Here is a 112,116-nt window from a genome sequence, read left to right on the forward strand (position 1 = left end):
GTCAAATTTATGAATCCAAACTTATAACGATTTTATAATTATGTATTCAACTTTGGTTATAATCTACCTGTTGGAAAATAACAATAGATATTCATATATTATTTCATAAATAAATCTTGCATACAACTAGACAATTATGTGCACACATATGTTAATCATATAGACACATAATTGTGGATCGAATTAACCTCAAGTAGCGAAAGCATGTTGATCCACATATACGGACCAGTCTCGTTTACAAGCCCGTGCTTTTTATGAATCACGAACATATCGTCTTTTTCGTTGATTCGAGGCCACCCCCCAACATTTTCAAAATTTACCCCACGTTGGGTCTTACTTCAAATCTTGTGCACACCACGAATATACCTTACTCGCCTTGGTGGATCACTATTAGAGTAACCCAACTCATTTACATATCTCAAATCCAAAAAGTTTATGGTGATGCTCCAAGGAAGAACGTAGAAAGAAAGAGAGAGAATTGAAAAGAGTATTGTGATCAACTCATTTTATATCAATTTGTGTTCTTGTGTTGTAATTTTATTACAACCATGTATTCTATTTATAGGTGTACATAACCATATCCCTAAGAAAAGTTCATATCCCAATACATAATTAGAATACTACAAATTCTATCCTAAATAAAGTTTATCCCATATAAATTTTTATCCTCAATATATTTGGAATACTCAAATTCTATTTTAAATATGAATGCATATTGAATAATGGGTCCAGTGACCCGACCCAATATCCAACATCGCCCATCACAATTAGTGATTTTTTTTTTTTTGTTAAAATTCTGGTGCTACTCTCTTACCCTAATTATGACTAACCACTTAGAATAAGAGAATTTTACGCGTGCAATTTTCCATAGAAGTAACAATATTATTGCATCATCACCTTTGGAGAATTGTTCCTATCATTTATTCCAAAATCTTAAGCACGCCTTACCACATCATGAAAAAGCGTGAAACTTCAAACTATCTCGTAAAATTTGGAATAGCTACATTTTGTGGTACCTCAGACTTTGTGGCTAATTGGTGTGGCAAACTAGTCTTTGTTGCAAATAATGGGGAATTCTTTTAAGCATAACATAGTAATATTGAATTATGATGCCACTAAAAGTATGATTTTATTTAAAAGTGAGTTGTTTGGTGATACGAAACTGATTGGATGGGAATGGAGAAAAAAATGAAGAGCAAAAGGAAAAGATGTCAACAAAGAAGTCATGCGGTTTGCCACTTTCAAGTTGTCATTAATTGTAAACATCTTTATAGCTAGTAACAATTAAGTGAATATTAATTTTTGATTAAGGAATAATTAATTATAGTAACACAAAAGTTAGTTGGCCAACCCACATCATTAATGTGGAAAAATTCTAACTCAAGTCGGGTTTTGTCGGACCTAAATCAATTATATGTCATATGCAATACACATATAGTGTGATCGATATATAGTTCAGGAAAAATGATCAATCACATGACAAGTGTATCACACTTTCTTTGTGATTGATTTAGTTCGATATATAATTTGAGTAAACATTTTCAAAATATAATATATATAGGTGTGGCTGTCTGAATTCTGATGATCAGCATCAACAAAAAATTAAGTGTATGGTCCTAAATCTTCATGATGTCTATGTCCAAAAATACCTAATCCACAGTCCTCTTAGATTTTATGTTTCAACGTAGAATACAGACAAAAGATGCTATTCCAAACATGTCCCCATTCTCTGTTTGCGGCTCATCTAAATTGTCACCTTCAATTGAGATAATAATATGAGCTATTCTCGTTTTTTGTTGTAAATTGACATTATATCTCATAATGTATTTTTGTCGGTATAAATATGAAACATTATTATAAAAATACAAACGACATGAATTTGATATATGTATCATGTATATATATAATATTAAGATGTAATAGTAATTTGTAAATGGAAATTTAAATCGTAATACGAGAGGCTGTTATTTACTATAATGGTTAACTACAATCCTTTCTATTGAAGTTTGATATAATTAAAGGGGTTAATTATATTTTGTCATTTGAAATATAAGCACTTTTATACGTTGGCATTTTTTTTTTTTTTTTGTCAACTGACCATCTCAACTTTACGAAATTTTGCATTTTGCCATTTATAATTGTTTCTTAACCAAATTTTTAGTTGAAAAAACATCACAGACAGTGCACATGTGATATTTAAGAATTATGTGATATGATATTTTTTATATATGTATTTTCTATAGAATAATAAAAATACAACCATATATGGCAGAGTGTAAATTTCACAAAGTTGAGATGATAAGTAGACACAAAACAGAGTTTCAATGGCAAAGTATAAAAAGGGGCATAATTCGGATGGCAGAATGTATTTTGCCCTAATTACAAATACTTCATTGTAATTTGAGAAATTATAAATATTTCTCATGACTTTTAGCGTACATCCAACTATGGTTTATTTACACAAAGCACCCTTATCTTTTTCATAATTATAAAACTACCCCTGACAACCAAAAAATAAGGATAATTTGTGTAATGATACTAATATTTTTAAGGGGTGTATTTGTAATTTTTTTTTAAAAAATAAGAGGTGGTTTGTGTAAGTAATGTTGACGGATGCATGTATAATTTTCGAACAACGAGTAAGTAAATCTCAAGAAAGATAGCTGTAATTTATTCTGATTGTAATTATGCATGTATTTTATTTTATTTTTACCATAATTTTTATTCATTTGACATCACCTCTTAGAAGACTGTCTTAGAACTTTGGTGGTTGACTTGTGTATTTATTTTTTTTCATTTTTTATTTTTGAGGGTGCATGATTAAGATTGTGTGGTTGAATAGCTAAGATTTGTCAACACCAAGGGTGCATGAACCATTCATGCATCCTTAATACAAGGTTCCTTGTCTCTGCAAATGATGTTTTTTATTTTTATTTTTTAAATAAAATTTAAATAATACTACAGTAATAAAAATAGGTCTAAATTAATGGACATCTGGACCTAATTGATGGTCTACACCTACATCCTACCTACATTAATTGGTAGAGTTCATATAATCTCATCGGCATAAAGTTATTGTCATTAACATTTTTTTAGATTGATATAGCACAAAATAAATAAATAATTTTATTTTATAGTCGTCAGTATATTCAATTTTTAAAAATTTACATTAAAATGATAATTTTTTTTCTTTCTTTCTATTAATGTAATGTACTGATTTATATATTTATTTCTTATTTATAATATATTTTAAAGTATAAAAAATTATTTATTATATACACGTAAGAACGACGTGTCACAACGGCTAGTATCCAAATGCGAGGCTAAATCAAACAGCTTCATGACGGCATTTTAGTAATCTCGTCTTTGTAACAACTTAATGTGTCATTTGATTATAGCACATCATTAAAATTGATTGTCGAGAATCAGGCCTTCTATTAATGAGCAACGGAGAGATTCGTGCATTCTATTTATACCAAGTACCATAATTAATTATAAATAAGTACCATAATTAATAGGAGCTTGAAATCTGCACAAGTCTTAAAAGCTACTTACAATTATAAGCTTGAGGTTGGGTCTATAATTGCGTCTAGAGTACATAAAAATGAATGTCGCAATACAAATGTTATCCACCGTCTTTGTTGATGAAAAGTTAATTAAATCACACTAATTATGGTATTATCATATATCAGTCTATTTTCCACAAGAAAACCTTTTGTTTATATAAATACTTTTTTCAAATATTGAATCAATAGCAAAACAAAAAATAAAATAAAGCGTGGTGCGTGCAGTTTGAATTCAGTGATTCCCGGCGGGGCAAGACAAAGACAAACGCGATTTTGTCTATTATTCCTTCCTTTTGTTTTTGCCCACAGTATATCAGACAAAATTTTACTTATTTTTAAAATTCTAACACGCTTTTCTCTCCCGCTTTCCACCCTCTTATACGCAAAACTTATAAAGGATAATTACAATGTTCTTTTATAATATTTAATGTAATTATTTATAAATTTTTTAAATTTAAAAAATTATATTTAATACTGCTAATATTTATTTATATTTAATGATAGAGCTTTCATAAATAAAAAATTATTGATATTAAATTAAAAAATTGAATAAAAACTTATATTTATTATTAAATAAATTTTCTTTTATCAAATTATCCTTATAAATTTTCACGTATAATAGTGCATATTAGAAACAAAACATCATGAGTACTAAGTAAAATTTTTCAAACTATGTTGGATTTTTATAGAGTTATGTAAAATTAAAAATAAGAAGATGGTGTAATTATCTCTAATTATAATTAAAGACAAAGAAATGATGAGATGAGAAAGGATATCAAATAATAACTGTTATGAATCATCCCCAAAGCATTTGAAATCCAAGTAATTAAGCAAATGGGGCCCAGCAAATCCTTGCCACGTGGACATGGATTGTACAGCCTGGACCACCCTCCCCTACATTCATCATCTTTAATTATTTTCCCAACTTTTTCTTTACTAACCCAAATTCAGTTTCTTCTTCTTCTTTTTTTTTTTTTAATTTTTTTTTATTTTCAAGAATTTCTCTGTTCTGTTCTTGACAAAAGCACCAATCGTCCGTGTGCTTTATCACTTTCTTCACAGATCCCTTCTCCCGCTACTCCCTCTCACTTTCTCACTCCCTACGAGAATTCAAAAGCTAAACCCCCTCCCAGAAAAATGTATTCAAGATTTTGAGAGATTTTCAGTTCTGGGAGGAGGAGAAGAAGCATTCAGAAAGGATTTTCTTTCCTTTTTCTTTTTTTTTTTGTTTAATTCTTGATATTATTTTCTTACGGGGGAGTGAAGATGGGAATTTGTACTTCCAAACCCAGACCCTTTCCGGAACCCAATTTATCAGATGAGTGCAAGAACGCTGCTGTTTCGGCCCAGGATCAGGAGAACGCCGTTCCGGCGGGGAACAACGATGTTAATGCGAAAAGTTCTGGCAATCTTGATGAGAAAAATAGGAACGAGGAAAAGTCAGGAGGAGGTAAGAAATCTCCCTTTTTTCCTTTCTACAGCCCTAGCCCAGCGCATTATTTGTTCTCCAAGAAGTCTCCGGCGAGATCTCCGGCGCCGGGGTCAGTAACGCCGAGGAGATTTTTCAAACGGCCGTTCCCGCCGCCATCGCCGGCGAAGCACATCAAGGCGGTGCTGGCGCGGCGGCATGGCTCTGTGAAGCCGAATGAGGCGGCGATACCAGAGGGGAAGGAGGTATCCGAGGCGTTGAGTCTGGACAAAAGTTTTGGGTTCCCGAAGAAGTTTTACGACAAGTATGAGCTTGGAGAGGAGGTCGGGAGAGGACATTTTGGGTATACTTGTCGGTCGAAGTTCAAGAAAGGTGAGCTCAAAGGGCAGGAAGTTGCCGTTAAGGTCATTCCAAAATCAAAGGTTTGGAAAACAATTCACTTGCCTTTTTTCTTTCCCTTCTTCTTGTAGTTTGGTCTTGTTGAGCTGTGATGCTACTGTTGGCTGATCGGATAAGTTGTTGGGGTGGGAGAGATCTGATCTATGAAAAAGGTTTACTTCTGTTTCTTTGTTAATTTTATCTTTGTCTGATTTAACTCTGTGAAATTTATTATCTCCAAGAATGGATTTCAATTAAAGGTGGTTTGAGTTTTATTCAATTGGAATTGCTGAAATAATTTTTATAGGTTAGTTATGAAATATGATTTACATTTGATTTTCGATCAAGGCGATTGGAGTTTGATTGCTGATCAGAGCTTGATGCGAGCTCAGACATCAGCTTTTGTCTTTGTCTACACATGACTGTCTTTGTCTGCTTATAACACAAACGTTGTAGCAGGCAATGATGAAATGATACTATATTCGGGAAACTGCTTATATGTGGAGAAAGAGCTCTTCATATTTTGATTTTCTATTTTTCACTCTATATTTTCTGGTCAAGAGGGGGGGACGGGGGGGGGGGGGGTGGGGCCTTGAAATTTGTCATTACTTGACACCTCTGGCTACCTCTGTTAGTCTTCTACCTTCGCAATTTTATCACGTTTGGTGGACAACAAAGATGGTTGATGGCATGATTAAATTTACTAATAATATAGAAGCAGCTGAAACACAGAGTTTGCAAGCCAGCATGTGTGCCTGCCTAATCTGAACGAGTTTGGTGAAACACATACCAAAGAAAAAGAGAGTTTACTGAAACACATACCAAATATTAGCATGGAGAGCATATACTGCATGTTGTATTTTAAACTTGTTATTCAATTAGTGTTGCAAGCTGCGTCTTGTCGACTCCCATTGATATGTACATTGATTTTATATGAAACCCTCATGGTAAATGATCTCAATAATATAATTGTAATTTGACTTTAGAAATATGGATATGAGTTGGGAGTTCTTTGTGTTATCCTCATATGTAAGACAATCAATAAGAGTACTGTTGCCCAAATTGTGAAAATTTTGCTGATATTCCTTCAATCTCATATCCATTCTCTTCTCTAATTGTATTTATACTTTCTCTTTCCAGATGACCACCGCTATTGCTATTGAAGATGTGAGAAAGGAGGTGAAAATATTGAGAGCTTTGACGGGACATAGCAATCTGATACAATTTTATGATGCTTATGAAGATCATGACAATGTCTACATCGTGATGGAGTAAGTAGTGTTTTCATTATTATTATTATTATTATCTTTAACCTTGGCTCATTTTCTTCCCCTGCTTGCAATTCCCTATAGTCAATGCCTTTGGTTATTTAGCATGACCTTAAATTATTCTTTTTGTTTGTAATTATCTCAAACACAATCTCTTTGAAAACGCAACTCACTATAGACTTAATATTTCAGGTTATGTGAAGGAGGGGAGCTTTTAGATAGAATACTTTCAAGGTATTTCTTTGAATTGTACAGACATTATGTAACAAAAGAATTGAACCTTGAATGCTAATGTAACTTGTATTCCAGCATAATAACAAATTCAGTTTTCTCTCAACTACAGGGGTGGGAAGTACACAGAAGAGGACGCAAAGACCGTGATGATACAAATACTGAATGTTGTTGCATTCTGCCATCTCCAAGGGGTGGTCCACCGGGATCTTAAACCCGAGGTAGGAGTTTCTTGAGTACATATCTTCAGGTTCAAAAGGCTTATTAATTTGGTGTGGGCTGTCTTAGATGGACTTTTATCACATATTATTATCCGATGGAGAAGATATGATATCAAATATCAGTTGCTAAGTAACTGTGTATTCATCATTGGGAATGCCAGAAATGGTGAAAAGAGTTGAGTTACCCAGAACACACGCAGGGGGGGAGAGAGAGAGGGGCTTAATTCTTATGTTGAATTTGCAACTATAATTTATAGCTTCTTTAACTCTAGCATGTTACTGGATCAGAATTTCTTGTTTACTTCAAAGGAAGAAAACTCGTTACTGAAGGCCATAGATTTTGGTTTATCAGACTTCGTGAAACCAGGTTAGTCCTTATTTGTCTCATTCATGGTTTCTTATTTACCTCTGTTAAGGCAGTGCAGAACTAGTAATATGGTGTTGCATAATTCTTTGCAGATGAAAGGCTTAATGACATTGTTGGCAGTGCATATTATGTGGCTCCTGAAGTATTACATCGAGCGTACAGTACCGAGGCTGACGTTTGGAGTATTGGTGTAATAGCATATATCCTGCTTTGTGGGAGCCGCCCATTTTGGGCTCGAACTGAGTCTGGCATCTTTCGTGCTGTTGTAAAAGCTGAACCAACATATGAAGAACAACCCTGGCCAACTCTGTCTTCTGAGGCCAAAGATTTTGTGAAACGTCTTCTAAATAAGGATCCAAGGAAAAGAATGACTGCAGCTCAAGCCCTTTGTAAGTGTATTTTTGTTCACCAACAAAAAGAAACTGATTCTTCATTTGGAAAGCCTTACAATTTGTCTGCTTCAGGTCATCCATGGATAAAAACTTCTAACGACGTAAAGGTTCCTTTGGACATACTAATATTTAAGCTCATGAGAGCTTATATGCGTTCATCTCCCCTCCGGAAAGCTGCTTTACGGGTGCGTAGAGCAATAATCTTTTTTTATCCTTCCATCTTAATCTGCTTTGTGTGATGAATATTTGAAGAAAAATGTAAAACTAGCCCTCCAAGCACATCGATTATACTTTCTGGTCAAGTTTAGATTTGCTGAACTTCGTTGTTTCTTTATTTTTGCAGGCTTTATCAAAAACACTGACTGCTGATGAACTTTTCTATTTGAAGGAGCAATTTGCTCTATTGGAGCCAAACAAAAATGGCACCATAAGTTTAGACAATGTCAAAGCGGTTCGTACTTTGCACATTGTTATAATTTATTATTCAGTTTGAATGAAAACTTGGTCTCAGCTTCTGCTTTTTTTGGTCAGGCCTTGAAGAAGAACGCAACTGATGCCATGAATGAGTCACGCGTTTATGATTTTCTTGCTTCAGTATGCCTCTGAACACCGTGTTATGGCTTCCTTGTTAGCTATGATTTGCTTCGTTTTATATTCTAGATATAATAACCAATTTCTTCTCCTGCCATGACAGCTTAATGCACTTCAATACAGAAGGATGGATTTTGAAGAATTCTGTGCTGCTGCATTAAGTGTCTATCAGTTGGAGGCTCTCGAGAGATGGGAGCAACATGCTCGTTGTGCCTATGAACTCTTCGAGAAGGATGGGAACCGTACTATCATGATTGAGGAGTTAGCTTCGGTAATAACAAATTTTGTACGATTTTTTTTCAAATACGACCAGTTTAGAGATCATATAAATTTAACCCCACATCTTTTTTTCCCCCCACATTTCAGGAACTCGGGCTTAGCCCTTCGGTTCCTGTTCATGCCGTTCTCCATGATTGGATTAGACACACTGATGGAAAACTTAGTTTCCTTGGATTTGTCAAGCTATTACATGGTGTTTCCAGCCGTTCACTTGCCAAAGTACATTGACACTTATGGGGAAAAGTTGACAAACCTTGATTCCTGTTACTTCCTCATGCCCCACGATCTTTTGCAATAACAGGGGAGGCTGATAAGAGGAGATACAGATCACTCCCCATACCCCCCCGAGTTGCAAGACGAAGGGTAAGTTTCAAGTGACATTGATGAGGCGCAGTGGGCATTGCTGGGATTTCAGAAAGGGCATCCAAGAATTTACTTACTGGTGTAAAGTTTGTAGTTAAATTTTGTGTCCGATTGCAGCTGAGAATATTTCGATGCTGGTTTTAGTGAATATTCTTACACTCTCATATTCTAACATATATTGGAGACACAGACAGCCCTGACATCAACAGTCTTGTATCTCCCTTTCCCACCTAATTTCGTGCTAATGTGTTGATTACTTCTATGTCTACGAATTTTACAGCAGTCTGTGGACCTGTGGTGACTGGAATTTGAAAATCTGGGAATGCATAACTCTAAATTTTTTTCTCTAATGATTAATGTGATGTCAATGTTGTTAGCATAGTAGTAATTAATTGAAGAGGTAATTATGAGTATATTTCCTAACCCTTTTTACATAAATCACTTATATTTTTCGTATAGTAATAGAAATTATCCAAAACAACAATGAACTTTGTTTATGATATTTATTCTGTATATAATATCAAAACTTTGAGTTATCAGAAACAACTAAGTGTGCAAAATTATTGGATTTTAGAGGGTAAATTACAATGAATTCCTTTTAAATTATAATTATAAATATTCAATGTTATTTGAACAGTTAGAAGTAGCCCAATGGCCACTTTTTCCCCCTTGGTTTAGATGATAACTAACTTTCATGACTCATTTTAATGATTTGAGTAAAGTAAATGCCCTTTCCATTGCCCAACAAATTTCCCTATTTTAATGATTTGAACGCTAACTCTTTTTCACGTCTCAAGATAATCTTCTTGGTTGGGAAATTTTCTGTTGGAATTTTGAATGGCTCACGAGAAGTCCAAGAAACGGAATTTCATCGAAACTTCCTCTTCCGAGGAATCAGAACCATCACTGCGCGAGAGTGACGACGACGCTGTTGAGGAGATCAGTTCTTCCACTTCTTGGTATTTTCGGAACTCCTCGTTCTTCTAATAGAGTACAGTCCAATTGTTTGCGGTTTATGTACGAATGTACTATATCTCTCCTTTTTCTCATTAGGCTTTGTGATTGTGATGATCATTTTTTTGATTTTCTACTTGGTGCTGCAGTAATGATGATGATGATGATGATGATGAAGACAACGATGATGGGAGTGAGTGGAATGATTCAGAAGACGACGAGGCTGTCGATGAAGATGAAGAATGCAACTATGGCTATGTTGATAAAGATGATGAAGAAGCCATATGCAAAAAAGTTATTCAATTTATTCGAGGTCTGTTTTCTTTTCTGGAATTGATAAAATGCTATCTTTATGTATGAAGTTCTAATTGATAGAAGTTTATAAATTTGGGGCTTAATGACTGTTTCTGTGTGTGCTGCAGGGGGGAGTGTCCTCCAAGAGCTAAAGCTGGTTGAATGTAAAGCATATCTTCGAAAACATAGTTTGAGAGTATCAGGAAGTATAGAAGAGTGTATAGAAAGGATCAAGGAGCACTGGAGGTTAGTAGGTTTATTGCATATCATGCACTGCCAATATCTTTCGTGAATGTTAGCTTCCTGAGGAAATCTTTTCCAATGCTACAGAGCTGCTTCCTCGTTCTGCTGTCTGCTTGACTTGCGTACCAACAAAATAATGTGGATAGAGTACATTTCCTTGTTCTCTTATTCCACTCACTATTCTCTTTAAGAAAAAGAATTCTGCTTCATGGGGTTGAGCGTTCATTATCACTGTCTCCCTTAGTGGAGGCAAGCCAATTAGAAAAAAGAAAGAAAAGAAAAGATGAGAAATGGAAAAGGAACTAGATATCTAGCCTTCCAACTGCGTATGGTAAACGATGCGAATCTGGTTGGTTGAAAGAAGAATGGTTGCTTACTATGAGCTTAAAATATGTTGCTTCTCTGAGCGAGTCCTAACTTCTCCTTCTCAGTTAGTCATGAAGGATTTGGGTGCGTTTACTGGGTCCAGTTAATGTTATTAGTTATTCATATGACTTTGAATAATGGAAGGGTTAGGAAACGATCCTGCTGAAACAAACCTGTGAAAAAGAAATGCAATTAAATGCCATCTTTGGTGGAAATCACTGGGATGCCTAACTATCAATTTGACTCATTTGAGGAGGGATGGATAAGTAATTAACTCTCAACATATATGAAATGTGGATTTGTAGCAGTCATACAGTATCAAACTATGTTTGCCCTTGCATCTTTAGTTGCAGAACTTTCTTTGGTGTTTTTTATCATGTAGAAGCATGGATTTCCAGCTTCATATCGTTGGTGCTTGGAGTGAAAAAATGTGGCCACTAACTTTAAGCACTGCATCTATGTGTCGTCATGAAATGTTTTAGTGCATCACTTTGTGGTCCACATGACATTATAACTTATGAGTTATGAACCACATCACTATGTAGTTTCACGGTACATGTGATTATGAACCATTCACACTTGTATATCAATTTAAAGGCAGACATGTTTTCTTTTTGTTAGTGGTGTTCCGAAGTTAGTCACACTAACTACATTTAATTCGTCATAGAAGTGCTTATCATTTTCTGAAGGCGATAGTGGGCCTGAAGGGGTTATAGAATAATATATTGTTCCATATTTTGGTTTCTATTTGGTGTATGAAGTCACATGTTGAGATTTTTCTGCCACAGGTTGAAAGAAGGGAATGGTGAAGCATTTTATCCGAGATCATCATTTACAATTGACTGCACTGGTATCCTTGACAATCGATGCTCTTTGTTTCCAAAGGAAAAAATACCTGGAACACTTCTTTAGCGGTTATTTCATTTTCACCACCTTGGCTTTCTTCTGCACAGGCGATGTCTGCAAGGGGGATGTTGTTTTGTTCTACCAGAAAGTATATCAGAGGTATTAATCACAACTGCTCTATGATTGTTTACATGGTTCGGTTGCATTCATTTTCTTCTCAATTGATGACATTACTTGGAAGTTGGAACAGATTTGACAAAATGACGAGGCGTGGAAGTCATTTGGGGAGGAGGACTGTCGCTGGGAGGATTGTAAAGGAAAGCTATGGTGTTGCCAGACAACAGCATACCTTCACGGTTAGACCAATTTTAGGTAAGAAGATAGGAGTGAAATTCAAATATAGAAGGCTAATCATCGTGGGGTTTGATCTCCTTGGTAATTCTCATGCCTTTTTCTGTCAACCCAGTTTCCTTCTGATTCTTGATGTTAAACCAGGTTGAAGTGCTGTGGAGCAGAGGGACCAAGAAACTAGCTCCACTATACCCTTTACTTGTGAAAGGTCGCAACCTCTATAAATTGAAGACATTTAGACAGGTACATTCATCTTGACCTGGCAAAATAATGTCCTATAGTTAACAATGGTCATAAACATTTTTCTCTTTTTGGCTGTATCAGCGTTGGAAGAATGAGAAAGAAAGACTGGAAGTACTTGCAGAGAAGCACAAAAGGGGAGCTGCAGCTAGAAATATCAGAGCCATGAGGAAGGCAAAAGCCGTGATGAATACAGATAAATCCCTTACACACCAAGGTAAGAATGTGTATCACTGTATTGCAAGACAGAGAGCTTCTCTGGTATTTTTTACTTTTTATACTTAGTTTGAAGTGCAACTTTAGCATTAGTTTTTGTTGTGTGGCGATAGGTGCCAAAAATAGCAAGCATTTCCTTCATTTAGGTCCATCTGGAGCGAGAGAGACAACTCAGATGAAGAAGAATTGTGTAAAGGAATATGGAAAGGCGTCACCCAAAAAGAAGAAGCGGAGTCCTCTTCAAAATTTTGCCCCTATTCAAAAGTCAAATTCAAGGAAAAATAGCCATTTGAAAGGCCCTGCATCTCACAGGACAAGCCAAAACCTTACCCGAACCAACCAAGGTAGAGAACCCACAGTGTTGCTGTACAATTATCCTTCCCAACCCTTTAACCACTTTCAGTTAGATGTTTTGCCAAGAGAATTGCACCACTTCCCTTCTCATAGAACTTCTGCATCCACAGCTAGTTTGCCTTGTTCTCATCCTCGTCCAAATTCTGTTCTGAACCCTGTTCCAGAATGCCAAGAATTTTGGCATAGCAGTTTTGTCGACCCCGCTTATTCACATTCTAAGCATGTATATGAACCAAGGAAGTGTAACCGCTTCCCTAGATTTATGGACAGTCATCCATCATATTACGCGTCACCTACTGACAGACACAGATGGAGATAATATGGTATGAACCTATGCTACAATCCCCTATGTTTTACTTTGTATACACCAACATGTGGACCATTTTGCTTTAGGGTTTTGGTTTAAAATGTTGAAGTGAGAAAACAAATGCCAGTTTTTGCTGCTCATCCCCGTCAATTGTTGCTCCACGTGTATCGTATCCTGTGATGTAACTCAAATCGGTAGCTGCTGAATCTTGATGCTGTGATAAAAAAAAAAGGCCTCCAAAAGACACGAGTGATATAGGATTGGCTGATTTGGTAAGCATTGGGACACATTAAGCAACACCCACTTCCGGTTTTTGGTGGATAATAATCAAATTTTACATCAGAAGAAGATTACAGTTACCAGGATGCATATAAATTGAGAAAATGCTCAGTATTTTAGGTACCTACCGTAGAGTAAGGCTGAGAAATGGCGGTGAAAAGGCATTCATAGGCAGTAACTTTTATGCTTCAGAAATTTAGACTGGACATGAAACGCAGTGGCCTTTGCTTTTGTTGCCATCACTATCAGTCAGCGTATGGTTGGTAACTTTTGAGCTGTAATGAAATGGTTGTTGGAATGCTCAAGTTAAGCTTCTCATCCACTTGTACTAGGAAGAACAGACCTGCACTTGGACCCGTCTGCAATTTGGCTGGAGTAAGGTACTGAAAATTTTATAGCTAACCTCTTTCTGTGGAAATGCACGTCCTAGTGGGTGACTCAAAACTGCGGACATGTAACATAGAAGAACGTCTCACCATTGCTTTCTCCATTTGTAAATCAGAGAAATCATGTTAACTTTGTATTTCAGCATATATCTTGTTAAAGATGCCACTATGTGTTGAGGACTAATTTGCTACAGGAGGCACAACAGTTCGAAAAGAAATCTCATCAAAAGCAAAACAAGGTGATATGAGTTGAGTCTTCACTTAGTTCTCATCTCTTTGTTCTAATGAACTTTTGATTCCATGTAAAATCCGTCCATTAGAATTTGAGAAAAGTTGGGTTATCTTTAAGATGTAGTCGACATAGTTGCTATTTTAAGCTTCTCGACGTCCTCATTAGGAGGGACCTCTCATGCGCATATCGGACATTTCGTTCCTATTTTTATTTTGATACTAAAGAAAGATGTAATGAAATAGTTATTAAAGGATGTGTAAATTATTGAGTTGATAGTTTGATGTAACAACGTAATCATTCCTTGTTTTCAGAAAAAGAACTAAAACACGTATTTGTTGATTAAACTTATCCGAGGTGTTAGGCGATGTTCATGGGCATAAAACTTATTGACGTGTCCACCCACTTACAAATTGAATTCCACTATCAGCAAGGGCATAAGTGAATGCATTACAGTGTACATATCGGTCAATAACATCTTGAATCCACTTTAATGTACTGTCGGCTGTTGCAATTGAAGGAAGAGGGATGGCTGTGATTGCTGATGATTGTATTCCATAGTCCTCCTCATGTATGATTGCTTTCCGATTTCCAGGATCAATGGGGCCTACGCCATAAAAATTGACGGCTCTTGATAGTCAAAATATCCCAACACTATCCTGGTTTTTTTCATCTCATAGTACATTCCATCGTATGAATTGTCCTTAACATGATGAGGACAGCACAATACAAGAAGTGAAAACTTTGAATCATAGTGTAATATGCTATATATAGGATATTTTACTAAACCATATTCTGAACCTAAAACTATAGTCATACTTTTAATATTACAATATTCTCATTAGTTAATGGTCTTCACATTTTACTTTTCCTGCTGCTTTAAAGTCATAGGAATATTTTTTTTGGTTCAAGTGCTATGAATCTTCTCATAATATTATTCTAACTTGTTCACAACAATTCCACCAGAATATTAAAGATTAAATTTAGAATCCCATATAATTAAATATATTAGATCAGCCAGAGTCATTTCATAATGAATACATATAAAGTTTTGAGCTCTATTTTCTTTAATCAAGATCCAACTCGTAATACTTAAATATAAAATTACTGACTAAATAAATATAAAATTATTGGTTTAATCGTTAGTGTTTTGCAAAGATGTGAATGGGATAAAGAACCACCCTCAAGAGAAAAAGCAAGCGGATGACATTGAGTGGTCCATATTTCATACAGCATCAAGCGAATCAGAGATTGTGTGTACTGAATTGGAACACGAATAGCTATTCAGTCCACCCAACCATGTACCTTTCTGGACCTTTTCCAACTGTTGGACATCCCCACCTCATCATGAGATGATAATATCATACCACCTTTATTAGATTCGAGAAAATTACACACACTTAGCAAGGCCACAACTAATCAATTTTCTAGACTTCACAATCATACGACATACACTAGTCAAAGCATTGAAAACGCTAGTACGGAGAGTCCACACCAGCATTCAAGAAATTTGAACTAACATGAAATATCACATGACATGGTTACTTTAACTTGTGTAAACATATTGTGATAACTTAATCTGATAAGCAATCAACTAGACTGATGAAGAATGGTAACAACTAACAACTTTGGAGATGCATTGTCTCACAAGAGCCTGGGGCCGCCAGGGCGGAGATCCATCTCTTGGGTCCAGGTTGATCTGTCCTGAACATGCAATTGCCAGTATGTTTGAGCCAGAACATCAGGGTCCATGTAACCGTCCCCTCCTCCACTGTGTTGTTGTTCACCAACAGAAGACGTCGACGATCTGTGGTGCGAAGTTGACGGCATACTGCTGCCCCTGCCAAGTTCCCACAATTGGAAAGATTATATCATCTGTCACTACTACTACATTATGTCATGTTTTTGAAGTCCTTTTATGCTAATCTTGAGTAGTATTCAGACTGTTGTATTGTAAGATCGAAGGATTTCAAGAATCTACTTACGAACAAAAAAGCTTATAAGATTCTGATACATAATATGCACTTTGAATCTTCTATTTTTGATGCATAATTAATACCAATATGTAGCAATTGTACTTGATAATAACAAGCAAAAATGTAACTCCAATTTGGGGTTAGCTTTATAGTACTAGTTTACCCCACAACCTTTTATATGCATCTTATCCAGGAAAACTACTTGTGAATATATATCTTTAGTAGACATCTAGAAAGATGGAAAAATTTGAAGTATAGCTAGTTTATGAACGAGGGACTGCAAGTGGTTTGGGAAAAAAGTAAACAAGATTCCCGGGATCTCATGCATCAAGAATCTTTAAAAGTTCTGGGCAGACAGTCAGATTAGTAACTTCACTACAACTTAGGCTGTTTGATTGGGAAATATCGGGAAAATTCAGGAACCAGACAAACCTAGGGGGGCCGACGATGCCGTCGATGATGACATGAGCCACGTGTACTCCAAGTGGCTGGAACTCTCGAGCCAGGCATTGTGATAAGGCTCTCAATGCAAATTTCCCACAACCTAATCCATTTTCATTTTAAAGAAACAAAACCAGATTAACGTGGTTTTAATCGAATTTAAGTTTGGTATTAAGTATGATTAGTAGATTAATTGCTACATAAATCCGAGTAACCGGCAATGCCGTTGAGCGAGGCTGAGCAACCCGTTAAAAGAATCGTCCCTCTCCCTCTATCCACCATTCCAGGCAACACCTGATAATTTAATCACATTATTGATCACTCTACACTAATTTTTGCAAAATTTAAAGAATTTTTACCGACTAAGAGTTTGAAATATGTTATTGGGAAACCTGTTGTGCGCAGTGGAAGGCGCCGACGGAGGAAACGGCGAGTGATTTCTCGAAATGGTCGAGGCGGATGCCAGTGAAGCTGGTGGGGGTCCACGATACTGGGTGGTAGGCGTTGTAGACTAAAACTTCGACGAAACCCAAAGAGAGAACCCCCTCGAACGCATCCTTTATGCTCCGCGAGTCCGAGCAGTCAATTCGGATCGCGAACACTTGCGCCTTTTCTTCCCTCGCTATCTCGTCTGCAAATCTCGATAACCTACCTGTACTAGCAATTCAGGAAAACAAAATCAGCATTTCGTGGTTTCATGTCTCTCTCTCTCTATATATATATGTATGTATGTATATATCTGTCAGGAAGCTAGCTAGATGGGATTAATTTGGAGGATCCAGTCTTCAACAGGAAGTGAAGATACAGACCTAGGTCGCGGGCGAGGATGGCGACGGTGTAGCCTTCGTGAGCGAATTTACGGGCGATGGAACGGCCGAGCTGGGCTCCAACGCCGACAATGGCGGCGATGCCTTTCGGCGAGGGTGAGCTCGCCATGCTGCGCATCCTAGATAGATATGTATGTACGTACAGTGTATTTACAACTGCTACGCAACAACCAAACCCACAATAAAAAATAAAAACAACAGATAATTATGCCTAAGAAAATCTCAGCAATTGCTGTCTCAACTATACCGCTTCCATGCTGAGATACAGTTACATATCTATATATATATATATAGATATAGATACAGATATAGATATGGATGTAGGAAATATATAAAAAAAAGATATAGATACAAGAATATATATAGATACTGTGTGAATTGCTTCTCACTGAGTGTGTGTGTGTGAGGGAGAGAGAGAGAGAGATTTGAAGCTTGTACGTATATATCAACATCATATAAAATTGCAATATTAGTCCCAGATTATGGGTGATTTGCATGTTTAGCACTATACTTGTGAAAATAGTCAATTTTAATCTCATACTTTTATTTTATTTTTTGTGTGAAATTAGTCCCGCTATTAATTATGTTGCAAAAGAGGAAAATATATATATATATTTTTAACGATCTTGTGTTGTGGAAGAGGAAGACATGTAAGCCCTTTCACAAACTCTACTGTTTCATGTTTTTCAATAAGAAAAATCAGCCCCCTCTCTCAGACAAAACGTTCCTCTCACTAAACTAGCCTTGAGTTTTCATCTCCCACTCCTACAAGTAATTTCATCATCTACTGGCTAGGGTTGAACTTTTACAACAAACATACTACATCAATTAGGTGTGTTCTTAATTCATTGGTTTCTTCGAGCAAAACAAGGGTTTTTAGGATTGAGTAGCATCGATCCATACGTCAGTGGGCATCTGAGATGTGGACACTGTTAGAGGAATGATGTTTGGAATTCTATGAATTTGAGACAGTTGTTCATAGTTAGATAACGCTTGGAAGCATTTTCATTCTTGTCTACACCAATTAGAGTGCGTAAAGTGTAATACGATCATTCATTGCTACTTGTTTTGTGATTCAATCGTGAACCGTATTTGAAAGAGTATAGGTTATGTAAAAACCTGTTGTGCATGCGAGATGAATTGTCAAAATTTTAAAATTTTCACTATGCCCCCCCTGCCCTTTCATTCAAACCCAACAATTTTGCATAAAAAAAAGGGTAAACTATACTTTTTTCATTCGAATTATGTCTGTTTTCACACTTTGGCATCTAAATTTTCTTTGTGTCAACTTACCATATTAACTAACCCATTTATTATTGTTTTTCAACTAAATTTTTTGTTAAGAAAACATCACACACAGTGCACATGTGATATTTAAGGGTTATGTTGTAAGATTAAATGTTGTAAGTTAATACAAAAAAAAAAAAAATCGACGGTAAAGTGTAAAAATGAGTTTAATTCGAATTGCAAAATGTAATTTACCCTAAAATTAAAAATATTATGTATAACTAAGTATAAGATGAAATTTGGAAATAACCTTATAGTCAGGGACTAATATTATAATTTTCTCATCAATATGGCTGCAGTTTGGAGCTGAGTATTAATAAATGTGGTCATAAATCATAATATAGGATTTATACAAAGATTCTTTATTCAAATTAAAATTCAGATTTAATTAATTACATAATAAATATAATTACATATATATTATAAGATTAATTTTTTTAAAAAATAATATATGAATACGTCATAATTAAAATAGAGATGATGTGATTAAATGACGATTGATGAGGGCATGTGATGTGCATGGAGTCCACGTTGAAAGCCAACGGGGCGGCTCCAATTGTCCGTTCGACGATGGATGAGGGCATGGGATGTGCATGGAGTCCACGTTGAAAGCCAACGGGGCGGCTCCAATTGTCCGTTCCTCTGCCCACAAACCCCACTTGTTATGGGAAACCCCAAATTTGCAGTCATGGGGAACCAACACCCCATCAAAGTATTCACCTGCTTTTTTTGAGATTTGTTAAAAATATAAATATTTTTTATTTTTAAATAATAAATATTTTTATACAATTATAAATATCTTAATAAATACTTTCAGGGCTGTCATAAAGGAATTTTTTGTTGGATATTTATAATTTTTTTAAATAATAAGGTAATTTTTTTTAAGAATTTCCCTTGTAATTTACTCTTCACTTTAAATACACAAAATGTAAATTGTTCATTGACTGAAATTTTAATATTAACTGTAATATGTTTAATCATAGTAATTAATTTACGTAAATATTTCAGTTAGTTATAAGTACTAATTATTTCATTTAACATATACAGAACGCAATATTAGTTTAATTTCGAATTGGATAATAATAATACTTGGAAGAGACCATGTGCCTTCTGAAGCCACCGTGTGGGTTGGTCCGGTAACATTGAATGTGTGACTATCATCCTTTTTAGATAAAACCAGGAATACAATATATATTTTTATTTTTTATTATGCATCTTCTCATATCAAAATATTGAAATTTTCGTTAAAAGTAGATAATATTTCATTTAAAGCCGACAATCAATCTTTTATAAAAAAAGATGTGCGACAGCTACAAATATAATAATAGTTGCACCGAGTGCACTTCAACTAGTAGATGTATAATCTATTCAATTCTGTAACTTTTATATTTATTTAACTGCCTGATCAAAAGTACACAAGAGATTGTTCTGCTATATTATAATGAGCATTTGAAACGTCGTATGATATCTATGCTTCACCAACTTATTTTTGATATTATCTTCTATAGTCGGCTCCCCAAAGATTCGAGGGATCTGAATTTACAGTCAAAGGTAGGATTTCAAAAAGTGCATATCCATAATTTTTGAAAATATACAAAAAGCAGTGAAGATTCATGCCACAATAATTAATAACGAACAAATACACCAACATATCACAATAAATAATTCTTTAATTCCAGCAATATACAAAACCGTCTATATATAGTAATAAAAAGTAAAACACCAACAACTAGTGTATGAATCCCTTCATATATTGTCATTGTGGGTCAAAACTCATATATACCTGATCGAGCTCGAAATATACGACCACGACTGTTGATTGAACTAGGCCATGTATCCTCACACGATTTAGTGATTGGATCCTAAGAATGAAAACACGAACGTGAGGCTCGTCAGGTGCGTCCCTGACAATGATCCTTCGACTCTCAAATTAGAGTTGATCGATATAAAAATGTGCGAGCTGAGATAGTAGGTCGAAAATAAATAGACAACAGTTACCTCAATAAATGACGCGCCGGGGTATTTATAATTCTAGGTGTGTACAGTGGGTTGGGCCACGCATCCTGGACGTTAGCGTCTCTGATTGGACAACTATTATCAAGTCGGGTCTTTGGTTTGTGGGGTGGGTTCTTTCTGACCCGCTTTAGTGGGGCGCGGATCTTGTGTAGGCAGATTACGAAAATGTCCCTCATTAAGGGTATTTTGACAAATTAGAGTTTTTCCCATCATTACCATACCCGAGGTTTCGTACACTGGGATATATGTATGAATTATACATACGCTTTAAATTCAAAAAATGTGCGTATATCAATTATCTTTGTATATTGTATATTATATATATATATATATCAAATATAATGTTTATTAGTTAATTTCAATTAATCATAACTAAATATTTGGTATGATTCTCCCGAATTCTATTAATTTCGCCAACCCGTCCAAGAGTTAGAAATCAGTCGCTTTCAAAAATTGTAATGGCCATATACCAACACTACCAACCAAAAGTTGCACTAAATAAATATATTCAAACAACCTAATTCCCTCCTATTTTTACTAAATTCTATTCTGGTCCTTAACTCTTTCTAGTACATGTATTTTCGCGAAAAGTGAGAATCATGCTAAAATAGGGGTTTGGTTGTTTCCAACACTGAGAAGAAAGCCGAGACAACCTATAGTTCCATATCAGGAAAGGTAGCTTTCCCATTCGGGCCAACACCACACTTTATCCCAACTTCCTTCACCAAAAACAATAATTCCATTCCTCTGCATGGTTAAATAACAAAACTATCAGGTTTCACCAGCGAAAATGACTTGTTGTGTAATTGGTATACAGTTTAAAAGAAAAATAATTATAATTTGATCGAATCTAACTCAATTATATGACAAATGTAATACACTTGTTGTGTGATTGGTATACAATTTAATAAAAATAATTAATCACATAAAAAATATATTGTACTTATTTTATAATTGATTTGATACAGCAAAAATAATAGAAAACTTTCGCCACTTTAATTCTTTATTTATTTATTTTATTCGTGGTTCCTTTCCTTTTTTGGATACGCATGAGGCATATCAAAAGTGTCCCAGTGGTGGATTCCATACTACCAGAACTAAATTCTCCACCTTAGCTGGCTGCAGGCCCCTCTTTTTTTTTTTTCTTTCTCTATTTTATGGTGGTTATTAATTGCATGACTTATAAAGTTGTGATTCTCTGTAGAAAGAATCAAGGGCATGAGGTCTTCTCTGATCTTGATACCCTCTTCCTCAGCTACAAAATTATTGACAAATCAAGCATGCATGGGCTACTATGTTAAAGAAATTTCCCCTTCTCACAGCTGTTTGGAGTGTAAATTCTGACTCAATATTAATCAAATAACATATATTGTCTTGGTGTTGCTTTTTGTCAAAGGTAAGGGATTCTAAAGTTTGGAGTATTGTACATTTTGTTTATTGTAATTTTTGCATGCATTTATATCTTATAAAAGGTAAATTTCTAATTTTACAGTTTGAGGTAACTTGCGGCTCAATCAGTGTCCAACTCGTGAGGTTTTTGTCCTTTTGACTTTATAGATTTGAACCTCATAGTTTTGTTATGAGATAAGAGACATTGGGCTTATAAGCTACTCAAACTCTTTTTAATATGGAACACTGTTAATATCTTTACAATATTTTACAAAGGATATAGTGTAAATATTAGTAGGTTGGTTGATATTTTTATAATTGAAAATTAAAACAAAAGATTATTCATTATAAAAATTGATATTGTGTATTTAATTTCTTTTCTTATTTTTTGAGCACATTTTACATTAAAGTTGGCCCAATTTTATATTCGGTCCACAAGTGGAATCAAGTCATTTTCATCATCTTTTTTTTAATCGCAGTTAAAGGGCACAATTATTTTTATGAAAAGGGAAAATAATATATATATGGAGAATTTTGTGCAATGGTGTGTAGTCATTGTCAATACATTCTATCAACATCCCAGTGTTTAATGACGACCATTTCCTTTGTATCCCAATACATAAATAGAGACAAGTAAACATTAAATGGCGGATTGTAAGGGGAGAGAGTTGCAGGGATGAGCTGGAGGTGAGTCGGATTCTAGCTACCTAGGGGCCGTCCGCCGTCTTCACGTGAAGGGGATGGCTTGAGCGTCGGCGTTTATTACAAATAATAATAATAATATAGTTATAATTATGATAAATTTTAAAATAATTATATTATAATTTACTTTAAATGTAGTTAAAACTTATTTGAATAGCTTGATTGATCAATAACCAAATTATAAGTTTAAATACAAATATTGAGGTCAGTAATAATTGAAATAATAATAAATGTTGGGGCTGGATTGGAAGTGGTTGCAATCATACAGTGGTGCACAATGACAAGGGTATAAGTCGAAGAAGGGACAGGTGGAAAAGGAGAGAAAGAGACGGTGATGATGAGCATTTGAATATACAAATGATTGGGGAGCATATGTACCGTTCATCTTTATTTCCATTGATTGATTGTTGGGCTACCTTTATTAATGGTATGAGTTGACCAGTTGGGGTGGGAGGGCCAGAGTTTCTCTCTGATGCTCACGCCACTCTGATGTGGGATCCGCATCACTGTATTTGTACATGCAAGCAACAACTTCAAATCATTACCCCAACTGACAACTGAGAACCCACATTCGAGTTGGGCTAAGTTTAATACACTGTCCTCTGGGCTTGGTTCAGTACTTTTGGGCCCTTGATGAAGGGGAACAATTTTAACGACTCACGCTTTCACTTTACACCAACAATGGTTCACTGAGGATGTCAAAGGTGTGGTCTCTGTAAGCAACTCATCACCAGCATTTCAACAAACCATGTTCATTAGGCCGCATTGTTAAATGGAAAGTCAGGTGGAGAGACTATTCAATTTGCGTGCACATTTTGCTACATCAAAGAATATTGGGAGTGGACCGAAGACATCTAAGTCTAATACACTGTCCACTGGCCTAAGGGCCCAAATTCCAACCAAGAAACTGCGTTGGGCCTCCTTAGAAGCTTCTCTTCATTTGCTTTCCCGAAATTCATCTGAACGGTATCATTGTCTTTTAATCGCAGACATTAGAATGTTTGCATCATTACAAACATTGCTGAAAGGGCCTCGATGTTGTAGAGAAAACCTTTAGGCTTGGTGGATCCAAATTGCCAAATTCATTTGATAAATCTTCTGGAGATAGTTTCAGATACTTTTTTCTGCCACCAAATTCTTTCCGGTAGCGTGAAACTTCGATCGCCTTGCCCCGATCCGGAGATCCTTCAGTTGTTTTTGATGCATTTTCCGAACGATCCGTGTTGTGTAGAAGGAATAAGTTCTTAATTTAGATATATATATATATATATATATATTTCAACTGGATCCGTTCTGATTTTGAACGACTTAAATCGGGGGTAGATAGCTGAAAGTATCCTCCAATGGAGTGGGCGACGGTGCAGCATTTGGATCTCCGGCATGCGGGTCGGAGCTCCAAACCCTTGCAACCTCATGCGGCGGCGTTCCACCCGACTCAGGCACTCGTTTCTGCGGCCGTTGGCACTCACATAATCGGTCTGCTTGCTTATATATGCTCCTTTCTTTTCTATCTCTAGCAATATGAGATAAAATCATGGGCAAGTAAATTCGTTTTGTATGCATACAGAGTTTGATGCGTATACGGGAAGTAAGATCGCGTCTGTGGACATAGGCTCACCTGTTGTTAGGATGGCGTATAGCCCCACTGCTACCCATTCAGTGATTGCTATACTTGAGGTCAGTGCTCAGTTTTTGTGGTTGATTTTCATTTTAAGTAATCGACAACTGCAGTGAGTAGGAATACAAGTGGAGTTGAGACTTTCTTTGGTCAGCTTTACATGTTCACTAGGACCTTAATTGAAGTTCAGGAATTAACTAGAGAAGTACCTGGATTGTTTGGAATGTGGTATAATGAAACACTACAATTTGTGACCAAGATGTATGCATTTCGTTGCAGAGGAAGTAAGGGAGTAATACGTATGGAGAGGGAGGGGATTAATTGTATAACATAAAATAGGTGAGAAGTATTATAGGATGGCATACCATCTCACTGCACTTTTCCAAAACGTAACGGAAGACTGAAAACATTTCCATCCTTTTTCATCTCATAGACTTGCTGTGAGGATAAGGGAGAGAATTATGTGCCAAACAATCCATATGAATTTTATAGTTGGCTTATATACTGATCTTGTGTCAATACTTTCATTTTGATAATCAAAATCAGTCCAATAACAGATAGAAAGCAATTACAAGGTCGTGTCAAAAGAGACAAGGAACAACCAAGAGAAGAGAGAATTAGTACAGGGCTTGTTAGCAAGCTACAGAAGTTTGGATGATAGGCCCATTGGCAAGAGTGTAGCTCGCAGTGTTGGACTGCTTCCTAGTATGTTTAACTTTCCATGATGGCCAAGTGTGGAGAACGTTCTTTTCATTCTCAATAGTTGTTCTTGAGGCGCATTCTGCTGTTTGAATGGCCGAATGGGACTAGGGCTTGTTCTCACCACTTAGCTGAGTCAATTTCAAAGATAATTCTCATAATTCCAAAGTTATATACCAGTTTTAGAGCCTGTTGTGTCACCTCTGCTTCTGTTCGTGTTGGATTGTTGGGGTTATTTAAGGATGTCGTGTCAATATTTCTATGTGACTGGACATTAGTTTTTATGGATTAAATTCTTCACAGCATCATCGTTTTCATTCGTTTTAGCTCTAATGGTGAAGACTTTGTTTTTCCGGTTGGGCTTTGAGAGCTGTTATGGAATAATAGAGAGACATGAGTTTTGGAGGTTGTTGGTGGAAATCGATGCCTTTGAAAATTGGACTTTTCTTTGTCCACTATTGCAATGATGCCCTTCTCGACCTTTTTTCCTTATTTCTTCACGTTTTTGCTGAGGTGGGGACCTGGGATGGGGGGGGGATGGGGTGTTTCTTCCTCTCCAACTGCTTAGCTGCTAAACTGCCAGTATTTCTGACTAGTCTTTAACTGATAAAATGGCTGTAAATCTTTGTTCTTATTTCTGGACTCCTATATTGCAGGTACTTCCTAAACTATAGTGCCCTGTTGAGATGGTTGGACTACAGTTCATTATGTGATAATGATCATATTTTCATTTTTCTCTTTTTTGTTGTAAATATTATGTCTCAGCTTTTACTTATAATGCAGATCTTTTTCTTTCTTCTTACTAATATTCTGGTTCAGTATCGACTTGTACTAGAGCTTCAACTGTGTTCTTTCTAATTCAGTTTTATCTTTGTCTGACAACAATTTTGTCATATACTTTTAATCAGTTTTTGCTTTGTTATTGATAACCTCTCATTCTAGGATGACAATAATTGTAAACCTGACTTCTCTTCACATGTGGACCATTTACTTCATTGCAGGATTGTACGATCCGGGCCTGTGACTTTGACAGTGAACAAACTTGTGTCTTACATTCACCTGAGAAGAGGACAGAACAAATATCTATTGACACGGAAGTCCATCTCGCCTTGACTCCTCTTCAACCTGTTGTGTTTTTTGGTTTCCATAAGAAGATGAGTGTAACAGGTTGAGCCAATCTCATCTGATTTCTTTTTGTACATTCTTTGTTTTGTGAATGAATGAGGAGATTTTCTTCCCCTGCATATGGAGAACAAATGCGAACGGGGGGTGGGGATTGGATGGGGGATTGGGGGGTGGGAAGCGGAGAAGAGGGAGGACGAATAGCAAGGATGGAAAGAGAGAAACTAAATAGTTGTCTTTTTCTTAGAAATAAGGAAGTTTACAAGACATGGTGAAGTGGCACAGAGATTTGGCTTGCCACAATTATGTCGATTATAAATGCAAATGGATTGGCATACTATGTTAGTTGCTGAAGTCCGCACAGAAGAAATAAATGCGAATTCCAAAGATTGTTGATAGTAATTGTGGTGCAGTAGAAGTCATTAGTTATCATCTTTCTTTACGTCTGTTTTTGGGTGGTCCCTGGGGGAAGGTTTATTTCCACTGCATGGCTATTGTCCTCATTTGGTCATGTTAGTAGTTCTAGCATCACCTAAGAGTATGGTATTAGGAAAATATGATTCTGGCCCTGTCGCTGTTAGTTTATACCCAATGTAAGAGGTGCCAGAAACAGCAGGGATTTCCTTAATTTGGTGAAGATGCGGGATCCTAGGGGCACTGTCTAATTAGGAATCTGCAAAGGTTGTGTATGTTTCTATCATGATAACAGTCTTCACTCTTCACAAAGTCCATTTCATACTGTCTGTGATGATAATGTAATAGCTTCTCCAAAGAAAGCAAACATTCTCTCCCTAACTTTTCAAGGAAATTTGCAGTGGAATAACTAATTTGCGGTGCTTCACTACTTCTCTGGCACATAATCTTAGTACGTTCTGAATAATCACTCATGCAATGATCCGTGATTCTGATGCAGATATTAGTTTTAATCTTCTCAAGAACCATAGAGAGTAGTTACTTTTAGTATGCCTCGAATCTCTCTGACCATTGACTTGTTGTTGCCATTCTTCTCCAACAATCCAATAGCATTGCATCATTGTTTATCCTGGTGAACAATTACTATGAAGGATATCTAAGTTATTTTATTTGCATTTTCCTGAATTTTGACTATTGCTTGTGTCAAGTTGTTGGAACTGTGGAAGGGGGGAAAGCACCGACAAAAATAAAGACTGACCTGAAGAAACCTATAGTCAATCTCGCTTGCCATCCTCGGCTCCCTGCTTTGGTAAGAGTTCAATTGGAATGTGACATCTTGACATACCCAATGGCTTTTCTCAGTATTATTTGCTTGTAACAAATTGTACCTAGCAATTATGGAGCTGATATTTGTCCCTTGTCTTCTATTACCAGTATGTGGCGTATCAAGATGGCTTGATTCGAGCTTACAATATCCATACGTATGCTGTTCACTATACTCTACAGCGTAAGAGTTGAAAAGCACTTCCATGGCCATCTACTCTTTTCCGGGCCAAAATACATGATAATTTAGCTTCACTGAAATATTTCCTTTCCATTGGATTATTAGTTTATGGATGCCTTTTGCAGTTGATAACACCATCAGGCTACAGGGCGCTGGAGCTTTTGCCTTTCATCCAACACTGGAATGGATTTTTGTTGGTGATAGACGAGGCACACTTTTGGCATGGGATGTATCCACTGAAAGACCCTTGATGATTGGCATGTAAGTTAAACTACCCTCATGACTTTTTATTCTGGTACAACATTCTCTTGGCGATCTATCTTGGGAGGGCTATTGGGATTTGGGATCGATAATCCGTAGAGAAACACATGCTTTGTAAAGCTGTTCGCTCTTAGTGCACATTTCCACTGTTTTTATGGTGGCGCTTCCATCTGTCATTCTATTCAATATGTCTGCAATTCTCCTATATATTATTTTGCATTTTGCAATATTTGCCTGTTGCTTTATTAATTCTGTTTCTAAAGCTCCCCATGCAATTTTCTGATAAAGAGTTGAGACGGCATAATTTCCTTTCTTAGTCTCCAGCTTATTTGTAAGTTGAGATGGCTCTTAGCCTCCAGCAGTTAGGAATTTTTCTCACCTTGACTGTTTGTGAAATTCAGTATTTCACTATATTGTTTGTTGTCTTAACTTTTTGGGAGCATTTTCGTCCTTTGTTCTTGAATCATAACATACATTTTCTTTACATGCAATTCTAGCACGCAAGTGGGTTCACAACCAATCGCATCTGTTGCTTGGCTCCCTATGTTGCGGTTGCTTGTCACTTTATCCAAAGATGGAAATATTCTAGTTTGGAAGACTCGAGTAATCGTGAATCCTAACAGACCTCCAGTACAAGCAAATTTTTTTGAGCCTGCTGGTTAGTTGAGCAACTGAACTTTTGTCCTTTATACAGCAATCTGTGATGATATGACAAAGATGCTATTTCAGTGGTCTATCTCCATACATTTTTTCTTATTGAGGTTCAGTAGGTATTGAGCTATTTTTTAACCTTCCTTCTGGCCAAGGTTGCACTTGCATTAAAGTGATTCTTGTATGTCCTAGTTAATTTGAAAAGATGGTTGTATCAAGCATGAGAGGAACATCGGGAAAATCTGTTTTTTGTTTTTTCCCAATTAAAATTCTCCTCAGCTTTTTTTGACACTTACTAAAAGAATTTCAGTTTTTCTGTAAGTTCTTTGCACTTATAAACAGTTTCCTGTTTTCTCTAATCTTTTTAGTTTATGTTTCCTCTTATCATTTTGAACTGCTTGCGCTACTGAAAGGGGTAGATATTATGATGGGATATAGAGATTGAAAAACCCGGACCTATACTCCGATTAATTGACATCTGCCTCCTTTGTCTTGTATTGTTGGTAATGTTTGCAAGATTGTCCGGATCGTGCAATCATGAAAAATTAAGACTATTTTTGGCGATTGTTAATTAGTTACCTTCTTATCTAAGTCTTTCCCCATTCAGATTTTGTCAATGAAGAAAAGACTACTTTGATGAGATGCATCTTGAAGTAATCAATTGATTATTATTATGATCTTGATCGTATCAAGAGTTAAGATAGGAAAAATCAAATATACTTCGCCTTATCTTAAGCTACACCAATGAGTATTACTTTATCCTAGTCCTATCCATTCCATTTCTCTTTGCTAAATTCAGATAGTCCTGATATTGTATTTTGAATGGAGGTTCATCATCAGTTCTAGGCTCCTCACTTTTAAGCAAGCCTCGTGGTCACTTCATTTTGTTGCTGTTCGATGTATGTGTATATACTCTTATTGATTCTGTTCATATCTTATTCTGCAGCTATTGAATCTATCGACATCCCACGCATTCTATCTCAGCAAGGCGGAGCAGCTGTTTATCCACTCCCGCGAATAAGGGGTTTGGAAGTGCATCCCAAGTTGAATCTGGCAGCATTACTTTTTGCAGTAAGTATCCTTGTATTCATCAGACATGGGTCACATAATGAGATATATTCAATGGTTAAAAAAAGATTTTACTCTTCTCAACAGAGCATGAGTGGTGGAGACAATCGCAAGAACAGAGCTGCGTACACTAGAGAGGGGCGCAAACAACTTTTCGCTGTTTTGCAAGGTGCAAGGGGATCGTCAGGTGATTGCTTAATCAGATTTGATGATATCGATAATATATTTTTGCTAGCCTTGTGACAGATAAGACGCCATTCACTTGTTCTGGTGACCGGCTTGATATGTGTTGGTTGCATCTCCTGGTTGTTATCTATTTTTACTGTGATTCAAATTCATGTTTGGACTTATTCCATATGAAGACTTTGCTGGATAGCTGCATCTCATTCCAAGTTGACATACTTCTGTGAAGAGAATTAGCCAACTCCTGAGGCAATGTATACTATGCTGCCAGTGTTTCGAACCATGAAAGTAGTTGAAATTCTTAATCTCTCAGAGGTGTTTGTATGAGAAACTTTAACTGAGGCCGGACCTGTCATTTTGCTAGGTCTAGCTTGGAATGCCAATATTGTGTAACTACATACTGATTCAAGTTATGAGATTTCTAAGAGATCTTACAGGCCTAATCATTTACTTGAAGTTTGGACACTATTTCATTCTTTTCAACTGTAAAATGAATACAAAAACCGTTTCTTTTTTTACTAACTATGATCTCTTAAACAGCATCGGTATTGAAGGAAAAACTTGCATCCCTCGGTTCATCTGGTATACTAGCTGATCACCAACTTCAAGCCCAACTGCAAGAGCAGCATATGAAAGGGTGAGTTCTTTTTCTCTTTTTTGTTTTCTCTTTCTTGCTTTTACCCAGTAATCAATTTTGATAAAATCTGTGATAACACATGCCATCCACAAAAAGTATGCAGCTCGGAACAAAATATTCCTTTTAGTTATGAGAAGTTTCTTTATCCTAATGTCCGGAATATGCCCCTCGACACCAAAAAGCTTATGATTCATCTACATCAAAATGGGCTCAAAAATATAGAAAAAGTTTCATAGGTTGGACTCTTCCCTTTGCAGGTGAGGTCCTCTATCTTGTTTGAGCTTGTAACTGTAAGAAATTAGGAGGCACTTAACATCCTTTTTCCTAACAGTTGTTAACTAATTGACTTTGTACAAGGAAAATAAGCTACATGCACACATCACTCAAACTAGATATCAATAGAGCTCTAAGGTTAATTTTGAATTAAGCCCGTTGAGAACAATCTATCAGCGATTCCTCTCCCAACCTTTTACATATGTACTTACGGCAGCCTATTGCCCTGCTTTTGATAGACATGCCTCTCACTTTCCTTGCCTTTGCATCCAACTCAATAAGCTCATTATTTACTTATCATAATCCCCCTTCCAAAGTTCAAGATAAGCAGCCACTGTACATAATTAACAAACAGTTGCATTCATTCTAGGAATAATAACTCATCATCACCTCCTCAAATTTACACTACTAGCCATACAAAATTGAACATGATTGATGTGTACAAAAGAGGGTATGGGAATATGCATAAGAACCCAAAGAGTTTTGCATCCACTACAGTGCATGCCATTTAGATTAAGACGTAAAGACCTCGCAACTCAAGTAATAGAAATTTGTGAAGATAAAACTATAACCAAGGAACACAACCCTAATTCAACTCTGAACATTCAATCAGCATTTAACTTGAAGCTTCTTAATCATGAACAATAAATTTGAAACCTGGAAGATGCTTTTTGTTTGCCTATTCCCCTTTCTGTTATATTCTTTACTCCCTAGTTTCCGACTATTTACTCACCCTGTTTTGGTGTTCCTGCCTAGAGAGTTTTACCTGCTCATCTCCAATGCTGGTTGCATGATGATTCTCTCATGTTCAGACTGGCCATCAACATAGTTGGCAAAATAACAAATGGTGGTCTTTAATTGGATAAGAGACATAAAAATGATAGTAATGATGCTACCCTGATCAAGTCTGATATCCTAGATTATTAATTTCATTAACAAGGATCAACCTTTAGCTAACATAATTAGCTTACAACCTTATTAATCATGCATAAATTTACCAATTCTTTAAGTCAAAATATTTAGTTCAGTGACTAGTAATCATGATTTTCCCAGCCTGATTATGAATGCGACGATCATACCTGGGAAAACTTAGAAATTCCCCGTAAACAAATCGCGTACAGCTACTCTCTTAAAGGGCTAGTAGTAAATTGGCAGAATTTGTAAAAGCAGACTTTATCAGTGTTTGTTCAATGTCATTACTGATTGATAGGCTTGTTGGATGCTAGGAAATATTTCTTTTTGCTTTATTGACACTTCCTTTTACTTTTGTTAGCCAAAGTCAGCTTACAATCACGGACATAGCGAGGAAGGCTTTTCTTTACAGTGTAAGCTAATATTCTGTCTGATGATGTTCTATTTAGCAGTTTATTGTTCTGTCAATGACTCAATATGTAGGACATAAAAGTTGTTAATACACATGGACTCCAAAGTCATGGTTTTCTACTACACTTTGGAGTGAAGTTCCTGTTAAAATTAGTCTGGTACCTCATCAATGGTCTTGCTGTCAAATTCATACTTCTGCTGTTGAGATTAATTTACTAAAAAGGAAAAGGAAAAGGCAATGTGCTAAACATTGAAACATTTTGCTCTTTTTAAGAAAATGTTCGTCCAATATGTAGTACAAACTACTCTATTTTGCCTACTTTAATGCTAATAATATGTTTAGAAGTCTCCCAAGAAGTTTTCAAAAATAAATTATTTTGTATTTTCCTGCTTGTTATCATTTTTTTTTTCAGCTCTTCCTGGTTTTTCCAGTATTTCATGACAACATAGCACCAAAAATTGAATATTTGCTTCTATACCTCTTTTGTGTGACTGTTATTGAATTATCTGCTCATCCTGGTTGTTGCAGCATTTCATGGAAGGCCATGCGAAGAGTGCCCCTATATCTCGATTGCCTCTAATTACTATTTTGGACCCTAAGCATCATTTAAGAGACTTTCCGGTTTGCCAGGTAGTTATACTGATGTTATTGCTACATGACGTACATAGGAAATAAAGTTTAGACTGGGGGTGAATCTAATTATCTAATTTGGCAGCCTTTTCCTTTGGAGCTAAACTTCTTCAGTAAAGGGAATCGAGTTCTTCATTATCCTGTCAGGTCTTTTTACATTGAAGGGGCAAACCTCATGGCTTACAATCTGACTTCTGGAGTGGAAAGTATCTACAAAAAGCTTTACACTTCGGTAATATTCAATTAGTTTTCGCCCGAGTCTCAACTGTTATTGATCATTGTCCTACTACCAGCCTATGAGGATATGAATCATTTTCTGTTTTCAGATTCCTGGAAATGTAGAAATCAATCCGAAGTACATTACTTACAGTAAAAAGCAACACTTATTTATTATAGTCTATCAGTTCATGGGTGCTGCTAATGAGGTAGTGCTCTACTGGGAAAACACGGATCCTCAGTTCGCAAATAGTAAAGTTACCACAGTGAAAGGTCTGTCTATTTGTACATTATTATTGTCTTAGAGTGCATCCATTCTCTTTGTACATTATTATTGTCTTAGAGTGCATACAAAATGATTACCTCAATCCATTTCCACGAACGTTTCAGGTGGTGCTGATGCAGCCTTTATTGGTCCGAACGAAAATCAATTTACTATTCTTGACGAGGATAAGACTGCACTTTCCTTATATATGTTGCCTGGAGCTGCTTCACAAGAATCTCTTGGAAAAAATGGAACAGTTGATGAGAACCAGTCTGTGGAGCCTGAAGTTGCTTCTTTTAAGGGTCCCGTGCAGTTTATGTTTGAAAGTGAAGTTGATCGTATTTTTTCCACTCCACTAGGTGCTTAAGGACTGTGTTTATGTTCATCTAAACTCAAACAAATTGACTATATTTTGATCGCAAGTTCTACTCTTGTAGAGTCAACGGTGATGTTTGCCTCTCATGGGGACCAGATTGGCTTGGGAAAACTCATCCTAGGATATCGTCTTCCTAGTGCTGATGGGCATTACATCTCAACAAAAGCTGAAGGGCGTAAGTTCATCAGATTGAAAGTAAATGAGACTGTACTTCAGGTAATTATTCAGGTTTTAACTGGGAACAAATCTTACTTTTCTCTTAAGGGCGTACTTGTCTTCTGACAAGTCTGCAAGATGTTGCCAGAACCAATTTTGTTTTGTTGCTCTACTGGCTGACGGAAACATATAAATGAAGGATATGTAAGGGCCCTCCTCGCCTTCTGAAAAGCTTGCAAGATGTTGCCAGACCAGTTTTATTTTGTTGCTTTACTGCTGAGAAACATATAAATGGAGGATATGCTTAATTTCAGCATGACGTAGTATGGCCTACTGATTCCTGAACAAACTCAAAATTGTTTTTAGAGGCTCTAGTGACACTAATGGGGTCATTGCTGCATCTTAGAATTCCATACAAGGAATTTGAACATGAAATTATGTAATGATGAGTATGTATCATCTTTTCTTGGTTTACATGATTCTGGTTTCAAATTGTTCATAAACTATAGAAGGAGAAAGAACCTGGAGCGTATATGATAGTTTATGGGCCAGTGGTTGCAACTGAATAAGAAACTGTTTAACATCTTATAAGTGAAATTTCTGTTGTTCCATGTATAAAATTGTAATGCAGGAACCCTGATGCTTCTTTTTCCAATTATTTGAATTTTCTTTTATTCAAGAGTACTCCATGTATAAAGATACAGGAATACTAATACTTTTGGTTTCCAAAGATTCGAAAATTATTTTTTCCAAAGTTTTGGTTTTGACCACCTCTCAGATCATGGAAAAAAGAACCTTATCTTTTTTAAGAATTGAATTTAATAAGTTGGAAGCTTCTAATATATTTTTAACTTTGTATTGTTTAGGTACAATGGCAAGAAACACTTAGGGGCTTTGTTGCTGGTGTATTGACAACACAACGTGTGCTCATTGTTACAGCTGATTTAGACATATTGGCTTCTAGTTCGGCAAAATTTGATAGAGGACTTCCTTCAATATCCTTCCTGGCTTCTTCTCCCCCCCTTCCCCCCATGGTCTTCTTATCTCATTCACGACTTTAAATAAATATTGGCCCTTAACCTCATATTACTTCAGATCCCTGCTGTGGCTTGGACCAGCGCTTCTCTTTTCTACTTCTGCTTCTGTTAACGTGCTTGGTTGGGATGGAAAAGTTAGGACCATCCTGTCAATCAGTATGCCTAATGCAGGTCGACAACTTATTTTTGCTCTAAACTGGGATCCTCAGATTAATATATTAATGAATACTATTGTGATTTGATCCTCCAGTTCTACTTTTATCAATAATTTCTCTGAGCTTTCGTGATTGACTGTAGTGCTGCTTGGAGCTCTCAATGATCGCCTGCTACTTGCAAACCCAACCGATATAAATGTTAAGCAAAAGAAGAAATTTGAAGTCAAGAATTGTCTTGTTGGGCTACTTGAGCCCCTTCTTATTGGATTTGCTACAATGCAGCAACATTTTGAGCAGAAGCTTGATCTGTCAGAAGTCCTATACCAAATAACATCAAGGTTCTTTTTCAACTTATACACCGACTTTAGTAATTAAAACTACATTTGGCTCTTGCTCTTGAATGATAAAAAATGGTGGCTTTATTACCACATCTTTTTGTCTTTGTTCCGCAAAAGTTAGATATTTAACATTCCTTCAAGTCTGATTATTGACACATTTAGTCATCGTCTGAGTGAAGGTTTGATAGCCTGCGTATTACTCCAAGATCACTTGATATTCTAGCCAGAGGGTCTCCGGTTTGTGGAGATCTTGCAGTATCACTTTCACAAGCTGGCCCCCAATTCACTCAGGTGCTTTTTCTGGTACCATTTTGTGTATCAAGATCAGCCAATCACGTTCTTAAGTGACTTTTTACTTCTCTTGACCTAGGTGTCTAGAGGAGTGTATGCAATTAAAGCACTCCGGTTTTCTACGGCTTTATCTGCATTGAAAGATGAGTTTTTGCGATCAAGAGATTATCCTCGATGTCCCCCAACCTCACATTTGTTCCATCGGTTCCGGCAGTTGGGATATGCATGTATCAGGTGCATAGCTATAACTATTTTTGCTAACTAATGAAAAATCTTGGGCCACTGATTGGAGATAAGTAAGTTGAAGTTTAAGTTTGTAGTTGTTTTCTCAGATTTATATTCTTTTAAAATGGCTGCACATCATACTGCATGCAGTTGTTTTGAATTGCTTCACTGTGATCATGATCAATTCTTTGGGTGATGTTTTCATCATTTTCTTGCTTTCTTTTCCTTTTTGCTGCCTACTAATCTGACTGCTCTAATAGACTGCGTTTCTTAGCAAAAAAATCTGTATAGACCTAGCGTTTGTTTTTTCATAAAACATGTATGATCTGATTTTTTCTGAAAAACTTTGGCATAAATTTCATTTTCTTAGAGCATTTTTCTTGTGTTTGATGTTTTTTGATGGGTCTGTTCGTGGAAGGATATGGTGGGCTGCTGATTTGTTGACTGATTTACCCTGAAATAAACTTTGGACTCAAATGAAATCATCTGAGGGATTTACGTAATCCAGAAAGGGAATAACCAGAGGATGCATAAATTTAAAAATCATTTTCTAGTAAAAGTGTTAAATTGCAGAAAATGCGTCCTTAATACCATACTTTGGTAATACAATACTTCTATGTTTTCATTCTGCTTTCATTTGCTCAGTTCTTCATATGCTCAAGTTTGTTTTGAGCATTTTATGGGCATTCTTTTTCTGCTTTGGTTCAATCTTCTCAGTGCGCGTTAATGTGAATTACATATGTGATCGCAGATATGGTCAGTTTGACAGTGCAAAAGAAACTTTTGAAGTTATAGCAGACTTTGAAAGTATGCTTGATCTGTTTATATGCCACCTTAACCCTAGTGCTATGCGGCGTCTTGCCCAGAAGTTAGAGGAAGAGGGCACTGATTCAGAGTTGAGGAGATACTGTGAAAGGATTCTCAGAATCCGTTCAACTGGGTGGACACAAGGCATCTTTGCGAACTTTGCTGCTGAAAGTATGGTCCCTAAAGGACCTGAATGGGGTGGTGGAAACTGGGAAATCAAAACACCTATAAACTTGAAGGACATACCTCAGTGGGAGCTGGCTGCTGAGGTGACGCCTTACATGAAAACTGATGATGGTACTATCCCATCCATTGTTACAGACCACATTGGCGTGTATCTTGGTTTAATCAAAGGAAGAGGTAATGTTGTTGAAGTTAGAGAAGATAGTTTGGTCAAAGCAATTAACGCTGAAGGTGGTATCAAGGCAAATGGAATTCAGACTAATACTGCTACTCCAATGCCTACCAAGCCCAAAGGGCCCCCTGATGGTGAACCTAACCTGATGGGTCTAGAAACCCTCTCCGGACAGTTTGCAGGTTCCGGTGCTGTAGATGCACAGGCAAAGGCTGAGGAAGAATTCAAGAAGACACTTTATGGCTCTGCTGCTGATGGTAGCAGCAGTGATGAGGAAGAAACATCAAAAACCAGAAAGTTACATATCAGGATCCGAGATAAACCGGTTGCATCTACAACGGTGGATGTCAATAAAATTAAAGAAGCCACAAAGCAGTTAGGTCTGCCAATAGGAAGGACAAAGTCATTAACTGGTTCTTCAGCAGATCTTGGCTTACTTGCACCTCAACCTGCTCCTGCAACCACTGGGACTGCGACTGCTCAAGTTTCTCTTCCTGCTGATCTTTTTGGAACAAGTGCATTGGTTCAACCACCAACTGTGTCACAGCCTGCTGTTTCAATCGGACCCGGTGGTGGGGTTACTGCTAGGCCAATACCAGAGGACTTTTTCCAGAACACAATATCATCCCTTCAGGTTGCGGCAGCTCTGCCTCCTGCTGGGACAGTTCTCTCAAGATTGGATAAAAATTCTCCAGGCATTGGAAATAACATCCCAGCTAACCAGGGTAGTGCACCTGCAGTTGATATTGGTCTACCTGATGGTGGGATACCCCCTCAAGCTACTCAACAACCTCTTCCGTATGAGTCCATTGGGCTTCCGGATGGCGGTATTCCTCCACAATCGCTGCCTCAACCTGCCGCTCCATCACAACCACAGCCCCAGATGGCACCAGTTCCAGTCTCTAGTCAACCGCTTGATCTCAGTTCACTTGAAGCTCCAGGGTCAGGAGCATCCGGAAAACCTCCTGCTCGCCCAGATTCTCCCCCGAAAGCTGTGCGTCCTGGGCAGGTAGTTATTTCTTTTCTCATTGCCTGCATGGCTTGTCTAGGCAGTAATGCTTACACTAACATTATTCTATTTTTTTTCTCATACTGAGTATGGCTTCATATGTTCTGCAAAAGCTTTACTTTACTATTTCAGAAACTGGAATTAGAACTAAGGTGTTCTTACTTTTAAAGCTAATTCATTCTGGAAATTAATTACAAGTATATTCTGTAGATAGGCTTCCTTGAGTCAAAACTCACTCAAGTCTTTTCTTCTAGGTTCCCCGCGGTGCTGCTGCCGCAGTCTGTTTTAAGACTGGACTTGCTCACCTGGAGCAGAATCAACTGTCAGATGCATTATCTTGTTTTGATGAGGCTTTCTTAGCTTTGGCTAAGGATCAATCTCGTGGAGCTGACATCAAGGCCCAAGCTACTATTTGTGCACAATACAAGATTGCGGTTACCCTTCTTCAGGTATTTGTTTTCTGTTGGCTGTTAGGTGTTGTGAATGTTCTGTCAGCCTGTGGATAGTAGGCAAAACTTGCTTAAATTTAATGTACATGTTAGCAGATTTTATTTGGATGAGGAATCTATGTGCAGTTCTAGTGTATGCAAACCCACTGACCTCACACAATAACAAAATATGTGCACTTGGGCCAGAAACTTATGTTCTTCTGGATCTTTAATTCCTGAATTCCCAGTTAAACTAATAATATATGTATGTGAAAATGAGTGTTCTTTCTTTGATTTTAATTCGAAGATTCCTATTTTTGAGTAATTGATTTCCTTTCCATAAAACTTAATAATTCATCATGTAGATGTGACATCCCTGCCAAACAATGGGTCCTTGCTACTTATTGTACCTTTAGATGGTACTGGGAATATAGGAATATCTTTGAATGCTAAGTACAATACGAATATTGCCTTGGGTGATATTTTTTGTTCTCTAGTTTCTTTAAGTGCACACTGTTTATTTTTCTGTCTAGCATTTAAATTTATACTATTTTCATGTCACTGCAGGAAATAAATCGGCTGCAAAAAGTCCAAGGGCCCAGTGCAATAAGCGCAAAAGATGAAATGGCTAGGTTATCGCGTCATTTAGGTTCATTGCCACTTCTTGCAAAGCACAGGATAAATTGCATACGAACTGCCATCAAAAGAAACATGGATGTCCAGAATTTTGCGTATGCTAAACAGATGCTTGAGTTACTCCTATCCAAGGCTCCGGCTGGAAAGCAAGATGAGTTGAGAAGCCTGATCGACATGTGTGTTCAGAGGGGCCTGTCCAACAAGTCCATTGATCCATTAGAAGATCCCTCCCAATTCTGTGCTGCCACACTTAGCCGTCTTTCCACCATTGGGTATGATGTCTGTGATCTATGTGGTGCCAAATTCTCTGCTTTGTCAACACCTGGCTGTATTATATGTGGCATGGGAAGCATTAAGAGATCAGATGCCATTGCTGGACCTGTTCCTTCACCATTTGGCTGAGGCCAACTTGTTATTAGGGCTGCGACTTTATACTCCAGGAATCATAAGCTCTGCATACTAGAGAGAAATTTCTTTTAGGAGGATTCAGAAGTTACTCTTTCCTCTTCTGATTTTTCTCCGGGGGGTTACGATTGACCTCTGTTTACACGTCGAGTTGACCCCCATTTCTATTCTTGTGGTTACTCCATTTTCCTCGATTTGCCTATAGTTGTATTATTCTTATTCTCCGGTGTAGAACAATTTGTTTGGTATCTCATGCTACAGTTAGTGTAATTAAGTAGATTGAACAATTCTGCTCGGTTTTGTATTTGCCCGAAAGTGTGTGGAGATCTGTCCTGATATAATGGCTACCCACAATCTGTCTGCTAGGAATCCTTTACTACTATTAATCTGAAATTTTTTTGGATAACTACTACCCCATTTAAGAACTAAAAGAATAGCGAGTCATTATTCATCAACATGCATATATGCTGTTCGTATGTAGTTCTTACATTCAATTCATTTCTTATAAAAAAAGCTTGTGGTATTGTCAAGAATGGTAAAGGATGACTAGTGTCTCCAGTCAAATCTGTCGGACAGTCAAAAAGAATATGAAACTGATAGGTGTAATACGAATCCACCCTTTCCCAGATTGGGAGTGGATTATCAGACTATTGGCTATCAAAATTTGCCCGTTGTACACATTCTGTGATTGATTTTTAGATGGTACAATGGATGTGCTCTAAAGATTATACTACAAAGTAATCCAAGATCCCTTTAGTACAAACTAAAGGAAAGCACAAAGCACATTCTTGCTCCATCATTCTCCCAGGAACTTACGTTTTTTTGCCGTGTTCATATAAGGCCTGATAACCCATTCAGTCTGAGCTTCATCTTGATCCATAGTCCCTAGTTTGATCTGCAACATCAAAGAATTAGCATCTGAAGTGATGAAAAGCAGAAAAGCAGCCATCATCTGTGGCATAATAAATACTCTACTTCTACAATTAGAAAAGACCAGATAGCAATGAGAAAATATATCAGTCAAATATCTCAACTAAACTTTATGTACCTGGTAAAGACGCAATTCAAAGCGAGGACCAATCTCCTTCAGTTCAATTGATTTGGGGCCACCACGTTTCTCATAGACATGATGCCTGCAAAACAAAAAGACGGCATCATAAAATTGAGAATTAATAGTACAATGCTGGAGTAAAGAGATGGAGAGCATTGAAGGAGAAGAAGATGAGAAAATGATGCTCGTATTAGCATCATTCCTCCCTTCACATATATTATACAAATAAAGCTATAATCTCAATTATAACATTGTACATTTTTCAGCAAGACAAAAAGATACCAACCTGAATGAAATATAATCAGACTGATTTGCAAAAGTGATAATCCGCTTTGTGTCTGGCTTTGGAACTGGGAAAAGATACTTCAAAATATTGGCGGTCCTTTGCCCAAGCTGCCAAAATTAGCAAATCCATGATAATTGGAACCAATCTATAGCAAAGGAAACAAATTCCAACCCCACTCGGCCCCAGTTATACAACCCAAAAAAACAAGGAGAAAAGAGCAAATCTTTACTTCAATAAATAGTAAGAAAGGAAAGTGGTTGATTTCTTCATTAAAAAATAACATCTGCAGATGAGGAGGTTGTTTCTTTTATTCAATAATCTTTCAGATGTCATGATTGTGTTTTTTCCTTTCTGTTGGGAGGGGAGAGGAGAATGGGCCAAGAAACCGTTTATCTCCAAAGAGGCATTGCAGCATACAAGAACCATGAAATTTTAACACTAATAGAAAATTTAATGAACTCAAAGTATTCCATCTTATCATTTAGTCATCAGATAATTGGAAATTTTACCTCTCTTTAGAAATTACAGTTTAGAAATCTAAATAGCCCAAACAAAATATTCAATCAGAGAAAGAGGGGAAAAAATCCACTAACTTCTCAACTTCCAGCAGACAAAAATCTTAATTTGAGACGAACAGATGTTTGAATTAGAATAAGAATGAATTATAACCTTAGTAGAGAAGTTGTCAAGAATCAAATGTGGGTAAGCCTCAGGCATCGTTCCAATGGCTTTTTTATCCTTGATATCATGTCTTGTGACCTACATGCAAATGTTAAATGAGAATATTACATGGAACACAAACAGTATGAAGCATAGCATGCCAGAAAGTAAATTTACTCACCACATTGAGCAATCCAAAGTATGCAGTGGGACCAAAAGGTAAATGGCTTATGATTATACCATCTGGTATGCCGCGATGTTCATGAACTAGAATAACATCTGTAAAATCATGTGCCCGACAGGTTTCAATTATTTCCGAAATAACCTGCACACAATTAGCACATCACATTTAACATTTGCACGCAACTAATAAGAAAGGTTTATCTTTCATCCAAATTCCAACAAAAGACTATATGCAACCGATGCACAAACAGCCATTCCAGCAACGTACAAAACTCCTAGGCTGCAAGACAGCTCAAGAATTGCTGCTCATAACATTCAGAATGAGTAATACATTGAGGTGATGGTTTCTTAATTTAATTTATTAGACTGGTCATCTTTTCACTACCTTCATGTGAGTATGAGCTTCTGCAATTAAGACACAATATACCTAAAGTGTGTTAAAATTGAATTCTAAACATGGCAAGTTCAATACAAGAGTGTAAAGTGCTTTTATTTGAAGGATTGAATGGATTTAAGTTCTCCATTTCTTTAATAATTAATATCTCTTTCTTTTCTTGTTTTTTTCCTTTGTATTCCAAGTGCAGCCTTCTCGCTGCAAGAAGCATCAAGACACTTTAGCTTATCATGATAATAATCACAATTCACAACTAGATAACTGAGAGCAGTGCCGGAGCCTAGCATCAAAGGATGACCATATTAATCATCTCTACCATCTTGAAGAGGTCCAATTCAATACAGCACAAATGACAAATGGATTAAAACAATCAAGAACAGAAAAGTATGCAGCAATGGACCAACCTGACCACCACGATTCATTCGTTGGGCATTTGGAAATACAAACTTCAATTCCTAGAAAAACAAACATAACATTGTTGAATGCAATATAATCCACAAAGAAACATGAAAAAAAAAGAGATTTTTTTTCTTTTTAGCACAAATCCAAAATCAGACTTTACAACCTTCACAAACTGTGTAAGGGGAGCACTAGGATTGCGTGACGTTGTAAGCAAAATCTTAGGGTCTCTATCGGCAGCATTTGCATATTCATCATCAATGGTTGAATGGGGGACTACACTCAAGAGAAAAAAATATGTTAGCTTGATATTTAAACACATAAAACAACATCAGTAAATGAACCCAACACTTATCAATTACTCCTTTGACCAATAAATCAACGAAAAAAGCCTCAGATACTCTATTCATTGCTTTTGTGACAGCTATTTCATTACAGCGCAACACCAAAATCTCGACTTTGATACCCTTTTCATCTGCCACATTCTCATAATAGGAAAAGCAAACAAAATCATCGAAACAACCGTAAATAATAACAAAGTAGGACGCGACAGCGCAAATATAGTACCAGCAGTGTGTTCATCTTCGAGGTCAATTTCTTGGCGTAGAGCCGCCTCTTCGTTCCTGAGCTCAGTAGGAATTGGCTTTCCCTCTACCCAGAACAACCACAAATTAGTAGCATTACAATAAAAACATTCGATTGCACGAAAAGAAAAAATTCTTGAATTAGGATTTGCAACAGAAGATAATAGAAATCACCTTCTAAGGCTTCGCGAATTTTGCGCTTTTTCTCGTATAGCAAACGCTCTTTGCCCTCCAAGCTTTTCCTGTATAGATACTCTCTTCTCAACCTGACGTTTCTTTTCAACATCTTTCCTTATCACCACCAAAACCCTAGAAAACGGAAGAGTTGGTCTTGCAGTAAGGGTTTAAACCTCCGAAATCGCTGATTCTCGGGTCGAATATATAGTAAATTGGCTTGGGTCGGGTTGCTGTGTGTTCCCGTCGTTTCTCAGTCCTTTGAAAACCCGAAAACAATAAAAGTATACTTAAAATAAAATTATAATTTAAAATTTAAAATAAATTACGTATTTATCTCCTAAATATGATAAAGAATCCTAAAATAAAATAAATTGATTTTTTTTCTAAATACAGTGAAATTAGTTATGAATTCATGAAATTCACGAAAATAAAATTCCAAAACTATTATCTACGTATTTGAGTTGGTCATGTTCTTATGGTTAAGCTTAGATTTCCCCAATTTCATACAAAGATATTTGGATATTAAACCAACATTAATAATTTTTCGATATCTATACTATTATAAAACAAAATTTTGTTGTCATAACAATTTTTAAATATATAACTTTACCTTTAATCCAGCCATTCCTTTCAGTAAAAATTGGTTATAATGGTAATTCCAATATTTTAATGAATTTACTAAAATGCCCCTCAACTTTTCTAAACCTTCGGCATTTTTTTGTTTTGAAGTCACTACCCCATAATCCATAACCAGTTTATCAATAAAAATATTAATTATGTATAATACCGCTAGTAACAAATAAGTGATATCTTAATAAGATACCATTATGAAGTTACACCGGAATTAAAAGATTTGAATTTGAGCAAATGATTTAAAGGAAGAATTTCAAAAGATTCGACGAAAAAAAAATTATCAATATTCCATAAATTATTGTTAAAAATCAGATTTGAAGGATTCAAAATCCTTTAAATTTACAATTAATCAAACAAATTTAAAAAATATGAACATCTCCAATGTGAACACTAATATATTGTGGCATCTATATTAGGTAATAGCATGAAATCATGATCTTTAATATTTATAGTTGAACAAAAAACGGTTTATCATAATATATCATTAAGAAATATTCAGCCTATATTATATGACATTTCTTTTACATTTAAAAGAAAATAAAAAATCTTGAACATAGGCTGATAGGCAAATGTAATATATGCACATTCATTAAAAATACTCAAAAGCAATACTGTTATATCTTACACAACACAAGAAAATAATTCAATTGAACGAAAAAATACACCATACACGAATGATAACAACAATGTACTCACCGTTAACGTGTAACCTACTGGAGATGACTCTTAATCCCCATTATTGTCCCAAACAAAGCTCAAGATTATTGCTAAAATGCTATATCTAGTTGTATTATATCTGCTGTGTTAGTGTACAATCTTGCATTCTCTGAGAGCTTGAGAGAGAGAAGAGGTCATGCAACATTTATCGGTGTATAAGATATCTAAAACTAAAATTGTATGGCATGATTTGTACTAATTTTGAGAGGGGCTCCCTTCCTTTTCTCTCGAGGCATTTGAGTGCTTCGTTCCTGAGTTCGTCTGGTAGCTGCAGGCAAATCCAGTCGAGCAATGCATCCAAGTCCTTTGCAAAGTCGAGGAGATACCAATCTAGTAGTTTCGGGATTACTATCTTGTTTGTTGATGAGATGCCTACTGCTGCTTGTAAATAGTCCCTTTTGGCTGTTTCCAGCTCCGTCTCAACTTGTGATGCAGTGTATACTCGCACCTGAAATTCGGATAATTATACATCACACATCATATTTTGCAGGATTATGATGTGGGATGTTAAGAAGTCAAACTGATGTATGTATATTTAGGAGCAAAGAACAAGTCATCGAAATCCTGAAAATAACTTTTATGACGATGTGGGCTTTTTTTTATGCTATTGTAAGAATAGAACAATGGTTTTAAGAATCTTTTCTCATATGGAGTGTGATGAACTTACAGCAGGCGACGACTAGCTTCCGCAGGACAGTGCAAATGTGACCAGTGGTTCTGACCACTCCAAACCAACCGTTCTGCAAATCTTCCTGTCATCGTTCTTGGCTGATTTGGCGCAAGTCTATGAATGATATCACCAAGAGATTTAGCTGTCAGATTTCTCAGAAACAAATAATCTTGAACAACAAAATTTAACGGCTTCCACCTTTGATAAATCGTAGGCAACTTACATATTTTAAGTGATATGGAAGTCTCAAGATCAGTTGCTCGATCATTAGTGCGTTCAGCACATGTCCCCCAACCTTTATTGTTGCCTGCAGCAACCATCGATGAACTTTTATGTAAGTTTTGTTCGGTACTTTATAAGTTAGTCGGATTGAGAATTTTTTAATGCAATGTGATATTATAGCAGGTTAAGAGAATCCAAAGAAATCTTTTTCATGGGAATATCCAAGCATCCACAAGTGGGCTTCTGCTGAACATCACTTATTTCTTTAGACTGTCTTCAAGCCAGAACAGGTTGAAAGCGCTTGTTAACAAATACATCAAATTTCTACTTGATAACTGGAATTTCCAGAATTGGATTAAGTGGACTACTACAAAGGTTAAATTGGTATACATCAGAGTGATGGAAATTCATGCCTTTTGCATTTGTAGCACAATCATGTTGGGACTGTCAGGTACTCCATGCTCCAAAAATGCCTGAAACATTGATGACAAGGGAACATTACTGTATGTCATAATTTTTGGAAAAAAATAGTGCGAAATCATCAGAAAATCTGTGCAGGGTGACAGAAAGTTGCTCTGAAATAGTTAAAAAACACAAGCTGCTTCTTGGTGTTGCCGAGGCTGCTTACATTCATAATGCAGGAATTATAGATGTTTATCCAGAATGCAAGCTTCTGCTGATGGTTGAGACCATCTAACTCCACAGTTGCTAGCTTGTCTAGAAGAATCCTGAATTTACATAAACAGACATCGACAATGATGATAGTACGCTTTTATCCTGTCAACTGCAAGAAATTTAGATGTAGATAAAATGACGGAACTTACTTAAGCCTTCGGATCAGAAATGACGCATTTGTTTTCCGGTTGAGATCAATTGAGCGAGCTTCAATTGCATAAAGATGTTTGTAAGTGCCAACGTCTCTCTTCTTCAACTCGGAAAAATTGCAATAAGGGCCTCGAAAGTTGGATTCGACATTATTTTCACTTAATGCTTTCGCTGATAAAGAAGAAAAAGACTCGAAGTCCGTCGTCTTCCCTTTTGATGAGCTTAATCTTACAAAGATGTTGATCAGGCACTTCAAGATATCCTCAGACATTCTGTTCGCCTCACTTCCAACGTCCGCAACTCTATCATCAGAAGAGCCAGAAGAGCTCTCCTGTGCTTGCTCTACAGTCCTACACTGTAGCAGAGTATCATTACATTTAGTAATCAATTCGTAGTCTTCAGTATCTTATTTTACTTTTTATTTTCTAATCAAATTTGGGTTTATTCTTTGTGAAATGAATGATTACTATGAAATTGATGATAAAAAGCCACCTGGATCTTTGGGGAATTCGCACTCTTGACCATTGATTCAGGCTTCAATTGATGCTTCTTCATGGGGGTACCTAGTAACAAGGATTTCTTTAGTGGAGATAGTTTATCCTTGTCTGAACTAGAACTCGATTGATTGTCTCCCCCTAATCCATTCTCTAGTGCCAAACCTTGTTTACTTTGACTTTGAGGTTGTTTACCATTGCATGGGCTCTCAGGTAAATTCCTTAAACCATCAGACAGACTATCCGTGGACAAGAACTTTCTAGTGGAAGCAATTCTAGAAAGCAAAGGGCGTGTTCCAAACGATCCCAAATTAGCTTCACTTTGAGATGAAGATCTTGAGTGCTTCCGTATGGAACTTCCAGTAGACAACTTGTTTCTTGAGGGCGTCAAATCCGGTGGTGGACTATTTCGCGAGGATATGTAAACGGCTTCTTGGTATAAACCTTGTCTGAAATTGACAACCTGTTCTTCAAGCCGGACTACCTCTTCTTCCAAGACAGCCACTTCGGCTAGAAGCTCAAGTGTCTACATTATCATTCCACCAAACAAAGAACAACTTAACAAATCAATGATGAAAATGCACACATACTTAAAATTTCACAAATGCAAAAGGTTGATTAAAGTTCATAACCCAAATACATCTAATCAACCAAGACAATATAGTATTAGCCCATTTTGGCAGATGCTAACCATAGTTCATAAATAGCGATTACTAGATTAGACGAATAAGACAGATCTTCAAGAAAGTGAAAATACACTGACTATTCTTACATTTTGAGGGAGATAAGGAGGAAGACGAGGTAGAGCCCCCAAGGGTCTGTTGAAAGCTCTCTGCAAAGCTCTGTGGACATTCTCTTCATGTCTCAGCTTCTTCTTGAGATTATCAACCTGCCATTTGGAAGAATCAGTACAAAAATGAAAAATGCCTGATATTTATATGAGAAAAATTAGCATACATCTTGCAATAAGGCCATTTTTCTTTCTCTTGCTGGGCGGCACTTATTGGCCATTGTTTTCTCGGCAGTTTCTGATTTGCCTCCCTTCAGTTCCATCTTCTTCCCCTACCAATATTTCAGATTGACCAAATACTTAAAACTATATTGATACACAGCAGCAAAAGCAAAAGTTGGAAAGATATTATTCATTTCTTGAATGTGCAAAAAGAACCCAACATAGATTTGGCAATTAAGGACTCCAACTTTTCAGACAGCCCACAATCCAACATACGAAAGACAATGGAGAAAAACCAAAGAACATAATATTCCAATTCAAGGTTCCGTTGGTGGAAAAGCAAAGGTCGAGAAAAGATCAACCTCAGCCAAGATTGTTCATCACTGAACAAATTCCCACAAAATAAAGAAAGAATTGAGACAAGAAAGATTCTTGAAATTAAGGTTTAACTCACATTGTGAGGATGCAAAGGTGCTTTCTTGGAATTAATATTACTGCCAACTCCTTTATTCATCTGTTCTTACTTGAGTGGGAACAAACCATCAGGATCTGCACCCACATCTTTATTTAGCTTAATTCCCATCAACAAAAAAGGGAGAAAAAACAGAAACAGAAGAAAGTAACCAGTCATCTACCTCACAAGCTGTAGAGTCTAAGCTCTAAGAATAAAGAGAGAGAGATGAAGAAAGAAGTTTTACTTTGAGAGAGAGAGAGAGAGCGGGAAAAAGGTGGAAATGAGAGCAAAGAAGCACTTTTGTTGGTATGTGTAGGAGAGCATAGAGCAAGGTATCTTTTGTAGTTTGTGGATGAAGAATATGATAAAAGGGGTTGGCTGAAAACTCACTCTACATACAACACTATAATAATAATAATAATACGGATCAATATTGTTTAATTATATATGTTGCAGCAGCCAGCAGTGGTGTAGAGTATAGTAGTGAAAATGCTGTTTATACAAAGGCAAAAACAGTATAAGTATAGTATATATGGGAAAATGTTGGAGGGTGTGCGTGTGAGAGAGAGGGGGGGGAGCAGTAGCACTTAGCAGCAGTAAACAACAAAAGAAGCAGGCAGGCAGCACAGCAGTGGTAACTGATTGAGTGAGTAAAGAAAGGCAGATAAAGACGAGGTTTTAGGGAAATTCAATGTCAGTCCACTCACCGAAAGCAATGCTGTCAACCGTAGAAACAGCTAATGATATTAAGCTCAAACAAGAGCGTTATTGGGAGAGAGGGAGAGAGAGGTAGCTGGGGGGGGGGGGGGGTGGCTGGAGCAGTAGTACTTTTGTGTGTGTGGTTTAGGTACTTTGGAGTGACAACCTGCTTTCATCATGATTGAACGTGCAACCATCCACTCCTCTACCACTCTCCATATTCCAGCTTTTTACTTTTCTTTTTCATTATTTTTTTAAATGCAAAATGACCAATATGCCCCTTGAAGACTAGCATACATTCCATACAATTGGTACAAAAATTTAAGACAAAAATTTGAAGTGAAGTGTGAAGAATGAAATTATGGTTTTGAGGTAAGAAGAGGGTAACAGCTGCCGATCATCAAACATTACATACAGATATAGTATTAAGTGGTAGGGTAGCAGCACTGCACCACTGTCCCTCAGCCTTATGCTAAATGCAGGGTGGCCAGCAGAGAGCAACTGTTTCATGCATTCTCCATACTACAAATACTGTCGCCTTACTAACAATCACACAACACATCCATAATCAATATTCAATCATCCCCACCGCTTCTGTTCTCTCACCATTATGCAAAACCACTCCAAACAAACACTTTTCCCCATTTATATTTCTACACCATTCTACTTTTTCTTTTCTTCTCTACCCATATATATATGTTAGAAAAAATTGTGTCAGTACTGTGTGAGAATTAACATATACATTATTACGTTGTACGTTTAGTCTCATCAAATGTTTTGATAAGACATTCTGTTAAAGTCAGCTTCATCCTCCATTACAACAACAGAAGCAACTCCAGTTCCAGACTCTGTTTCTGCAGACGAACAAGAACTCCCCTGAAGACGTGTTTTCCTTGCTAACGTTTCTGTCATTGTAATTCACACTTTTATTAGCTGTAACTAGTAGCTTAGGTGGCTGTTGACGTGGCCGCTATTCTGTTATTCAGTTGTAGTTAGTTGAACAGATATTTCTTCCTCAACCGACCTCTGTATCCATATTTAAGCTCTGCTGTATCTTTTTCCAGAATAAATGAGAGGGAATTCTTATTCTCTTCAGTTTTAGTTTGTGTGATTCATGGAGTTTATCTCTGATTTTATCATGGTATCAGAGCCATCATATTGATGGTCTCTGTATACAAACGAATAACCAAATCTCAATCAACAGATTATCACACTTGACTTCTATATGTGAAGAGAATGGCGAGCTCTTCAAGCGATATGCCTGAAGTTCCTCTTACAGCATCAGGAACTGGAATTGACCCTATGACGCTGCGTGTTCAAAACCTGGAAACTCAAGGTATGGTGATGATTTCTGCTCCATTCAATGGAAGCAATTGGTTATCTTGGAGTCGGTCGGTTCGAATGGCGCTTGAGAGTAAGGATAAACTGACCTATATTGACGGCTCAAACATAAGACCTGCAATTGGAACTCCACAACACAAACAGTGGAGGATTACGGATTGTGTGGTGCGAACTTGGATCTTAAGCACCATCTCCAAAGATTTGGTGAACGCATACCTGTACGCGAGCACATCAAGAGACCTATGGATGGAGCTCGAAGCTCGATACGGCGAGTGTGATGGAACTTTACTTTACAAACTTCAACGTGAGATTAGCTCAATTTCTCAAGGAAATATGAGTGTGACAGCTTATTACACCAAACTGAAACAACTTTGGGATGAGTTACTATGTCTCATGCCACCAGCTGTTTGTTCGTGCGGATTTTGCGTTTGTGGATGTAACAGACTTAAGGCAGAACAGAATGATGCTAGTCAGCTTGTCCAATTCCTCATGGGTTTAAATGATTCCTACGATAATATACGAAGCCAAATTCTAGTGCTAGAGCCGCTTCCACTAGTCAATAAGGCTTATTCTATGGTGTTAAGGGTAGAAAGACAACGGATGGTTAATTCTGAGTATTCGGACGCAGGGGAGGCTTCTGCCATGAAAGCCTATGAACAAAGGTATGCTGCACCTAATACTGGTCCTAGACAATTCATGAGACGCAAAGGACCTATGGACAAACGCAGCCTTCTTTGTGAACATTGTCATAAGAGTGGACACAACAAAGAAAATTGCTTCAGGCTTCACGGGTTTCCGGAATGGTACAAGGAACTACATGATTCACGAAGAAAACAGAGTAATGTGGGAAGAGCATATGCTGTAATTAGCACAGATGATAATGGACATGATAAGTTGGGAAATTCAGACTGCAGCAATAACCAACTGATGTCTGAATTGTTAGAGGCTTTACGTTTGGTCCAGAACAAGGTGCCTCAAGATCCTGTTAATGTACATTTCGCCCAAGTAACGGAGATGGCAGGTATGGCTATGGATCGTCGTATTTCGACTGATTTCAGTGCTAACTCTTGGATTGTGGACACAGGAGCTACTTGCCACATGTGTGGGAATGTGAAGTTATTTCAATCCCTTACCACCCTCAATACTCCTAAACAAATACGCCTACCCGATAATAGCATTACTCTAGCCACAAAGAGTGGTTCCATTCAACTTTGTCCCAGCCTTACTCTAACTAACGTGCTTTTTGTTCCTAACTTTGCTCACAACTTGCTTTCTGTATCACAACTCTGCAGTTCGCATCATGTCGCATTCTCATTTTATGGTTCCTTTTGTGTGGTGCAGGACCTGAGATCTAAGCAAATTTTGGCCCTAGGGAAGCAGCATAGGCAGCTTTACTATTTGGGAAGCAAATCATTCTTCCCTACTTCTGATTGTTCTAGTAAACATACTGCACATGCTTTACTTTCTTCTTCACATGTTGATAACTTCTCTCTTTGGCACCAAAGATTGGGACATACGTCCCCTGATGTAATGAAACATATTGAATCCTTACATATTCCTGAACCAGACAAGAATCATGTTTGTAGTGTTTGTCCTTTGGCTAAACAAACTCGTCTTCTTTTTGGTTGTAGTCAGTCTAGCACTGATTCTTGCTTTGAACTCATACACATCGATATCTGGGGGCCTTACAGACAGGCCACACTCTCAGGAGCTCGTTATGTCCTCACAATCGTAGATGATTTTTCTAGAGCTACATGGACTTTTTTACTAAATCACAAGTCTCAAACACTTCATACCTTGACCGTTTTTTTTGCTCAAATCCATACTCAGTTTGGCTGCAAAATCAAAACTGTTAGGACAGACAACGGTTCCGAATTTGTGAATTCTAGTTGTGCCTTTTTCTTTCAAAATGCTGGTGTATGTCATCAAAGGTCCTGCACCCACACACCCCAACAAAACGGAGTGGTCGAACGCAAACATAGGCACCTCCTACAGGTGGCTCGAGCACTCATGTTTCAATCCTATCTTCCTAACCAATTTTGGGGCGATTCCATCTTGACTGCCACTCACATTATAAATAAACTTCCTACTTCTACCTTAAATTGGAAATCCCCATTTGAAGTTCTATACAAATCACCACCTACCTATGAAAGTCTTAAAACCTTTGGTTGCCTCTGTTTTGCTTCAAACTTTTATCCTGAAAAAACTAAGTTTGATAGCCGTGCATTTGAGTGTATTTTTTTGGGTTATATGCCTAACCAAAAAGGGTTCAAGGTATATGACTTACATAATAACAGAACCTTTGTTTCCCGTGATGTTCTTTTTCATGAATCAGTTTTTCCTTTTAAGACTGCTGCAGGAAAAGAAGTGCAGACTCCCTTGCCTCTTCCATCATTTGTCAACCTTCCTGAATTTTCACCTGAAGCTGCAGTAGATTTTCCTGAGAACTGTGATCCTCTTCCTTCTACCTCCATGTCGCTTGAGTCTCCCACTTCCTTACAACAGTCAGCTAATCCTCCTTCCAACACTCATCTCAGGCGATCACAGAGGATCACACAACCACCTTCTTGGCTTCGGGATTTCGTTTGTCATACTTCTCATTTTCCTCCTTATAGTTTCACATCCTCTCACTGTGCATTTCAGGCTGCTCTGTCCACAATACGAGAGCCAAGCTGTTACAGTCAAGCCAAAGAACATGAGGAGTGGCGACAAGCAATGCAACACGAACTTCGTGCCTTGGAACATAATCACACTTGGGAGCTTATGGATTTACCACCTGGTAAGAAATTGATTGGGTCTAAATGGGTTTACAAAGTTAAGTTGAACCCTGATGGGAGTGTTGAACGCTACAAAGCGAGGCTCGTTGCGAAGGGGTATAATCAAGTCGAAGGAGTCGACTACTTTGATCGGTTTTCTCCCGTTGCCAAGGTTGTTACAGTAAGGGTGTTTTTAACAGTAGCAACTGGTTTGAAATGGCCTATACATCAATGCGATATTAATAACGCGTTTCTTCATGGGTTCCTTGACGAGGACATCTTCATGGAAGCTCCAGCCGGCTATGATGTTCCCTCAGGCAAAGTTTGTAAATTAAAACGGTCGTTGTATGGTTTAAAGCAGGCGTCGCGGCAGTGGAATCAAGAGCTTACTTCCAAGCTTGTTCAATTTGGTTTCATACAATCCTTGAATGACTATTGCTTGTTCGTTAAAGGTTCTGGTGATTCCCTTGTTATTGTACTTGTCTATGTTGATGATTTGTTGATTACAGGTCCATCCGAGGAACTCATCACTGAGGTTAAGCAGTTTTTGGATGATGTTTTTAGTATTAAAGATTTGGGATACGCCAAGTACTTTCTTGGCCTAGAAATTGCTCGCTCCCCAGCTGGGACCTGGGTCACTCAACACAAATACATTCGTGACCTTATTGCTGACACAGGGCTTGATCAATGCAGACTGGCTTCCACTCCGCTTCCACTTGGTTTGAAACTCTCCTCTTCCTCTTCTCCAAAATTGCTCGATCCTGAATCTTTTCGCAGATTAGTCGGTCGCCTTCTTTATTTGGGATTCACTCGTCCGGATATATCTTATGGGGCTCAACAACTGAGCCAATTCCTTCACGAGCCGTGCCAAGACCACTTGGAAGCTGCAATGCATCTTGTACGTTACCTAGCAGGCTGCCCAGACTTGGGCCTCTTTCTCCCTGCTTCTGCTTCTTCCACGATCACAGCATACTGCGACGCGGATTGGGGAAGTTGTGTGGATACTCGTAGATCTCTCAGTGGATATTGTATCTTCTTGGGTGATGCTCTTGTTTCATGGAAGACGAAGAAGCAATCCACCGTTTCTAGATCCACGGCGGAGGCGGAATATCGAAGTTTGGGTGCCACTGTATGCGAGCTTCAGTGGCTTTCTTATATCCTGAAAGATTTCCACATTTCTGTTCAGACTCCAATTTCTTTGTATTGCGACAACCAGGCTGCATTGCACATCGTCGCGAACCCAGTCTTCCACGAGCGCACGAAGCATTTGGAGATTGATTGTCACTTGGTTCGTGACAAGTTCAAGTCAGGCTTCATCCTTCCTTCACACATTTCAGGCAAGCTGCAGATTGCCGACATGTTTACTAAGTCTCTTCCTGGTCCGTCCTTCGCTGCCTTTGTATCCAAGTTGGGTCTCTGCTCTTTCACCCACGCCCAACTTGAGGGGGGGATGTTAAAGTCAGCTTCATCCTCCATTACAACAACAGAAGCAACTCCAGTTCCAGACTCTGTTTCTGCAGACGAACAAGAACTCCCCTGAAGACGTGTTTTCCTTGCTAACGTTTCTGTCATTGTAATTCACACTTTTATTAGCTGTAACTAGTAGCTTAGGTGGCTGTTGACGTGGCCGCTATTCTGTTATTCAGTTGTAGTTAGTTGAACAGATATTTCTTCCTCAACCGACCTCTGTATCCATATTTAAGCTCTGCTGTATCTTTTTCCAGAATAAATGAGAGGGAATTCTTATTCTCTTCAGTTTTAGTTTGTGTGATTCATGGAGTTTATCTCTGATTTTATCACATTCAAACCTATAATATTTGTGATTTTAGTCACGATGATTGATGGTCTAAAACATTGAACTAGAAAACACAATAATGTAATAGTTAATGAACTGAATTTTGATCTTAATATACGAATTCGAATTTTATCAAATAGGAAAAATTCACTATTTAATGTGAACCAATGTGTTATAAAGTGGCTATACTAACACTTGACCCGATGGATATTAAATCTAAAATTTGATATCATGTATGGAAAGAAAAAAGTGTAAAAGGGTAAAATTGTCCGACTGAAAGAGAAATGGAAAGCAAGAATTGTGATCCCATTTGGAGTATGAAAATTAAATAAAATTGAGGAAAAAGTTGCTTAAAGTAGACTCAGAGACATTCCCGATGCATTAGAATATGATTAAACTCCTCATAATGAAAGGGCAGGATTAGTTGCATGTAGGCAGGCAGTACAACAGTACTATATTAGCCACCACGTGACCATATCTGATGCATATAACCCTTTCCCCCTTTAAATACACATAATTAATGCACTTTAATCTCCAAATCATCACTTTAATTAATGACCCTATTTCTGCAACATTTATTCCTATTTTATTTCATCTCAAATAGAATCAATAATACGACGAGTCAAATGTATTTATTATGTTATATAATTATATGATTACCAGTGCAAAGGAAAATTAATTAGATTTGAATAAAACAAACGACCGTAAATAAATGTTATTATACTTATGCTATAATTGTTCACTCTTTAAACAATTATATTAATCGTGTAATTAACTTAAATTTGATAGAGCTAGATTTGTAAATTCCAATTTTGTCTAAGTCATTAATGACTACAACGGAAAGTCTGATTGGCATCAAGACTGTTGCTGGTAGAGTGTGTTTGACGTTTATTTTTCCTGATTGGGATATAAATTTATGTGAGACATTGGATGCATCTTATTGTGAGGGCACTAAGGACAGTGGTTTGGGTAGCATTAAATGTCTTGTAAGATCCAATAAGTATAACATGTTTTAACAGTTAAATTACAATATTTGATTATTTTTGTCTAGAAAAAGAGAGACAATTTATAAAAATAAATAAATAAACCCAAGAATTGATTGACATGGTAAAATAGAGGAAGAGTTGGTTAAAATTGCACAAGAAAACAGTACGATTTGCGTATGATTTACTGTTGGGGTTATGGATAAAAGCCATCCAAAGACTCATAAACCAAGACATACACAGATAGGAACAAAGTCAGAAATTATGGCAGTGGTCTGTGTGCCCCGAGATAAATCCATCGTACAATAAATCAGGATTCTGCTGCTGACTGCTGACTGCTGACTGCTGCCACCCACACTTCAATCTCAGTCAATTTAAGTCAACCTAGAAACAATTTCACTGTGCTTGAATACTTGTAGAACCGCTCTGCCCGTATCAAAACTCATCCAAAATCCAATAATTTGGGTTGTTTCAACAGGTACCTTAGCCAACAACAATTATTGGGTCAATTTTGTGAAAATGAATCAATTTCAGTCATGTGATAATAAGTTGGATTATGTGTACTGATGTGGGAGCTACATATAAATACCTATTAGGGGCCCATAGTCCCGAGGGCGTAATGCCCTAAACCATGGTGGTAATAGAACCTGTATGTAACAAAAGAAAAAGGGGGGACTGCCCTCTTCCATCATTTGCTGTCTATGTATTGTGGTCCAAGAGGCTCTTAGGACCAAATTCCAGGCACCACCACCCACAAACTCCAGTACAAAATGTGTTTCTTTAAGGGTTTTTATCTATCTCTCTGCAGTCTGCACAATTATGGTACACAAACAACTAAACCTTTGAGCAAAAGAAATCGTAACAGGATAAGAGGTAATAATATTCAGACATAAACTGAAGGCGTCACCAATGTAATGGGATTGAGATGTTACCATAGTCATGTCATTGTCGAAGCTGCAACTTTGTCTGCGCCAGCTCTCGTGAGGAGGGAAAGACAATGGTCCCAGAAAATCACACTCATGAATGATTGTAACGCTACTGCTTCGCCGTTGATTGCTGGCCATTTCCATCTTCAGGCCCCGACAGTCCCATCTTCCATCAACATCACCCTTAAAGGACTACAAGCCTGCCTTATCTTACTCTGTCTTAACTGTTGTAGTAACTGTGGTGAATCTAAATGCCATTTTATGACCTGCAACTATAACACAAAATTTCTGTATCCTAACAATGTCAAATGCAGAAAATTTTATATACACCCGGTATGAAAATACTAATAGTTTAAACTACAATATGTCAGGATGTCAGCATACTGTTGGTTTCACTGATGACACGGTGAAATCATTATTGTTTGATATCTTCACAACCGATACATGTAGAAAAAGAAACCCACCAAATGCTACAGGCACAACAATCTAACACACACGTGAGAAAAACCACAGGTTGGTATACATCATCTATGACTTCATCAAATGATGGAACAGCCAATATCATTACTTCCGTTTGTATACACTCTAAATGACATTGGCAATCTGGGGATTCCATCTGTTGCAGATAATATCATTACATCAAGCAGCAACATCTCTTTTGTACTATAACATAATAGTCATTAGTACAAGTAAAATTAGAGAGAAATAAGCAATATAACTCATCTAAATTACAAGGTAGGCCTGATGTCTTCAGAAGACAAATCACATCTATCTCAATCACTCACAATTGTTATCCAGAACTGCCAACTACAAACATCACCAGACAACTAATAAACTGTTTCTGACTAATCAAATAGCCTCTCAAGGATTTATCTTTTGATAAACTTGTGTAAGCACACAGAGTTGCACAGAAAGATATTTTGGTCAAAACCATAGCAATAACCCAACCAAATAAATGACGCAACAAGCTTATATTAAATAAAAGAGGAGAAACATCTGTAGACACTCATATACTATAAACTCACTATAGTTGCATACTCCCCATGAGACTTGGAAAAGAGAAAAGACAAAATTCAAAGAAACAAGGAGACAAGATGGTACATCTAATGTAGATTGACAAAGGTCCTTTTGGGGAGTCTTTTTATTTGATGTGTGGGAACCTAAATAACCACCAGAACCTGCCATTCTAAATCGCAAGAAACAAACCAAATATTAGAAGTTCATTATAAAGCAGGAAGCAATAATCTTCATCAATTTCATGACTTCATGATTGACAATCCCTGATAGTTGAAAGAGTAGACCTAAAAGCGGTAGTTCCTTTTTGCTTCTTTAAAATAGGATAGCCACGAATGTACCTAACCAATACCTAAAGTTTAGGTCATGCCATGAGTGTCATCTTTAAACGAAAACCACAAAAAGCTTCCAAAATATACTGTTTCAGACAATTAACTTTTCAAGCTTTTCAGATTGGTTGACTGGATCATTATAGTTCCTAATAACTGCAACAATCTCAAAGCAACCAAGTACCTAATTAATTAATGTGTTTGGAATTACTGTATTGTTTACTGGTCTTAACTGGGAGATGTTCCATGTTCTAACACACTACTTCTTTGATCAATAGACATGTAGTCAAACTAAAATCAGAGAAAATGGTGAAACTGCATGAAAAATTATGTAGAACTCAGTTATTATTACCCTCCAAACCAGCAGTTACAGGTTCTAGCAGAGAATTTGTCATGAGGGTTTGCGGGCCCCTTACAAAGAAGCTCTCAGAATTGTTCTCAATGACAAATGGAGTTATACTAGGGACCTCTTTTGACTGGTGTGTCAAAGGAAGTCCAAAGAGATGATCTCCCCATATATCATAAGTATATTGCGGCTCATAACCCATCTTTTCCTCAAGCCCACCAGTTCCTTGGTTATGAAGTTTTGTCCCAGGAGCTCGCGCATGTGGAGCAATTCTAGATGTTGAAGCCAGAAAAGGAGAATGACATGTCCAGGGTGTGACAGCCCTTCCAGCACTAGGGAAGGTTGCAGAAGGTAAGAGAACAGCTCTGCCAGCCACTTTCCTTGTCAAACTAGGCTTCTCTTGAGCATATGAAGCCCAATTGTTGTTGCCACATCTTGAAGGACCCTCGTTATCCAAGATATTGACATTAGAGGAAGTTCCAGAGGACTTATTTTTATTGCTTTGCTGGAGACGTGCCTGAGAAAATGGATTTCTAGCTTCCACAGATTGCTCCATACCAGGAGAAACTGACCATGGGGGTTTCAGAGTTATGGATGTGGTTGGGGACAAAGGTGGTGATGGCGTAGAGTTGCCACTCTGACTGCTTGAAACTTCAAAGAGCAATACTCCTGCACCAGAACTCTTCTTCTTCCTTCTCCGTCTTCCTTTCTCTTTCCCAACCTTGACAGACAGATTCCGTGAGTCTGATGCATTTTGCATATCAAAATTCTCAGCAGATGAAGGTCTTGACAGTGTGGCAGACCCTGATCTGGTTTCTGGTTCTGGATCCAACAAAGAGTTAGTTTGCTTCTGATGTCCTGCAGATGGACTAACAGGTCCCTGGTCAGGGGCAAGGCTCTCAGAACATCTACCAGCCGATTGCAAGAGCAATGCCTCTTCACGGGTAACTGATACGAACCCATTCATTTGGGGAGATATGGCGCCACTGCTTTTCCAATTAAAACGCACATACAAAGAATTAAATGCATGGGTCACGTAAGAAAAGGAGTTTTTCCCACCTTTGAAGTCTTGAGATGCAAAGGTTGATACATGGGGGAACAAGAGGAAAATTAGCAGAAAAGCTGCAAAAAGTATCACAAGTATAGCCTTCTTCACCCTGGTCCAAAACATTGATCTTCTGCAGAAATGAAGCACGCATATTGGTATACTTGCTTTCATAGGTATAACAATGATGCCAAAAGCCAAAACCAGTTCAAGGTCCCTGTGTATTGTGGCTGCAGCGAAATCAGTCTGGTATGATATATTAAACCTTACAGATTCTCCAGGTTGAAGAGAAAACCCGTTACAATTGTGTATAATAAATCCATCTAAACCACATTCTGCACCTGAAACATCAATTTGTAAGACGTCCAGGGGAAGATCACCCATGTTCTTGGCATAGACCTCTTTCGTCAACGGCTGCGAGCAGGAAGGAGTTTTATCTGCTGCAGAGTGTAATGAGTCTGGAGAAGAAAAATTTAGCCAAGCTGGTAAGTTTAACTTAAATTCTAAACTCTGCACAGGATCATACCCCTCATACAATACCAAGGAAAGTGAGCCTCCCAATCCTCGCAGAGGTAACCATTCCACACCAGAGAGATTATTCCTAATCAGAGCTGAGCTTCTCCATTCACATCTATTGGAAGGTTGAAAGAGGATAGGCCCAAAAGTTGCACTTCCATAGGGATGCACCAAAGCTTCAGTCAGTGCATCTGCTGGTATCGAGAAACCGTACCTTGTAGGGGCAATTGATTTATTTGACACCAAGTCATGGGATGAAGAGGTTTGTAAAAGCATTTCAGTTATCCGGCAGTTATCAATGACTTCCGCAGAATTTAAGATAAGCTGCATTAAAACTGGTTCTTGGCTTGGGTTTTTGACAGCTATCCACTGAGAAAAATAATTTTCCACCAAAACCACTGGAAATATTAGCTCATTCTCACCAAGAACAGACATGAAGCTCCCAGTAGCTTGAGATTTCCAATTCCTGAGAACTAGTTCATCTGCTTCTCTCGCATCCACTGCCTTCAGATGAGGATTAACACAAATGCAATGATTACTAACAACACCTTGTTCAAAATTATAATTAATTATTCTCATTTAACAAGATATACTTAAGACATCAAATTGCAACTACACAGACAAGCATATAGCACAAAGACGAACATCACACACTTGGAAGTGGTTGCATTTTTATTTTTCTCATTTTTTTTCCACCCAAATCCTGACGTCTTCTCATTGGTGGTCAGAATGACCTGACCAGCACCATATGTATGATTCTGAGGTCCTATGCAGTAAACTTTTTATTTGCATAAGTTTAACAACTAGAATGGGATATGCTTGCTTCAACTGAGAATCAACTTCTAAAAACTACCTGATCTCCCGCGACATACTAGCATTAGTTTTGGTAATATGAAGAACTAAATACTATTGTAATTCACTACCAACTGAAAATGCACTATGACAGGCAGGATTCTTTGACTTGAATGAAAAAAAATTCAGGAATCACAGAACATTAGGTATTTCTATGAGATCGAAAACTTATATCATTCAAACTGCAGATAAAGTCGAGTAGCATAATCAATCTTCTTGTGATGCTTTCTTCTTCTTCTTCTTCTTCTTTATAAGTTACATTTTATTATCAACATTTTTTGCCCCATAGAAAGTCAAGAGGGGAAAACTATTGGAAGAAAAGGTTTACAAACACCAACTTTTACATTTGAAAATCTCTTGTTCTAGTAGTCTATCTACCATTGGAAAGTTCAATATTAAATGGTTTCTAGCAGTCGTCATGCATGCATTAAATCTAAACTTTCAGACACTTCATGTAATACCACATTTTTTAAGGGCTTCAAAAGTTTAGCAAAACTACTTCCTAAACACAGCTTCTCAAACTTATATATGAGTAAATGAAGGTTATCGCTCCAAACATCTCCGACACACCAAGTTTTCAACAAAAATTGTTTTAAAGTAGAAGGCAAGGAGACAATAAAATAAATGAAAGTATGATAACAAAACATAAACTAATAGAAGACATAGCAATATTTACCCATTATCTGAAAGAATTGTATTGTCAATTCAAGGTGCAAAATGCAACTGACCACCATTGAGCTATATCTATGTTCTCATTTCATTCCTATTGCAGCTGGTGTGGTCATAATACTAAACAAGCGACTTTGAGATCTCACTTGAGTTCTTCTGAGTTCTAGCATTTGAAAAGTGAATGCCACGGAGCAGAATAAACACTACCCACTATATCAATATAACAAAGCAGAGGTTATAGCAAATTGCGATATAACAAACAAATGGAAACATAGTTTTGAGTCATAAGAACAACATGCACTAACCTAAGAAAAATTCTTTCAGAGAAGAAACATGCACAGAATCTCTTATACCTTGATCCTTGAAGGTGACTGCATGCTGCGACTGAAAAATCTCTCTCTTCCATTTATATAATCAATGCTATTGATCCCTTTTGTATGTCCAACAGAAGATTTTAACTCACTTCCACAGCCAACATTGATTACATCATTGCAAGGAATTTCTATCTGAGATCTTCTTGTGTCATTTATCAGTATTAGTAATTTGCAGTTCATGTTTACATCGTGAGTTTCCAGAGCATACAAACTAAGAATAGCAACTTGTGTGCTGGTACTGGGAAAAAGAATGAGTCCTTCTACAGACTTGATTTGAAAAGTTTCTACACTTTCCCCTACTTCCATGACCTTCATAAAGGTCAACAAATATGGAGCATCATTTCTGACAGAAAGAGCAACAACAATAGATCCACTTGTATTGCATGGGACTAAGGCCTCCAGAGATAAAGAAACATGCCCTGTGTCTGGAGTAGGGCTTCGACTCAGTTCTACCTCAAGAGGCACCATTACAGTATCGACCTCTTTGTTTGGAGATCTCAGGAACTTCAGACAGAAGGCACCAACTATTTTCCCTTCAAAATGGTCCGAAATGTCTAACTCCATAATGGTCTCTGTTTTTTTAGGACCAACTTTCCAATTTTTATGCGGCCTCAATGCAATTTCGGGTTGACCAACTTCTTCTCTTTCAACAGACAACCAGTCTTTAGCTGTCAAAGCACCATAGTCACTAGACTGTTCCATATTCTGAACACGGCAAATAGATTTCGAAGCGGGAGGTGTTTCCATAGAAAGTGGATATCCAAGCAGTTACCTCCTCCACATATAGGGCTCCATTAAAAGGATTAAATAAAGACAAATTCTTTCTCCACCTTCCACTGGAAGAAATGTCGAGACCACTAAGAGGCTTCACCAAATAAGGTGACTCAATGGCAAAGCCTTTAGCTTGAATTAAGAACCCACCAAAACTTGTCTGTAAAACTAGATGAGCTGAGGATGAACCCAGATTTGTAGGAAAAAAGACGAAACATATTGATGCAATTTCCCCAGGAGCCAACAATATTTCACTAGAATTGCATGGGTAAAACTGTGAATTGCTACTATAAGGATCATACATTCTCAAGACACTATCAGCATGAACATTCTTTACTGTCAAAAAAGCCAAGGAAGGATAATACATATTCTTATGCCCCCAATCAAGCAGAGAAGGTTTTATTTCTACCAGTGGTGTAGACATGCCATCCAAAAATCCATATTTGACTGTCTCAGTGTTCTCCACTGAGTTTGAACTCTGAGTCTTTTTCCCAAATAGTGGGCTTATACAAGAAGAAACATCAGCTCGCTGGCCACTCTTCATGTTCCCACCACTAGATGGAAATTCAGGGAAACCATCTTGCGGGTAAAAAGAGCACGAAATACTTTGTCCACCCAAGAACCTGAAGATTCCATGGTAATGCGACCAGCTCATTTTACTCCCCATTTGCTCTAACTCAGATGAAAAACCTTCAGATTGAACCCCAGAAGCATCTGATACCTCTGAGTCAGCATCAATTTCATTAACTAAAAACTCTGTTAATGTCGATTGGAAACAAAATGAATTTGAAGACAGACATGCATTTTCAAGACTATGTTGCTGAACTGAATGTCTTGACAATATATGCTGTCCAACATGACCATCAAATACTTCTGGAGAGTTATCAAAATTGCTCCTGTATGACCTGCATGCCTCACATTCTAACTGATTCTGCACTTCACTTACTAAACATTGCTTGCATGTGACTAGAATGAAAATAGCAGACAACAGAAGCACCACAAAGTAAACATCCTTGACAGAGCAAATGAGTCCCCTGAAAAAGATTAATAAAATAGCTGACATCAGGATAGTAGTAATCCACACAAATACTTAGATAATAATATCATGTATAGTTAGAGCTACTACCAGCAGTGCATCCAAAGCAATCAGAAACCCATTATTAATCATGTGAAAGAAAATAGTATAAATCACAGAAAAACATTATCTCGGAATAATTCACAGAAGGACAAAAAAAAACCTGAAATAAAACGGAAAAAACAGGGTAACTAAACAGTCCGCATATAACACTTATCAAATGCGAACAACACATAATTGCGCTTGCATTAAATACACAAACAACACCCATTACTAAAAAAAGAGGAGCTTTTTTATGGAAAGAAAATAATAAAACAAAACATCAAGCTTTTCCCGTATAGACAGCAATACAGGGGAGTCGTACCAATCTAGAAATGACTAGAATGAACTAGCTTCGTCGTTAAATATGAAAAAAAAAAAAACCCCTCCAAAATTCGAACCACAAACAATAAATCATCGCAGGCCACTTCACTCAAGTATATCACAAAAACACTCCGCTAATACGTCACGAATTAAAATTTTTAGCGTAAGCCTCACCCTTTCCTTAACTTGTATAAACATAACACACATATAAAATATCTAAAACCTCAAGCGTTACAGAGGATGGTCTTCCCTTCTCAGGACAAAAAAAAAAAAAACAAAAAAAAACATGGCTTTGAACGCAAAAGGATTTAGACACAAGAATAAATAAATAAATAAATAAAAGAAGATGAAGGAACGAACAAGCGGTAAACAGCTCGTTTTTTTCAGAAAAAATAAGGGGGGGAATGAGAGTCAGTGATGGAGTTACCGGAGGCAGAACATGGAGAAAAGCTGCTGTTTATGAGCTTTGATCACTAGGGTTTGAGACACCATTTCTCAGAACCAAAAACCAACCATCCACTCTGTATGTAAGAATTCTTTTCCCTCTCTGGGATTTTTAGGGCTTTGTAATTCAGCCCAAAAAATATATGCTGATACAGAATGAACACACACACACACCTGATAAACATAGAATGAATGGCCTCGGACGACGAAAAGAGTTTAAACCCACCCCCCATAAAAAAAAATTAAATAAAACAATCCTTCAATGTAAATTACTCTTTTGCCCTACCATGCATTTAATCGAGATTAGTTTAAGTATTCAGAGATAGGTCAAGACTGGAAATTCAAGACAGAGAACGTCAAGGCAAGCACAAAAGCTTGATTTTGTTGCTTGGATTATGAGAAAATAAGTTTTATTATGATAATTATAATACTTTTTGTAATTTTACCTATCTGAAAAAGGTATGTATTATAATGTATCGACTGTCATCAAATAAGCTGAGCTGGAAATAAAAGAAAAAGTCACTCACGTTCTTAATGTGTTCCTATCCAAAATAATAAAGTGTAACGGCTGGCAAACGAAATCAAATTTTATAAATCGTAATATAACTTCTACTCTGCTTTATGTTTTCACACTCATCAATTTGGACACGTCGTTGGTGTCTTTTTCGATTTGCTCTGAGGGCATAAAGGGAAGACAGGAAATTAAATTCTCAAAATTTCTTAGAAAAAAAAAATAAAGTAAAATTGTTGTTGTGATATGCAAAAATGGCACTTCAACTTTTGGTATATGAAATAGGGCTGTGGAGGTATGCTAGAGAAGGAATTAATACCTTAGTTTAGGTGGTGGGCCGTTGCATGAAATATTTGTCTAGATTTTGATACTTTATGACCACTAATTTGGCACGCTAGTGGATTCTTATAAACGTGATATGTTTAAATGTGCGTGTATACTTCATTTTGATATATAAATTAATTAGATGAGTTTTTCTGTCGGAATTATTGGTTGAAAGAGTATTTAGATCTTAATATTAAAATCGATGACGGTGGATGAATGGAACGTGTTGCACCTAGTTCACTTTAAAATGAGCCAATTTCGACTATTCAGCGTAATAAGATATGATTCATGACTACCATGCATTGTTTGCTAGTACTTATTTTTATTTGAAACTCGATCAATAATTCTTGAAAATGAAACCAAACATTGCTACTTTTTAGTAATTCGGTTATAGAATGACTCAATTTTCTTTCAACTGAAATAAATATGATCTGTTTTGAAAAAAAAAGTGCACCAACTCTACTAAAGTCGTGAAAATTGTCTTAGAATCATGTACGAATTATTATTTATAACTGTAATTTGCAGGTTCGTACATAAAATCAATTTCAAATACCAAATTAATGTATCCCGATTAATAAATAACTAATATGTACATTTGAATTATATTTTTCAAAAGTAAATATTGTGGAACCTCACGAATGGGTTAATACTATGTTCATGTCCCAAAAATTTAACTTAAGAAAATGTTATTATTAAAAAAATATATATAAAAATGTGTAATATGACGACACAATAGGAGTAGCGCTCTCTATGAAAAATAAGGCTAGAAATAAAGCCACAAACAAATACCAAAATATAATTTGCATACATTTTCAAGATCTCCATCTTTACCTCTAATTAGAATAATTATATCGAAAATTTAAAATAAAGAGACAATAAATTTAGTGATGAAATTGGAATTGTTATAGTGCACAATAATGATAATAATAATAATAATAATAATAGGCCCAAAAAGATAAAAATAAAATGAAAAAATCCAAAAGGGTTTAAAGCACATGACATAGCATTTACATTTACATGCTACATGCACGTCACGTCCTAAAAGTTTCAGTACTACCATGTTATACCTAATTAGGGGAATTTGCCCCAAGGCCGAGTGGGCAACCACCCACGCGCGATTAGTTGAATATTTGGAGAAAATCCAGAAATGAAATGATTTATGATAATATGAGAGGCGCGTAGCGAGAGAGGGAAAAGGGGGGCGTGGGGGGAAGGAGCGACAAGAAAAGCCAAGAGCCACGCAATGGTGCCTGAGGAACAATGTATTGGGCGGTCGGCCACCAACTGATAAAGTCAAATACTAGGTGGCGGAGTTGGAATCTGATGTCCCCTGGGGGGTGGCTCCGCTCCGTTAGGCAGCCCGGGGGAAAACGGCAGTCAGATTCTTATTAACGTGCGCCACTAAACTAAACTGCTCCAACTATGTGGGACCCATTACCGGAAGGTGGGGCGGCGTTGTCCTTGACGATGGGGATTGGACTATCTAATGTGGGTCCATCCGGATGTTTTGTACAATTGTACTTGCTTCGACGTACTAATCTGGGCTTCAAACATTGTGAAGGCCCATCTATGGGTTGGGTTCTACAAATGTGGGCCCATGAGGTTAAGAAGCCCATTAAAATGAATGGCCAAGAATCCTAAATGAAACCCAAACAGTTGAGTGGTTTTTGGAGAAAGCCCAAAATTTCTCGACTCCACCTCAACCAGACAAATTTATTCTCAATTCGAGTCAATATGCGATTTTCTGCTCAACTTCATTCAGCCATAAAGCCAATAATTATAAACGCGTTTCCTCAAGCGCGCTTTGTGCTTTTTCTTTTTTTCTTGACTGAAAAACTAATATCAGTTCATTTTGCAGCCAAAACTTAATTACCATTTTGAGAAAAGCAAAAAATAAATATTGAGAGGACAGAAATTTTAATTTCTGGACAAAAAGAAAGCGTAGTCAAATGGAAGTTGTGTTATTGAAATAGCAGAATATATATATATGTACAAACAAAGGCGCTACTCATCAAAAGCTTTCCAGTTCAAGAAAGCTAAAAAAGAAAAGCAGCAGAAAGACAAGAACAAGTACACAACTCAAAAAACCAGCAAGTTGAGAGAGAGAGAGAGAGGAAATGATCATCCATGTCCGATGCCAGGGCTGTGACCAGGAGAGGTGGGTTTGGAGTCATCCAGTCTAGGCTTATAATTTTGTGACAATTGTTTCCTAAGATCCCTCCTCATTCCCAGCTTTGGCTGCTGCTCATCTGCACCTCCTTTCATGTCTTTAACGTTGACGGCGCCGGAATGATCAGGAGCAGCGGCGGAGGACAATATCATCACCCAAACAAATATGAGTAGTACTGTTAGAACAATAACACTAGTTTTCAGTGCCATACGGAATTCAGAATTGTTACTGTAGAGAGTGTGTGTGTGTGTGTCAGTGTATGTTTTGTTGACTGCTTGAAATGCCAAACTCTCACGTGCTATATATAGTAAAAATTTAAGCATTCAACACGTATAAATTCTTAATTTTTATTTTTTTAATCTGAAAATTGAATTGAGTCAAACTCTAATTAGCTAGAAAGCTTAATTAGAGTATTTATGTGGGAGTTCTCTTGCGAAGGTCGTACCAAAATCTACTTCCAACATATTTACGATTTTCAAACAAGTTTTGTATTTATTTATTAGTTTGAAGTCTTTACGATTCGGTTATAGTACATTAAAAATCCGAATACATATGAACTTATCATGATCATCCGATTATTTTGGTGTATATGATTTACGTAAAATCATACAATTGAGGTAAATTTATAAGTAGTTGCCCTTCGTACAACAATTACAACTTTTGCTGTCCTAATATTTTTATAATTTTTACTTATCTTTATCTTACAACGTATCAATTAACTTAAACATTAGAGATTATAATCGAGACCTTCCCAATATAGTTCTAACTGTAATCTATTTTGTAGATTACGCAACTAAAACGTAATTTGCTCGTTACAATTAGCATCCATCTAAAATTCACTCTGAAAGACCTTACCCTAAAAAAATCAGTACAAAATTGAGTCAAACTCTAATTAGAGAGTTCATATGAAGACTTGAATTTGGAGTCAAATGGTGAAGCATAAAATAAAATAAGAAAAAGGTAGAAGACAAGAATCTGAAAAGAAGAGGTGTTGAAGGTGTCTACCATTCCTCAATTTACTAATCATATATGTACACCCCCTGCCGTACGTTGAATTGGACATTATGCGATTAATAAATTAATTAATAGTATTAAAATCGACCCACGAGTCTCTGTCGCCATGTGGGACCGCCCTCTAATCATTTACCAAAATAATAAATAAAAAAATATAAAAAAAAAGTGAAAGTGTTGATCGTCTAGTTTTAATTGCAAATCTAATGTGGGGTTTAAACTTACTACAGAATAAACAGAATTAACTACCACCGTTACTCAGCCGTGAACGTGGCTGCCACCAACATCACTTTCTTCTATTCAAATCCATATCTTCTTGTTTCTTTTTTGTCCACTTTTTGACTCCCACTTTATTTCAAATACAATTCTCCTTTTTTCTTTTTTGGCACTTTTTTCTCCCACTTCTTTCACTGTGTTTAGTCAATCATCTGTCAACGTGACCCTTCTCGTACCGTATGTCTTAATGTGGGTTTAAATCTTTTGAAGTTTGTGAACAAATCAAATGTCTCTAATTTTGTTTTAATTTTGAAACTCGACTCCGTTCCTACCTGATTTACATCTTAATATGTACTGACTTATGGTAATCGTTAAATCTAAAATAATTACGGTGTGATTTTATTTATTTATTTTTTTTTAAAGTTATTCTCAGTTAGTAGGAATTTTTTTGGGAGGAATCCGATTACATTTTTGGAAATAATTAATTGATTTTTGCTTCAATTCCTCTCCCGGGACTCTAATAAAAATCGTGTATATATTATAATTTATCAAATGCAACCTTCATATGGACAAATGAAATTGAACATGACATCCAAAAAGATCATTTTCAGACTTAGAAATAAAGTAGTTTCATAACTATTAACAATATTGTGCAACTTAAGTCTTGAGAAGTCACATTGGATTAGACATGACCCGCATAAAAACATGGTCGCATAACCCATTGGATCCAACAGCCTAAACATTAGGACATAATATAAAAATGTATATGCACATGATGAGTTAAAACTAGTACAAAATACGGGCTATATATATAAAATGATGATGTCCAGATACATCAACACCTTCGTAGCACTGATCAATCGCACACTGATCAGGACAAGTGGTAGTTAATCTATGACAAAAACGGGCTGGATTAATGATGTCTAGATACACAATCACGTGCGGCAGTTTTAATGGTTCGATCACATGCATGCATATTATGGGGTTATCATGGATTTATCTAATTATAATTCATCAAATTTTCCATTCTAACAATAGGGTGCATACAAGTCGTTGTAGATTATTTTTTGTGTGTGTGTGTGGTGGGGGGGGGGGGGAGGGGGTCTCCAATACAAATACTATACCGGGCAAAATGTAATTATTCTTGAAAATATAATGAATTGTTTGTAATTAGTTGAAAATTTTGTTTATTAGTTGGCATTGTATGCTGTGCCTTTAAGTATTTAGGAAAATTTTACATATTTCAAATTGAGTTGGCCGATGTCGAGCCAACTCTATATTTGTGGTGAATAAATTATATTTATTATGGAGTTTATATAATTTAAAAGTAATAATCAATTATATTATAATTAAGTATAAAAGGCAAATTTTAAAATTAATTTAATTTGATCGTATCTAATTTAATTAGATAGTAGCAAATTACTCCCTAACTTCGACTTCTTTCACTTATTGACATCTCCAATTTGTTAGGAATATTACTTTTTATACAATTATATCATGGTTACACTCTACGCATTTAACTTAGCTACTCAATTTGAATATTTTCCTTTAAAATTGAGATTCGTCTTGTAATTTATTTTAAATGGACAATTTAATAACCTACTTTATCAATTTAATGTTTCATGAATTACTTTATATACGAGATGGCATGTGTATATTGAATACCATAAAGATGAAACAAACTTTATAATAGAAAATCCAATTCATTAATTAAATCTTGATTTATATACAGTTGAGATACAAACAGGACATCCAATTGTAATGCGGGGGCATTAGCCTCGCATGCAACAACGTACTGATCAATTACAAGAAAACAAAGGGATTATATATATCAACAAGTAAGAATTTCAGTCATGAACTGAATGGCCAATGCCGGGGCTGTGCCCCGGCACCGTCGGCCGAAAATCATCCACGTTCTCTGCCTTACTCATCTGCGTTCCGGCGCCACCGTGTTTATCTCCGACGTTTATTATTCTCAAAGAGTTTTTGTGGTGCCCCTTTGAACGTTTCCTGCACTTCAAATGCCTCCCCGAAACAAAAACAATTTCTTGGCATATAATCAGCAGCAGAAGAAGAACACAAATGGCCAATGCCTTAGAATTTTTCGCCATCAGCGATCAAGAAAAGGAGGATTATTTAATTGATGAGTGTTTGAGAAGAGTGGTGGAAGAAATTGTGCTGTGAGTTAAAACCCTTTTGAAGCTGTAATGTATATATATAACTTGGAGATGGGGTGCATGTGATGAAGGTCCTCAGTAGTGGGAAGATTCCATAATTAGATGGGAAAATTGCATCTTTGGTACCATATATTAGGGCTTTTTTCAATTGAGTCTTGTTTTGATTTTCTCACATTGCATTTCATAAGTTAAATTTTTTCTCATGTTTAACTCTCACACGACTTTTCAGTCCAATAATTAAGTGAATGAAAAAATCAAGTGAAAACTAAAAATTAAAAAAAAAATTGATTTATCGAATGCAAAAGGAGAAAATCATAACAAAACGGACTAAATTGAAAATGAACCTAATTTATGAACTAAAAATGCAATTTTCTTGTGCAGAATAATAGAATATAAAACAGTGAATGGATTGCCTGTTTTGGCTGTTTAATATCAACCCCTGGAGCTATATATCTATATAAGTAAAAAAGGGAAAATGTATTTGGGTTGATTAGGTATAGTGCATGTAGATGATAAGGTTTGATGAATATACAACGAATGATGAGCAATAGAAAATGGAGGAGATCTTAGGTATATATAAAGGATGAGCCAATGTGTATGTTGCCTTTTGTGCTAAAGGGAATCTGGCGGGGTCTGATTATAAATTTGTGAAGAGGCAGGGTTCATGATCACCATTCATCTCCATTGGTATTTTAGATCTTAATTAATTCAAGAAGCTTCCTCATTTTTGCAAGAGCCAATGTGTATATATATGGGGTCTCTTCAATGATACAAACTAGTAAATTATAATAATTTTTTTTTAACATGATCACAATTACCCCTCATTGTTTAAGACGTATCTATTGCAATGACGTTTTACATTCGTAAAACAATTGCCATTGGTGTTATTGCCACGTTGATCTAGTTGTTGACAATTCTGTCGCAATATTTTTCTTGTGACAGATTTTCTTGTTATTAAAATTTAGGGTTAATTATAAAAAACTCCCATGAAATTTGATATCGTATGCCCTCTCGTTATTTGAAAATTTAAGAATATTTCCCTAATGTTTGATAAAAGTATGTCATCATTAAATGGAGGTTTTGAATTGTCAAATGTACCCTTATTATATTTTTCTTTTTTTTAAAAAAATCAAACAAGATGGATGGAAAATTTTGAAATTTTTTTAAAAATAACCCACCTGGTACATAAAAATTTTCAAAAAATATATAAAATTATAATTTATAGTCTATAAGGGCATTTTGGACAGTTCATCATAAAAAATTGATGAAAACCTAACGAAAACCAACAAATTAGACTAATTATTAAACGACAATTAAGAGCAAGAGGGTACTTGTACTTTTTTAAATAATAAAAGGATAATTGTAATTATGTGAAACTTGAAGAAAACTTGTAATTTGCCCTAAAATATATATTAAACTGGTAGCTAGTAGCTAGTATTAATAATTGGAAAAGCAAATATTCGGAAATACAAGATCTTCTCCAAGGTGATTGGACCATAATATGAGCAGCACATGATATATTCTTTGATTAACTGAAAGATCACAAGATTAGGACTAAAACACTGCCTTTCAAGACTTCAAAGGCTACCTAAAATTTTGTTTATATCCTATCCTATTTTTTATATGCTAAAAGTCGCACTTTTCCTAACTGCTAAGCGTTAATTAAACACACAGTAGACAGTAGCCACTAGCTAACTAGTTGCATGCGCCTTCCACTGTTTTCTATTTGAACCGTCCCTTTAATTTGAGGGGTCTTCTTGCCTTTGGTTTCTGTGCTGTACCTTAGACAACCCCTACTTTACGCCCACAACAAAGTACAGACTAGCCAAAGCACGATTCTTTCTTTTCTTTACTCTTCCCTCCCACTCCCACTCCCACTGTAATTAATTCTTCCACACCTAATTAAGAAATTAGGTATACTACTACGGTAATATTAGTATAAGTGGCATATATATAGTCATGCAACATTTTGCCACATACTTATGCCAATAAATGATATTAGGATGCAATAGGAAGCTGGAGAAATTATTGTCATGTTCAGATAAAAATAAGATTTGATATATTTACATGTTGATGTGATTTGTGATTTGAATAATACTTTATTACTAAAGAGATGAGGCCTTTTGGACTTATTATTCATTCAAATTTTTTATTTGGAGGAGAAGTCCGCAAAAACACTAGGATTTCCCAAATGATCACCAATTCAGTGCTACAATCGCCAAACACATTTAATTTCAAAATTTTAATAAAATCTAGTTCATTAGTGCTGGTATGATGTGGCTTGTTCCGTGTGCCGTGCGTGGGGCTTGCTAGCAACTCTATCAACACCTCGTTGTGGGCGATCTATTGCCAGCTTTCACATGAGCCTCACAGTTTTGGGGCTTATATATAAGTCACTCAAACTCTTGCGGCTTGCGACTCGATCGATGCCTCATTGCTCGAGGTATTATTCACTCTAATTTCGTATGGACCTCAAATTTTTATACTAAAAGACATCTCGGTAGGAAAATGAGGCTTTATGGCTTATAAACTACTTAAAATTCTCATTTGCAACTGATATGGGACGTTTGTCTACATCAAACTCATGAAATTATTATAAAGGTCAAAACTGATAATATCTTAAGTAATAAAATATCGATCGAGTCGCAAGCTGCATCTCATGTCATACAGCCAATACGCAAACTTTGTACTAGTTTATGCAATAGAAAATATTACACAATTGATCTTTTCAAAATTGGGTTCAATACTATTGCAGTTAACGGCAAAAATTTAAGTACTAAAAGTTGATCTTCCATAGCTTAAGGAGCTAATTAATAATAAAAAGCTACTTGACATCCTAATTAATGAATTTCATGGGAATGCGTGGATGGGACAAATTAAAGAAGGTGGGGTGGGGGCCCACTTAAGTACATAGTACGAAAAATATAAGTTCAGTCAGATTCCAAAATGATATGTTTTTCTGTTGTTGTAACAATTCTTGATAATTTCAATGGGGTTGGTGAAAGATTTCATTAGATATGCAACTTTCGTCGTGCTTGTCCGGCCCCGTATAATGTTCGGTTGTCATGCGCTTTTTATGACTTATTTTGTACTTAATTCACAAAGGAATTAGGAAAAGCGTTTGAGTAGCTTAAAGAAATAACCACGCTTTTTTCAACCAACTTGGACAAATTTTCTTTCAGTTGGAAAACTTTTGACGCAAATTTTTAATGTTTTGCTTTTTTTTTTTTTTTGAAGTAATGAAAATAATGTTTTGCTAGTTTTAATTAATACAAAGAGATAATTACACCGTTTTTTTTAATTTGTAATAATTATGATTATTCTTTTGTTATTTGAAAATTTATAAATACCCCATGATATTAATTTTAAGAGGTATTTGTTAGATGATTTTTAATTCTAGAGGTATTTATAATTACTCCTCTATTATTTGAAAATTTATAAATATCCCATATTTTTCTTGTTGGATGGAGTGGTTTCTTATCAAATCAATATGTGTTTATTTTTACAGAAAATTATACGATCTATGTGTTTATTGAATTACTAAATTATTTCTTAGGTAAGTAAATATATATATATATATATTGTGTAATAACGTATGATGCTTATAAATTGTTTATAACATTCTATGAGCAATATCTGAAAATACTACTAGTCTACTATTATACAATTAAGTTCAACATATTCAAATACAATATACAAAAGTATTTTTAAAAGAATTATCAAATTCATTAATTAGTTTGTCATATATAGAAGTAATTTTATTCCACTTCTAAGAGTCCATTTCTAATTATAAATCATGTGAATGAAAATAATTAAGGAATTGCAATCCCATTACCTTCTAATTATTATTATTATTATTTTTTGTATATTGATCATACTAATGCTATTCATATATATATATATATATATATATATATTCAGCCTTTTTTCATTCATAAATTCGTATACCAATTATTCCTTTGTAATATCACTATATTTTTATGGAATTAAAGGCAATTTTCATCCCTAACTTCAGGCCATTCTCGTTTTAGTTTCCTAAGTTACTAGGGTTCCATTTTGGTCCCGTAAAACTGAAAAAATCTCAATTTTGGTACAAATTTGGTGGGAAAGTTGAGAGTCACTCGCTGAAAAAACTTTTTAAATTTGGGCTTGCATTGTGATTGGCTGAAAATAAAAGGTTTAAAGGCAATTTTCGTCCGCTAACTTCAGGCCATTCTCATTTTAGTCCCCTAACTTCAGGCCATGTCTTCACCACATCAATTTTTTCAGTCAATCACAATGCAAACCCCAATTTAAAAAGTCACATGCCTGACATGTGATTTTTTCCGGCGAGTGCCTCAACTTTCTAACCAAATTTGTACTAAAATTGAGATTTTTTCAGTTTTACGGGACCAAAACGGAACCCTAGTAACCTAGGGTGACTAAAACGAGAATGACCTGAAGTTAGGAGATGAAAATTGCCTTTAAGCCTATTTTTATGGGTAAATTACATCAATATTTTTTGAGATTAGGTATAATATATTTCTTATTCGGGGGCAAAATTTCACTTGTAAACTCTCAGAATAAATTACATCAACAGCCCTTTAGAGAGGGTACTTATAATTTTACAAAGGACCTTTATGTAATTAAACTTAATTTTAAGAATTGTTGATGTAATTTTTCTAATTTTTCTTTTATTGTTTGTGATTTAAGATTCATTAATTAATACATGTGGTTACATAGTCAAGTGAGTATCATGAAAAAATTTCTACTATGGGAAAGGACGTTTCCTCGTCATCAATGTCTAACTTTAACGATCGATTCCGAGCACAGTTGATATCTTTTGGTTTCAAAAACGTGACAAATTATCTTTATCACTTCTCCAATATTTGAGTGCGAATCAAATTTACTCAGAGATTTTTTCCAATGACATGATCAAAATTTCAAAACTCTTTATTTAAATAAAAATTATCGAATTCGAGTTCCATCTAAATATTTGTTAGTTTATATTAGTTATCTTTTTTTATTATTTAAAAAAAAAGGAAAAATGATTACACAATTTAATTAATTTTACAAATCTTAATCAATCCAACATATCATATACATATATATGTACGTAGCATTTAATTAGCAAAAACGAGATGAATTAGTTAATTAGAAATATTAATCCATAAAAGCATTTTATAGAAATGGAAGGAAGCAAGTTACAATATTGAAATTTAATTACAAGGTGCATGCTGCGCAAAATGTAAAAACACAAAGGAATTAAAACTAGAAATTAACTACATCAATTAACCTAATTAATTATTAATCCAGACAGCTGATTGTGGACTAATACAATAAATCAGTCATGCTTGGAATGACCTATGCCGGGGCTGTGACCAGGGGTCGTGGGTCGGTAAGAATCCATGTGCCCATCATCGTCCTCCACCTCTTCAAACTTCTTTCTTTCCTTCTCCGAATGTTTAGGGTTTCGGACACTCTCATACTTCACATTTGCAATGTCCCGAGTTCTTGCAGCTGCAGTCAAACGTCGCCCTTCAGTACTAAAAACGTGGTTTGACATGATCATAATCACCACGACCAATACCAAACAAACAAACGATTTAGCCATTACTAATTCTGGTTTCTTGTTTTCTGCCAAGTGTAAGAAAGAAAAATGGAAGAATGTGGCTGATGAGTGATGTGTAAGAGATATAGCAGAGAAGCTACTATAAGAAATTAGAGAGGAGTTAAACAATATATATGGGGGTTAATGCAGGTTTGAGGTCTCCCTTCTTCTGCTTGGGGGTATTTATAGAGTGAAAAAGTTGAAGTATGCATGTCATGTGAGGTCCTCCAACTACAAGGAATCAAGATTCCTTGTATCACCCCCTATTTTTAGGTTAGATTCAAGAATTAATTGCGCTGACGTCCCCTGATATTAAATTTAATTACACAAACATCTTTTATACTTTATAAAATTGTAAATATACTTTTAATTAGGACTTATAATTATAATTTTACAAAGGACATAATAATACTTGTATAATTAAATTTAATATAAAAAGCTATTAATATAATTTATTCGAATTATACTATTACTCATATATATATATATATATGTAGACACGCATAATTATTACATATGATATCAATCAATGGTAGAGGAAATAAAAGGAGAGAAATGTGGGGAGCAGCAATGAGGTGTAAGAAGGTGACATTGTCGTGCTAAAAATGATTGTGGAGGCATAGGGGAATGCGTATGTAATTGTTAGATGTTCCTACATTTTTGCCCAAACAAACGAGAGACATCACCAAACATAAGTTGGATTGTTGCATTTGCAAATGCATTTGCATGCAACCAAAATTTCCCCCCCACTCATTTCTGTCTGTTCCTTTAATGCTGCCAAACCAGCTGCCGGCTATATATCCTATGTATTCACATGATATGACTAGTGATGTCCAATCTCTGTAAACCCGTATCCCACGATTATTTCCTGTCTGTTTTAGCTATTACGGGAATTACGCTTGTTTCTATCTGTCTTTTTTGCCTCATATTGTGTTGTTGTACGTGTTGATTGTTCCGTGACAGCCTCATTTTAATGAATTTTATCTTAATTATTCACTCAACAATCACTCTTCATCTTTTGTATATTACATTTCGTCTTGCATTTCATATATATATACACAAACTTTTACGCGATTTAATGAATATTTGTTCCTGTATTTTCTTTTTAATTTTTTGTATTTCAGTCTTTTTTTAATCGGAGTTAACCTCCACCAACAAAAAGGTAAATTTCAGTGAGAAAAATAATTAAAATCGCGAAAATTAGAAAGATGTAGAGTCAAAATGCTACCTTAGAAAAGACAAAAATATTAGGAAAAAAATGAGCCAATAGCTAGGAACAATAACCATAATTTCAGAAGATTTAGTGAGATGCACATGCATTTTTCTAACGAGAAAGGTGAATTCCGTAAAAAAAAAAAAGGATTGAAATTGTAAAAATTAAAAAAAAAATAAAGGATAAAAATACTACCTAAAAAATTAAAAGATAAAAACACAAAATAATTTAAATTAGGGGACCAAAAATATATTTAATTCCTATTTTTTCCGTATATAAAAACATGTCATTTGCATAGTTGAAGAGATTTTGACCTTATTGGCTACATACTCGACTAGAATCAGATGAGTAACTTGGTGATTTTCTGATCTGCACAAGTTATTTATGCAATTTAGAATCTTCATATCGCTCCATATGTAAAAAGACTACATATACGAACATAAAAACAATTAATGTATATATATATATATATATGCTTATTAATTCGCAAAAGAAATAAATAAAGAAGGGGATGTACGTAGCTGTTAAAGTGCATACTGTGGCGGCCTCTTCCCACCTCTTCCGTCAAGTCAAGGATCAAATTGCTACCTACCTACCTACTTAATTTTTCAATATAAAATGATAATTCAGTACAAATATATATATATATATATACATATACACTATGATCGAGGTGCGTGATTTTCTGGCATGTTTCTTAGGTTCGTACATAAAAAAATAAGTAAGGAACTACATTAAATAATATTTATAACACATAAATATTAGAAAGACTTAATTCAAATGATGAGGCGTAACGTCGTCATCAGTCATATATTCAAGTTCTTAAATAGGAATGCGTATCTATTTCTTATCAGAGTTTCAATAGTTTACCTTGTGTAGTATGTTTTGCAAAGTTTAATGAATTTAAATAAATTGAATAACATAATAAATTGTATATAATAATAATAATTAGTGATGTAAAATTCATTAGTGAATTATTTACTTCGTACTACATATTATATTATGAAATGAGTGAATGAAGGGGCGTCGTTTGAGGAATACAATATAAATGTAGGGAAAAGCTGCAGTGGTGCAGTATTACGCAGTTAGAGATCCTCCGTCCAAACACATGCTGCAATCTGCATGCGACATACACAGTGTACATGTGGGATTGGTGGCAGCTTGCACATGCAATGCAACTGAATCCAACAGCCGCAATTCAGACACCCGCTGTTACGCCCCTCTCTCTCTCTCTACTAGGTTGTCATGTGATGTAATTACTCATCCCTCAAAGATTCTGTCTTGTTTCACTACACAAAATTGAGATTTGTTAGTAAATACTAAGGTACAAACAATTGACTCTACAACTTAGGCATATTTGTTAAGTAATTACTAATTTTAAAAAGATTTTAAATATTATATATATGTTTTTGTAATTATAATAATTTTTATAAAAAATTTGCACTTATTTATTTATGGAGTGGAGTAATAATTTTTATTTAAGAGATGATGAAAGAAATTAAATATAGGGGTTGTAAGAAATGGGAGGTAGAGGACAAAAGTGGAAAAGGTAGCAGCATATTCCTCGAGAAATCGCACTAAGACAGCTCGCCCGATTCTTCAAGATTCGCGCTTTTGCGGCTCCTACTAATTTATTTCATTCTTTAACTGCCATTGCCAGTCAAACGGTCAAACCCATGATTATGTTGTCATTACCATCATTTTCTGTGCTTATGCATATTAATGACCTGATTATGTGTCATAAGGTCTCATAATTAACAAATTTTAGGTTTGAGTTTCATGAACATTACATGGCTATTAATTGTCTTTTGTATTTCTTTGTTCATTTGAATTTGAATTATCAATATATCTAAGGTAAATTACAACGAGTTTTCTTGAAATTTGTTATAATTTATAAATATTTTTTATTTTTAAAAAATTATAAATATTTTTTAAAATTAATGATTCTTTAATAAATACCCCTCATGATAGCCTATTGTATGGATTATTTGTTAAACGAGTATTAATTTCAATGAAATATTTATAATTTTTCAAACAATAAAAAATATTTATAATCATAATAAATCTTGTGAAAACCTTTTGAATTTATCCTATAATTAATTATAAGAACGTGATCAATACGAAATTGCACGCTGTTGAGATGTGCAACACTGGAAAGAAAAAAAAAGCAAAAAAATAATATGTAATTTATTTTAATAATATATGGATTCAACCAATATGACTAAGAATAGTAACTAACTATAATCAATTGATTAATATATTAATATTATTAAGAATAATAATTCAATACTCACATAAAATAAGATAAATACTCATATAAAATTATCCATACATTCAATATAACTTCAACTCAACTTCAAATTTATTCATAAAACTTGATGCTAAAATAATATGTATTTAGAAGAGTTGTAGATTCATAATTTTATGGGATGCATGTGGGGGTTGAGTTGTACCGTATATGAGTACGAATGGACAAAATGGTAGGTGTTGGGTTGGCTCTCCCAAAATGCCGAAAACGAATAAATAATATTTAATTTCGGGTGCGGGTGCGGGTGCTCTTTGTTTTTCTATTCTAGGGTTAGGCCTTTTTCATTTTTTCTTTCCCCAATTGGAAACCCTTAATTATTCTACCTTTTCCCTTTTTTTCTTTTAGTATTAAGTGGTCGGCTTTCTTCTCATACCCTAACTATTGTTTTTACATGTATATAATAAATAATTTTTTATACTATAAGTATATTATAAATAAAAATAAATTATATAAAATAGTACATTACATTAATAAAAAAAATAAAGAAATAAATAATGTCTCATCAATTAATATAAATTCTAGAAAGTTGAATAAGCATTTTTGATTCATAGAAAAACTAGAGTGGCAATTTTTTCAAAAGCCGATTGTAAATGTGGAGGGACATATAAATCTATGTGTTTAAAGGTGTACCTAGACGGGCATTTGCGCATCACTGACACTATGTTGGGGGTGAAACGGAGTGGCTCGGAACTAAAATTTGGGTCGATCTCTCGTACATGCTTTGCCTCTCGTACATGCTTTGCGGTCTAATGATGCTGAAATCCCATTTTCTAACGAGTTATTCAAATGGAAACCTTATTATAATCATGAGGTGTGGCCAATAGGAATTAAATAGTATATATAGCTTGTTGGACTGTACATTGCTTTTTTCCCAGGAAATCAGAGCCCACGATGTGGGAAAAAAGGATCTTTTAATTTATTAGTTTAGTCACTAGTAATTACTTTTGTAAAGGTAGGATCTGGAGATCGATGTGACAGTGATTTCAAATTTATTGATAGTAGTTAGCAACTTTTGTTTAAACACTGAATATGTTTTAAGTATATAGCAAGTGCAAAAAGCATATTCAAGTTGGTTGTCGTTTTCAGTAGAGTTGCTAAGAAGAAGAAAATAGTCATTATGTTGGTAGATATTTCCAAATTGCCTTTAATTTACTGCGGTGGTGTTATACAATATTGGTTTTAGTTTAGAGTGATATTCAACTGAACCAGTGTGTGTGTTTCTGATTCTTGATTCTTGATTCTTGATCTTGTTGGCAAAGGCAATTTAGATGAATGGGATATTTCGTGTACCGGTACTATGATGTTGATTCAACAAAGGGACGTAATTTGAATGAGATGTGCTTCTAGGGAAACTCGTCGTAGTTTCATTAAGTAACACTTTCAACCATGGCGGACCGATGCCATGGTGGTGGTGCACCTGCATTTATGTGAAGATCTTTGTTGAAGAATCACAGAGTGGATATAGATTAAGAATATGAAGAAGGAGTGATTAGATAGTTATGCAGTAGAAACTTACACAGCTTTCCAGAGTAATTCAATAATTAGCATCATGGATTCCTGTGACCTGTTAATTCTGTTGATTTATTGTATTTCTGCACCCTGTTGTGCATTTCTTCCGAGGATGGGGCATGTGTATATGAACTAATGTTGGATGCATATAAATGTTATTCTACATGAATGCATGCCAAAGATATAAACATGCATGGTGGATATACATATGATGCTACATGGTTTCTTCGATATACATAAGCAGTATTCACCTGAACTGAAATTCGACATATTCAAATTGAGATTTTAATACAACAGCCTGGGCAATTGGTTCTACAAATGAGAATGCACAATAATTACAAGTTAGACACATATCTACATGCAAGCATATGCTTTTACGCATTTGGTCCTGCTTTGAAGTTTCCAAAAGAATGACCAACTCCAGGGCTGTGGCCTGGTGTTGTGGGTTGAAAACCATCTGTTTGTCCTGCGACAGAGGTGAAATCTTGTGCGTTTGCTTGCGTGTTGTGTTTTTTTCCTGCAAAAGAGTGGCCAATTCCAGGACTATTTCCCGGTGTTGTGGGTTGGAAAGAATCTGAATGAGATACATCTGAAGTAATAAATTCGTGACTTGGAGGTGGTGAACTTTTTCTGTGTCCAGCGTCTTTCTGACTTGCTACACTTTGCTCGACCTTGACCGGACTTAACTCTTTTAGTTGCCTTGCCTCAGAAAATTGAATTTGTAGGCAGGCAGTAAGTGGAAGAAGGAAAAGAAAGATGTGGATATTCTGGATATAATTAGCCATTGAAAGGAAAAGGATAAATTACGGGCAGGCTGCTTGTCTTAGATTGTGTGTTTAGGAGGGAGAAGATATTTTTGTTCTCAAGTAGAATGTCTTCAACTCACTCTTCTTCTGGTATTTATAAATTTGAGAATCCATTGACGAGTAGTCGTATAAGGATGTTGAGCACTAAATTTTGGTAATCATAGAGGTCTGCAGTGTTGTGCTATTATGGATGGTTTATAATCCTTCACACCATAATCACATTAGATGGATTTCTTTATTTTGGGGTGTCACTATGGGTTATTTTTAGTTTTTTCTTGAGATATTGTTTTTCAAATACAGAATCTCTACATGCTGAAAAATTGAAATATGAGTGCCTGTGGGGGCGCCACCACCACCCACCTGTTGGAGGTCAAAAACGCTCACATATAAATCTGCAGGGTATAAATTTTGTGTAGACTGTTAGGTATTGAAATTGATATCCTGAAGGTGTTGGTACATGATTGACTTGTGATGGCCTTTCATTGTGCCCAAATGCTGCTTTTTTTTATTATTTAGATGTTTGAGGGTGCATGGTTATTACATATACTTTGGGACAATAAAATAACAGAAACACAAGAAATGCAGCTGAAAAGGACATGGATTCTGTGTACTGCCCACTTGCCCATGTCTACTCCTTTATGCGGATGGTTTATATGAAAGCTTCAGGTTTCTTTCGGTCCACAAATTCAAGTGAACGCGTCTGTCTTCTGGTTTAAGCTTAACTTTTATTTATGACATATATGGTTGAGCTTTTGAATGAACTCCATTAGTATTATAATTATGATAATCTATTTTTAGGATACATTAACAATTTTCCATACACTGCATGCATTGTGATATTAACCATTACACGGGAATCGCCGAGTAGCATACTTAATGTGTACAGCATCCTGCATATGGCCCCTTGAGCTCTTTGCATTATATATACTAAACTAGAGCCCTTCCACTTTAAAAAGAAATATGACTTATTGTATTCAATGGATGGCTTACATTAATATCCGTAATTTGACCAACTACTATAGTAGCAGCACAAGATTTGGTTTGATATTTTCAAATTTCAAAATGTAGCATTTGACCCTATATTCTTGGGTAGTGCCGGTTACTTTGATAAATGTAGTATTGAGTAACCTGTATGGACCCCCCTGGAATCTGGCATGAGAGCGATTGAATTCCATGTTCTGTTTCAGATGGAGTGGAAGTCATAGTCTACAAACGAGAAGTGGGTTGGTAGAAATCAAAAGGATTAAATGCAATTTTCATCCTCTAACTATAGCCAAATCTCATTTTAGTTCTTTAACTTATTAGGGTTTGAATTTGGTCCTCTATTATTTTAATTGCTCAATTTTGAGATTTTTTTTTGCCAGAAAATTACTCAAACCGCTGTGATCCGGGTCGAATTATTCGATCTCCTGAGACGATCTCATTGCAGATGGATTAACTCTTTCGAACCAGATTTTGGGTTCCCTGAGAATAAAACACGAACCGTGAGCTCATCGGGTACGTCCCCGACAATGACCCTCCGACGTTCAAGTTAGGTTGATCGAGAGAAATATATGCGAGAGAAATATATGCGATCTCAAAGTTCGAGCTCAATTAATGCACAACAGTTACCTCATTTATGGCGCATCGGGGTTTATTTATAGAACACAGTTGTACGTCAAGTACTGGGCCACGTGGCCTTATCTTATCGGTGTGTGTTTTGATCGAACGGTTGTCATCATCCGGGTCTTCGGTCAGTCTGTGCGATCCGGGTCGGGTCAACTGCGATCCATCCGCTACAAAACACGCGGATCCTAATCGCGAAATGACTATAATGCCCTTAATGAAGGGTGTTTTTGTCTTTTTGCAGGGGTGGTATGTGTATACCCATCATTACTCCCCCACTTTTTCAAAGTGCAAGTTCGTTGCCTTTGAGGAAGTCGAACCGTCGCGTCCGTCGATTGGCTGTCGCCGTGGACACGTGTCGATCTTGGTTTTCTGTCTGCTCGATCTTCTTATTTGCTGTTTTCGACCTTGCAGGTCATGACATTCGTCCGGAGCCTGAGTCTTAAGTGCACCCATTACCGAAGGAGTTTTATCCAATCTGATCAAAAGGTGCAGAATCTTAGGGCTCAGTTGGCAGAGCGAGACGAAGAAGAGCGCAAACAGGAGAATAATCTGCTGGCTCTGGGCGACGAGGTCCAAAAGCTGCGAGCTGAGCTCGATGCCGCCAAGAAGGAGAGAGAGATCCTCTGCTCTGAACAGGAAGTGGCTCTGGCGAAGGCCAAGAAGCAGGCATTCGAGGCTGGGCGTGAGGTCGGCCTTGTGGAGGGCCACAAGCATGGGGTGGAAGAAGGCCAAGCCGGTCGCATTCCGATCGAAGAATATCAGCGAGCCTTGGCCGGCTCTAGGATGTCCGTGGTTTGTCATTTTTTGAAGACCGACACGTTCACGACCGCTCTCGAGATCAAGTCTGCAGACTCGTTCACCAAGGGCTATGAGACCTACTTGTCTCAGGTCGAAAAGCTTGGCGGATTTCACGAGTCTTTTGACCGCAGCAAACTGGACATCTCGCTTGATGGCAACCTCCAGCCCTTGCCCCCGGACCCCGAGCTGAAAGATGATGAGTTTATGGTCCTGAGGGATGAGCTAGAGGCGGAAGCTGATGCTAATCGATCCCGGTCTTCTGATTTTGTAATAGGATTCGAGCTAACCGATCGTAAAGTCTAAATCCTTGGGATTCTTCTTAGAAATATCATTTTTTGTAAACAGGACATCGGGGTGAGGATTTTTGATGACCCCTGTACATGACATTCTGTTAATGGAAAAATTTCCTTAACTTTTGGCAGCTCGTATATTTTGCTTCTTTATTTGCCAATTGCATGTCTCTCTGATCGCATGAAACTTGTCTCCTTTCGATCATTCTTCCAGTTGGCTCATGCAGCACATCTTTCTTGGATCGTATGTCCGGGGTGCGTCTTTTTCGTATCGCATGCTGGACGCGTCTTTTTCAGTTCGCGTTTTGTTTGAGTGCGTCTTTTTCAGATCGCATGTTGGACGCGTCTTTTTTAGTTCGCGTTCTTTTTCAGTTCACGTTTTGTTTGAGTGCGTCTTTTTGTGATCACACGTTGGACGCGTCTTTTTCCGTTCGCGCTTTGTTTGAGTGCGTCTTTTTCAGATCGCATGTTGGACGCGTTTTTTTCAGTTCGCGTTTTGTTTGAGTGCGTCTTTTTCAGATCGCATGTTGGACGCGTCTTTTTCAGTTCGCGTTTTGTTTGATGCGTCTTTTTCAGATCGCATGTTGGACGCGTCTTTTTCAGTCCGTGTTTTGTTTGATGCATCTTTTTCAGATTGCATGTTGGACGCGTCTTTTTCAGTTCGCGTTTAGTACTTAGAAGATTCAAGTAACCAATGCCAATAAAGACATAGGAAGATGTACACACGAAGATAAGCGTGAAAATAAATGCAGTTTTATAAATCACATTGGGTAAATTACAGCAAGTACAAATTTTGAATCATTGATATGTTCAGCGATGATGGTGCCCAATATACAAGACATGATCTTCCTAACCTTTATATATAATTGGTGGCCTTTTGGGGGCCCTCGAATGTGATTTCTTCGTTGATGGCCTTTCACATGCTCCTTTGATCTTTTCGTTGATGGCCTTTCGCATGCTCATTGTTCGATCTCTTCGTTGGCCTTTCACAGGCTCCTTCGATCTTTTCGTTGATGGCCTTTCGCAGGCTCCTTGTTCGATCTCTTCGTTGGCTTTTCATAGGCTCCTTCTTCGATCTTTTCGTTGATGGCCTTTCACAGGCTCCTTGTTCGATCTCTTCGTTGGCCTTTCACAGGCTCCTTCTTCGATCTTTTCGTTCATGGCCTTTCACAGGCTCCTTCGATCTTGTCGTTGATGGCCTTTCACAGGCTCCATGATTCGAACTCTCGGATTCAAGCATAAAACTTCTTTAGGTTCTGTATGTTCCAAGGGCGCGGTAAGTCTCGACCCTGCATGTCTTGCAGCCTGTATGTGCCCTTCTTTCTAATCTCGGTCACTTTGTACGGTCCCTCCCAGGGTGGTTCTAACTTCCCTACGTGCTTGGAGGCTTCTACCTTCTTCAACACGAGGTCTCCCACTTGCAGTTGGCGTGGTCAAATTTTGCGATTATGACTCTTCATCATCAGTCCTTTGTGATGCAAAATTCGAGCATATGCGACCTCTCTCTTCTCTTCAATAACTGTGAGGTCGAAGCTTCGCTCGTTTCGATTCGTCTCGGGCTCGTACTGCATGACTCTTTGTGATTCCTCCCCGATTTCTGCTGGAATGATGGCCTCTGTTCCATATACTAGGCAGGAAGGGGTCTCGCCCGTGGCAGTTTGCGGAGTCGTGCAATAAGCCCATAGGACTCCCGGTAGTTCATCAACCCACGATCTCTTGTCCTTGAGGCGTGTCTTCAAGTGTTGCAGGATCGTCCGGTTGGTCACCTCGGTCTGCCCGTTCGCTTGGGGGTTCGCGACTGCGGTGAAGTGCTGTGCGATCTTCAGTTCTTTGCACCATTCCATGATCTTTCTGCCCTGAAACTGTGTGCTATTGTCTGATATCAATATTCTAGGTATACCGAACCTGCATATAATGTTTTTCCAGATGAAATTTATGACTTCCTTCTCGGATATCTTGGCCACTGCTTCTGCTTCTACCCACTTGGAAAAATATTCGACCGCCACAATGATGAATTTTTTCTGGGGTTGCGCGGGTGGGAAAGGTCCGACGATATCGATCCCCCACTGATCGAACGGGCATGCTATTTTGATCGGCTCCATTGGGGTCGCAGGTTGGTGTATTAAGGACGCATACTTCTGGCAGCTTTCACATTTTCTGACTAAATTCTTGGAGTCTTCGACTAGGGTGGGCCAAAAATATCCTTGTCGCATCACTTTTTGAGCAAGCGATCTCGCGCTTGATTGATTGCCACAACTTCCCTTATGTATTTCACGCATCACGTACAGGGCTCTCTCTTCGCCCAGGCATTTTAAGAGAGGGCCGTCCACTGTCCGTTTGTAGAGCTGACCTTCCAACAACGTGAATCGAGCAGCTCGAAATTTGACTCTTTTCGCCGCCACCAGATCGCTAGGCAGGGTACCGTCCTCGAGGTACCTCACGATTTCGTTCATCCAGGATCCTGCCTCTGAGACGACCTGGATCTCCGTTCTACTCGCAAGGGCCGACTGCTCGCGTACCAGGGCTGTGATTTTGCGATCTCGGATTCCATCCATTGTAGCTCCGAACTTCGACAGAGCATCAGCCTTGTCGTTCTCCGCTCTGGGGACCTGCAAAACGGAACATTTATTGAACTTCCCCATCAACCGCTGCACGATCTCTTTATATTGGGTCATTGTTCTCTCCCTCGTCTCGTATGTCCCTTCGATTTGCATAGCAATCAACTGTGAGTCGGTAAAGACTTCCAGATCCCGCGCACCTGCTTCATATGCGAGCCCCAACCCCAGTACCAATGCCTCGTACTCCGCCTCATTATTCGTCACTGGGAACGACAGGCGAGCTGCAACCTCGATCTCGACTCACTCTGGTCCTTGAATCAATATGCCTGCTCCTCCATTGTTCGCGTTAGAGGACCCATCGACATGCAGCATCCATTTCGAACAAGGCTGTTCGACTGTTCCGGGTTCTTTCTGATCGCTGACCAACTCTATAATGAAATCTGCCAGCACCTGCGCTTTTTGGGCTGTTCTGGGCTGATATTCGATATCGTATTGCCCCAATTCTACCGCCCACTTAATCAATCTTCCGGAAGCTTCGGGGCGCGACATCACGTGTTTGAGAGCGTGGTTCGTCAGCACCGCCACTTTGTGCGATTGGAAATATGGTCGCAATTTTCGAGCTGTTACAACTAAGGCGAGGGCTAGTTTCTCCATGTCTGAATATCGCGATTCGGCTACCTGGAGCATTTTGCTAACATAGTAGACCGGATTTTGAATGCCCCCTTCTTCCCTTACCAACACGGAACTGACTGCGTTCTCGGATACCCCAAGGTATAGCATCAATGTTTCTCCTTCCTTCGGGTTCGCGAGCAAGGGAGGTTTGGTCAGATATTCTTTCAACTCCTGCAGTGCCTGGTCGCATTCTGGAGTCCACGAAAAATGCTTAGGTTTCCTCAGGACTTTGAAGAATGGTAAGCTTCTGTCTACTGATCGGGATATGAATCTGCTCAAGGATGCGACATTTCCTGTTAGCTTCTACACCTCTTTGATCGAAGTCGGCGACCTCAAACTCATTATGGTTTGGATTTTTTCGGGGTTGGCTTCAATTCCTCGTTCACTGACCATGTACCCCAGAAATTTTCCCCCTTTCACCCCGAAGGTGCACTTGTCTGGATTCAGCTTCATTCCATATGTCCTCATTATGCTGAAAGCTTGTGCAAGGTCTCTGATATGGTTCTGCGACCTCTTGCTCTTGACTAGCATGTCATCGACGTACACCTCCATGGTCTTTCCGAGCAAATCGCCGAACATCTTATTGACCAACCGCTGGTAGGTCGCGCCCGCATTTTTCAGTCCGAATGGCATCATGTTGTAGCAATAAATCCCCTTCTCTGTAACAAAGGAAGTTTTGTCTCTATCCTCCTCTGCCATTCGAATCTGGTGATATCCCTGATATGCATCCATCATTGAAAAGAGTTCGAATCCTGCAGTCGAGTCTACCATCGTGTCGATCCGAGGTAGCGGGTATGGATCTTTTGGGCAGGCCTTGTTCAAATTCGTGAAATCCACGCACATTCGCCATTTTCCCGAAGATTTTGGGACGAGTACTACATTGGAAAGCCAATCCGTGTACTGGATCTCCGATACATATCCGGCTTTCAGCAGCTTTTCGACCTCTTAACTGATAGCTTCGTTCTTATTGCTGCCAAAAGTTCTTTTCCTCTGTTGCACGGGTCGAGCCATCGGGTCCACATTCAATCGGTGTACAATGACCTCTGGGTCGATTCCGGTGAAATCCGATGGGCTCCATGCGAATATATCTGCATTCTTTCGCAGGAAATCAATCATGGCCATCTCTCCATCGTTCATGCTGGACCCTATCCGGGTCGTCTTGCTAGGGTCTTCTGGTACGAGCCGTATAGCCTTGTATTCCTCGTTGGGCTTTAAGTGCTCGGCCTCATACGGTCGGGGCTCCGCATCTTCTCTGACTTTTTGCTTCTTCGACCTCGGCACTCCCTTTATAGACAAGTTGTAGCACCTCCGAGCCTTTTTCTGGTCGCACGATACTTCCCCGATCCCATATTCAGTGGGGAACTTCATCTTCATGTGGTATGTGGAAATAACCGCCCGAAATGAGTTCTGTCCCGGCCAACCCAGTATAACATTGTATGTGAATGGAGTATCTACCACCAAGAACTTGACCATCAGGGTTTTTATCTTCTGCTCCTCCCCCATGGACACTGGCAGTTCAATTGTTCCCAGTTAGGCCACTTCGCTACCTCCGAAGCCAACTAACGGAGTTTTCACGGGTTCGAGCCTTGCATTCTCCAGTCCCATCTTATCCACCACGTTCTTGAAAATGATGTCCGTTGAGCTGCCACTATCGATCAACACTTTGTGAACGGTGAAGTTCGCAATATCTAGCTTGACGACCATCGGGTCGTTCTGTTCTCCGCCATCCTCCAGTCTGTCAGAACTGTCGAACGAGATGGCCTCTTCATCCTCGACCTTCAGCACGAATTCCCTTTCTCGGATCGAGCCGGCTGCTCGAGCTCATCTCTTTCGCGTTCGGCTCGAATCTCCCGCGCTCGGCCCTCTTGCGATCGTGTATATGACTCCCTTCGTGGGTGCATTGTTTCCGCCAGTCGGAGCCCTGTTAGTTTTTGAGGATCCTGGGTTTCTATCTCGATCGCGGCTTCTCGACCTGCTTCTCCTCCCTTCCCCATTGATTTCGCAATTTGGGGGCACGCGATCCCAAAAATATGCCTGCCTGACGAGTCTTTCAATCTCGTCTTTCAGCTGATAGCACTCCTCGGTGTTATGTCCCCTCTCCCGATGGAATCGGCAGTATTTGTTAGAAGTTTTCTTGGAGGGGGTGTACCTCGTATGCTTGGGCCACTTCAGTACATCGGTATTTTTAACCAGCATCAGGGTCTTCTCTCGCGACATGGCCAAAGGAGTGTAGTTGTGGTACTTCGGGATGTATTTGGGCTCCTTCCGCTTCTCCGTTTTGGGCTTGATGCCTCCTCCTTCTCTATTCTCTTGAGGTCGCCTAGGTATGTAATCCCGCTCTCTTCGTTCTGAGTCCTTCATCGCGTTCATCTCCTCCTCGTCGATATACTTCTATGCTAGTGCCATCAATTGTTCGACGTCATAGGGCGGGTCGCGCGCGAGGGCTGATGCGAAGGAACTCTTCCTAAGCCCATGAATGAGGATGCTCACGAGCATGTCGATTCTTAACTCTTGCACCTCCAGAGTTTCATTGTTGAACCGGCCCATGAAATTTTTCAAAGTTTCATCTTCTCTGTGCCGGATGTTGAATAGATGGGTGGCGGATCTCTTCTGCTTATTCTTGCTCGCGAAGTGAAAGTTGAATTTTTGCACGAGCTGCTCATAGGATTCAATGCTCCATCGGGGCAGATTTGTAAACCACTCCTGAGCCTTCCCCGTAAGCGTGGTCGCAAATAGTTTCGCCATTATTGGGGCTGATTGTCCGTAGAGATTCATCACCATTTCGAACGCAGCCACATGCTCCTGCGAATCTCTCATCCCATCGTATCTCCTCAGGTCGGGCACCCTGAACCCCAGCTCAACTGTTTGAATGAGGATGTCGTTGCAGAAAGGAGAATTTTTGTTCTGCGAGACGATCTCCCCTCGCTTCTTCAACTCGTCATGCTGTTTTTGTTCAAGCTGTGTATCTGCTTACCCACACTTTCTACCTCGGCCCGGGATATCACGGGCTCCCTTCTCTTCGCGCGACCGTGACTACTAGAGTCGGCATCGGATGACGCTGGTCGCTTGCTGCGGTGCTCTTGTTCACCTTGCACCCTCGATTCTCTCAACGGTTCCACATTCTCGAATAACTGCCTCCTCGCCGTTTCCTTGACCAGAGGGGTCGCTGTTCTTCTTTCGTATTCTACAATCGCTTTTCGACTTGCCTCTTCTATCATTCTTTGCAACTCATCCGGAGTTAGTTGAATGGTGGCTCCTGTTCCTTTCCTAGGCGTCTCTTCTTCCGCGGCATTTCTCCTCGACGAACCTTCCATTATGATAAGGAATTCTCAGATGTTCCCACAGACGGCGCCAACTGATCCGGGTCGAATTATTCGATCTCCTGAGACGATCTCACTGCAGACGGATTAACTCTTCCGAACCATATTTTGGGTTCCCTGAGAATAAAACACGAACCGTGAGCTCGCCGGGCACATTCCCTACAATGATCCTCCAACGCTCAATTTAGGTTGATCGAGAGAAATATATGCGATCTCAAAGTTCGAGCTCAATTAATGCACAACAGTTACCTCATTTATGGCGCATCGGGGTCTATTTATAGAACACAGTTGTACGTCAAGTACTGGGCCACGTGGCCTTATCTTATCGGTGTGTGTTCTGATCGAACGGTTGTCATCATCCGGGTCTTCGGTCAGTCTGTGCGATCCGGGTCGGGTCAACTGCGACCCGTCCGCTACAAAACACGCGGATCCTAATCGCGAAATGACTATAATGCCCTTAATGAAGGGTGTTTTGGTCTTTTTGCAGGGGTGGTATGTGTATACCCATCACGCTGGAAATTTCCACGTGAAGCCCATGTGGACATTTAAATTAGAGCTAAGATATAATTGGTTAGTTTTAGCTGACTTGGCAATTTTTTGAATTTAAAAAAAAAAAGAATGACATGGCCACTTTTTCGCCCCTCTTTTCGTCGCATCTTCTCTCTAAATTTCCGACAAATTTTCGATGAATTACCAGCACCACCGATATCAGTCGACTCCCCATCATCAGGCGAACATTTCCCCTCCATCAATTTGAAGTTTCATCGCGATTTGATGTTGGGCTCAAAAGGTGACCGACGTGACTTTCCACCGTCAATACGCCGCCGTCCGAACGAATCACCATTGCGCACCACCACCGTTGGGTTGCTCTCATCAACGCGAGTCGAACAACACCTCTCCCAGCCATTTTCATCAACTCCTCGACGAGATTAGTTCTTTTAAAGTTCGCGACGCCGCCACCTTTGAACCGCCGTCAATACGCCGCCGTCCGAACGAATGACCATTGCGCACCACCGTTGGATTCCTCTCATCAAGGCGAGTCGAACGACACCTCTCCCAGCCATTTTCATCAACTCCTCGACGAGATTAGTTCTTTTAAAGTTTCGCGACGCCGCCACCTTTGAACCGCCGGATCTCCGCTGTCTGAACGAATCACCGTCTCGAACCACCGCTATTGGACTCCCCTCGCCAAGGTGTTTTGAACGAGACCTCACCCATCAATTTTCATCAAACTTTTTACAAGATGACAAGAGTCGGAGTCTTCGACCGCCGCCGTCCTTCCCGCCGCCAGCACAGCAAGAGGCCTCCCTTTTCCCTCCTTTTCCACATCACACTTAATATGCCATGTCATTCTTTTTTTTTAAATTTGAAAAATTGCCAAGTCAGCTAAAATTAATCAATTATGTCTCAGCCCTAATTTAAATGTCCATTGGACTCCACGTGGAAATTTCCGGCAAGTTGGGTAAGTTTCCGGTGAAAAAAATCCTAAAATTGAGCAATTGAAATACACGGAGGATCAAATTCAAACCCTAATAAGTTAACGGACTAAAATGGGATTTGACTATAGTTAGAGGAACAAAATTGCATTTAATCCAAATCAAAATAGTCTTGTAAAATTTGTGTTGGTTTTTCTAATTGTTACTGTTTTGGCTGTTACTTTTCAGACAAGCCAAGTGATGCAAATACCTCAACCCTCCATTTTCTTTGACTCTCCGTTGAAACTGGAATTAACAAAGAAGATTCCTTGAAAAGGGCACAACATTGTTGGTTCCTTAAGTTTGGGAACCCTCTGTGACTCCAATTTGAAAATCAAAGGCACTATTATAATAGAGAATCATCTAATTCCCTCCTGTGCTAGCTAGCCTATAGTGCATTATCGGTCATTTCTTGCAGTTTAATATTATCTTCAACAATATATATACTATTACAACGTGCAAAAATGTTGGTTTGATAGTGACGCTGGCGGCAGAAGATCTTCCCATTCCTTTTGTATCTAATGGTCTTCGACTGTATTATATTATTTTTCTTTTTGTATTTTCTTTCCTTGGACTAATTTCTTGTAGTGAAAACATTTAAGACGAAAAGTTAGAATGAAATTGGGAAAGAATAAAATATAAAGAAACATGCACTCGACTGACTAAAACGCAAGTTGCCAGGTTGTTGAAAGGAATAAGTATGCACTACTTTAGTAGTGGGGAAAGTAACAGTTTGTTCTGATGATGTGTTTCACTTTCACCTTCAAATCAAACTGTACATGTACTAATTTTAGTGAGAGGTCTTGTGGTGCCGATGGTGGCAAGAGTTGAAAATCAACCAGGATTTCATCATTTGGAACAATTACACTTCCCTCTCTTTCTCAATTCTATGGCGGCTTCTTCTGAATCACCGAATGTGACTCCCATTAATCTAGTCCAAACCCCCCTACCTAATATTGTCTTTTATTCTCACTCATAACTTTTTGGTATTCATATAATGAATTTAATTTTTATTTTCAAAGAGTTTAATATTCACTGAATTTGTTTGTTATCACGATTCCAACTACTTACTCTTTCCATCTCTAGTCATGTGACTGCCAGTGATGTATAAGTCTAAACTCCATAGCTTTTCTTTTCTTCCGGGTTGTAGCTAATATTTAAATATTACCATTTATTGTAGCACCCCTAAGTTGGTGTTCAAAATTGACAACATAAGTCTTGACTCTTTTAGTTGAGGTTAAAAACTGAGAATTTAAGTTAAATCCCTCTTGGTTGAGGGTTAAAGATTGAGCCTCGCCCGAACCATGAGTTGTAATAATAGTCACAAGTAAGTATAATATCTATTATGTTGCTAGTGAATAAAAGCATGTTACAAAAAACTCGCTCCATAATATCTTTAAAATAAGTTTTGTTTCCAATGGAAAGTATATTGCATGTTTCTTTCAATGTTGTTTTAACTATATATATGCAATCACTTTATGTAAATTCATGTTTGGTTTCAAAACCTAAGATGCACATTCTTTTATCTATAGGGTACCGAAACGTTCAAATTTTTACTATGTCTTGGTGGTACAATTGCATGATAAATGTAATCATTACACATACAACGTAAGGCGCTCCTATCTGGTAAGAGGTAAAGACTACCTACTGAGTGGAGCTATATGTACATGAGCAATGTAGCTAATTCTTTCCTAATTGCTGATAAATAAATTGAGTGAAGAATTCTTTGGAAATAAATATTAAGACTAAGATTTCAACCATTATTAACTTGCAAGTATTAATTAGATATGTTCAGTACATTGCATTTCATTCTCTGATGGATTTGATTGCCAAAGCCATCTTCTCTTATGCAACTTGATCAATACACAAATGATCCTATGCATTCTAAATATACCTTTCTTTCATATGCAGATTTTGTAATTTGGATTTGCATGCAAAAATATACATTTGGATTGATCAGCCTTCCATGTTGGAGATTCTTAATTCCTTCTGCTTTCTTATCATATTTTTGTTAATGTAATCCCTTTCGGCTGTAAAAATTTACAACTTTGAATTTTGTCCAAACAAAAAAAAAAAAAAAAAAAAACAAGAAGAAGAAGAAAATTCAACTGTTTAAATTTATATTTGCTATTATCTAATAGTAATATGAAGCACAAAATAACTGTTATCATACTAACATAAGATGTACCAAATTCCTTCTGACGAATTTGGTTGCCAACGTACATCACTCTTAAACTGAATGATGAGGTTGAAGGATGTTAGATAGGGTTTCAAGGTGGTTATGTTTACAGCATTCAACAGATTGTAATTTCTAACACTAAAATACACATTAACTGTCTTGAAGTTTGTAAGTATAACTAGTGGTGCCCTAGACATGGTTGGAAGTTTTTCCAGGTTTCTTGGGCTGATTTTTACTGAAAGTTTCTCATATTCTCTAACTACACTAGATCATAATTAGGGAGCAAGCCTCCTATAGTTGCTTGTTTAATTTTTTTGTAATAGTTAAAGACTGTAGAATGTCACTTTGATAGGTGCCAGCCTTCTTCAAATCGGAAGGGTGAGGAAATTATGGATACAGTTGGTCAGTTTTTTGTTATTGAATGATCCTCTAAATTGCTTCATGAGGAAATCGAGGTTACTGTTCAAACTCATCAACACTTGTAAGATTGGAACTGTAAACGATGGCTCATTTTAAGGCATATCCCGGAAAAGAACATTCTAGTTGCATACATCATGGGAAATAGTGTGACAAACTTAAATTAATAATCAAAGTGATAATGCTTACAGGGGAAGATTACATACAGAATCTACTAGAATGATTAAAACATACCATGAACACATGAGATGATAAACATTTTTTCCACACCAAACTTGTTATTATAACCCTATATTTATCGAGAATGCCCAATTCCTGGGCTGTGACCAGGTGTTGTTGGCCTAAAGTCATCTGCATGGCCTGGTGCTGGTGGTGTAAATGCAGCCTCATTCCCGCATTTTGTCATGGTTGAGCAATCTCCAGGTAAATCATTACTTTCTTTGGCGAAAGTTCCAGAATCCTGTACAAAAGTCTTTCTGTGAGTCTGAAATTCATTTTTGATCTTGTAGTTGAAGCTTCTCCCTTGTGTGGATTGGGCTAACAAAATGGCAAGGAAGAACAAGGCAATGATCATTTTTGTTTGAGCCATAGGGCTTAGGGTTTAGAGTGGTAGAGAATGGATATTGCTTGAACACATGACTAGGTTCTATAAATGGGTATTTATAGAACCAAATATGTGAAGGCAGGTCCTCATTGATTGGAGATTCTTCAAGTGGAAATACATGTAGGATGTTATATTTCTTTTGTTAATTCTCTCAAGCATCTGTACGTGTGCTGTATTTGTACCATAAAATGCCAAGTATGTATTGTGCATGTCCGTTGTAGCTTGAGACTCTGCTCTTTAGTTGGCCAAAGTACTACCTTTACATACATACAATACAGTGTCTTTTTAGGTCGATTTATTCTCATGTACTTGTACATAACTTGTCTTATGAAATGATTCTACATTGGTTGCAATTTCTTTATAGCATTCAACACATCAATTGGTGTCTAGTAAGATTCATTCAAATGTCCCAATCCTAAGCTTCTTGATCATATGCTAGAATTTATAGTTGCCTCACAGTATTACTTGCACAGACGTATTGCACAAGTTGTGGGGTTGTAAAGTTCAACGCTTGTTCCAAACTTAATAAATACAAAACTAAGGGTACTTAGCCCCGGGGAATCAAAAGCAGAGAAAAACAAAGATAATGAATGCAGCTTCATGGTGCGGTGGTTGTGCAGCGTGCGAGTAATATAATATATTTGTGATGGCCCAATTAAACTTTTGTCATATATAATATAATTAATGTGGAGGGATTATATTAGGGGACAATATGTGGTTTGAGCCCACCATTCATGTTATTAGAATTAATTTAGTATATATATGACTCTGCTTATTTTCTCATATATATTCTTGTCTAAAGATTTGACCTTTCAGTCAGTGAAAGCATCTTTCCCACTGTCTTTCTTAGCACCTTTGCGGCTCTCATTAGCTCTCCTTAATATATCACAAACTACATCTCTTTGTTTATATGAAATACAAAAACTGCAATGTTAATGCCTCAACTTGTTTGTATCAAAGATGTCAACATAAGGGAAGGTGAAAAATGAAACCACGTTTCAGGTAGTAAGAATTATCCTTTCTTTCCATGACATTAGTGCCTCGAGGAACTTCATTTCGTCTGCTCCTAGTGTTGTAGGAAAATACGCCATTTTAGGCACTGTTACTGACCAAGCATATGTTATGCCTATAACTGCAGGTACATAGTTCAGTTGTGTTGGGGGGAATATTTGCGAGTGTAAAAATGCTTTATCCTCACAGACCATTGGAAATTAAAGGTCTTACTCCTGCCCATTTGAGTATATTAATTGTCCATCTTCTTAAAAATCACCCCTTTTCAACTGAATCAATCAGAGCGATAACATGATGGATTCTCTGATATGTTGCTGGGAAACATAATGCAATCAGACTCAAAATTATTTGGATTAATCAAATAGCACATGATTTTATCATTATGTAATTGATCTTTTTTATTGATTTATTTTCTTAGAAAAAGAGAGAATATGTGCGGAAATCATCAGGAGAGTGTAAATCATAAATGGGCCAAAAACTGCTTCCAGATTGGCAATGTCTACACATAAGTTACAGCGGGCTATACAGTTTCTTGTATGCTCAGAAAGACCAAAACTAGAAAGTTGAAGAAGAAGACTACAAGAGATGCAGGGCCTTGAATGAAGTTTGGCTAGGGAAGGGAAGATGGTCGAGATCAATGTTTGATTGATCTAGTGGATGATCAAAAGCTTCCAGAAAGAGTAAGTTGGTCCGCATCTGCAACCATCAATGGCCTCTAACTAGCGTAGTCAGTGTGGAGGAAACTCTCATAAGCTGTTCCTCTGAGAGCTTTGGTAACGTCGTCCCAATTCTTAATGTGGTCCAACAACAATCCTTTGTGTATCTTGATCTGTCGGCTTTTTAACTCCATTAACGGCAGCCCTAGAAACTCTTGCACGTCTACCAGTTTCTGGAATGGATAAGAGATGCGATGAGGAAGATGACGTGGGACCATCAAATGAACGTTAGGTCGGGTAAGCGAAAAGGACGACAAAGAAAAATGATGTGAAACTCGTAATTAGTAAAGTTGACAGAACTGAGATTTCCTAATAAGGTGACAACAAACTTACAGTTCGATTTTTGATGAGATCTTCATAGTAGAGAATGATGTGCCTAGTGCTGCTGAAATGCTCCAATGCCTCCAAGACCATCTTCTCCATTTGCTTTAAATCCATTACCAGTGATGTTGAATTGATTATGGGTTTATAGCTAGAAAGCTTATCAGCCTAAACCAAGCAGGTAAACATCAGATCTTATATGTATCTAAAGTTGGTGTAGCACAGTTCGATAACATGCAAAATAGTACCTCTTCATGTGAGTGAACATGGGACTTGTGCATTCCATTCAGGAGTTTAGCATATCGATCATAAGAATTAGCAAGCACTGAAACCATTCGACGCAGCAGATTTCTTCGGAAGAGAAATATTACTGAAACACCTCTATCATTGAAGTACTCAACAATTTCTTTATGGTACTCCATCAATCCCTGGATTAACGATCATGCTAGAGGTTAGCAATCTTAACAAGATGGCAACCACTCTCAAGCCCCCAAGACGACATGAAATACTCAGGAAATAAGTTCTGGTTGAATATGTTACAGTAGTTTACCTGATTCAGCATCCACTTGAAGCCGACTGCAGATGAGCATTGATTCTTGGAAGCACTAGAAACCCAGTCCAAATTGTAAACTCTATCCAGAGTTGACAAGATTGAGGAAACGTTATTTCTCCTCTCTTTCACGGAAAATATTTCTCCATTGGAGCTAACATTAGTATGGTTGTTCAAGAGAGTCTCAAACCATCCACTTCCAGATCTTTGCATGGACAGAATGGCAAAAGGCCGCACAGGATTACATGCACATTCAGCCCTTCATGCCCAAAAAAGCAAGAAAAACATAATATAGTGATTGTCTCTCACCAAATCTTAATGAGAACGAAACTTTTGTTTCAGACAAAGGTATAATAATTTACCTGCTAAAGGTGGTGGGTTTGGGATAGTGCAAGTAGGGAGTTTGAGATCTATCAATACTGTGACCATGGCAATGCCTCCAATTAACTTTAAGATTTAGGAATTTGGAACTTGTGTGAACATTAGTTTGCTTTAAACAGAATGAGAAGATATAAACACCACAGACCATGGCAAATACCAAGACTAATATCCTCAGAGAAGCTGGAGATTTCTTAGGTGGTTTTATGATAAGGCCTTCCTGAACTCACATGAAACCTATGTCAGTATGACAAGAAAGAAATAAATATAGCAAGAAACTTTGGTATGATTTCTGTAGCAGTAACAATTTGTCTCTCAAAATGCAGAAAAAAAAAAATCTCAAAGAAATAGTAAACCAATTACATAGAAATTCAAACACAGTAACAGATTCTCATTTTTGCTCCTCTCTTTTTCTGGCACAGTGTATCGACCTGACTGCTATGAAGTGAGGGAACAAAGTGAACGCTAGTGAACTCCATTCGCTCAGTATGCTATTCCGAAACAGAGCGAGGATGTAGATTACAATGAATAAATTGGAAGTACACTGCCTTACTGGTCCCAGGGGGCAAGTAGGCAGCTACGCCTTCAATACCCACCTGGTTCCAAGGAGCAGGCCTGCTGTGCATTCCCGGTCGCCCTCGCTGGAAGCCTCTTTCAAGGCTCCCGACTCAGCTGTCTATTGCTTGAAAGACAACAGGAAAGTATCACATGCAGCAACAAGGGGATTCCACAACCATGTTAACAAGCAGAGTTTAACAAAAACTTGTTTAATGTAAAGATCACTCTATTTAGCCAAAAACACCATGAAATTTCAGCTTCCATCCTCCAGGCAATACCCTGTGTTCCAACCTTTGGAAAAGAAAAAACACCAAAAAACCTACAAAATCATCCCAACCCACTAAAGATTTCAAAATTTTCAAATGTGTACCCAACTCCCATAAGCAAAACACACAAAATCTAGAACCAGAAAAGCTGAAATCCTGTATTCAGAAACAACACTACTCCTAAGCCCACAAAATTAAAGGCAAAAATAGAGGGTAAAAAGAACTGACCTTGGTGAAGAGACATATATCTTCAGCCATTATACCTCCCAAGAAAGAAAATGCAAAAGGGACCTTTCCCAAATACCTCAAATTTCATCAAACTCGTGACCACCAGCACCAAACCCACATGTAAGTATGTGAGTATGCATCGCCCATATTCTAGTAAACAACAAGGAGAAAGAATAGAAAAATGGTTTCCAAGTCAGCAGCAGCAGAGTGGGGAGTGGGAGCAAAGTTCCTCGTTATGAACAAAGGCAATAAAGGCAAACAGCTGGGCCGCTCTTCCTTCTATACACCGTCTTCTTCCTCATTCTTTTTGCTATTCTTTTCTCGAAATATTCCATTTACTTCTTCACTATTTCTTCTTTTTAGTTTAATATAATAATATTATACACTGAACTTAGATATTTCAGAAGTGTCTCTTAAATTTTTTGTTATAAATTTAAATGAACTTTGATTTCTTGGTTAGGTAGATTTATTTAATTATTTATTTATTTGGCTTTTCCTTTGAGTTGAAAATAGAAGAGCATAAATCCAACGTAATAAAACACGGGATTTCAGGCGCGCCAAATGATAAAGTTGAGTAGTTGATGCTGCTTGTTTTTACTTTGTACACTACGAATAAATATATATATATATATATATATACATGTATGTATTAAGTATTGCGACATGCAATTTTCAAGAGCATATAGAAGTTCTTTTATTGAAATATAATTAAAAAAAGGACTTATGAAAAAAAATAAATTATAATAGATGTGGAGAAGTAATATAAGAGAAAAATGTGGAGCAATGAGTAGTTAAAAAATATATAATTATGAAATTATTAAAAAAATATTAAAATTACTAATCTAATCACATTTTTTTTATAAGAAAAAAATAAAATAAAGGGTAAATTTGGATACTAAAAAATTAGTACAACAAAGTATTTTCTTTTATAATAGTATAGATTTGTGCATATATTATTATTAAGGTGAGAACCCTAAAATAATTATATTGGTTGACAAGATATTTATTAACAAAAATTACTTTTGAATATATTTTTTCACTCATCAGATAATCATTTTTTTTTTGAGTAAATTAAAATGGACATCTCAGAAAATTGTCATAATTATAAATAAATACCCTTCATTATTTAAAAAATTATAAATTCAACATTAGAATTAGCGGCCTTCTGACAAATACTTCCTTCAAACAACCCATATTTTAGAAGCATATTTATAATTATAGCAAATATAATGAAAACTCATTGCAATTTATCTTTTTTTAATAAATATCTAGTAATGTATATTCAATATCAATTTATTTTCTAAATTTTTAAACTCATTCTTTATTTTATTTTAAAATTTAAATTATATATTTTTATATGTTAATTTATATGAATAGCAAAGGAATGCGTATATATTTGCAGATCATATTTTTGTTTTTATAAGAATAAAATAGTTTGGGCAGCAACGAATGTGTCAGTGGACACCCTATAATCCAATGTGATGGGTATAGTGTTGATGGGAATTACGTCATGCTTTAATTATTGAACTCTTAGCTTAGAATTCACGACACTCTCACTCTACCACACCCCTTTCCCCTCCTTATATCTTTTCTCAAATCTAACGTTTGCCGCTAATCTCATAAATTGATAATCAAATTTTATGATATTTTCTGTGAAAAAATCTTATATTCAATCCCTATGTTTGTTAAAATAAATATATATATATATAGTTAATTATACCCCACAAGCGCCATTTTTTTTTAATTTTGCTAATTGTTGGTGAAACTATTAATATTATTTATATATAGAATTAAATTCATTTTGATCATATTGAAAAAATATTTAATTTTTTTTATAAAATTTAAATATAAAAAATCACCCGATATTATTATAGTAAGAAAATAAATAAGGTGTTGAATGTACGGGACACCGTATTCTTGTATTTGAAGTTATTGGCATCTGCAGGACAAAAACAGCGTACCCGTCGCGGTTGGGTTGGGAGTTTAGTTCCTTCGTATTACTAACAAAAGAGAAGTCGTTAATGCGATATGAATACTAAAATAAAGTATTGCTTAAAAGTGTCATTTTCATAAAGATTTCATGTCTTGGCCTTTTCCACTTGATGGTTGGTTAACATATTGTTGACTTCTATCTGCACTTGAATGCGTCGGAAGTATTGTTGACTTCTATCTCAATGAAAATTAAAAGAAAAGTAAAAATTGAATTTCATGTCGGTAAATTATTTTGATTTCACTCGCATAAATTTTTATATGGGGTGTATTTTAGAGTGTGTTCGGTTGGGATGAAATATCAGAATATAAGTGATAATTTAGTGTCTTGTTAGGGAGAAGAAATTAAGGTGAAGTAAAACTCGATGTATACAAAATCCTTCTAAAGTTCAATTTTGTTTCCGTACAGAATTGGACGAAAAGTTGAAATATAATGCCAAAAGTAAAAAAAGTACAGTTTTATTTTTCTATTAATCATATAATTTTCCTCCAAAGTTGTTTTTGGTATCAATAAATGCACTAATATTTGAACTCGAATTCGTTAGTTGAAAATATTGTTAGTAATATTTATTTTATTTCAACTAAATAATTTAAAGTAAATGAACAATACTCATTTCGATAAATATTTTTATTAATAAAAAATATTCTTCTTATTATTTGGTAAAATATTTTTAATAATAGATTCCTTTACTTGAAGGAGACACTAGCTTAAACTTTTTGGAAGAGAGGTAAGTTTCATGAAGTAATCAAAATCCATTACAAGTTTTTATGCTAACTTTGTTAAAGGTTTAGGCGTCTTGTGTGATTTATGTTTCTTGTCGTTTGGGCTTTTGCTGAATTGCCTTAGTAAATACAAAGCCAATCTAGTGCGTGTGTGTGTGTGTGTCACGGTTGAACATGTTTTACTTCCATTTTGAACATAGAAGAAGTGAGGTGTTGATTTTATCTCCTGCGCCAACGAATGCCATCTGCGTCTTGTTACATTTGTCATTCTCCTTCAGTTTCTAAGTCTTCATTTCTATCTTCAAAATCCTTTTTCTCGTGCAAGATGTCACCATAGTTTCGCAATATTTTATGCTCATTATGGATATTGTTTGTCTTTGTGATTTATTTATGTCCTTTGTAATATTTTTGTGTGCTTGCAGAGATGTGATTCTCATTTTTGTTTACGTGATATAAAAGAGTATTTATTGAAATGAAGAGCAATAACAGGACCGGAGAGAGTGCATTGTCCCTCTTCTCTTTTTCTTTCAATATATCTCGTTAGCAAGATTGGTCTTGGATTGATTTACTTTTACTAGAGGGGATATAGTGAGAGAAAATGAGTTGAGGATTGATTTCTGCCTTGGGTGGTTATAATCTGCTAACCAATTCTTGAATTGGTTGCCAACGACCACTACAAAATATTGTAGTTTTGAACCATAACTTTGGTGTGATTAGCCATTTCGATTTCCTTCCTGTTAAAAGCGGTCTCTGTAATTTTCAGCCTTGAATCACATGGTAGTTTCTATAGCATCACCTTGATTTTTGGGTACTCATACGGAAGAGGCAGAATGATCCTTTTGCTCAGGAACAATTAATCAGTTATATATGTTGTAGCTGATGTTTGTGTTTACATGCGGCATACTGTTTATCAGGTAAAGAACTAATCATTCACCTACCCAAGTTTCTGTTATTTTTCTGCCTTCAGGTACTTATGGGTAGTTTCATACATATTTTAGTGGTAACAGTTTCCTAGTAATATGGTTTTGGTATTTGCAGAAACCAGGATATTAGGCCTATAAGTAGTTGAATCTACGGCCTTGCTTGATAAATCACACAACTGTTCTTTAGAAAGTGAATGATATCTTTACTTGAAGTAGTCACTAGCTTTAACTTTTTGGAAAAGAGGTAAGTTTCATGAAGTAATCAAAATCCATTACAAGTTTTTATGCTAACTTTGTTAAAGGTTGAGGTGTCTTGTATGATTTATATTTCTTATCGTTTGGGCTTTTGTTGAAATGTCTTAGTAAATACAAAGCTAATCTAGTGTGTGTGTGTGTGTGTGTACGTGTGGGATGTATGTGGGTGGGTGGGTGTGTGTGTGGGGGGGGGGGTGTGTGGGTGTGTGTGTGTGGGGTGTGTGTGTGTCACGGTCGAACATGTTTTTATTTTGAACATAGAAGAAGTGAGGTGTTGATTTTATCTCCTGCGCCAATGAATGCCATCTGCATCTTGTTACATTTGCCATTCTCCTTCAATTTCTAAGTTTTCATTTCTATCTTCACAATCCTTTTTCTTGTGCAGGATGTCACCATAGTTTTGCAATATTTTATGCTCATTACGGCTATTGCTTGTCTTTGTGGTCTATTTATGTCCTTTGTAATAATTTTGTGTTCTTGCATAGATGTGTATCCTCATTTTTGTTTACCTGATATTAAAGAGTATTTATTGAAATAAAGAGCAATAACAAGATAGGAGAGAATGCATTGTCCCTCTTCTTTTTTCCTTTCAATATATCTCGTTAGAAAGAGCGGTCTTGGATTGATTTACTTTAGTGGAGGGGATATAATGAGAGAAAATGAGTGGAGGATTGATAAAATATGATAAATGCCTTGGTTGGTTTTGATCTGCTAACCAATTCTTGAATTTGTTGTCAGCGACCCCTACAAAATGTTGTAATTTTGAACCCTGACTTTGGTGTCATTCCTGCTAATAGCTGTCTCTATAATTTTCACCCTTGAATCACATGATAGTTTCTGTAGCATCACCTTGATTTTTGGGTACTCAAATGGAAGAGGGAGAATGGTCCTTTTGCTCAGGAACAAATGATCAGTTATATTTGCTGTAGCTGATGGTTGACTCATGCTTGTGCTTACATGTGGCATACTGTTTATCAGGTAAAGAACTAATCATTCACCTCCCCAAGTTTCATTTACTTTTCTGCCTTCAAGTACTTATGGGTAGTTTCATACATATTTTAGTGGTAACAGTTTCCTAGTAATGTGGTTTTGGTATGTGTGTGTGGTGTGTGGTGTGTGTGTATGTGTGTGTGTGTGTGTGCATGTGGGGTGTGTGTGTGTGTGTGTGTGGTGTGAGTGTGTGTGGGTGTGTGTGTATGTGTGTGTAGGGTGTGTCTGTGGAGGGAGGGATGTCTCGGTAGAACATGTTTTACTTCCATTTGGAACATAGAAGAAGTGAGATGTTGCTTTTATCTTCTGCGCCAACGAATGCCATCTGCGACTTTTTACATTTGAGCAGTATGGGTAGTTGGATACGTCGAAGGTACTTTTCTATTTCTTTTTTGTTTTTCTTTTTATCCTTTGAAGGCACTTTTCTGAATCAGCTAAATTACTGGTATAAATTGCAGGAATTGAAGCGCAAGCGAAGAAAGAGGAAGAGTAGGAAGGAGAAAAGGAGGAGTAGGAGTTACCATCTTTCAGATGATTATTCTGATGATTATGTTGATATGCGGCATAAGAGGAGTAGTAGGAAGCCATACTCAGTCTCTGATTCTGATGTCAGTGCTTCAGATGATTCGCGAGTGGGTAGGGGCAAGAAGCGGTCCGAGAAGAAGAGCAGGAAATATCGCCATGAAGAGGACTAGCATCTACAGTGGGTGACATGTCTTGTGCTTTTAAGGTTCCTATATACTACTGCTAAGTGTGCCGTATTCAGTCTTTAATCTGGTGGTTGATGAGCTTCTTGATGAAAATCACTTTAACTTAGTGGATAATGCATTAGTTTGGTGCATTTGCTGTTTTTCAGTTTGTTGTAATGTATCATTTTAATTGCTTTGTTCTTCTGGTTGTATGAATTCTGACATTTACTGAGTATACGATGTGTGATTCCGACTTGTGATCTGTCCTGTTAGTTGAAATATTGCAATAATACTTTAGAATTTTATTGAGTTTAAAGTTGTTTTACTTGTTGGCTGCTATTCGATGGTTTGAGGAAAATCTGCCTGTAGGCATAAAGAGCTTAACTATTGCTGCTCTTTTGAAGCCAGTGCTATTATTGGAGCAAAGAAGGTTGCAGCATTTCCTAATGTGTTTTATATATGTAATTGTATTAGGGCGCGATTTTATGATTAATATTATCTAGTTTCTAGATCAACATCTATGAAAAACATGATCTGGTGTAGCAGGTTTCTGTTGAAATCAGGATGTTAACGAATATATTTTTATATGTTCTAATCAGCTACTACATTTCTTTTTCAATTTTATCGACCAACTTGAAAAGTTTTGCTGAATGATGGCCCCTCCTTGTTCCGACTTTTTAATTCCCTCGTCTATGCTTCTTTTTGTGTGTGTGTGTGTGTGGTGTTTGGGTGTGTGTCTGTGCATGTGGTGTGTGTGTCTGTCGGTGTGTGCGTGCATTTGGGGTGTGTGTGTGCGTGTGTGTGTGGGGTGTGTGAGTGTGTGTGTGTGTGTTTGGGGTGTGTCTGCAGAGGGAAGGGTTTCTAGGTAGAACATGTTTTGTGTTCATTTGGAACATAGAAAAAGTAAGGTGTTGCTTTTAGATTTTGCACCAACGAATGCCATCTGCGTCTTTTTGCATTTGAGCAGTATGAGTAGTTGGATACGTTGAAGGTACTTTTCTATTTCTTTTTTGTTTTTCTTTTTATCCTTTGAAGGCACTTTTCTGAATCAGCTAAATTACTGGTATAAATTGCAGGAATTGAAGCGCAAGCGAAGAAAGAGGAAGAGTAGGAAGGAGAAGAGGAGGAGTAGGAGTTACCATCTTTCAAATGGTTATTCTGATGATTATGTTGATCTGCGGCATAAGAGGAGTAGTAGGAAGCCATACTCAGTCTCTGATTCCGATGTCAATGCTTCAGATGATCAGCGAGTGGGTAGGGGCAAGAAGCGGTCCGAGAAGAAGAGCAGGAAATATCGCCATGAAGAGGACTAGCATCTACAGTGGGTGACATATCTTGTGCTTTTAAGGTTCCTCTATACTACTGCTAAGTGTGCCGTATTCAATCTTTAATCTGGTGGTTGATGAGCTTGTTGATGAAAATCACTTTAACTTAGTGGATAATGCATTAGTTTGGTGCATTTGCTGTTTTTCAGTTTGTTGTAGTGTATCATTTTAATTGCTTTGTTCTTCTTGTTGTAAGAATTCTGACATTTACTAATTATGCGATGTGTGATTCCGACATGTGATCGGTCCTGTTAGTTGAAATATTGCAATAATGCTTTAGAATTTTATTGAGTTTAAAGTTGTTTTACTTGTTGGTTGCTATTCGATGGTTTGAGGAAAATCAACCTGTAGGCATCAAGAGCTTAACTATTGCTGCTCTTTTGAACCCCAGTGCTGTTATTGGAGCAAAGAAGGTTGCAGCATTTCCTAGTGTATTTTATATTTGTAATTGTATTAGGGCACGATTTTGTGATTAATATTATCTAGTTTTGTAGATGAACATCTATGAAAATCATGATCTGGTGTAGCAGGTTTCTGTTGAGATCATGATGTGAACGAATATAGTTTTATATGTTCTAATCAGCTACTACATTTCTTTTTCAATTTTATCGACCAACTTGAAGTTTTGTTGAATGATGGCCCCTCCTTGTTCCGACTTTTTAATTCCCTCGTCTATACGTCTTTTTTATTGTGTGTGTGTGCGAGGTGTTTCTGTGCGTGTGTGTGTGTCTATGCATGTTTTGTGCGTGTGTGTGTCGGTGTGTGCGTGTGTGTGTGTGTGTATGCATATGGGGGGTGTTTGTGTGTGTGTGTGTGGGTAGGGTGTGTCTGTGGAGGGAGGGGTATTTGGGTAGAACATGTTTTACTTCCATTTGGAACATAGAAGAAGTGAGGTGTTGCTTTTATCTTCTGCGCCAACGAATGCCATCTGCGTCTTTTTACATTTGAGCAGTATGGGTAGTTGGATACGTTGAAGGTACTTTTCTATTTCTTTTTTGTTTTTTTTTTTTATCCTTTGAAGGCACTTTTCTGAATCAGCTAAATTACTGGTATAAATTGCAGAAATTGAAGCGCAAGCGAAGAAAGAGGAAGAGTATGAAGGAGAAGAGGAGGAGTAGGAGTTACCATCTTTCATAACTGATGATTATGTTGATCTGCGGCATAAGAGGAGTAGTAGGAAGCCATACTCAGTTTCTGATTCCAATATCAGTGATTCAGATGATTTGCGAGTGGGTAGGGGCAAGAAGCGGTCCGAGAAGAAGAGCAGGAAGTATCGCCATGAAGAGGACTAGCATCTACAGTGGGTGACATGTCTTGTGCTTTTAAGGTTCCTCTATACTACTGCTAAGTGTGTCATATTCAACCTTTAATCTGGTGGTTGATGAGCTTGTTGATGAAAATCACTTTAACTTAGTGGATAATGCATTAGTTTGGTGCATTTGCTGTCTTTCAGTTTGTTGTAATGTATCACTTTAATAGCTTTGTTCTTCTGGTTGTAAGAATTCTGACATTTATTGAGTATACGATGTGTGATTCCGACTTGTGATCGGTCCTGTTAGTTGAAATATTGCAATAATACTTTAGAATTTTATTGAGTTTAAAGTTGTTTTACTTGTTGGTTGCTATTCGATGGTTTGAGGAAAATCTGCCTGTAGGCATCAAGAGCTTAACTATTGCTGCTCTTTTCAACCCAATGCTATAATTGGAGCAAAGAAGGTTGCAGCATTTCCTAGTGTGTTATATATATGTAATTGTATTAGGGCACGATTTTGTGATTAATATTATCTAGTTTCTGGATCAACATCTATGAAAATCATGATCTGGTGTAGCAGGTTTCTGTTGAGATCATGATGTAAATGAATATATTTTTATATATTCAAATCAGCTTCTATATTTCTTTTTCAATTTTATCGACCAACTTGAAAGGTTTTGCTGAATGATGGCCCCTCCTTGTTCCGACTTTTTAATTCCCTTGTCTATGCGTCTTTTTTTGTGTGTGTGTGTGTGGTGTTTGTGTGTGTGTGTGTGTGTGTCTGTGCGTGTGGTGTGTGTGTATCGGTGTGTGCGTGTGTGTGTGTGTCTGTGTGTGCGTGCATTTGGGGTGTGTGTGTGTGTGTGTGTGTGTGTGTGTAGGGTGTGTCTGTGGAGGGAGGGGTGTCTCGTTAGAACATGTTTTACTTCCGTTTGGAACATAGAAGAAGTGGGTGTTGCTTTTATCTTTTGTGCCAACGAATGCCATCTTCGTCTTTTTACATTTGAGCAGTATGGGTAGTTGGATACGTCGAAGGTACTTTTCTATTTTTTTTTTTTTGTTTTTCTTTTTATCCTTTGAAGGCACTTTTCCGAATCAGCTAAATTAATGGTATAAATTGTAGGAATTGAAGCGCAAGCAAAGAAAGAGGAAGAGTAGGAAGGAGAAGAGGAGGAGTAGGAGTTACCATCTTTGAGATGATTATTCTGATGATTATGTTGATCTGCGGCATAAGAGGAGTAGTAGGAAGCCATACTCAGTATCTGATTCCGATGTCAGTGCTTCAGATGATTCGCGAGTGGGTAGGGGCAAGGAGCTGTCCAAGAAGAAGAGCAGGAAATATCGCCATGAAAAGGACTAGCATCTACAGTGGGTGACATGTCTTGTGCTTTTATGGTTCTTCTATACTACTGCTAAATGTGCCGTATTCAATCTTTAATCTGGTGGTTGATGAGCTTTTTGATGAAAATCACTTTAACTTAGTGGATAATGCATTAGTTTGGTGCATTTGCTGTTTTTCAGTTTGTTGTAATGTATCATTTTAATTGCTTTGTTCTTCTGGTTGTAAGAATTCTGATGTTTACTGAGTATGCGATGTGTGATTCCGACATGTGATCGGTCCTGTTAGTTGAAATATTGCAATAATGCTTTAGAATTTTATTGAGTTTAAAGTTGTTTTACTTGTTGGTTGCTATTCGATGGTTTGAGGAAAATCTTCCTGTAGGCATCAAGAGCTTAACTATTGCTGCTCTTTTGAACCCCAGTGCTGTTATTGGAGCAAAGAAGGTTGCAGCATTTCCTAGTGTATTTTATATTTGTAATTGTATTAGGGCACGATTTTGTGATTAATATTATCTAGTTTTGTAGATCAACATCTATGAAAATCATGATCTGGTGTAGCAGGTTTCTGTTGAGATCATGATGTGAACGAATATAGTTTTATATGTTCTAATCAACTACTACATTTCTTTTTCAATTTTATCGACCAACTCGAAAAGTTTTGTTGAATGATGGCCCCTCCTTTTTCCGACTTTTTAATTCACTCGTCTATGCATCTTTTTTGTGTGTGTGTGTGTGTGGTGTTTGGGTGTGTGTGTGTGTGTGTCTGTGAGTGTGGTGTGTGTGTGTGTGTGTCAATGTGTGCACACGCGTGTGTGTTTGTGTGTGTGTCGGTGTATGCGTGTGTGTGTGTGTGTGTGCATATGGGGGGTGTATGTGTGTGTGTGTGTGGGTGTGTGTGTGTGTGTAGGGTGTGTCTCTGGAGGGAGGGGTGTCTGGGTAGAACATGTTTTACTTCCATTTAGAACATAGAAGAAATGAGGTGTTGCTTTTATCTTTTGCGCCAACGAATGCCATCTGCGTCTTTTTTCATTTGAGCAGTATGAGTAGTTGGATACGTTGAAGGTACTTTTCTATTTCTTTTTGGTTTTTCTTTTTATTCTTTGAAGGCACTTTTCTGAATTAGCTAAATTACTGGTATAAATTACAGGAACTGAAGCGCAAGCGAAGAAAGAGGAAGAGTAGGAAGGAGAAGAGGAGGAGTAGGAGTTACCATCTCTCATATGATTATTCTGATGATTATGTTGATCTATGGCATAAGAGGAGTAGTAGCTTCAGTCTCTGATTCCGATGTCAGTGCTTCAGATGATTCGCGAGTGGGTAGGGGCAAGAAGCGGTCCAAGAAGAAGGGCAGGAAATATCGCCATGAAGAGGACTAGCATCTACAGTGGGTGACATGTCTTGTGCTTTTAAGGTTTCTCTATACTATTGCTAAGTGTGCCATATTCAATCTTTAATCTGGTGGTTGATGAGCTTCTTGATGAAAATCACTTTAACTTAGTGGATAATGCATTACTTTGGTGCATTTGTTGTTTTTCAGTTTTTTGTAATGTATCATTTTAATTACTTTGTTTTTCTGGTTGTAAGAATTCTTAGATTTACTAAGTATGCGATGTGTGGTTTCGACATGTGATCGGTCCTGATAGTTGAAATATTGCAATAATGCTTTAGAATTTTATTGAGTTTAAAGTTGTTTTACTTGTTGGCTACTATTCGATGGTTTGAGGGAAATCTGCCTGTGGGCATCAAGAGCTTAACTATTGCTGCTTTTTTGAACCCAATGCTATTATTGGAGCAAAGAAGGTTGCAACATTTTCTAGTGTGTTTTATATATGTAATTGTATTAGGGCATGATTTTGTGATTAATATTATCTAGTTTCTAGATCAACATCTATGAAAATCATGATCTGGTGTAGCAGGTTTTTGTTGAGATCATGATGTGAACGAATATATTTTTATATGTTCTAATCAGCTATTCCATTTCTTTTTCAATTTTATCGAACCAACTTGAAAAGTTTTGCTGAATGATGGCCCCTCCTTGTTCTGGCTTTTTAATTCCCTCGTCTATGCATCTTTTTTTTTGTGTGTGTGTGTGTGTGGTGTTTGGGTGTGTGTGTGTGTCTGTGCATGTGGTGTTTGTGTGTGTGTCGGTGTGTGCGTGTGTGTGTGTGTGTTTGTGTGTGTGCATGTGGGGTGTGTGTGTTTGGGTGTGTGTGTGTGTGGAGGAGGTGTGTCTCGGTAGAACATGTTTTACTTCCATTTGGAACATAGAAGAAGTGAGGTGTTGCTTTTATCTTCTGCACCAACGAATGGCATCTGCGTCTTTTTACATTTGAGCAGTATGGATAGTTGGATTACCTTGAAGGTACTTTTCTATTTTTTTATTGTTTTTTTCTTTTTATCCTTTGAAAGCACTTTTCTGAATCAGCTAAATTACAGGTATAAATTGCAGGAATTGAAGCGCAAGCGAATAAAGAGG

At 37.1% G+C, this 112,116-nt stretch overlaps 8 protein-coding genes across 11 annotated transcripts; 3 read left to right on the forward strand and 5 right to left on the reverse strand.

Annotated features, from left to right (window-relative positions):
- Window positions 1-4,516: 4,516 nt before the first annotated feature.
- Window positions 4,517-9,291, forward strand: CRK (CDPK-related kinase). 2 transcript variants are annotated; one of them, XM_011100891.3, is made up of 12 exons: window positions 5,334-5,367; window positions 5,466-5,546; window positions 6,514-6,644; window positions 6,834-6,875; window positions 6,985-7,093; window positions 7,382-7,460; window positions 7,553-7,849; window positions 7,925-8,037; window positions 8,196-8,303; window positions 8,384-8,446; window positions 8,547-8,714; window positions 8,810-9,291. In XM_011100891.3, the coding sequence occupies exons 2-12, from the start codon at window positions 5,538-5,540 to the stop codon at window positions 8,948-8,950; spliced, it is 1,260 nt and encodes a 419-aa protein (XP_011099193.1). In that variant the 5' UTR covers window positions 5,334-5,367; window positions 5,466-5,537; the 3' UTR covers window positions 8,951-9,291. The 2 variants fall into 2 exon arrangements, with proteins under 2 accessions (XP_011099192.1, XP_011099193.1); XM_011100890.3 differs by lacking the exon at window positions 5,466-5,546 and having other exon boundaries at window positions 4,517-5,417.
- A 196-nt stretch (window positions 9,292-9,487) lies between these two features.
- On the forward strand, window positions 9,488-14,105 carry LOC105177665 (zinc finger CCCH domain-containing protein 62). Of its 2 annotated transcripts, none has more exons than XM_011100888.3 (9): window positions 9,488-10,044; window positions 10,189-10,352; window positions 10,462-10,579; window positions 11,731-11,792; window positions 11,896-11,947; window positions 12,030-12,160; window positions 12,284-12,382; window positions 12,464-12,596; window positions 12,709-14,105. In XM_011100888.3, exons 1-7 carry the CDS (start codon window positions 9,923-9,925, stop codon window positions 12,286-12,288), a joined length of 654 nt encoding a protein of 217 aa, XP_011099190.1. In that variant the 5' UTR covers window positions 9,488-9,922; the 3' UTR covers window positions 12,289-12,382; window positions 12,464-12,596; window positions 12,709-14,105. The 2 variants fall into 2 exon arrangements, with proteins under 2 accessions (XP_011099190.1, XP_011099191.1); XM_011100889.3 differs by having other exon boundaries at window positions 12,039-12,160.
- Window positions 14,106-15,498: 1,393 nt separating this feature from the next.
- LOC105177664 (uncharacterized) lies at window positions 15,499-17,782 on the reverse strand. Its single transcript, XM_011100886.3, has 5 exons — window positions 17,377-17,782; window positions 16,960-17,219; window positions 16,768-16,861; window positions 16,559-16,670; window positions 15,499-15,990 (listed from the first exon to the last, which is right to left on the reverse strand). The coding sequence occupies exons 1-5, from the start codon at window positions 17,510-17,512 to the stop codon at window positions 15,795-15,797; spliced, it is 798 nt and encodes a 265-aa protein (XP_011099188.1). The 5' UTR covers window positions 17,513-17,782; the 3' UTR covers window positions 15,499-15,794.
- A 5,934-nt stretch (window positions 17,783-23,716) lies between these two features.
- LOC105177663 (Transducin/WD40 repeat-like superfamily protein) lies at window positions 23,717-39,657 on the forward strand. The gene is made up of 24 exons (XM_088884534.1): window positions 23,717-24,264; window positions 24,356-24,465; window positions 26,107-26,272; window positions 27,349-27,449; window positions 27,575-27,647; window positions 27,770-27,905; window positions 28,403-28,563; window positions 29,503-29,627; window positions 29,712-29,811; window positions 30,348-30,444; window positions 31,991-32,042; window positions 32,570-32,671; window positions 32,757-32,903; window positions 32,998-33,160; window positions 33,278-33,511; window positions 33,590-33,744; window positions 34,551-34,679; window positions 34,775-34,892; window positions 35,019-35,214; window positions 35,394-35,505; window positions 35,585-35,739; window positions 36,482-37,901; window positions 38,156-38,350; window positions 38,897-39,657. Exons 1-24 carry the CDS (start codon window positions 24,132-24,134, stop codon window positions 39,365-39,367), a joined length of 4,851 nt encoding a protein of 1,616 aa, XP_088740660.1. The 5' UTR covers window positions 23,717-24,131; the 3' UTR covers window positions 39,368-39,657.
- Window positions 39,658-39,973: 316 nt separating this feature from the next.
- LOC105177662 (uncharacterized) lies at window positions 39,974-43,291 on the reverse strand. The gene is made up of 9 exons (XM_011100884.3): window positions 43,102-43,291; window positions 42,911-42,994; window positions 42,510-42,619; window positions 42,349-42,399; window positions 41,549-41,692; window positions 41,377-41,466; window positions 40,708-40,814; window positions 40,419-40,503; window positions 39,974-40,265 (listed from the first exon to the last, which is right to left on the reverse strand). Exons 1-9 carry the CDS (start codon window positions 43,211-43,213, stop codon window positions 40,167-40,169), a joined length of 882 nt encoding a protein of 293 aa, XP_011099186.1. The 5' UTR covers window positions 43,214-43,291; the 3' UTR covers window positions 39,974-40,166.
- A 1,005-nt stretch (window positions 43,292-44,296) lies between these two features.
- On the reverse strand, window positions 44,297-48,646 carry LOC105177661 (uncharacterized). The gene is made up of 11 exons (XM_020698938.2): window positions 48,253-48,646; window positions 48,072-48,166; window positions 47,623-47,727; window positions 47,438-47,554; window positions 46,664-47,191; window positions 46,171-46,526; window positions 45,975-46,074; window positions 45,760-45,819; window positions 45,348-45,431; window positions 45,122-45,238; window positions 44,297-44,902 (listed from the first exon to the last, which is right to left on the reverse strand). Exons 2-10 carry the CDS (start codon window positions 48,129-48,131, stop codon window positions 45,134-45,136), a joined length of 1,515 nt encoding a protein of 504 aa, XP_020554597.1. The 5' UTR covers window positions 48,132-48,166; window positions 48,253-48,646; the 3' UTR covers window positions 44,297-44,902; window positions 45,122-45,133.
- A 7,129-nt stretch (window positions 48,647-55,775) lies between these two features.
- LOC105177659 (uncharacterized) lies at window positions 55,776-64,580 on the reverse strand. The gene is given in 7 exon segments (XM_020699063.2): window positions 55,776-56,127; window positions 56,235-56,454; window positions 56,578-56,843; window positions 58,267-60,325; window positions 61,696-62,448; window positions 62,450-63,521; window positions 64,353-64,580. Coding segments are annotated over 5 exon segments (4,011 nt in total). The 5' UTR covers window positions 64,418-64,580; the 3' UTR covers window positions 55,776-56,127; window positions 56,235-56,454; window positions 56,578-56,781.
- A 32,988-nt stretch (window positions 64,581-97,568) lies between these two features.
- Window positions 97,569-100,508, reverse strand: LOC105177658 (uncharacterized). Of its 2 annotated transcripts, none has more exons than XM_011100880.3 (6): window positions 100,154-100,508; window positions 99,086-99,321; window positions 98,724-98,982; window positions 98,422-98,601; window positions 98,186-98,341; window positions 97,569-98,025 (listed from the first exon to the last, which is right to left on the reverse strand). In XM_011100880.3, exons 1-6 carry the CDS (start codon window positions 100,181-100,183, stop codon window positions 97,852-97,854), a joined length of 1,035 nt encoding a protein of 344 aa, XP_011099182.1. In that variant the 5' UTR covers window positions 100,184-100,508; the 3' UTR covers window positions 97,569-97,851. The 2 variants fall into 2 exon arrangements, with proteins under 2 accessions (XP_011099182.1, XP_020554616.1); XM_020698957.2 differs by having other exon boundaries at window positions 99,086-99,338.
- Between the last annotated feature and the right edge of the window lie 11,608 nt (window positions 100,509-112,116).

The sequence above is a fragment of the Sesamum indicum genome, linkage group LG9 (assembly GCF_026168435.1).
Source record: "Sesamum indicum cultivar Baizhima isolate 11 linkage group LG9, ASM2616843v1, whole genome shotgun sequence".
Taxonomy (NCBI): domain Eukaryota; kingdom Viridiplantae; phylum Streptophyta; class Magnoliopsida; order Lamiales; family Pedaliaceae; genus Sesamum; species Sesamum indicum.

Coding starts and splice junctions, on each gene's coding strand:
- CRK (XM_011100890.3), top strand. CDS start 4,833: ATGGGAATTTGTACTTCCAAACCCAGACCCTTTCCGGAACCCAATTTA. Junction 6,876..6,984: donor TTAGATAGAATACTTTCAAG/GTATTTCTTTGA, acceptor TCTCAACTACAG/GGGTGGGAAGTACACAGAAG. Junction 7,850..7,924: donor GACTGCAGCTCAAGCCCTTT/GTAAGTGTATTT, acceptor TGTCTGCTTCAG/GTCATCCATGGATAAAAACT.
- LOC105177665 (XM_011100888.3), top strand. CDS start 9,923: ATGGCTCACGAGAAGTCCAAGAAACGGAATTTCATCGAAACTTCCTCT. Junction 10,045..10,188: donor ATCAGTTCTTCCACTTCTTG/GTATTTTCGGAA, acceptor TTGGTGCTGCAG/TAATGATGATGATGATGATG. Junction 10,353..10,461: donor AGTTATTCAATTTATTCGAG/GTCTGTTTTCTT, acceptor TGTGTGCTGCAG/GGGGGAGTGTCCTCCAAGAG.
- LOC105177664 (XM_011100886.3), bottom strand. CDS start 17,512: ATGCGCAGCATGGCGAGCTCACCCTCGCCGAAAGGCATCGCCGCCATT. Junction 16,862..16,959: donor CCTTCCACTGCGCACAACAG/GTTTCCCAATAA, acceptor TTAAATTATCAG/GTGTTGCCTGGAATGGTGGA. Junction 15,991..16,558: donor GGCATCGTCGGCCCCCCTAG/GTTTGTCTGGTT, acceptor GGAACTTGGCAG/GGGCAGCAGTATGCCGTCAA.
- LOC105177663 (XM_088884534.1), top strand. CDS start 24,132: ATGGAGTGGGCGACGGTGCAGCATTTGGATCTCCGGCATGCGGGTCGG. Junction 29,812..30,347: donor AGGTGCAAGGGGATCGTCAG/GTGATTGCTTAA, acceptor TCTCTTAAACAG/CATCGGTATTGAAGGAAAAA. Junction 37,902..38,155: donor AAGCTGTGCGTCCTGGGCAG/GTAGTTATTTCT, acceptor CTTTTCTTCTAG/GTTCCCCGCGGTGCTGCTGC.
- LOC105177662 (XM_011100884.3), bottom strand. CDS start 43,213: ATGTTGAAAAGAAACGTCAGGTTGAGAAGAGAGTATCTATACAGGAAA. Junction 42,995..43,101: donor AATTCGCGAAGCCTTAGAAG/GTGATTTCTATT, acceptor TGTTCTGGGTAG/AGGGAAAGCCAATTCCTACT. Junction 42,620..42,910: donor CGAAGATGAACACACTGCTG/GTACTATATTTG, acceptor TCTTGAGTGTAG/TCCCCCATTCAACCATTGAT.
- LOC105177661 (XM_020698938.2), bottom strand. CDS start 48,131: ATGAATAAAGGAGTTGGCAGTAATATTAATTCCAAGAAAGCACCTTTG. Junction 47,555..47,622: donor AAATGGCCTTATTGCAAGAT/GTATGCTAATTT, acceptor TCCAAATGGCAG/GTTGATAATCTCAAGAAGAA. Junction 46,075..46,170: donor TTTCTGATCCGAAGGCTTAA/GTAAGTTCCGTC, acceptor ATGTAAATTCAG/GATTCTTCTAGACAAGCTAG.
- LOC105177658 (XM_011100880.3), bottom strand. CDS start 100,183: ATGGCTGAAGATATATGTCTCTTCACCAAG. Junction 99,322..100,153: donor ATATATGTCTCTTCACCAAG/GTCAGTTCTTTT, acceptor ATGTGAGTTCAG/GAAGGCCTTATCATAAAACC. Junction 98,602..98,723: donor TCAAGTGGATGCTGAATCAG/GTAAACTACTGT, acceptor TCGTTAATCCAG/GGATTGATGGAGTACCATAA.